The sequence below is a fragment of the Spea bombifrons genome, chromosome 3 (genome assembly GCF_027358695.1).
Source record: "Spea bombifrons isolate aSpeBom1 chromosome 3, aSpeBom1.2.pri, whole genome shotgun sequence".
Lineage (NCBI taxonomy): Eukaryota > Metazoa > Chordata > Amphibia > Anura > Pelobatidae > Spea > Spea bombifrons.
In genome coordinates this window covers 71367553-71487515 of record NC_071089.1, presented here as the reverse complement: position 1 = coordinate 71487515, position 119963 = coordinate 71367553, and the positions used below count along the sequence as shown (strand labels likewise).

The window sequence follows — 119963 nt, the reverse complement described above, 5'->3', positions numbered from 1 at the left end:
TTAAGACGAAAGTGTTCTCACATAGGATTTTCTATTTTCTTTAACAAAGATGTGTTTTTGTTTTTTTGTCTCGATGGCGGAAAGTGCTAACTGGTCAGTCACTTGGAAGGGTCTTAACTGTTAGCGAAGAGATGAGGAGAAGAGCCAACAGACTGACTGTGCTTCTCCATCAAAAGTATTCGCAGCATTTGAAACTAAAACAAAAGAGAGAAACAAAATGAAAACATTGTTGCAAAAGTTACACAATAAGTTATCAAAAAGTGTGTTTGTATGTTAAATGTCTTTGTGTTGTATAAGTTTTCAGTAAAATATTTTTTTATTCAAAATAAGTCTGACTGTGAACCAGATGATTTTACCTTTAGTATTATTAATTGCTGATGTAATGATTACAGGTTACAAGTACTCCAGTCATGAGGCTATGTTTAAATTACATGGAAGCAGTATATAAAGAGATGCGAAAAAATAAATAAAATATGTTTCATTTGTATCACAACATGGACCAGGTTTCAACCTGCAATGTCACTGAGGTCATAGATATGTCTCTGTAGACACAGCTTCAAAGTAGCAGGATAACCACACCCTCCCAGCATTACTCCGTTAAGCGTGTTGGTGGGGGTCATACCTACATTATGAAGACCACCCCTGCATAGGATTGTCAGGTTCATATTGGACATGACCATTTCCTTTTTTCAACTTGGAATTTTGACATCTGGTGATCCTGCCCTATGTCCTATTCATACCTAAAGTGTGTGTGTGAAAAAAAACAAACAAAATTATAAAACACACAAAGCATTAATTCACTTAAAAGTATATATAGATTAATACATTTGCGATTCCCCAATCGCCCAGAAGCTCCGCCATTTTCTGGATATTCACTGGGAGGTGTTGAAAGAAGGCTGTTTGGAGCAGCAGACAAAGAAGGAAAAAAGACAGAACAACAACAAGATGGAAGATAAGAGCAGCGCTGCACAGCACGGAGACAGGGACGCAAAAGCAGAGAAGATAGAAAGACATTCCGAAAGAGAGTGAGAGAGTAAATGAGAGTAAGAGTGTGTGAATGAAGTTCAAGACAAAAATTCAGATCTCTTTGCTCCACTTTCGTTTGTTTTATTGGGATTCTGGGAGTCCTTCCTCATTTTTGGAGTTGTTCAAATTTGATTGCACAAGTCCATGCATAGGGGTTGCTACAGGGGGGTAAGGGCGGCAATTGCCCTCCTAGATTATTTTTTGTCCCACCAACCCACCAAATTTGGGACCCTCATCTTAAAGTATGGGCCCACTGGGCAGTTGCCCAAGTCCCCTGCGTTCTAGATGTCCCCGTGTCAGCAAAGTGATTCCCCAAGAAGCCACTAAAACTGTAGCGTATCTATAGAGGAGGGGCAAAGATTGTGCCTGCTAAACCAGTCCTTTTCCCTGCAATCTGTATTGTGGCACCCACTTCTGTGACCTTGTTCCTTGTTGAGCCCCCTTGTGTATCTCTAGACCTCACAGTGGCATCCTGTGGGCCATAATAAGCACAGAGGACCAAGACATTTTTGAGCAGATCCTCTGTTCCTTTAAGCAAAGCCAAAAAAACAAAAATACACGATCCTGGTTGGATGTCTGGAGGCTGTTGTTTTAGACGCTACTGTCAGGAACCTCAGATTAGAAGCAGCTTTCATGAATGTGGGAGTTCATACTACTGCCCATGTTGCTTTAGCTATTCTCCTCCCATTTCCCCTGACGTCCTTGTTCCGATTCCCGACGCACCTGTGACTCATCAACTAGTCTTTTTAAGCTATAGCTGCTTGTAGCTTCCTTTGCTCAATCATTGTTTTCCTGGCCTCCAATATTGTTCCTGTTGTTTACTGATAGCGTACTTTGGTTTTTGACACCTGGCTCCATACTCTGTTTACATTTACATATTAGTGCTTTGGTACCTCGTTTGGATCCATTATTATTTAGATACTGACTCTAGACTGTACTTGGTGTATGCCTCTCTAGCCCTCATGTAACTTTTTTTGGCCTATACCTACCTGGTTTACGTTTGTCAGTCCCTGTCATAATCCTGTGCCTGTAGAAGAGGTCTAATCCAATCCATAGCAATTTGCTGAATGCATTAGGATGGCAGTTGGTTTCAGTTCACCAAATTTAGTATACATTATGAAGAGTGAATCCTGGAAAATTATAGGAATGGCTGAGCAATTCCTGTATATTGCAAAGTTAAAGCAGTGAATTAAACACTTCATGCAGGAGAAGCTGACTGGGACCAAGATGCAGGCGGAACTTGGTAAGTCAAAATTGCAACTATCCCACTTTTGTAACAGCTAATGCTACTTTGATGCAATTGTGATCCTTCAATAAACATCTGACACAATTTTTCATTATACCAATGTAGAGAATGAGATTGTCATTCTGTACCTTTTCATTTGAGGTATTTTCAGAATGACTCATTTTGTTATGGACATACTGAAAGCAATTCTGATGGCCTGCAATGTCCCACTAATAGCACTGTGTATACTATTATTCTTGGGGTTTTGTTGAAGAGGGAATCCAAAAAAATAGATATTGCAACTTTCTATTAATGTCCTACTGAACTAAGTCATGAATCTAAAAACTATTTGTAAATCACTGCTTCAATCCTGATCCAGATAACATGCATCTCATTCTCATTCTTCGCAGAAGACAGGCCATATTTGTGGGCACTGGCCTGCTGTCCCAGGTATCTGTATTTACAATGGCAACTGCGCAGATCTGTGGCCTACTTGCGAAACTCTGCAGCTGAGTGGGTACGGTTGGTAGGTTGCCTCCAGCCACATCCTCTTTCAACATCAGTCATGCCTTTTGCCACACACTGCAACACCAGGCTTTCCAATTTGGACACCTGAAATGTGAGGGTGGAGAATGATGTTTTTCTAAAACTTGCAAAGTGATCTGTTCTGTGTCCTGCAGGTGAAATTATACATCAAATAAGAAAATAGAGGGGTGTGTGTAAGTCCTATAAATCACAATACTAATGGTGCAGCACAGAAAACAACTTCACATGTCTCACTACATGTGATATCAGTAGTATCAAAAATCAATACATAAGGTGAATGATATCCCAGTGTTGTTTGCGCACACTAAAAATAGAATCAGATATGGGTATTACCTTCCTTGCCTAGGATCAGTCCATTATAAGAAGAAGTATAGATCAGTGTTCTTGAGTGTACAATTACCTGAGGGGAAATGGAAAACCAGAAAAAAAACATAGCGTAGAACCGTATAATAGATGATGGTTTTAATAAAATAAACGTGGATTCAACTCTCATGGTTTGTAAAGCTCACTTCTCCCTTGTACAGGTCACCCTTCAAAGGAAGAGGAGATTCTCAAAGGAGAAAAAAGAATAAAATAGTGTAACACTGTATAGTTGGCAATAGTATTGTGGTAGATACAAGTAACCAGTAAATGTTGTATCAATGTTACTGCAAATTAAACTATGGTTAAACATATTTCTTCCTAAAAAATTATAAAATTCATAAGTACACTACAATAAAAGTCCGCTAGTGACTTATCTGCAGTATTTGCGCGTTATGCCCGTGGTGTTTAGGTCCCATAAAAAAAATATTGAAATAGCACACAATTCATACAAGTGTCCACACAATGACGGCAACAAATAAAAAAAAAAACTTCCCAACCCAAGAAAAGACACTCTCCAAATGTCCAACACGATATAGATCCACCAAGGGGCACATGCACAATAGGGACAAAAAAAATACAAAAATACAATAGTGTAGACTGCACGTATAACAAAAAAATAATCTGTGTAATATATGCACTCACAAGAGGATAGGTGAAATCAGGTACTTATAAAATCAATCAAATCTTTACTTCTACAACTAAAATCAAAAAGACAGGACACAATGGCACAGCACCCTCATAAATAATTCTCAAAACACTTGCAAGTATTGCACGTTGTATAAAATGTGCAAATTACACAGAAAATCAGTAGCTTTCTGAGCGCCTGGAGGAAGGTTACTACGAATCCTCACCGCCCGTGTTAATTTTGACTGAGGAGCAGGAGCTTGATGTGGTGACGAGGGTGATGAAAAATTTTGGCCATTTAACCTCTGAGTACCATACGGATTTACCCCCGGAGAACTGTATGGCGTCAGCCGACTGAAGGTACGGAAGGCAGAAAGAGCACCCGAGGACGAGATCTGAGTGAGCGATGACAAGTTTACAGACTTATTGGGGTAGAGCATGGGCTTCTCTATCGCCATAAAGACAACACCAATGGGCCCAGGTGTCATCTGGTAGTGCTGCAGAAATACCAGCATGACCTGCTGCGCATCGGGCATGACATTCCCCTGGCAAGGCACTTAGGTATATGAAAGACACTCCACCATCTCACCCTCTTTGCCTGGCCGCACCTGTGATACCTGCCAGAGTTCCAAAATCCCCCTACATCCCCTACTCATCATAGACAAACCATTTAGCTTGATAGCTGTGGACCTGGTACGACTGCTACCCAGACCCAGTCCTTCTGGAAAGAGATACATACTGACGGTAGTGAAAATTATGCTTCCTGGTACCGGTAATCCCTCTGACAAATATTCATAAAGACACACTGGACGATGGCCTACTCCGGATCTTTATCAGGGTAGGTTTTCCCCGGGAAATTATCTCAGACCAGGGGACGGGTTACTGCTGACATTGTTCAGTAGTTATGGAAGCTGTGCAGGATAAAACACTGCACAGTGCTGTACACCACCGCAAGATGAGCAGACTGTGTGAACAGGAGGTACCACAGGAGTCGACTGGGTTCTCCCCTTTAGAACTGGTATATGGCAGGCAGATGCGAGGGCCCCTAGACTTGCTTAGAAACCACTGGGAAGGAGCGGTGGGGGCAGAGGAGACTCCCGTAGTTCAGTATGTTCTAGCCTTCAGGGATCGATTGATGGAACCTACCAATATGGTGTGGGAGAACCTTCAGGCCCCAGAGATTGCAGAAAAGTTGGTCCAATCATACTGCCCCAATACACACTCCGCAGGTGGGGCAGAAACTTCTTGCCCTGAAACCGACCAAGATAGTCAAGTTACAGGCCGCTTGGTGCAGGCCTTACCAGGTAGTAAAACTGCTCAACTACCTACCTTGTGGCCAAATGTTCTGATGTAAGAGTCCATCCGAACCTTCGATGTGAACATACTGAATGCTTTCCAGCAGAGACCAGAAGAGGTAGCTGCCATCTTTGCTTATGCAGCGTAAGACTCAGAGACCCTCCCGCTGCCGGAACTCGCCCGGAAAAGCCCGTCCAGCTTGCTGACCAACTAGGGCTGATCCAGAAGGACCAGGTGAGACCAATTTTTTTTACTAATCACACTGGGATTATAAATCTGGGCTCCATTGACTTGCATGGTTGAATGCAGTACCTGTACTCAACCTGCAGAGGATTGAATACAGGTACTGCAGGGGGGTCTAGAGAGACCGCCTTGAAAACGTATTTATTTTTTAATGGGCAACGCCTTTGATTGCCTTCCTATGCTCAGACGTCTGCTGCCATATACGGACGGATGGATGGATGGATGTTGACGACCCACAGGACCCCTGCAGTAAATTTTGGTGTTGCTGAATGCCTCAACATCAAGCCATTACAGCAACACCATTTAAGCAAAGAAAGTGATCTTAGATCGCTTTCTAAGCTTATTTAATGCCAAGACGTGCCATGCATGTCATTGGTCGTTAACTGACCATTTTTGGCATGTCAGTTAAGGTGTTAATGAACATGTTCTGCCGTATGCATTATTGTAATCACTGTGATAAACTCACAGCCAGCAGACACCCTAGGAAAGAAGGACATGGGGGAGGAGAGCAGAGATTTGGGGCCCAAAGAGGGGCTGGCCTTCCTAAACAGGGATATTAAGACATGTATTATACGGTAGATGCTTTTGCGCATTTTTTTACCCCTTAAGGTGGGTTTGGATACATGGTTTGCCCTTAAATAGCTTAAAATGTCCCGAATAATACATATTTTCCAGGAAATGTGTAGCGTTTATGTGGTTCTCACCCAAATCTATAATACAATTGGCCCTGCCCGCCAACACGCCAAGGGTTAAAAGTGACAAGACTTTTATTAGTGTTTCGGTGCGCTAAGCAGTAAGACAGAATCTGAACAGTCCTTCCAAAATTACTCAGTCCTTCCAAAATTACTCCGTCATCACCCCTGCCTCTCGCTCATCTTTTTATTTTTTTAGCGGTCCTCGTTTGCGTACGCAGGCACAAAACCGAAGCCAGAGTCAATGGCGGCACGCTGTTTCCTCATATCGTGGAGATTACCATGGACCAGCCACTTCCGGTTTGGTATTGGCGAAGAAACGGTTATCACAGCCGGAAGCGGTGATCGCCATGACAACGTGTCAACAATAACTGAAGTTTTGAGAGAAGACAGGAGCAGGGCACAAGCATGGTGAGCTGTGCATCAATAGCATAAAGAATACGATTACATGCAGATCGTTCTTATTTAATATACTATATACCACATGCCTTCTCTGTCTAAATATCTATCAATCGCAACTATTGGTAGGCTACCTCAAAACTTTCTGGTGATGTTCTTGTGTAAATATTTTCAGCTTAAGTGTTTCGATATCTTTTCCTGGCACGTCATGGACCTATAGTATAATACATTTAATTAATAAGGGAAGTTATATATATTATGGATATCTACGGGCAGAGGCCTTGCTAAGGGGTGTTGACTTACTTCAGCCTTGAATTTGTTGTGAAATGCCCTACATCTAGAATCATGTAGACTAGGAAACTCACAGTGTATGGCAGTTTTATGTTGTTTGTCTATGTGGTCATAGAGTTCTGTTAAAACTGAGAAGTGGAGCTGACCCTCAATAGAGGTTTCTCTTTGAGCCTATAGGATTCTTTTACCTAACAGCACTTCTGCCTCGTGATTTAAATGTATCCTTTTTAACAGCCGGAAAGTATGGTTGAGTCGCTTAGTTCCAGTAGCTCTAATCGGACTAAGTCCTGGAGGTACCGCACCAAGGCACTGTACTCACAAGTGGATGAGAGTCTTTTTGGTGAGAAGGTAAGTGGGCAGTTCCTTCCCTGACAAATTCACCAACTGGTTACTGCTAGCAACTGTGCAACCACATGGATTTGTTTTGCGCTGGTAAAACTTTATTACAAAATTACTTTCTGTTTGTAGTCCCTATGGAACCTAAAATTGATCTCCAGTCTCTGTAATGTTCAGCATAAGCCATAAATGCGACTTGTTATTGTAAGGTGTAAAATAAAATACATCTATCTAAATGCAGTTTGTCTTCTTACATATAAGCAACATCCGAAAGACAACAGCCCAGTTGCGCAGAGAAATGAAAGCAACAGTCGAAAAGCAGTATCAGCACCATCCATGGCCCGCAAGCCAGAGACCTTACGCATAATTACAAGTGACCTTATTCGAGATCTTGTGTAAGTTCCAAGTTATTACGATTCATTTTTAGTTCATGGAAAATGAAAAGATCAATGAATACTGCTCTAGTTATATATTCATTATTTGATTGTACTTGAGTAAAAGCAATAACAAGTTTTTATTCAGAATTTGTTTTGTCTGTTAATCTGTTTGTAAATTATCTTTATTGAAGTTATGCAAATTAGACAGTTTTCTGTTTGTGTTTATAGAAATTTTGTCAGTCGTATAATTTTATAGTGTTAATGACGTAAAGCAACCAATAGCAATTTGTCGAGAAAACAATTACATTTTTACAATTTAGTAAATTTCTTATAAATATTCTTGAGAATGGAAAACAGTATAATAAATGTTCAGTGCTGCCTAATTTCCAGTCCTGTAATTTTATACTTTACAAACCCCTTTCACTTTTATTTTATCCTCAGGGTTCCCTCGGAGGATCCATCTGGATTGTCCCTAATAATGCCTTCCAAGGAATTCCACCGCATAAAATCAGCTGCTCGTGTGCTGACAAAGGAAGAGCGAGAGAGAGCAATACAGTCGTTGAGAGAAGAAAAAGAGGCTGTCATTGTGAGGAACTGTCTTAACCCCTTAATGACAAGTGATGTGCCAGGCACGTCACAAAAAAGTAGTCACTTACCGACCAATGATGTGCATGGCATGGCATGGCATGTCATGTCATTGAACAAGCTTAGAAAGTGATCCATGATCACTTTCTTCGCTTAAATGATGTTGCTGTAATGCCTCCATGTCGTGGCATTAAGCAACACCGAGATCGGCATCAGGGACCCCGTGTGGCCCCTCCCTGGGGCATTAACATTCGTCATACACTGTATGGCGGCGGACGCCCATTTTAAAAGAGTTAAGCTTCAATGGTGTTGCTGAAATGCCTCGATAACGAGGCATTCAGCGACACTGAACACCCACCCCAGGACGTACTGCGACCACTCAAGAGATCTAGATTGATGGCAGAGTCCTTAAAAAAAAATAAAACAAGTTTCCAAGAGGGTCTCCTCAGACCCTCCTGAGAGCTCTGGCTCCCCCTGCAGGTTGGTAACATTCAAAAATAATTATGCAGCGATATCATAAGGGGAACCATCCAGTTCCAACAACAGATATATATATATATATATATATATATATATATATATATATATATATATATAAACAAAATGTATATAAATACAAAAAAAAAATCCTGACATGGATAAAGTTAAAATACTAGCATAGAATACCCAAGGAGTGTCTACTTTTAAAAAGAAATGAATGGTTTGATGGGAAAAAATCAGAGTAGCTGGGTTCAAAAACATCCCGAAAAAAATCACTTTCACAAATGTGGCCTTTAACCCCAAACAATCAGACAAACCCATGCATAGCTGGTATCGCTGTACTTGAGGGATGTTGTTGAACACATATTGGGATGTTGTGTGACAGTGTCATATACCAGAAGCTATAAATTCATACCTGAAGTACAATTTGTGTGAAAAAAATACAAAAATATTACTTCCAAAAACTTTGGCAAAGGCTGGTGGTAAAATTAGTGCATAGAATGGCTTCAAATACCAGCATTTGAAATACCCTGGGGTGTCTAGTTTTGCAAAATAAATGTTTTGATGGGGTACATTTGTTTATTTTTTTTACTTGAGGAACCTTTTATCATTGGCATATCATAACGAATAGTAAAGTGGGAGTTACAACTACCACTCTCCTGCACACATTGTTTAAAGTATTTTAAGAAGGCCTTCCCAACAGACTAGAATTACTGGTGCTCAAAGAGTGAGATACATTTTCACAAGATTTACAAAAGCCACACTTTGAAAGGTTTTCAAATATTTGCACATTTTTATTAGGAAGCTGTTAATGAGAGAAAGAATTTCATGAAGCAAAAGGAAATGCTTCGCAAGAAGAATCAGAAGCTGACTGAGCTGGAAGAGGAAGCCCAGAAGAGGGCGCAGTATCTCCTGGAACGTGCCAACACACTGCGAATGGAACAGGAGGATGAAGTAAAAACACTCAATGAGGTTGGTTATTCCTAGAATTGGATAAAAGCTTTAAAGTTTGTTATTATGGTGGCTTAAACGAAAACATTTTTTTTTCAAATAATCGGTCATCAGAAGCAGTTTAGTAAACAACTTTTACTGGGCCAAAGATGTATTCAACTCCCTTTCACCTTACTTTCCTTTAGTGTTGTAGAGCACAATGCATTGCATCATGGGTAGATCAGTGTTCCTCTAATCTAATGAAAGAGTGGCATTAATTATGATTTTCAGGTTCATGAGCATATAGACACACTCATTGTCACTGATTTTGCACCCATTATAGTTAAGAACTGCTGGTCTGTAGGCCACAGCTTGAAACAGCTTTGGTGGAACAAAACGTTATAAAATTCCCAGTACTGGAATATTACAGAGTTGGATCAATACTGTGGCAAACAATGCATTTTACCAAGTCACCAAGATGAGTTGAAATGGACCTACATAATATGTAGCAAAATCAGCGAGGCGACGTAAGAAATCTCATTTATTTAACTGTGCACTATAGAGAGCCAACCCTTCATAAAGCATAGTGAAATCAGATAGTGGTAACTGCAACCCTCCCACAAACTCCTGCTTGAGTGAATATAACCCAGAGAGATCTGTGCCCCCAGGGTCACTACATCTGTTGACAGCTCATTCAGCATCTCTCTCTTTTTAGTCAATTCTGAATGCGAAGTGTCATGCCATACGTGATGCTCAGCTTCTTGAGAAGAAGATGATCTCTAAAGAAATGACAGAAGAAGAAAAAAGACTGGATCAAATGATGGAGGTGGAACGGCAAAAAGCAATTAAAATGCAGGAAGAGATTGAGGAGAAGAGGAAGCAGGAGAGGATACAGTAATACCAATTCTGTATAACAAACACACACGTATATATATAATTATCCTTTATTGCCTTTTAAATGTGCCTGTGTTTTATAGAGGAAGGCAACGTATTATTGAACAGATTGGAGAAAATTCAAAGACCAGGATGCTTCTGGAGGAAGAGAGAGACCAGGAGGCCCAGCAGATGATGCAGTATCTAGAGGAACTTCAAATGCAGGAGTACAAGGTGAAAAAAGAAAAAAACACTGCCATTGTTAACAACCCATCATACTGCCTTTCATCTCTCTTTTTATATCTCCATTTTCTTGCCTAACTTAGGAGCTCGAGAAAAAACGCCAAGAGCAGCTTCAAATCCAGGCAGAGATCCAGCGCATTAATGCAGAAAACGAGAAGAAGAAGCTAGAAAAAAAGCAACAGGAGAAGCTGATAGACCTGGGCATCTTGGAATACACAAAACAGAAAATGGTATGTGCCTACCCTAGGAAAATAAGAAAGGGTGATCAGTAAGACCAAAGGATTGGTTCCTTTAAAAGGCATAGAGTAGGGCAGTTTAGTGCAAAAGGTTAGGGTTTCTTTTTTTTCTTTTTTTCCCCATAGGGTTCTTTTATACTTGTATATGCTTACGATTTGCTAAAAACTAGCTGGACAAATAAATGAGGCCCCCGTATTTACAGTGTATTTCTATAGGTTTCTAAACAGGCTTCATTAGTTCTTCAAATCTTTAACTAGCAGTAAGATATAAGTTGTATACACCCTTCCTTAAATAACAGATGAGCAGACCTTTTGTCAATTCCAGCATTTTCCTGCTGTTACTGTTAGTTACATTTCCAGAAAACAACTCTGATCCCTTTCCAGGCACGAGAAGCGGAATATGAGGCTGAGCAAGAACAGTTAAAAAAAAAGAAAGAAAAGGAAGTTGCCCGTTTACGTGCTTTACAGGAAAGAGCCAGAGACCATCGTGCAGAACAGGTAATTTACGATTTCATTGGAAATTTGAATAATTGCAAATAAATACTTCTCAGCAGTGACCCAGCGGAAATTGCTGAAATAAAGTATGCCTTACAGTTTGAAATCATGACCATATCAAGGTACATCATAAGCAAACACTCAATACCTATAGTTATACACGCAACCACCACTCAGAACTGTGACAAACATGTTAATAGGGTCAGTCTGCCTATAGATGTCATCTACATCTAGCACTACAATTATTATTGTGTTCCTGTTGAAGCTAGCTTTTTTTCCCCTTTCCCCTATTAGGATGCCTTGAGAGCAAAAAGAAATCAGGAAGCCATTGAAAGAGCATGGCGACAAAAGGAAATGGAAGAGGTGCGGAAGGAGGCAGAGATCAATGCCATGCTTAGGCACGCACGCCTGGAACAGGTGGCACAGAAGGAACATTTTCTGGCCGTTCAGGCGCAACGGGACCGTGCAGAATTTGATAGGGTGCTAAGGTATGGAGGATTCAGATCCTGTGAATGTAGCACTATGCAGGTACTCCAGCCCATCTTGCGCTACAGGAGCAAACTATCAATGTTTTGCAATATGTTTTCAGTAGCTTTAGCCCTGCATGCATTATAGGATCAGGTTTTGGATCACCCAGCATTGTTGCTGCTCCATTAGATCTTCTGCTCTCATCCCATCAGGGCGCAGCAGGAATTGAATGAGAGGGAACGCAAGGACCTGGAAGAGAAGAATTCCCAGCTGATAAAACATGCAGCAGAGCTGAGGCGCCAAGTGCGCGAGAATGAACAGAAGCAGGTCTTGAGCCGCATTGCGTTTTTTGATGAAGGTGTAAAGCTGGTTCAGGAAGCCAATCAGCGCAGAGCACGTCTGGATGAACTCAAGAAGAAAAAACTTGATGAGCTGAAGTAAGTATGAGGAACGGCATGCAGGAGAAATGCCCAAAATGGGCACACTGGTTAATGCAACGAAAACGTAACAATTTAGTCACTTCATACGCTAAATACAGTAGCTTTTTTTTTTACCATATGTAAATTTAACTATGATTCCTCTTTTCATACCCACACATATTAGACAAAATAATTTTGAATGCTAGTATGTAAAATAACTACTTTTTTTTATTTATTTTTTTTGCAATTTTACTTGGAATTCCTCCTGCACAGTAGGAGTCAGTGCTGAACAATCTCCCGTTTTTTGTTTGTCAACATTTACTGATTACAGTAATACCCCACCTACAGAGTTCATGTTCTAGACAGCCCCAATCTACATATTAATGTATTCCATGTTTCTTATACTACTGGCATAAGGGGTTGAGGGGGGGTAATACACTTGTCGTAACTTTTTTTTTTTTTTTTAAGGGCATTAGGGCACTAAAGTATATTTAATTATTTTTCTGCATGTTGTAATATGGATAGACAGCCTTTTGGCGTTCTCTCATATCTTATGGATGCCATTGCATGATCAGCATTCTTGCCCTTACTGTGTTATGCACGATCTGGCTCTGTTAGAAAGCCTGATTTCCCATGGAGCTGCTGCATGAGATGGAATTTACCCGTACGTCCATGGGTACCCAGAGGAAATAATTAACAGCAGTGTTCCCCCTCAGGCGCCCAGTCCAGTAATGAAACATTAATGAAAATGTGTAAACCCCCCCCCAAAAAAACACATGTACTGCCCAATAGGTGACCCATTTCACTTTCAATTCTAGGCTCCTAACTTAATTGTAACAATAAAAAGCAGATATACAGTGCTCTCCACAATTAGCACCCTGTGTCAATATGAGCAAAGAATGCTGTAAACAATTTTTTTTAACCCTTTGCTCTTTTCTTCAAAAAAATACTCTGCTCTCTGAGCAAACACAAGACAGGTTTATCCCCCCCAACCCTTTTGTTCAATACTTTGTGCCACCTCCCTTCTCCTATACTGCCTGATAAGATTGGAGAATACATGGCAAGGGATCTGAGACAATTCCTCCATACAGAATATCTCTAGATGCTTCAAAGGTAAACGCTGGTGGACTCTCCTCTTCAGTTCCCCCCACAGGTTTTCTATGGGGTGGAATTCAGGGGACTGGGATGGCCATGGTAGGACCTTGATTTTGTGGTCAGTAAACCATTTTTGTGTTGCTTTTTGATGTATGTTTTGGCTCATTGTCCTACTGGAAGATTCAACCATGGCCCATTTGAAGCTTTCTGGCATAGGCAGCCGGGTGCTCATTAAATATCTGTTAGGGTCCATGATGCCATGTATCCTAGCAAAAGGTCCAGGTTCTTTGGCAGAAGAACAGCTTCAAAACATTAAAGAGCCACCACCATAGTTAACTGCAGGCATGAGGTACTTTTCCATATGGCTAACTCTTTGTGTGCACCAGACCAACCGCTGGTGTTTATTGCCAAAAAGCTCTATTTTGGTTTCATCTGATCATGGAACCCAACCCGATTTGAAGTTCCATTAGTGTCTGAAGACAGTCGAGTTATTTTTTGGATAAAAGTTTTTTTTTTCTTGAAACCCTTCCAAACAACACATGGTGATGTAGGTTACAGTAGTTTTAGAGACTTTCTGACCCCAAGATGCAACTAACTTCTATAACTCGCCAGCTGTGATCCTTGGAGACTTTTCTGCCAAACGTACCATCCTCTTCACAGTGCGTTGAGACAATATAGAAACACGTCCTCTTCAAGGATAATTCACAACATTTTCAGTTGACTGGAACTTTAGTTATTGCCCTGGAGCTTTTGCTATTTTCTTTTAGCCACATCCCAATTTGTGAAGCTCAACAACCTTTTGCCACACATCACAACTATATTCTTTGATCCCTTTAATCAATGATTAAGGGAATTTGGCCTCTGTGCTACCTGTAAAGCAGGAAGTACTTTCCTGTTCCTAGTCACCCATGCGCACTACAAAATGTAAAATATCAATGGGAATATACTTTAAATATATATTTCTCATATGAATTTAAAGGGGCATCAATAATTGTGGTACACATATTTCACCCTTTATATATTATTTATATATTTATTTATTTTGGATAAACCCGTGTTGTGTTTGCAATTGTTTAGTATCCATGAGAGCAGATTTGTGTTTTTGTTTTTTTGGTTTTTGAAGAAACAATCAAAGCGTTAAACAATAAAGGCAACTTTTCACAGAGTCCTTTGCTCTTGTGTACCCGGGGTGCCAATATCAGTGGAGTGCACTGTAAATTTTACATTTTTAATCTTATCACGATCAGCTATAATCTACAGAAAACAGAACTGCCCAACGCCTCTTATTTGTCTCCATTACAGAATGGCTGGTCTTCCTGACAAATACTGCACAATGGTGGAGCGGAAAGCTGATCTTACAACTTAGTTACAGACTAAGCAAGAAAAACAAATTCTTATATCAAGCTAAGCTGGACCAACTTGCAAAGCTTTGTTTGTTGAAAATATTGCTTGTGTTTAAAATTTACTTACAATAAATGTATTAATAAAAACATTAATGCAGGCATTTCTGTCTAATACTTTTATGTTGGACTACAGGGAATGGTGAAATGCTACTCAACATTGACTTTCATTTGTGTCTATTAAGGGAAGCAGGAAGAGGAGGGGAGTAAATAGGACTTGTGGAAACAAAAGTATATAAGGAGAGATGTTGCCTGTTTGTTTTTCCTTTTTAGCCAGTAAGTAAAAATGGAACCTCTGGCATGCAGAATTTACGGTATACTTAAGAAGAAACCTTCATATAGGTACCATGATCTATTCATTAATCAGAATTAGTAACATGCCTAGTACAAAATAGACAATATAAACCCATAAACATACAACGACAATATGACTCACACATGTTAAGACATAGGTACAGAAGGAAAAGAGGGTCATGCTCCTGCAAGCTTCTATTAGAAGGTTTAAGGGAGAAGGAGATGGAAAAAGGGACTGCTCTGGTGAGGAGTTGATTGTGATGAGGGTGATGTGAAGAAGTCCATGACACGGGGAATGATTGTTTCATATTCTTTGATTACATAGGTTTTTAGTGAGCATTTAGGGGAAATAGATTAGAGTCTGACAGAACTGTGTGTCCAGATCCTCCTGAGACCTCGGAGGCTCCCTCTGCAGGATGATCACAGGTACTGCAATCATGAATGGAGTGAAAAGAGAGAGAGAAACTATAAATGCCTTACCTGGGAATTTCTTTTCCTTGCATATCATCAGGTATAGCTCCTACTGTTCCTAGGCAGGACAGAAACAAGACTTGAACACCCAGACCTCCCCTTACCTACTCAGTGAAACAAAGCCCAACAATTGCAAAGAAAAAAAACACAAAACACTTGGTGTTTTGGATGGAACAAAATATAAGTGCTACCCGATTATAGGCAAGGAAAAGAAATTATGAGGTAAAGAATTGACAGTTCCCCTTGCTGTCACTGGTACAAAATATTAGGGAGGGTGCAGAAGCCAGCAACCAAACATAGAATCTTTAGGACAAAAATGACAACCGGTAGTGCCTGGTAAAGGTTCTGAAACGCTTGCAGACTGCAGCTTTACAATTAGCACTAGGCAGAACATCTATCTTCCAGGAGATAGAAACAGAACATCTAGAGTGAGTCTTCAGATCAAGGGGAATGATCTCCAGGAACAAAGTCTCTTGAAATAAATGCAGAGGCATCTCTTGGCATGGAATGGAGACATTCTTCCTTACTGCTAGCAGAATAAGGGCAGAAAGTGTGAAAATAAATCTCTTGATTCAGGTGAAATGAAGGCACCATCTTTGGTCTAAAGTCCAGAGGTAGACACACTAAAACACAGTCTTCGTGAAACTTCAGAAACTGCTTGGACATGAAAAAACCTAGATATCTACAAGAGGTGTAACGGCAAAAGTCTTTAAGGTGAGGAAAGGGAGGGAGACCTTTTGAAGAGGTTCAAACAGAGCCGCTATCATCTTGACAAAATGACACCCAGATTCCAGGCTACTTAAATACACTTATAACTGAGACCTCAGCCTTCAGACTAGAGGGGAATCAACCTTTAGAACATCAAAAATCCATCCTACATTGGCAGTCTCAGCAGTGAAGCCATTTATTTTAAATTGTGAAGATAAGATCTTCCAAAGCTTAGCCTATTAACAGAAATAATCTTCCCACAACACTGTAGAAGGGTCTTAACTACACTGGAAGAAACATGACCAGCTAGCCATCTCCACTACATCACGCTGTCAGTTTCAGATAATTCGGGTTGAGGACTTAACCCTGATGGAGCAAATTTCTTCTGTCTGGCTATGAGTCCAACATTACCCACCTTACAGCTGTTAAACCTTGTCTGCTTTGACTACCCCTTGTTTGCATCAAATCAGACAAGGACTTCTCAACAACAGACATTCCTTAGATTAATTCTTTCCAGTGCTTGAGAGACTTTCAGACCAACAAAAGCTCTAGGTGGTAGATGCATCTGCAGACTTTTGGCGTGCTCCATAGGGCTTAGACTGAGCGGCCTAGGAGTGTAGATCCTCAGCTGGTCCAATTTGCATCCATGAAGATGAATATCCAATTCCGCATGTGCCACTTAAGTCCTCTGGAAGTTCTGACCCAGCCTTGGGTGATTTGCACTTGAAGAGCATGTTCAGACTGTGCCACCAAGAAGCCCTAGTTAGGGGATCACATTTATGCTGCGCTCGCAAAAGGTAGGTGACCACTGCCAAGATCTTCATAAAAATCTGTGGAGCAGGAGCAAGGCCAAATTGGGAGAGATGGAAATTGGAGATGTAGGATCCCTCCTGAGGAAGTAAGAGCCAAACATTGAAACTATTGATGAGACTCCCCAATGGGGATGTGGAGGTAGGTTTCTTGTAAGTCTAGGGTGGCAAGTAAGTACGCAGGTGACAGACTCTCCAAAGTGGTGTTTAAAAGTTTCTTCTTGAATTGACGAGGAAGAGATTGATTAATTCCAAGTCTCTAATCAGCCGAGAACCTCCTGAGGCCTTTGGAACTACAAAGACTGGGGAATAAGTGCCACTGTATTTTTTGTCTGGAGGAATTTGTACTAGGGCCTTCTTTAATACAATATCCTGAATCAGCTGGAACGCTTCCCATTTGGTGTGGTTTGGGGAAAGTCATAACAGAAAAAACCCTGAGGAAGCAGAGAGGCAAAATCTAGGGTGCATCATGACCTTATAAACGGCAGGACACAGGGATAATAAAGTAATGGCCCACCAGTCTGGGATGTCCTCTGAACAGTTGCTTCTCTGTAAAGGGAATGCTGCACAGGTTTTTCTTAGCACCCGTGTCCGCTGACCAGCGTTTCAGCCACAGCACCCCTCCTAGCCACAACCGATAAGGCAGAAGTTCCATCAGACATTCGCAGATTAAATGATCTGGAACTTGAATTATGTCATCCAGGACTAGTTGTACACCAGCAACAAGAGGTGGTAAATATAATGGTATCTATTTGAAACAGAGGTACATTTTGTCTTCTTCAAGATAGAAGGATTTTATCCTGTTTTGGGACATATAGTATATATTTCATTATAACCGATGATGGCTTAGGAGACTGCAGCTATAACATGAAAATATTGTAAAATGATGACAGTATTTACTGAGAATTTTGGTATAATCTAAATATTGACATTTCAATCTCTTAACTATCTCACCAATAATCTGTAAAAGTTGTCTAAGAACTGATCTAATTCAGTACTTTTAATCATACTTACAATTTAAAAAGACAACAGAATAGCACTGTGAAATTTAGTGATTTATTTTGCTACCACCCTAATTATTGCCTTCTGCTGTTTGGGTTGTTGCTCCTGTGTGGAAGAGTTAACCATTTGGTGACTATTGGAAATTAACCCCTTCAATCCCAGGGGTTTTTGGTACCTCAAAGCCCAGAGCAATTTTGCCATTTTTGGGGTATGTCGGTTTAGCGATGATTCTCTTTTCCTGTGAATAGTGTACCCATGTAAACTATATATTGTTTTTTCAAGGAGAGATAGAGCTTTCGTTTGATACCATAGTTGGATGATTAGCTGAAAATTTAGAATGAGAAATTTAGTAAAAACTAGCGAAGATTAGAAAAATAAACTAATTTTTTTTTAAATTTTCCCTCTGAATCCTCACAAAATTAGGTAAAGTGATGGAAAATCCCCTCCAAGTTTATCAATTCAGGTGTCCTGATTTCAGAAATACCTGATTTATATAGATTTTCCAGACTTTCCCAGCACCAGGGAGCATACTATTAGGTGTACAATTTTGTATAATTTTTATGCCTATGGCTTAACGGGTTTGGGGGTTGTGAACGGGGGCAGGAGGGTTATACTGGCTAGATGTTATGCTAGGGCAATGGGATGTAAGGTTTTTTTAAGAATTTTTTTTATCTTTTTTTATATATATTTTTTTTTTTTAAATTTTTTTGTATTTTTTATATTTTTTTTTTTTACACAGTAATGGTAGGAGGTCCTCCTAGGGACCTCCTGAACATGCCAGTGATGTCACAGTGACATATAATTTTTTTTTGTATTATTTATATTATTATTTTAATGATTTATTTAATATTTTTTAAATTAATCTCCAGCTTTTCACTTACAGGACGGGAGGGGGAGTGAGAGAGATGGTTTCTCACTCCCCTCCCCGCGATCCCCCTGCACCGATCACACTGTGATCTCTATGCAGGTCCTCACAGACCTGCATAGAGATCGCAGCGTCTCTGTCCGATGACCTTCCGCGCGATCGGGCAGTTTACCGGTAACAGCTTACCGGCTTTCATGCCGGAAGCTGTTACAGGCGATCGGACAGCAGAAAGCCGGCAAAGCCGGCTTCTGCTGTCAGTGGGGAGTCCAGGCTGTCAAACGACAGCCTGGTCTCCCGTGCAGCGGCAGGGATGTGTCCCTGACGCTGCGCGAAGGGCTGGACGTACCGGGACGTCCATAGGGGTTTCTTTGTGGGCGTTTTTTGGACGTCCCGGTACGTCTATAGGGGAACGAAGGGGTTAACACATGATGTTTATCTCTGGTGATATTTTGATGAATCTGATATGTTTATGCCATATCATGTATTTCACGTGTTGCATCTTTGTATGTGTTAGATCCATAAACCAGTGAATTATACCCGATAACCGATTAATATACACGTTTGAAGGTAGATTCTTATATTTTACACTGCATGGATCATTTAGATACTTTGTAAATTGTTTTTCACTATACATTTCATGATTTACTACAGTTTGAGTTATATATTTTTGATGATCTGAAATAATTTAGAATATAGGGTGTCTGTGTGTATCGATATTTGGGGTGCTGTTCTACAATAATCAATAGCACTAGCATTTGCATATGTGATAGGGATATTTATGAGATAGAATATTGGTTTTGCCTATTTTAACATCTGCTGCTGAGACACCATCAGTTACACCAATCTTTGGGACAGAACTTGCCAACCCCCAGCAGAAGAGATCAGGAAAAGAAGGGCTCCCTCTACACAGCCAACCAACATCACCAGACAGGCACTGAGGTGGAACCCTCAAGGCAAGCAGAAGACAGGCCCATCCAAGAAACATCTGGCAATTTGACCTTGAGACTGACACCAAAAAGATGGGAACAAGCTAGAGAGAATGCCCCAGGGCAGAGGACTCTGGAGATCTGTAGTTGGCAGCCCATTGCCTGGCAGGAGTGACGGGATAATACTTTTTCCTGCAACTGTATTGTTTTCCTTGTATTAGGAAAATAAAAAAATGCCTAGATTTCAAATTCATTTTTTCAACTCCCTTATTACAGACAATTCCAAAAAATATTGAATTTCCAACATTCCATATGCAGATTTCTCTCTTATTTTTAAAGAAACCAACAGCGCCCTCGCAGATGCAGAACTACAACTCCCAAGTTCACCAGGGGTTGCCTGGCAGGGGGTTGCCTGCTTGCAGCCCCTTGTTCTACTTAGACCATCGACTTCAACAGAAAACGAGCATTCATCGACCAATTCAAATAGTGGACCAATACGCAATTATTTTGTAGACTACCAAATAAATACATATTTCATTGTTATCCACAGCAGTGCATTTTTAATACATTCAGCTAATTTATACAACTAGTCTTATACAGACAGCATACATAACGTGTAAAAATAAAGGCACACAAATTAAAATGATATCTTGCTTTAGCTTTCTATTTACTTCTGCCTGGGTGGCATAGATTACCGGAGAATAAAACAAAAAATAAACTAAAAAAACAGAACAGTGTGAATCGACATTTCTAAAACGCGACTACATGAAACATTGCTTTGACCGTCCATTGATGAATGGCCTATTCAACTTAAAAACCAAAACTGCTTGGCATTTTAAAAACTAGTTTTCAATTCTACAGCCACCTAAAAAAGCAATGTAAAATATTTATACCTGGATTATAAAGGGGTAATGCGTGTAAACCCACAAGTGTAAACATACATATATACAGTTATGTACACACATTGAATATGTACACATTTTATGTAATATTAGCATGTTCAAAGTTAACAAGGAAAAAAAACATATACATATATACACACATACACACACAGTAAGGTACTTTTGGATTTTCCAAAGGGAACAGTTCTGTTTGGCCCACATGAGATTAAAAAACCAACAAACTTTATACAACAATACAGATTATCAAACTGAATGCACATATCTAAGAGACCATGTTTCTGTTACCATAATCAGATGCAAACGGATGGCCTAGATATGCAGTAAGAGGGTACCAGCTATAAAACTGAGTCCATAGCAATAATAAGTATTGCTAAACATGTTACTGGTGAATACACTGGATGCGGAGATTATAATATATATACATATATATATTTATATATATATACACACACACACACACACACACACACACACACACACACACACACACACACACACACATATACATACATACACACTTAATTCTCCACTTCCTTTATCGTTATTTTTATGCACACTAAAATGCCCCAAAGAATTCTGCCACTGCATTTTTTTTTTTTAACAAAAGTACCAAAAAACATTAAGTTTAAGTGAGCACAGCTTACAATCTCTTAAAACCAATATACAAGTTAGTTATATTTTTTGTTATATATACAAAGATTGTGCGCAGTTGTAGTCCTTAACTGTATTCAGTCTCAGTCTTTGGCACAATAATTTGATTTAGTGATTGGTACAAGAATTAAGGTCTGAAAAATTAGACAAATGAAATATTTTCCAATGTGGATATATAAGTATACATAAATATATATCTTTTCAGAATATTTCTATGCCTTTGTATGACCACACACACACACACACACACACGGTGTTAACCATTACTAAAATATATGTTTTGCTTTGTTTTTATCATTTCCAGTCGGTTACCAATGTCAAAGGATTCCCGATGATGTCTTTTCAGCACGAGTTTCCATGTACCCTCATTTCTCACAATTACACAATTCCATTTCAAAGCCCTAGAAAGCATTAAGATCCCAAGTCCTACGTATTGCAGAACCTGTGTGCATGTGAAGCTTTGAATTTTGAAATGTATTCACCTAGTTAATAGGCAATAAATATCACCTATTTAAGGTAATGAAAAAGAAATGAAGAAGTTTCCTCTCCAACCCCACCAAGGAAGAATATCCATTTAGCAGCACAAAAGCAGATGGTTCTCTACTAAAGTTTTTAGTAGAGCTGCCTTGAAGGAGTTAGCAAAGCTCGCGGTATTTACCAGCCGATCAAGTTTGCTTTTGCTTTCTCAGTCAGTTTTCGTACCCTTCCCCTACTGGAAGTTCCAAAAGTCAAAGAGGTGTCCTCAAACAGAAGCTGCCTCTGTTCCTCCTCAGAGTCGTCTTCGTTGTAAAATGCAGTCCTCCTCCCCTGATTTCTAGTCCTTATTTGGGACTCAGAATGGTTAACTCCTTCATCTGGCGTTTCCTCCACCACTTCAGACTTTCTACATCTGCTTCTTGTTAGTATTTTTTCGCTGGTATTATTTACAGCTTCTTCTTCTTCAGCAGGTGGAGGCAGTGACGGAGTGGCTTCAGATTGCTCGATTTTTACTTTTGGTTTCCTACCTCTTCGTTTTTTTGGTACCTCTACCACAGTCTTAGCATTTGGCTCCGAGCTGCATGTGGAAGTAGGTTGTTCTTCAACTTTTCTCTTGGTTTCCACAGAGTTCTCAGGGGTGTTTAGTGGAACACTCTGTTGCGCCTCATTTTTGGGATATTTGGGTTTTCGCCCTCTTTTCTTGGGTAACATAGGTACTACTATATTAGTGTCCATGTTGTTGCCGTTGTTAAGGATAACCTTAGGCTTCCGGCCAGGGCGACCTTTCATAACTGGTTTGAGAGGCTGTTTTCCATGTCCGTTTACTTGAGGGCTTTCTGCTGACATTGCATGTCCTTTCTCCTCTCCTGCAAAAGATAAAAAGTAAACGGTACACAGAAGTACTTTGATTTCAATGAGAAAATATTCAACATGCATGAAAACAGTTTTGCATATTTTTTGTGTTTTGTTGAATAATAATTAAGGGAGCAGTTTCATGTCACTGACAACCTCAGTACAGAATAATGCATACTAAGGTAGTGTGAGTCAGTGGTGTTGCTAGGGTGGCTACAGAAGCCCTGGGACATGATTTCATATCCCTGCACTCTGCGCCAGTGGTGTATGTAGGGTGCGTCACAGGTGCCACTGGCCCTTTGTTTCTGCCTCCCTGGGCCAGTCCAAAATTGTATGTGCGTGTTAGTGAGTGACTGTGTGCATGTGTGTGCGAGAATTTGCAGCCCCGATGCAGCAGATTCCCTGTTACTCTGTGGTCTGACATTTCGTGCCACTGAATGGCAGCTTAATAGTATGTCCTCGCAAAACCAGCACCTAAAGCAAATTATGTCCTTCACTACTGTCACCTGGAGACACAGGCAGATCAGCAGAAACCGCTAGGACGCACTTCCATGTATGTGATTGCTAGAGGAGCCACACTGCCTTCTGCAAAGTCTACTAACATTGCCTTCGGAAGCGATCACTGCTTCCCTCTCCTTCATGATCACCGTGAGCCAGAGAGGGGCAAAGACGACAGCTTACTTTTTTTTAAATAAACTTGGCTTGCTAATCACTTGATCAGCAGTCTGTAGAGCTGCCTTTTTGTTTGGGTGGTTTTGAGTGACATATCTCAGTTAAGAGCCACAGATTTAAGGTAAAAGAAATTGTAATAAACTGAAAAAGTAGATGCAATTGTAATCCTGCTACATACATGGCATACATACATGGCATATGGGGCGTTTCCAAAATTAGGACAAATACATCTATATTTTTTTCATCTCCACTGGCTTTATCTAGGTACATATATTATTCTGTGTGTGTATATAATATATATATATATATATATTTTTTTTTAGATATTTTTTCCCCTTAAATGTTCTCTTGAAATTTTTTTTTGTAATAAATGTATTGTTTATATACGCACAATTTCATAAAATAAAAAAAAAGCCCAACTTGCCCTGAAGAAACAATATATCATTTACTTAAACTAAATATGACAGAGGGAAATTATGCTTGAAAACATAACAAAAAATACCCTTTAGTCCTTAAAGTGTACAGAAACAATGCATTAAGGCTAAAGTGGTTAAAGACTGTTAAAGCAACAATAGTACAGCAAGTAAAGCCGACGGTTACCTTGACTTGGGTAAACGGCTGACCTCATCCGACGCTTCATTGGTTTATCTTTCTCCAAGTTTTCTTTGGACATGTTGTTATTGGTTTGTTGGCTTGTGCTTTGTTGGCCGGGGCTAAATGTTGCAGTTTGACATTTGGCGTTTCTCCCAGTGTTTTCTATCATAGCTGTTTATTGGCACAGAAAAAAAAATTTGTTGACAAATTATTTTGTTTTATTCCAGACCCAAAGGATAATTGAAACATTCTCCAAATAAGTAGAATCATATACATCCTACAAAGCCCAGGTGCCATTTCTGATGTTCTACAAGCAAACTGTTAAGCCATTACACGTATCAGACTCCCTCACTCTATTAGAGTCCACCATGTCTGCTGGGCGGCTGATCATTTATTTGGCTACAATAAATCTAAGCGTCTGATGCTCTAGTTTCACACTCTTCTTATATCCCCCTTTGAAATATCTTTTATTTATATTGTGCCAACAATTTACACAGAACTTAAAATACATTAATAATTAATAATAATAAGGGGTAGGACAAAACCACATTTGGCAGACAATACAATAGTTAAAGAGGGCTCTGCTCGCAAGCTTACGCTCTGGAGATAAACATGTGTTTTTATCACATATTCACATCTTCTTTCAACCAAGCTATACATATTGAGATCATTTAGTCTTTCTGACCATTTTTATCCTGCAAAGCATACACCATTTTAGTAGCTCTGGTCTCTCTCCCAAATTGTACACAATAGGTGAGGTCTGTAAGAGATCTGAAAAGTGGGAGAATCACTCTAGCTAAACAGTCTAACATTAAACAGTGCCCCAAAAGCTATATTCTGTCAGAAATTATTTCTCTTAAGTCCCTCTTCTCTTTTGCTGTCAATGATAAAAATGCAGCTGCCACATACTTGTGCATTCTTCTAATTTACTTAGCCACTTCAGTCTCCTATGGACATACATATACATCCTAAAAAGGCAATGATTGCATGGGTACATCAAACATGTAAAAAGGAATCTTAATGAAACTTGCATATGGTAAAACAAAACCCTGGCACTGAAGGCGTTAAATCAATTGCCGTTTGGCTCGTTCCACCAGGAGACATACCCGATTTCCCCACAACTGTAGGAGTATGGGGCTTGGCAGGCAGTGGTTTAACTGTAGAAGATGTTGATGGCTGCTCAGCAACAACTGGGTCCATCTGACGCCTGTAACTCCTGGTACGAGCCATAGGACTGGTTTCTGTGGCTTTTCCGTTAACCTGGATGGCTGACGCTTTATGAGCTCCTGACCGAAGCGACGTTGATCCATCAGACACAGCACTAACCTCTTGCTTTGCATGGTGCCTTACGTACCGTCTCTTCCTCTCCGGACTTGGAAACGCAAAAAAAAAAAAAAAAGAGAGAATCAAATGTCAAATATTAAATATTTTAAAAATTCCTAGTAACTACCTTTTCAGCTGCACAGGCTACAGTTTACCAAACATGTGCATGTGACAATGTGTCAAATGGCGAGCACATGTCTAGTTACTTGTGAGACACTTGTGAACATCTTGGAATGCCACAATGCTTTACTTATAATTACCTGGAAGCAGGGCTACTGCTAGAAGAGCTATCTCGATTCCTTTTCTTACGACACCTGGTTATGATGTTACGTTTGTGGAAACGCAGAGCAGACTGATAGTCCGATAAAACGGTGCTTGCCCGTTCCTCAAAAAAGGCAGACAGACGCAAACTCATGCTGTAAATCTGTAGGGAGAAGAATAAACCATCAAACAACTGAAATGTTTCATAAAACACGATCACATCCTAAACCTAAAAAGGCACCAGAACTGGATGAGTGCACATGTATTAAACATACCTTAGATCGCTTGCTTGGCGTGTAAGCCTTTGAGTTGCTGAAAATGAGCCTCACATCTTTGCACAAATCCATTGGGGATTCATAGGTGTCTGCTTCCAAATTTTCTCTCACTGTCCCAAAATCCATTGGGTTGTCAATGATATCTCTGTAGTCCTAAAGAAAAAATAATTAAGTTTATAACTTAGGCCAATGAAATTTCTAATGCAGTGTTATCTTATACTACTACAATGTTTCTAACAATATTGCTATGTACTGTGACGCACTGTTTAAGTACCAGGAACCTACAGAGTACTCTAGGAGGTCCACGGGCTGACGAAAAGGTTCGGAGTCTTCGCACTGGAAAATCAGATTTAAGAGCTCCTTGCACTGAATCTTCCAGGAATGTAGATCATATGATTGAGCTCTGCTTCGTAGCCTTCGTCTAGGCTGATATTCCTGAAATGCAGCACGCAAACAGCTTTATTAGATATTCTTATCATTTTTATTGAATACTTTTATAAGCACTATGCATTATTTGTACAGTAACATTCCTAAAAACATGGAAGCTGTCCGGAATAGGCATGTATTTTATGAACAGGTTAAGCAAAGCACATGCCTATTGATCTGATAGTTCTCTCATATACATGACATACTTTACCTTTCTTTTCCTTGTGGAGGTTCCAGGAACATCTGTATCTTTCTCTTCTTCCTGGTTAGAAAATGCAATTGTTTTTACATTTTAAATTAAGTCTCTCATAATGCTCATCAAGCAAGTTAATATATAATAATCACAGCTAAAAAGTATAATAAACACCATTCTTTTTGTTGTCATATGTAATCAAAATCCATAAAGCACCGTTTTTTTTTTTTTTTTACCTCTTCAGAGTCTGACAACAGCTTCTTCTTCATACTGTTATACGGTGGAATAATGTCATAGCAACATTGGTCCCTGCATGAAAACAATCATATTTAAGTGGGCTATCATTGGCTAATGAAAAGGTTATTTCTCAAAGATTTGTTTTAACATTTTTGCAGCAATTTTCTTCTCTCTCGTTTAGTGCCCCCACACAAGTTATATATTGCTTTTTCAAAACATGAAGGGCTTTCTTCAGTCACCATTTTATTGATCATATCTAATTTCCTATAAAAAAAATAAACTAAAACCATTTTTGCTCACTTTGATTTGAAAAATATTTTAACCATCTACACAGGTTTAGAATACCAAAGGTTTTAGGATTTTGTGTTTTGCAGCTTTAGGGCAATAAGCACAAGTAGCCTTTTGCTATTTCAAAACCATATTTTTATTTTTCAAATCTGGTAATCCTGAGCCCTTGTCCTATTTCAGAGATCTATGGAGTCTGTCAATTCAAATTACCCCCATTAATACATATATTTTTGAAAACTAGACATCCCAAGGTATTTTTAATGCTAGTGTTTTAACATTTTCCATGCACTAATTCTACTATCAAACTTTGTGGTAGTAATTTATTTTGGATTTTTTTCTCCAAACAAATTGTACTTATGGAATAGGTTTACTACTCCTGGTATATGTCACTCCCAAACAACCCAATATGTGTTCAGCAACTTCTCTCAAGTACAGTGATACCATACATGGGTTTGTCAGGTTATTTGGGAGCAAAAATGCCCCATTACATTTGGGACATGCCCAATTCAATTTTTTAACTTAGCATTTTGACATATGGTCCTTCTGCCCCCATGTCCTACTTGGGATATCTTTGAAGCCAGACAATTACATTTTTGTGATGCGAAAGTAAGTCCATTGACTTACAAATTTAAGTGCAATACAGCCTGCAAGGGGAGCCCAGAGTTTTCAGGGGGGTCTGGAGAGATTTTTTAAAGGGTGCCACTATCTTTCAAGAGGAAAACTCTCACGCAATGGCAATTGTGACCACTATCCAGAGCGATCACTATGCGTACTGAGGTGGGGTTTCACTATATTGTTGAATGCCTCGCTATCTAGGCATTTCAGCAACACCATTTAAACTAACATCTTTGATCGCTTTCTTTGCTTACTTAATGGTAGTTAAGGGATTAAAGAATTTACGAGTGATCATACTCCATCTGTCCCTCTAGGTCAGTGCTGTACCCTAATGCTACCCTAATGTTCTAGCAAGGTAAATTATACGAGTTTAGCTCTTTTTGTACTGACATTATTCCTGCCCAAATATCTATACACTAACACAAAAGAATATGTAATCATCTGGTGAAAAAAGATCACAAATGTCACATTTCAACAACATAATGCAACATGATCTAGTTGAATTGGACAATTTAAATATATATTTTTTAAATACACCATGGAAAGGATAGAGGGGGGGGGGATCAGGTATGTACTACAGTACAATCAACATCTTTCATTAATGTTAACCTACTTTATAAAATGCAGTAAGACATCCGTAACAAATTTGGCAGACTTCACAATTGGGCTTCCCGGTTCATTGAAAGTACGGGTGTTGTGCTCTATGTATCGGACCTCCCACATTAGCGATGAAAGCCTCCTGCAGGATAAACGTGGACACATGTTATCTCTTACTAAACAGCTCTTTGCTGTCACACATTTTGCTGTGTTTTAAATGATTAATATATTACATTTGTTTATAACCCATTACCTATAAAATCTGTTTTCCAGACGCTCTTTGATTGTACTGAGATCAGTTGGGTACGCCACCACAGTGCTGTACAGTGGGTATGCCTGAAGATCTACAGGCGCCACAAAAGCAGAAGCAATATCTAAAGCAAAGAGAAATGCATTGCTGACCAAGAAAACATGCTTTATGCTGAATGATCCACCCCCAAAAAAGACAAAGGTTACCAAGGGTCATAAGCTGGTTGATTGCTGCAATGATTCTCTCACATTCTTCATCCCGGCTCCGGCATCCCCACTCTCCATCCAGGGTCCTGTATAGTAGTGACCGGACTTCGTTTTCAGTCAATGGGACACTGTTGCCCAACTCATCAGGAAACACAGCTAAGAAGGATATTAAAAAGTTAGATGTTGAAATTGCACAATAACAAGCATTGTTACCTTTCTCAACCCATTCATATGCTCATAAAGCTTTACATACGAACCAGTATCAGGTATTAGTTCCATGTCCCAAGGACTCATCTTCTCAGTATCGCCATTGTCCCAACTAAAAAAAACATATACATTGAGTTTGTTTACATAATATAAAAACAAAACACCATATTCTATGCAAGGTATCAGTAAGCCTTCAGAATCACAGCCTTCACGAATTTAAAAAAAAACAACAGATGTTAAAATACATAAAAATGTCTAGTACTCAAAATTATTTCCACTGCCTGAAATGCAGCCATTTTGCATTTTTTAAATCATGAGAAACCAGGAATACTAATCCCTAATGCAAATACTTGCCAGACATTATAGCATTGAAACAGACTGTCAGGGTAATCCTGCTGGAGTGGTTCCTGGCTCTCAATGGTTCCAAACCACCAAGCGTCATCGATCACAGACCGGAAACGATCCCCTATGTAGAGAACATAGTCCATCACAAATTAGGGAATGTTGCAACTGGGAACTTGTAGATTACAGCTCTTACACTAGTTTTGGCAAGTTACGTATTAGACACAGAACAGTGGGGCAGATGACTCTAAAGCTTTTCTGTTTTAATAAGAGAAGGTTAACCCTTTGCGGTCCTATGTCGGAATATATCCGACAAAATATTTTTGGCGGTTCTGTCTGGTTCACTAGTTTACCGCTAGGTGTCGCTATTATAGCAAAAAATATTTATAGCTTGTGGTTCAATGTTGGATTTCCTAGTAACCACTAGATGTCGCTATTATAAGGAAGAATTAGCCATTACTACAGTGACACTGAATGTGATTTTACTGATGAATGATTATAAAAAATAAAATTGTCATACAATGAAAAAAAAGAGACGGACATAATATATGATTTTAGAATAGTAGTTATTATTAATTGCTTTGTTGTAATAAGAAAATATAACTTTTGTATAAAAATTAAGAGTATGTGTTTTTTTCCAGAAAAATAAATTGGACCTGCTTGGCGCAAAGGGTTAAGAATATTTTAGAATCTTTTGAGAATTCTGATGAACATGTTCTTCCTGCTGTCTGTTCATTAATCTACATATGATAATGTAATCAGTAATGGCACAATACTCAAATACGGAATGAGAAACATTCCTATCAATTTGTGTTCCAGGTACACAATGATCAGATGCTAAAACATGGATGTTACTGAGATTAAGGGGAAAAAATGCTGTAGAAATATCCACATTTTGGTTTTCGTCTCATTAGTTTGCTTTGAGACATACCTATGCTCCATTGCCTCCGCCTGGCCTCATCAAACTGCTGGCGCAGAACTAGAAAGTCAATCACATCAGGCATGTCATGATACCTAATAAAAAATCAGCAGGAAAAAAGTTAGCCACAATATAACGCATCAATCAGCTTTTTTAACACTGCCTGCCTACACAATCAACTCACTAAAAACTAGATCTTTTCAGTTGCAGCAACAGACAGTACACTACAGTCACAAACTGGGACCAGTATGATTAACCTCTTCGTGACAAAGGCTGATTTTACTTTTTGTACCCTTCATGACAATGGCCGTTTTAACATTTCTGCGCTGCTCGTGTTTAGCTGTAATTTTCTTCTTTCCCGTTTACTGAACCCACACACATTATATATTGTTTTTTTCAGGACAAGAAGGGCTTTCTTTAAATCATTGTTTTGATTGTATCATATTTACTATTAAAAAAAGTATAAAATATGGTGAAAAATTTAGAAAAAAAATTAGAAAAATCTTTTACTCATCTATAAAAGGTAATGAAAAAACCTGCTAAATAGATTCTACTATTTGTCCTGAGTTTAGAAACACCCAATGTTTTTATGTTTTTTTGCTTTTTTCTACACGTTATGGGGCAATAAGTACAGGTAGCGTTTTGCTATTTCAAAGCCATTTTTTCCAAATCTGGTAATTTTTCCTCCCATGTGCCATTTCGGGTATCTTTGAAGCCGGCCAATGCAATTTACCCCATCAAGTCATATATTTTTGAAAACTAGACAGCCCAGGGTATTCCAAATGCTAGTATTTTAACCCTTTCCAAGCACTAATTCTACCATCAGCCTTTGTCAAACTTTATGGTAGTAATTTTTTTTGCATTTGTTTTTTCACACACATTTTACTTCAGGTATGAATAAACAGGTTCTGGTATATGTCACTATCATAAAACACCCCAATATGTGTTTAGCAACATCTCCTGAGTACAGAGATACCTCACATGAATGATTTTGCCTGGCTGTTTGGGGGCAAAAGGGCCACATTTGGGGCATGCACATTTTCAATGTTGAACTTTGGCATTTGGGCATCCACTGCCCATGCCCTATTTGGTACATCTTTGAGCCGGGCCATTTCAGTGTGCCCAACAAAACCATATATTTTTGAAAACTAGACACACCAGGGTATTTTAAATGGTGGTATTTTAACTCTTTGCATGCACACATTTTACCACTAGAATTTTTTCAAAGTTTGCAGGAGTATTCTTTTGTGTGCATTTTTCCCCCACACACCTATGTTATGTATGAATTTACAGCTCCTGGTATATGCCGCGGTCACCCGACACCCCAATATGTGTTCAGCAACATCTCCTGAGTACAGTGATACCCCACATGCATGGGTTTGTCATTTTTGGGGGGAACTAAAAGGCCACATTTGGTACGCGTGCATTTTTCTAATTGGAAATTAGATGTGTGGCCATCCTTACCCCCCCCCCATGTTAATTGGGACATTGTTGAACCCGGACAATTCAGTTTACCCCATCAAATCATACATTTTTTAAAAGTAGACACCCCATGGGCATTTAATATGCCAGTATTTTAACTCTTTCCAATGCGAGAATTGTTTTAAGCTAATGTGCTAATTTTAGGACTTGCTCACAAAAATATATTTTATATATATATATATATATATATATATATACCGTATTGGCTCGAATATAGGCCGCACTTTTTTCCCCCACTTTAAGTTTTTAAAGTGGGGGTGCGGCCTATATTCGGGGTCTAGCGCCCGACGCCCGGGACATGCAGTCCCGGGCGCCGGGCAGGCAGCGGGGTTAAGATACAGATCCCCCGCAGCGGTGCAGGGGACCTGCATCCTTCTCCCCGATACGCTCAGACAGCCTCCCCTGCCAGCACTTCCCACGGGGGGGGGGGGGGTGCCGGCACGGGAGGTTATCTAAGCGTTTTACCTCTGCCCACCCCCGACTTACCGGAGCAGACTCCCGGGTGTCTTGCGGGGCCGGCGGGAGACATCTACGCAATACGCGAATGCAACTTCCGGTACCGGAAGTTGCATACGCGTATTGCGTAGATGTCCCTCGCCGGCCCCGCAAGACACCCGGGAGTCTGCTCCGGTAAGTCGAGGAGGGGGGGGCAGAGGAGGACAGCGGCAGCGTATCGCGGGGAGGGAGGACAGCGGCAGCGTATCGCGGGGAGGGAGGACAGCGGCAGCGTATCGCGGGGAGGGAGGACAGCGGCAGCGTATCTCGGGGAGGGAGGACAGTGGCAGCGTATCGCGGGGAGGGAGGACAGCGGCAGCGTATCTCGGGGGGGGGGCAGAGTGGCAGCATGTTTTTTTTGGTGCTTTTTTAAAGAAAAAAAACTTTTTCTTTAAAAAAGCACCAAACTTTTAGGGTGCGGCCTATATACGGGGGCGGCCTATATCCGAGCCAATACGGTATATATATTTTTTATTTTTTTTGCCTTTTTAAAAAAATGTTCTAAAATTTTTTTTCAACTTGAAGGTTCCCCTGATAGTGACATCAGTGGGAAATTATTTTTACATTTTACTGTTTTTTTTTTTTTTACTATTTTTTTCTAATTATTATTAATTTTATTTTTTAATTTATTTTTACTAATCAGACTGTGATTAGAAAGCTGGGCTCCATTGACTTGCATGGTTGAATGCAGTACCTGTATTCAACCTGCAAGTGGAGCCAGAGTTCTCTAGAGGGTCTGGAGACCGTCTAGCGAACTTTTTCATCTTCATTATTTTTTTTCCCGGGCCGCCGCCATCTTGCTGGTGGCGAAGGTCACAGGCAGCTGCGGCTGTGACCGCTCTCCGGAGCGGTCACAGTCCATCCAAAGGTAAGTGTTTGGTGTCGCTGGATGCCTCCTGATAGAGGCATTCCAGCGACACCATTTAAGTTTAGGAGGTGTTCGCTTTTAAAACGGGCATCCGCCGCCATACAATGTATGGCGGTTGTTGACGCCCCGGGGAGGGGCCAGACATGGCCCCTGGTGCCGATCGTGGCTATGCTGAATGCCTCGAGGTCAAGGCATTACAGCAACGCCGTTTGGGTGCAGAAAGCGAACGTAGATCGCTTTCTGCACCCGTTTAAAGACGTGCCGGTTCTGGCACGTCATTTGTCGTAAACGACTTGTTTTTCCGTGCCGTGCCAGAACCAGCAATTGTCATTAAGGGGTTAACTAGTATCCGATGCGTAACAACATCTTTTATTTATCAAGTAGGTTAAATTAGGAGAACTTATTATTGCATTCTCTGTTTTGAGGTTATAGTAAGGGCGTTGGGTGCAAGTCAGCACATGATTTCACTTTTTTTTGGCTGTCTAGTATTGATTCTGGTTTTGAGAGGCTGGAAGATCCGATAGAGAAGTTATTTACTTTTTGTCTACTCATGGTTAGTGATACCTGCCAACATGACCAGCTGGAGCACTAGCTGTCCTTGGTGGGCTGTGGCTATTCATAACAGAGAAGGATCACATACAGGTATTACATTTGTATCAGGCCTCATTGAGAGTCTATCACTAGGGTGTTGCTGTAAATAACAGTATGTTGTATTTAAATCCAAAATCTACAAATAGCTTCTTACTTCATTGTGAAGGCTCCACCAGTCAATTTACCAGTGTCTGGGTCCAGGAAGGCAAGTTTAAGGCAGCAAAGTGTAGGCAACCCCACTTCATACTTAATTCCAACAATTTTCATGAGTTCTTGTTCCTGCAAAGGAGATCAATATGAAAACATCATAATTTCTGCATAAGAAGTTCATACCAAAAAATATAGTAATGTGTATTTACCTCTACAAAGTTCAATACAAAACTAAAACCAACGAGTATCATTTTTCAGATTTTTAAGCAGCCAAAATCCAGTTTGTGAATCAAAGAACAAAATATTTAAGGGGGCTGCAATGACCAATTATTCAAATAAAGGGTCATTAATGTAAACTATTTATATTTACAACTTCAACAAAAAGGTCATTTCTATGATACAACTCAGTTTACCCTCAGTTCCATCTTATGCCACGGTTGTTTCTTAGCATTAATTCGGTAGATTTTATTCTTTTTTGCCATTTCAACATAGGCTTCATGGCCTTGCCGGAAATAATACACCTGAGGGTATAAAAAGTAATTAAAAGATGCGCATACGACTCACACCGGGATCTTCAACAGAGAAAGAGACATCATTTTTAAACCCTATTTAGAGATTTACCGTTATAATTAAAAGGATGCAATAAGAGGTAGCGAAAAAATGACAAAATTCCAACATACCTCATCACCCATTTGTGGCACAAAAGGACAGCGTCTAGGGACAGTGTCTGTAATCCAGGCAGAGGGCAGCCATTCTTCCAACGTCAAGCCTTGGTCACTCAACTCTCCAACAGGTAATCTCTAAATAAACAAGAAATATTCTTGTTAAAAAAAAAAAGTGTGTTTTCAGAAAGTGATATTCTCAAGAGATATTGTGTCAGTAACTGGCTTCGGAGCCGACATCTAATGCAATAAGAAAAGCTTGTTCTGGTGGGACAACCAGCAACCTTCCACCTCCGCAGACACAATACCACAGGTGTGTGTGTGTGTGTGTGTGTGTGTTGAAGAACCACCCCTAAATAGGATTGTGGGGGGGGGGGAATCTATCAAGTATATAATCATAATATATGATATTTCTCATGATAGAAAGTTACACACAGGTGTATTTACTTAAACACATAAACTCACCGCAAATTAGCTCATAGCTTATTTTGCTGGCATTATCATTTTAACGTATAATAATTCATAAAGCATGTTACAGGACAGTATTATAAGGCAACTCAATAAGCAGGAACAGACTGCAATTATCCAACCAATGAAAAAAAATGAACTTACAAAGTTGCTACAGTACTTTTATGGTGAACATCCACATCTTCACGATGAGGGGTTTTGCCTGCTACAGCACCGGACCAGTGTTTTTGTTATGTCTTTATTCACCTGGGATTTTCCACCAACTCATTTAGTTTAGCACCGCAAATTTGATATATTTTTTTTTCACCAGGAGACATAGGGCTTTTAAAATAATATGTATAAACTATCATTTAGTATGGAAAAGTAAAATGTTTCAGGTTCACCTATAAAAAACTACACATATAATATAGCCAGTGCAAATTGGACAAAAATATTTAGCCATTTATTTTTATTTAACCATTTAACTTCAATATGTGCCAAACAGCTTACCGTATTAAACACCTGTGAGTGTTCCCTACATGCATGCTTATGGCACGTTTCTCAGATGTTGTGGGGTAAGTTTTATGTTTTTCAAATGTTTTGGCGTCAAATTTGGCAGATCACATTACTAGGGCAATGATTCATTTGAGACACTGCAAAAGTCCCATATTTTGACGTATCCCTGCAAAAACTATATATTCCCTAAAAGTACACCCCTTGAGGATTTCAGACACCTCACTTACCTTTCTAGGAGGTCCACTGCAACCACATTTTCAACTGTATATGTACAGTTGTGATCAAAAGCTTGCATACCCTTGGAGAATTGGTATCAAGGATCTCCGAATTTTCCACTTCTTAACAGGTGACTGAACAGTCCTGATTGGCATTTTCAAGGCTTTGGATATCTTTTGATACCCTTTTCTTATTTCCTTGCAAAGTTCCATTATGTTGTTACACAGGTCTGTTGACAGTTCTTTTCTGCTCCCCATGGCTCTGTATCTAGCCTGTTTTGTGCATCAACATGAGAGCTAACACATTCGTTGACTATTTATACACAGATACTAATGGCAATTTTAAAAGCCACAGGTGTGGGAAATGAACTTGTAATTGCCATTTTGACCTGTATGTGTCACCTTGTGTGTCTGTAACAAGGAAAAACATTCAAGGGTATGTAAACTTTTGATCAGGGCCATTAGGGTGATATTTGTTACTATGATTTAAAAAGAAGCCAAGCAACTATGTGATAATAAATTAGTTCATATGATCACTAGCCTTCGACTGTTTTTGCATGATCAGTCATATTTTCAAAATCAATGCCACAATATGCAAACTTTTGAGCACAAACGTATATATATGTCTTACCGTCCCCAAGGACCTGCTTTTTAGGACATGTAACATATATGAATCCCATAGTCATAAAGGGGTTAACCTTAAAGTATAAGGTCTGAACACACACTGATGCAGAGGCAATCACTACAGACCATGTGCATGGAAATTACCTGACTTCTAGCCACAAAAATTGCAATTGCATAAAAATACAAACCTTTCTAATCAATATTACCTTCTGTTTCCGTTCCTTAGGCTTCCTTTTCTTTGGGGATGATGATGGTCCATCTTTATCATCATTTCCTTTTTTCCTTTCCTTTCTGTTTTGCTTTTGCTTAAATTTGTCTGGCCCTTCTTCATCCTCAGAGCTGCTTTCCACGTTCTTGGTCTTGTGTTTAGGAGTTTTCTTTGGTGGTTGCAAGTTAATTCCAGCATCTGCTGTCCAGTCAGAGTAATCGCTTGAATAATCACTGAAAGAAATGTTCAAACATTTACCATTGTCATACACACAATATATGTTTATCTATATATACACACACAAATATACAGGCCACTATATTAGGTACACCCGTTCAATTGCTTAACACAAATGGCTTATCAGCCAATCACATGACAACAACTCAATGCATGTAGGCATGCAGATGTAGTCAAGATAACATGCTGATGTTCAAACCGAGCATCAGAATGGGGAAGAAAGAGGATGACTCAGGTCATTAGGCTGGTCTGAGTATTTCAGAAACTAATGATCTACTGGGATTTTCACGCACAACCATCTCTAGGGTTTACAGAGAATGGTCCGAAAAAGAGAAAATATCCAGTGAGAGGCCGTTGTGTGGATGAAAATGCCTTGTTGATGTCAGAGGAGAATGGGCAGGCTGGTTCAAGATGACAGAAAGGCAACAGTAACTCAAATAACCACACAATACAACCAAGGTATGCAGAATACCATCTCTGAATGCACAACATGTCAAATCTTGAAGCAGATGGGCTACAGCAACTGAAGACTAGGGCTGCAACTAACGATTATTTTCATAATCGATTAGTTGGCCGATTATTTTTTCTATTATTCGGATAAAAAAAATGAATGTAAATTTTTCATTTATTTAAAATAATTTAATAAACAAATGATGTTAAATACAAACAACAGAATAAAAAACTTTGATACCCAGTATACAACAACCAGCCAATCACGGCAAGCGATGTACCTTACCGGTGATTGGCTGGTTGTTATACAGACATATACATACATACACTGCCCTTACACACACACACACACACACACACACACATATATATATATATAGATATATATATACACTAACATACACATTTATACACTGCCCTCACCACACACATATACATACACACACACACTTACAAACACACAAATACCTACACTACTCTTACACACACCTGACCATCTCACACCAACATACATACACTGCACTCACACCCCTTTCTCCCCATCTCTTACCTTTCTCACCTTCTATCTTCTTTTTTCCATCCAGTCGTGGGAGCGCGAGGTCTGTCATTTCAGACCCCTGCTTTACTGCTCCCTCATCACTATGCGCCGGCAATTGATGCCGAGCGTCGGGACATGACGTCATCACCGCGCTCGGCATCAATAGCCGGCACGTAGTGATTAGGGAGCACGGAAGCCGAGGTCTGAAGTGCCAGACCTCGAGCTCCCAAATGTTGGGCTAGTTAGAGGGAGGTCGTGATCTCCCCAACCAGCCCTGCTGATTAGGGCTAGTTGAGGAGATCACGATCTTGCACCTACCTCGGCGCGGCCCTGAAGATCGGCTTCTCCACTCGCAACCCCCCCCCCGAGATTCGTGGCTTCTTGGGAATCTCCGGCTCGGTAAGTACCCGGTACTCGATTAGTACCCGGCGTATAAGACGACCCCTGACTTTTGAGAAGATTTTCTCGGGTTAAAAAGTCGTCTTATACACCGGAATATACGGTAGTTGTTGCAGCCCTACTGAAGACCACACCGGGTGCCACTCCTGTCAGCTAAGAACAGGAAACTGAGGCTACAATTCGCACAGGCTCACCAAAATTGGACAATGGAAGACTGGAAGGACATTGCCTGGTCTGATGAGTCTCGATTCCAGCTGCGACATTCAGATGGCAGGGTCAGACTTTGGTGTAAACATGAAAGCATGGACCCATCCTGCCTTGTATCAACGGTTCAGGCTGGTGGTGTAATGGTGTGGGGGACATTTTCTAGGCACACTTTGGGCCCCTTAGTACCAACTGAGCATCATTTAAACGCAACCTGAACATTGTTGCTGACCATGTCCATCCCTTTATGACCACAGTGTACCCATCTTCTGATGGCTTCTTCCAGCAGGATAATGCACCATGTCACAAAGCTCAAATCATCTCAAACTGGTTTCTTGAACCTGACAATGAGGTCACTGTACTCCAATGGCCTCCACAGTCAGCAGATCTCAATCCAACAGAGCACCTTTGGGATGTGGTGGAACGAGAGATTCACAACATAGATGCGCAGCCAACAAATCTGCAACAGCTGCAGTAATGGCATCATGTCCATATGGACAGAGGAATGTTTCCAGTACCTTGTAGGAAGCGTGCCACGGAGAATGAAGGCAGTTCTCAAGGCAAAAGGGGTACTAGCAAGGTGTACCTAATAAAGTAGCCAGTGAGTGTATATGTGTGTACGAACGCATGTGAGAAAGTGACATTATACACATATACATACATGTATACAAACAATTTTCAGTGAACATAGTCTACATAAACTGACACTTACCTGGAGCTACTGCCATCACTGTTGCAATCGGGTTTTTCTTCTTCTTCTTCTGATGTTGCCCCACTAGCAGCCACTACCTCACTTTCAGCATCTGCTTCCTAGAAGATAAACAACTAGTGTACATTTCTTTCACATTTGCCATACCTCTGGTGGAACTTACACTCCATTTAGCCCAAGGACAATCAGATTTCCACCTATTATTAACTAAAATGCACATAATTACCATGAAAACTAGCAACACAGTCAGATAAACAGATGCATACAAACGCACAGATCATCACTAGGTAATAGGTACAAGATACAGTACAGGCACTTAACACTGTAAATATTGCAATAACTTGGTTCTGGAGCTTAAATTGATGGTAGATTACTTAACATTACATATCACAAGTTGTACCAGTAATAGTTTCTGCATCTGCTTACATCAGAGGAACTGTTTTCATTGTCCAAATCCTCAGCAGGACCCGCTGACTCCTCTAGGGTAGCACGAGTACAATAGCTGTGCTGGTTTGTATTCTGCTTTTTAGATTCTCCAGCATCCAGCTGGAAGTCATGGGAGTGGTTCTACAGAGAAAGAGTACCAAAAAGAGTCAAAAGCCTAATATTCAAATATCAGATCAGCTCATTCTTTTGATATTGAATGAGGAAAACGCATAGACTATAATACAACTTAAATAATGAAGCTATGTAATACCTTTAAAACGCAAGCTTTTTTTTTTGCTTGACACACACTTCCAGTCCAGATAACCTATATTTCTTTTGCTACAATAATGCAGCACTACAATATTTAGCTTACAATAGGCTTAGCCAATAATATTTTGATCAGAGCACAACAGGTATGGCTACATTAGAAAAAAAGATGATACTGCCGTTTAGAGTCTACATAGAATTTGATTGCAAATAAGAACCATTCGGTCCATTTAGACTTCCGCAGTCTTGCATCATTACCATTCCCTTTAACAACCACGGATATTCACGCATGCTCATGGGATTTCTCATATTGTATGCTGCTCATGGGCGTGCTGGGGTGTATGACCTAGTCTTACAAAACTGGGTGACGTTGTTTACAATTGTATAGGTAAGCATATTCTTATTGGAATATTTTAATAACAAATAATCTGTCAATAAAAGCAGTTTATTTGGTAGAATTCTAAAACATTTTCAAAACCTGTTGATACATTACATTTTGACACCAAATAGATTACCTTTGAATAAATGGTTGCTTTGTTCTCTCTTGCAGTATGGTTTGTAAGGGATTTCTTTTTCTCTTCTGTTTTGTACAACCTGATTTCCTCTTCTCCTTTTGCAGTTCTCCATTCTTCCTGTTTGCTGGAAATGCAAATGAGGTTATATTATATCTTGTCTACTCTAAATTTCAGTAGAGTAGGCAATGCAGTAGCCATTGCTGTTTGTATCTGTGTCAATATGTAAGGAACGGAACGTAATTCTGATACCAAGTGCTTGGAGTTTGCATTGGTAAACCATCTGCTAATGCGTTCTTATGTCTTACTACCTCCTTCCAAATACTAATCATCTTTTCTCTGATACATTGTTCCATTATGTAGCTTGTTGATGAATTTGGGGAAAAATGCAAAGGATGTTTTCGTTATCAGTGTGTGCTTATGCATACCCCCAGTGCAGTTCTGCTAGGTTTCAAGACTGAATCCGGGGACCCACTGCCCGAGCATGCGAGCCCAGCCAGAACTGCTGCATCAGGTGTGATATATAAACTTTCATGAGGAATCTCAATCATTTTAGAAAAAAATATTATAAAAGATTGGTTTCTCTTTACAGTATGCCATTTAAAGCATTAACCCACGGACAATATTACAGTGCTTAGCCGGATGATTAATCACGCAGTAAATAAAGGTGCTGTCCTCCCCAGTTTGTACATATGAAGTTAAGCATTTCATGGTTGTCATAGGGAAAATGTACTCATTGTGTTCAATGTGCTGAGGTGACTGCGCAGCTAGATTCGTTAAGATCACGATCAGCACTGAAAATGACACTTCTGCCTGTGTGGGGCAGAAAGCAAACCATTGTTGTTTGTGCTAATGCACCCCCCCTGTAATTCCCAGTTGATTAAATAATGTGTATCACTGTGGAGTGTATATTTACTGCTCAGCTAAGTACACAATAACCTATGACTATGTGCACAAAATGCATTAGGTGCTGACTGAACACTTTTAGGATGCCATATCACTATTTGCATAAAAAAAGGTTTATTTGTACAGTCATCCAGTGATGCATTTACAGATCTATGCTGAAAAATATATAGATGAAAACAAACCTTATTTAAAAGTGTCATGCTTTGAACACTGGCTCTCGCCAAACACTAAAAATATGCAAATCAGGACAGTTGATCAACGTGCCATTCATTAGTTTAAGTTACTGTAAAACCTTGGGTATAATTTTCATTTGTGTGTGGAGTGCATATTTAAATTTCTTAAATTATAGAAAACGTTGTTACAAACCCAACATGTGAGTATTACAAGAAATATATATTCTTCACACCTTCACTTTTCTATTTGGTATACTGTTCTTCTAGCTCTGAGACACCAGGTAAGTTGGTGGTGCTCATATACACCAGCGCAGGTCAGTAATTACTTAAAGGATCTCCTTTACTAGATTTTTTACTAGTAATAAGTCTCACCTGGCCACCCCCACAGGAAGCTCTGGCACAACAACTCTTCGACTCCAAGCCACCAGGTCCCGCTCCGTGGCCATTTCACTCCTTGGGGCATTGCTATGCATCTGTCGCACGCCTTCAATTTGCCCGCTTCGCCTTAACCCAATATTTGGTGGTGAATGCACTTCAGAAGTAGAGCTTACCGAGGCTGCAGATGTATATTTTTTGGGGAAAAAAAAGTTAACATGCAAACCAGCTCCCTGCCACCACCAACAAAAATCCACAGTTGATACAAGTTCTTGAATCTTTACACTGGTTTCCCGACAGCATTTTGTACTGTGTGATTTACTCTGCTCAATAAGCCGATCTTTACCTCTGTTCATCCGACTAGAGCTCGCCATCCCAGAGTCTGTGTTCAATCTCTGGTCTTGCTCTTGCTGCAGTCTTTGTATCAAGCTGTCCAGAGGGCTCACTTCATTGTTTGCTTGCTGGCTTAAAACTTGATTTAATCCTGTGTGCGAAGAGGTACATATTAGAATGATTATTTGCCCACATATCAATTTCAAATGCAATGACAGACGTTAAAGTGCCCAAGATGACAGTGTATTAGAGGAGATGCTTGACACGTCATTTTCATTCATCTGAACAATATACGGCCCCCACACACTAATCTTATACCTGAAGACGTTACCCCCATCTGCGGAATAAGTTGTTCATCCCTGCAGTTTTCCCGCCCTGGAACAAGACGCTGAAATCGTGTCGGATGTGGGTTACCATCAACATCTACCAAAAATGGAGGAGGCATGAGGTGTGGAGCCTGCTGGGTTTGCTCGTCCAGGACATAATTGTTAGCATCACGAATAAGAGGCCGATAATCACTGTGAAAAAACATCTGGTCTGCTATCTGTAAGAGTGAACAAGCAGAACAAGACATCAACAGTGAACACACTGATAAGAGAAGAGTTAAAATATTATCTTATTTTCACCACAGTCAATTGAAACTACTTAAAGCATGTGGCTCTGTGTTTGGTAGTCAACATAGCCACACAATCCTTGTTGAAGGCAAGACCAGCGTTATGTGTTTAGTTTCATGACATTTAGTTATCTTATTGAGATAGAGTCATTCTATTTACCAAAAGGAAGCATAACAAGGACTTGTGGTGCTTTTCTAGTAGAATTGGTTAAATAAAAACTAGGATATCTAAAAATAACCAATATGCCATATAAAATATCTAATTATCGCACAGCAATGTTGGCTATTTTTACATATCTGAAAATAGTAATCCAACAGTCTGGTGGGAATCCCTTTTTAAAGGAAGGAATCTTGTGCAGATCTTGAGAGAGAAAGTTACGATACAATAACCGTAAGGTAGGTTACGCAATATGGCTTTTCTTCAAACGGATCGGTCCATAACTAGAAATGTGCCGGATAGTTCCCTGACAAAGCAGAGTTTGTACCGAGCAGGTAGCACATTGTCTATCTACATCGTTTTAGATCGTTGCAGTAATAATTACTGGTTACTGTTATAATAGTTACTGGTAGGTAGGGCTTCTATCCAGACTTAGACTATCTAAAATTTTTGTAGGTAAGCAACAATAGGCCAACAGGAGCTTAGATTTCAAGGAACATACAATAGTTGTCATAGTTGCTCTAACAGTAACCTGGGAAAGCAAAGATGCTTACAAAAGTCACAAAGGAAAGAGCACAAAAAGCACCAAAACACCAAGCAGCATGATGGAGAGCATACCAAAAGAGAGGCACACGTGAGTGCTGATAAACCTAAATTCATTTAAACATGGATTTGCGGCCTGTTACTCCATTGCCGGCATTTATCTAAGCTGCACTGCTTTATAAACCTATCAGTGGCCGGAGGCAAACATTTTAGTCAGTGGTTTTTCTGCGAACATTCTGTGGGAATTAATTGATGATGGAATTGAAGAAATTGGGTGCTTATGTTCCCTTGTTTCGTTTAAATATAAACAGCGCAACATCCGGTGAACAAAGAAACCATATCAGCAGTACAACAAATAATAAATGCCCTAGATATAATGCAAGAGACAAGATAGAACTTCAAGCATGAGAATGTGGGCACCAGGCAACCAATTATGCTCCCAAATTAAAAATGCCCACAAATGGGCAGGGAACTTAATTTGTTGCCCAAACACGTACAGAAAAACGTGTCCAAATAGTTTTTGCCCTATTTCCACATGTCTAGTGTGTAGGCCTTTCTGCAGAATATGTTGCTGTCTGCAAACTGCATTCATGAAGCATGAAAGGTAAAATTTCTTTTCAATTGGTTAAAACCACCCCCCCAACACACACAAAAAACTCCCCAAACCTATTCAACTTCCTATGTGTCAGCAAGCAGTCATTGTTTCCACAAAGTAATCGCAAATAACAAATAGTTTCTGGAGTAGGTTGAAAACTCCACAAATTTCACACGCTTGTCCCATTCATCAATCATTCCCTATGCTCAGCTTACCTTATCATATTTGCTACTGGAACCAAAGCCAAATATCAAAAGATGTCCATGGGAGTCCGTACATGCAAAGTGTTGACCATCGGGGGAGCATTTACAGTCAAACACTGCTCCATGCCCCTGACCTTCAATCTGTAAAACACATGACCATTAGTCTGCCACATAAGCACTGCATACTGAATAAAACACCAACAGTCCTACATTTCAAATACCGTATTGGCTCGAATATAGGCCGCACTTTTTCCCCCCTACTTTGAGTCTTTAAAGTGGGGGTGCGGCCTATATTCGGGGTCTAGCGCCCGACGCCCGGACATGCAGTCCCGGGCGCCGGGCAGGCAGCGGGGTTAGGATACAGATCCCCCGCAGCGGTGCAGGGGACCTGTATCCTACTCTCGGATGTGCTCAGACAGCCTCCCCTGCCAGCACTTTCCATGGGGGGGGGGGAGTGCCGGCACGGGAGATTGTCTAAGCGCATCGCGGGGGGGAGTCCCGGCAAGGGAGATTGTTAAAGCACATCGTGCAGACGTGCCGGCAGCGGAGGTTGTTTCTGCTCGCATCTTCCTTGCCGGTACTTCCCACGCCGGCCCCGCAAGACCCCATTGAGGGGGGGGGGGGGGGGGACATCTTGGGGACAGAGTGGCAGCATATCTCGGGGGGGTGTTAGAGTGGCAGCATATCTCGGGGGGGGGTAGAGTGGCAGCATATCTCAGGGGGGGTAGAGTGGCAGCATATCTCGGGGGGGTAGAGTGGCAGCATATCTCGGGGGGGGTAGAGTGGCAGCATATCTTGGGGGGGTAGAGTGGCAGCATATCTCGGGGGGTAGAGTGGCAGCATATCTCGGGGGGGTAGAGTGGCAGCATATCTCGGGGGGGATAGAGTGGCAGCATATCTCGGGGGGATAGAGTGGCAGCATATCTCGGGGGGGATAGAGTGGCAGCATATCTCGGGGGGGATAGAGTGGCAGCATATCTCGGGGGGGATAGAGTGGCAGCATATCTCGGGGGGGATAGAGTGGCAGCATATCTCGGGGGGGATAGAGTGGCAGCATATCTCGGGGGGGATAGAGTGGCAGCATATCTCGGGGGGGATAGAGTGGCAGCATATCTCGGGGGGGATAGAGTGGCAGCATATCTCGGGGGGGATAGAGTGGCAGCATATCTCGGGGGGGATAGAGTGGCAGCATATCTCAGGGGGGCTAGAGTGGCAGCATATCTCGGGGGGGATAGAGTGGCAGCATATCTCGGGGGGGGGATAGAGTGGCAGCATATCTCGGGGGGGGGTACATCTTCAGGACAGAGTGGCAGCATACCTCGGGGGGGGGCAGAAACTTTTTTCATTAAAAAAGCACCTAACTTTTAGGGTGCGGCCTATATCCGAGCCAATACGGTACTAAAAAGACAAAAGTCTAGCAGTAGACCTGTTACAATACAATTGTGGGAAAAAGGAAGAGCTCATATTTACGATTGTGCCACACATTTTCAAGGTCTGCACAAAAAAGTTCCAAATGTATTTTGTGATCTGGAATATATACTCACGAGGCTCAATGGAAATTAACAATTGTATATTACCCTAACTGGTTTGAAATTCCTACAGTTTAGGTCAAAAGTTTACATACACCTAGGGTTTTCAAAACTCCACACATTTGATGTTACCATACTTGCCTTGACTTGCCAAAAGAAGTGTATGGCAACGTGAAACGCGTGGAGTTGTGAAAACGTTGAATGTGTTTAGCAGGGACGCCATCATAAATCTTGGGGCCCAGTACATGCTTAATGCCTGAAGCCCCATGCACCTCCCATTAGACCGTCCATGCTCATCCCACCGCCCCACCAATCACTCCACCCTAAGAATGGCGGGCAAGTCTAGCGTTAATGGCACCTGGGAGCGGCATTTCTTGAAGGCCCCACTGTAACTAACATGCAAACATACTGACATGTAAACTCTCTTCAACACCCGCTTACTATACCATCGTATACTTGCATACATCCTTTCTCCTGCTGCTCCTTTTCTGCTGCCAGGTACCACTAACCCAAGGCTCATCCCTGACACTCCAACAACCATATGCTGACACACACATACACCAATACATATACACACTCTATAGCACCATACCGTACAAACATACTAACATATCCTTACAAACATTAACACCTTACAGTAACACACACACATGTACAGGTATGCTAACCCTGTACACCAATACACACACCCTCCAACGGTACATGCAGATATACATAGTAATGCAAATGCCATACGGTAACACACAAAACACTCATACATGCACACCCTATCCAACATATGCTAAAACGCACCCATTGAGTAACATTATATATATATATATACTATATATTTTATATATATACACACACACACACGCACTGACTAACAGTGCAGTACACACACAAACACAGCTGCCTCTCTACACCGTGGCTTAACAAATTGTTGTGGCACCCCCTGCGAGATGTACTGTTAGGACCCCCAAGCTCCTTATACACATACACAAACTAAAATATGTACTAAGACAAACATTTTACACGCTGACATTTATATACTAACACACAAACTTACACAGAGTAACATACTGACTTACCTACGCACACATACTAACACAGACATTAATATACTGACATACAAATACAGTAAGATACCTTGACCCACAGTAATATACTTACACACATACTAACATACAAACAGCGACATACTTACACACGTGGGCTCAGGAGGAGGTAGGCCGGTGCTTACACACCAAGTCTAAGTAAGCACAGTCTAGTGGTATCTTTGGGGGTGTTGGTGGAGCTGGTGCTAGTAACCAGCGTGGGCCTCCTTTACACCAATGTCTCTACTACAGCGGGGTCACATAACACACATTAGGTAAGAGAGCAAGGGTGGCCAGGCCTGCTACACTTCCACCCCCCTGATGGTAGCCCTGGTCTTCAGCCTAAGTGTTTTAATGCCAAGTTTAAAAAAAATATATGATTCAAATATGTTCTCCTTTAAATATATTTAAAGGTCATGCGTTTTTATGAAACTAGAAACCCTTTAAATAGAAAATGAATATACCATATTGAAGTAGGATCGAATCTTGACTCCTCGTGCTAGATCCCAGACTATGACATTTCCATCATGTCCTGCAGAAAACAGTACCCGGGGATCAAAAGGGTGCGATTCTAACACAAAAACTTCATCCTCGTGACCCTGTAATAAACAGCAACAAATATTAAACTGCCTATGTGTGCATTGAAGGAACAGTCAAGTCAGTTTTTCTCAACTTCGAGTGCTTCAAAGCTGGTCAATGAGTAATATTAATTCGGTGTTTACCAAAGTTAACTTCAAACAGGTGCCTGAAGGTACAGAAAAGGAAGCCTGTCGGCTGGATGCACCGTCAGTACTGAACTCTCTACAACTACAATGCTTCTATGCAAAAGTCTTGTCACTCTGCAAGCAGTAATTGTAGGGTGAAGATAAGCTAAGCCTTGCAGAAACAAAGAACATTTCAGAAACAATTGGGAGAGCATAAAAAAATACATTCACCTATTCCTTAGAAAAATACATTTCTCCCACCGTTAAATGGGATTAGTTTTAACCTATCATTGAGTTCATCGATCATCTAAGATCTTATGTGTAGCGTGCCTTCTATTCGTTTTTATCTGCGACTACAATCTAAAGGTCAAATCTGATCATTTATTAGCAAGGGTGAGTGTAACTCCACTACGCAAACACAGTATTAACATTATAGCAAGAATGTGCAGCCAGCCAGATTATTTTTAGTCCAAAATGTCTTTCCTTCATGTACGCATCGGCTCTACTTGCATTTCAGCAGAATAAAATGGGTCACTTTACTGTGTCTATTACCATCAGAATGTGGATGAGCTGACCAGTGTAGGAGTTCCAGACCTTTAAAGTCATGTTATTAACAGCCGTTATTACGAAGTTGTCATGGCGATCCCAGGCCACCATAGTTACTTTTAACTTTGTGATCTTGTCCTCCACGCCGTGAGAGCTATGCCTAATAAAAGGAGAGGAAAAACACCCCATGATACACTCGCCTATGTGCGGCAGACATCTGCAACAGGCTCTAGATTGTATTCTCCGCTGTGAATGTTTTCAAAGTCAAACGATTACTTGTTTTAGAAAAACAGAAATTGAGTGATGGAGTAAACATGTTGGTGGAGGAAAGCAGTCCATACGAGTATACAAAGAAGTGACACAGAGTTATACCTGATCATAAGCGTTGAGTATTATAGGGTACATTATCAGTCATATGACTTCACCACCACCATGTCCACAGTCACTAATTACAATTAAGAACTTTTATTTAGTAAATACGATACCTTTTTTAACTTGCTGATGTATAAATCGATTGCAATCTTCCAAGACTATGTAGGTCTCTTGGCACACACTTTTTTTTTTTTTTTTAAACTTTTAATTGGTTTTGTAGTTTTATCTAGCAGACGCCTTTCGCAGTGATACAAACCTGCCAGTGGGTAATTTTCTCACTTTTTTCAACTTTACTGAAGCTGCTACTTTGATCCCTGACTGATCAGCAGCGCTCACTTTACAGGAATGGAGCATCTCGTTTGCAGGAACGCGCAAGAATTGCAGCGGAGATCACGAATGGCACACCGCTTCTATCTTCATGTTGTTCCATGTAGTCATGATAGGTTTTTACCCTTTTTTATGACGGCATGGATCATCATGAAGGTCTTAAAGGGTTAAAGCAGAAGTAAACTTCTCATATGTATAGGGATAGAATTAAAGTTAATACAAGCCATGTTTTCATTGTGTGCGTATTACGACTTCTGATACTAAACATACTTAAACATATCAAAACGGTAAGAGAAAAAACTTTTATAACAACCAGGAAAGTCCAGTTGCAATCTCACCCCGTAGGTCTTGTGGCCATCTCTAACAAAATACTCCTCCACTCCCTTTTCTTGAATTGCCAAATGCGAGCAGTGCCATCTCGGCTCCCGCTTACAAACCTTTACGAACAACAGAAAATAAATCATCGCGAGTATCAAGCAAGAAAACTTGTGTATTATAGTCAAACACAAGGCTGTTAAACAGATACAGAAATCATTCTTGGTTAAACACCTCTAGGACCACACAGTGGGTTATGTACAAGGAGCAATCGAAGCATGAAGTTTTAGAAGTGATATTACTATAGAAACCAATGAAACAGTCCTGCTGATTCCTTTGGTTGCTAGGCGATAATACAACTTTGCAACTGGCACCTGAATTCCTCTTTACAGTGCTGGGAAAAAGTCTTCTATTTTTTGTTTGTCACAGTTAACGTTTCAGATCCAACACATTTTAATATCAAAGTCAATGTGAGTGAACACTAAATGCAGCTTTTAGATTTTTTTTTTTTTTAAGGTAAAGAGTTAATTAAAACCTATATCACCCATGTGAAAAAGTAACTGTTGCTGTAGCAGCACCCATGTCTTCTAAAACAAAAGTTCCACTTTTGACACATCAGTTCACAGATTATCCAATTTTTGCAAAGTTTCTTAATGGGGAATCATGAATTTAGTCATCTACCAAGCTTTCTAAAGCTCTGAATCACGTGATGTTTTTTGAGACAGTTTTAAAAAAGGTTCTAATTGATGTTGAGATCCAAAAGTGCTGATTTAGTAACCAAGGGTGCAATTATGTTTTCTCGGAGGGCCATGTAGGGTTAGATAGCTTTTTACCTTCTGTAGATGAAGTCATAATTTAAAAACTGCATTTTGTGTTTACTTGGGTTGTCTTTTCCCAAGTGATGTGTATCATTTAAGTGTGACAAATATGCCAAAATAGGAAGGAAGGGGCAAAAACTTTCACAGCACTAAACCCCATTAAAATGGCATGCACAAAGGTATTAAATCTAAGAAGATATCAAAAAACAAAGTTATGCTTTGGCCAATTCATATAACCAAAATCTCTCGTTTATATTATGTTTATATATTTGTTACCAACTTTATGAGGATGAGAAGCGCAGACAAAGTTATGTCAATGAATACCTCTATGCACCTTGTGCACATCCTTCCTTACTACTCGACTACCCTTTTATATCTAATTATTACCTATCATTTTTTCCCACCTTTTCCAAATTCACACCTTACCAATGTAACCAAACTTCACCTAGCACTTCACCTATTTTGAATCTCTGTTATCTCTTTACATATCCTAATTTTTGTCTCCTGTACCAGGAGAAGGACATATCGTATCTTTTAACAGTTTTTCACTTATTGCTCATATTTCATACAATATTTACAAGTACACATAGAAAAACTTTTTTTTTTTTTTTTTTTTTTTAAGGGACTCCATCTCAGCAGACCTGGTGGGCAGGAATGACCAAAAACTATAGTACACGGAGAGCATATCTTGCCTGCAGTTTGGCATTAAGAACTTATTGATAATGTATGTGTTAATGCTTACCTACTACTGGTGTTTGAAAACTGGATGCTATCCACTTTATCCTAAAGAAAGAAAACAGATTTTAATTTTAGAAATTTTAAGCATGAAAACATAACACAAATAGTAGTGGTTTGACATTTTTTACCGTTTAATGATTCACACCAAGGTACCTGCATTATATATAAAAACATACATAGCCTGTAAAGAACATTCAAAGAGTAGGACAAAACTAGAATGGACAGGCTAAGACAAACGCATACATTAGGTAATGAGGGCCATGCTCGCAGGATTACAGTCTAGAGGAAGAGGGCTGTACAAAAACCATAGATGCCAATGACGAAGAAGATGCATTAGATAAGATCGATTCTACACTTCTCTGGGGTTTTGAGGTTTTTCTTGTATATTTAGAAGGTGGGTGACAGTTCCAAGAAAAGGAAGAGATTATAGTATGTGATAATTTTTCTAATGCTGCTATTTATGGGCATAAAATCTAACCCAAAATGTTCCTTGTTGTAAACAAAATAAGACACATTGTGTCCTGCAACTTGTTTAACAACATGTTTAACAGGCAGTTTCCAATTGATATCAATTAAATAAAAAGATAATTCCATTTAAAACAAGTGCTGTCAATTTTACTAAAATTAATTTCATGAAGTACTAGAGGATCCCCTGCTTTGCAGTGTGTGCTACACGGCTTGGCCCATTTCAAAGTTTATGACACATTAGTGTGTTTTGCCGCTTAAAGCAGTATCAGCGGGACTGCGCCAAACTCGGGGAGAATGCATTGGAGAGGAGAACATCCATTTGGATGCAAAAAGTATATTATGTATGTATATTTACACCAACAGGGACTTTTATTACATTGCATTCTAAATGCATAGAAATTAATATGTAGTTGGTCAGGCTCTGATGTTGGACGACAAGGCTTGGCTTGCAAGCTCTGTTCTAGTTCCACCCAAAGGTGTTCTATGGGGTTGAGGTCAGGGTTCTGTACAGGCCAAGTAAAGTTCTCCTACACCAAACTCATCCAACCGTGGACCTTGCTTTGTGCACTGGGGCAAGTTGGAAGCATTGTGTCATTGTGAAGAATTATCACACTGTAGAAAGCTTACTACTTTGCCTTTAAAACAATCAATTGATGTTTAAATTCTGGCTGAGACGTTCAGAGTACTCACTGTATGAAACTCAAGTTCTGAAATCTTCTCTGGCTGGCCTGATCCAAAATAGTACACTCTTATAATGTGGTCCGTGCTCCCAGTGGCCAGAAACATTCCACCTAAAAAGAAAAATGACACTATTAGTTCTCTTTACCATAGCTGAAGGAAGGTGTTTTGTTTCACTGCCCTACAAGAAGCATGCCACCAGTGACAGAGGCAAAACAGAAACACTGTACATTAACTCAAGCTCATGCGCAATTTGTATGACTGTATTTGAGACTGGATAGGGTAATTGCTAGATTAACGGGAGCACCTATGGTCATTAATTGTTCTCTGATTGAGAGTAAATCATTAGGTAATATTAGCGATCCTTACCAGAGCTAAACGATGAACAGATCATCTGGACACCTGGTCGAGGCCTCTCTGTATACTTAGTAGGACGGGGGCTGCACAAACACAAGCATAACAAAAATGTTTAAACAGAATTAGTTATACATTACGAGATAATCAAAAAAAATAAAAAACGGCTCACTACAGAACATCTGTAAAAGAAATATTGTGCCAGGCTCCTGACACACAAGGCCGTGTTAAACATAATAGGGCATGTCTGCGCAGGAAGCAGCCACCGTAACAACTGTTCAGATACAGGGATCACTAAACTGCGCAGATACAGTAGGCATGATTTCCCCTTTAAAACTCATAGAATGTGTGCATGCGCCGCACATATACCTATTGCCACAAGATGATTGACACTCTCTCCGGGGGGGGGTGTCACCAGTTTACTATCTTGTCCATCGTACGGTAAGTTTGCTCACGCTGCTGGAGCTGCACTTAATGTTATATGAGCAACTAAAGACTTGGAAGTTTACATGATGGTGTTTTTCAGGATGACTGAGGGAAGCAGATTTCCCACTAACACAGTCCGGAGGCAGACACAAACGTTAATGCCTTAGCAGAATGGTAATTATCACTAGACTTACAGTCACGTACAGACCAGGATGATCATAGTTCAACAAACTACACACGTGCCGGACACACAATGCAGATTTCACTTAAGCAAAAGCGGAACCTTCCTTAACCAACGGCTACAAAGCTGCAGATACGGCCACGTTTTATTTTATCTTTAATTCATAATTTGACAAAATAGGACTGTTCCATGCCCGGCAGTGGGAATACTAGTTGGGACTTTACCTCAATGTCAAAGTGGAAGCGGCAGCGTGGAAGCTGCAGTTGTCATTACTTATGAGCATGGAAGAACATAATAATAGGATTTCAAGGTAAATCATAAGTGGTTCCAGCTAACACAGATCCTGATTCAAACGGTTTAAACCGTGCCCTGCGTGTAGGGAAAGGCTTCCTTTAAGTTGCAGGCCAGCTGAAACATACTTTTATGCCACACAAACGCTCTATAGAATTTAGACTTTACATCTCGTCCCATGAAAGAAACTTTTACCTCAGGTCATTTAGCAATGAAAAGCACAATATTTTCATGTGTAAACTGAACACTGTTCCTGAGAACTGTGGCTGAATGAAAGGATGCAGAAATTGTTGAATTTCCTGACTTCTTTGTGGGAAGCATTTGGCCAGATCTCAAAGGGTTAAGTGGATGTATTGCAAGAAACATTTTTTTCATGCATTTGCAACAAGGCTAACACGTGTTTAAAAAATGTAAAGTGCAATTGAATATGTTTTAATCAAAATATTAAAGGTGCTGAAAAACCTACTTTAATCTATAAATTCTGGAGTAAAACACACAATTCTTAGAAACATCCCACATAAAAATGTTCTGTCATTCGTTATTTTTCATCAATAGATTGTCATGCTGCACATCCAAACAATTGTCTATGGCGTGATCTATTGACAAACATTGCTTTTTGCCAGGAATTCTTAAATTCATGTGACAGACAGACGATGAAAGGTTCTTGCCACAGAAACTAAAATAGTTTTGTAAAAGTTTGTCCTGCATACAAGCTTTCAGAGGTAAGAATTACAGATGTACTGGGATTTATTTGCTTAGCATGCTTAAATATCTATAATAAGATAGACTTGGGTAACTTGGTTTGTAATGTAGAACGTCATTGCATTGTTTCCAAACGAAAGAGTTCATTACCGCCTTTTCAAAGCTAAATTAAAGTCAAAATTCCCACTTTAAGCCTTTTGCACAGTCACAAATCATTTCTTACATATCAAATATCCCGATGAGTTGGAAGAATTACTGTATTGGCTCGGATATAGGCCGCCCCCGTATATAGGCCGCACCCTAAAAGTTTGGTGCTTTTTTAAAGAAAAAGTTTTTTTTCTTTAAAAAAGAACCAAAAAAACATGCTGCCACTCTGTCCCCCCCCCCGAGATATGCTGCCACTGTCCTCCCTCCCCGAGATATGCTACCACTGTCCTCCCTCCCCGAGATATGCTGCCACTGTCCTCCCTCCCCGAGATATGCTGCCACTGTCCTCCCTCCCCGAGATATGCTACCACTGTCCTCCCTCCCCGAGATATGCAGCCACTGTCCTCCCCCCCGAGATATGCTGCCACTGTCCTCCCTCCCCGAGATATGCTACCACTGTCCTCCTCTGCCCTCCCCCCGGACTTACCGGAGCAGACTCCCGGGTGTCTTGCGGGGCCGGCGGGGGACATCTACGCAATACAACTTCCGGTGCCGGCACCGGAAGTTGTATACGCGTATTGTCCAGTAAGTATACGCGTATGCTCCGGTAAGTCCGGGGGGGGGCAGAGGTAAAACGCATCGTGCTTCCCCCCCGTGGGAAGTGCTGGCAGGGGAGGCTGTCTGAGCGTATCGGGGAGTAGGATGCAGGTCCCCTGCACCGCTGCAGGGGATCTGTATCCTAACCCCGCTGCCTGCCCGGCGCCCGGGACTGCATGTCCCGGGCATCGGGCGCTAGACCCCGAATATATGCCGCTCCCCCACTTTAAAGACTTAAAGTGGGGGAAAAAAGTGTGGCCTATATTCGAGCCAATACGGTATATGTTGAGCGTAACCGATTATACAGAAGGTCACTTGCCCTGGCGGCTTAGCATATGTTGGCAAAACAAATTTTACTTGGAGAGAAAGATTTGGTGGCCAAAAATCTGCTATAAGAACAGCTTACGCAGACGGGATGACCGATAAACAGGTCGCTAAACACTTTTTTGCAGGAGAAACAGCCTCTCTCTCAGTTATGTTTCATACCTATTGATCAGGAGGGGACAGGTTTGAACTACTACTACTACGCAGAGAAGCTTTTTGGATCGTAACAATGGACACTGTTGTACCAAAGAGACTCAATGAAAATCTTCCTGTTCTTTTATTGTAAAGGCAGATATATTTTCTTTAAGTTTGTGACTCTTGCTTTTATGTTTATTGTGCACGACCATGGGTTTTACTTCCCATCTAGGGATATCAAATACATTATACATTATTTTGGCATAGATATTTTGTGACACTTTACTCATATGGCGCAATTTACTGTGTCATGTTATCCTGTGGTGATGTGTGGGTTACATTTCTAGGGGTAAGTTCTTGTATGGGTGGATGGGTTGTGGATCACAACTGACATTAGCTATATATTGAGTGTTTTTCTCATTTAGGGTACTGAAACATCCATATGTAATAAACCACTGTTTGATTAGTTAAGAAATCCCTGTGAGCGTTTATTCACATGGATTGAAATATTATTATATATTAGATATATGCAAACGGTGCAAAAACAATTTGGACAATGTTTTTTGGTTTGTTTTGGCCTGTTCGTTTTCGGGCAACAAATTTATTTGCCTGTCCATTCAGTCCAGACATCGAATCCACCCTGGCTGTCAGTAATAAGTCTTGGGCCAAAAAAGGGGCCTACTGGGGTGCACGACCGTGTTGAGTAGTTGTCCAATTATCAGTTTCAATAATTTTATGGAAACTTAATTTTTGTTAGATTTACGCAAAATCGTGCACCTGGCCCCATGCTGCCTCACGTGTGACTTGTGGGGATTTCACAATGCACACCTAAACCAAAATCTTTCCAGCACCTTATATATCTTATAAACCCAACTTTAATTCTATCCAAGACATTACAATAGCTTAACGTAGATTTTTAAGTTAAAGACGGTAAGAAATACCCCGTGCTAGTATTCTACGGTTTACTATACAGCATAAGATATTAATTCAAGTGTTTTTAAGGATGCCTTCCAGTTAGTTTACTGGTTTACAGAGGCTCAATGACAGAATCATCTCTGTATATCCCAGTGCTTCAGGAATATTTGGGTCCGAATGAGATAAGGAGGTCTGTTATTACAGAGCAGTCCAACAGCCGGTCTGGCAAGGTTATCTGAAGTCAAACTCATTTGATATCCTTAGAAGAGGACATAGCTTATTAGAAGACAGAATCCAGTAGAGGTTTAACAAGAATGATGACAATCCAACCAAATAAACCCGCATGATAGGATTTTGACTGGACACATTCTCTTGTGTGCCAATTAGACATCTGGTAAAAAAATGATATGCAATATCTAAAACGTGCACAATTTATCTATGAGTTTGTCTAAACACTTGCCGTGGTTCAGTGTGTGGGTTTAAACAGTTTTCAAAATAAGTGGTATGCTGAAAATGATGTAATAAGTGTTGCCATTGCATTGAATAAAAAAAAATAAACGAGGATGATGAACGAATGAGACTGGAAGAAAATGATAAGGCTTACTTTATTTTTAGAGTTCCAGCATCCCAAAGCCAGAAGCAAATTGTGCCATCTGCCCCAGTGGAAGACAGGTATCTCTTGGATCCATTACACAAGGGAGAGAACTGCAAGAAACAAGAGAAAGATACCCTTGGGTTTAATTATTCCGAACACATTTATTCTCATTCTGTTAAATCCTTCTCACTGCGCAAAGATGTATGTTTTTCCTAACTCATGTCTAAATCCAAGGCCACAATGTTTTACCTACTTAAATACAAGGGATGTTCAAAAAGTTTTTTGCACTGATATTTTCGCGGGAGGAGCAGTAATGGGTGGTGTCTTAGTGTGTCACGTGACTAGTTCTGTCTGACAAGCCCGCTGCCCTTGCAGTTTAGTATAAGAGTTTTCACCTTGTGATGAAGATGGCTGCGAAACGTATATATTGCACCAAAGAGGAACAGCGTTCGCATGTGTGCTCAGTATGGGGATAAAGTTCTATCATAGAGTCGTCTATGAGTGGATTGAAAAGTTCGAAAATGGCCATATTTGTGTGATGGATGCAGAGCGCTCCGGACGTCCAGCTACAGCCACGAGGATTGAAGAAAGAACCCTGGAACTGATTCACGAAAAGAGAAGAATAACAGTTGAAGAGGTTGCAGGAAAGCTGAATGTGAGTGTTGGATCTACCAAAGCCCTGATTCATGACAGCTTTAAGTTCAGTAAAGTGTGTGTCAGGTGGGTGCCTAAGCAGCTGACAGAGGAGCGCAAGCGCTTAGATGTTTGTAAATATTGACTGTCTTCTGGGAAAAAGCTTGTATGATGTTGGGAAAATTGCATCGCAAAGGAAGGCGACTATGTAGAAAAGTGATGTCTTTTTTATGTAATTTGTTTTGCAATAAATAAACATTTTGAACGTCTCTCGTAAACAAAGTATTAAAAGAGCCTCTCTTTTTCTCAGTCTTATATGCATTTTTATAAATATAGATATTTGAGGCAGCCCAGTATGAACACCAATTTTAACATTTTAGACACGAGCGGATACAAAACTCTTGTAACCAAGTCTCCTTATAGTAGGAAAATGCAATCCAGCTACAAGGTATAGTTTGAAACAACTGATTTTACACAAAAGAGGGTTAAAAATATTTTACATGTGATATTTGCAAGTACCTGCCTTCTCGCGTGCAGGGAATAGTCAGTACCTGTAGTGATGTTATGGATGCGCTGTGTCCCTGCAGGATGGCAAGGGGTGCACACGTTCGCAGACACCAAACTCTAATCATCTTGTCACAACTTCCAGCAGCAATCATGGTATTTTCATAATTCACAGCCATGTCGGAGATTTCAGCAGCATGTCCTCTCAATGTTGCCAGCAGGCGACCATCGTCCGTTGCCCATATTTTTACAAGACAATCATCAGAACCCTGTGGAGTAGGTGTTAGTAATTGCAATGCGTAATAACTGCATTTTATCATGATGCTGAGGAGTGATTGCTTGTATATGATCTAACGTATTACAAGGTTTTACTAAAAAAAGAAAAAAAATCTTATTTTAATGCCGTTACATATTTAAAGAGATGTCAAAGCTACTGAAATCTTATACAATTTCAACATAGTATTGTGTATAAAATTTAGATTTTTAGATACCACTAGGTATAAAATTATCCCACGTGATGTGGTATAACGGAGGTATAAATAAAATAGAAATCATCTTTGTCACATGGCCTTCAGGTATTAGGACGGACAGCCTAGAGGTGAACACCCAGCTACATTGGCTTCCAGATCTCCTGGAGTTAGACAGCACTGCACAACACGGTGGCTTCGTTCTAAATTCCTATACATGTTTCTATGTAGAAACAATTTAGATTAAAAATAGTCCCATGCTGCCAAGAATGAAAGCCAGTGAACAAGTAGAAAAATATATTCTGTTTAAAGGATGATAGAAGGAATGGGAACAATTTCCCTCCTGACTAGCAGGAGATTGGATTTTAATCCCTTCCAATAATACTCAGCAATACTTATCAAATAAAAAAATATTGTATTTTCTCTTATGAAGGACTACAGGACAACACTGTTCTAAAGAATCTCGGTTTCTAGTGAATAAAGTGAAACATGATGTCCAAGAGCTATACAGCACAACATTGCAACACCTCTTAACACCTTATCCATATTGATTTGGGAATGTGTCTACGTATAGGGCGATGGAGCAACAATGCCAATATTTATTTACTGTAGTACCCGGTTAAGATTTCACAGGGGGAAGTTTGCTTTTGTCCATATGTCGACACTGTTTATATTATACAGCATAGCATTCACATGTTCTGAGTATAAAGTTTCAGTCACAAAAAAGAATCAAGGTGCTCTTCAGCATAACATTCTGAGTTGGAAGCCAAAGTCATTTTAAAGTTTTCAGGCACTTTGTGATAGAAGCCAAAGTTATTTTTTTATTTCCTAATGGAATTCTCAGAAAACTGAGACATGCTATATTTTCTGTGATCTGATGGGCTGAATGAGCAAAGAACAAGTGGTACGTGTGTTTACCTAAGTAAACAAATAGTCTACCCAATCAGTGACTGACTGCTCCCGGATCACTCTGCCAGCATGCAATGAACCTTAAGAAACAAAGATTGTAACTTCTAAAGAACAAGCTGCCTTCTCAAAATTTTGGGCACTTTAAAAAAATCCTTTTGATTAAATCATTAATTGTTTTAAGATTAGGAGGATTTTAAAGGATTTGTGCTATATTAAACAAAGATATAGTAGCACCTTAGAGTTCTACATCTGTACATTAGGTTGGTGTGATCTCGGGAGCACTGAAAAATAGTAGCACTAGGAGATAAACACTGACACTTACAGTAAATATCCTTCTTCCTGTTCGGTCAAATGTTACACAGTATACAGAAGAGAGGTGTCCTAAAATCCTCTTGTGCATTTTCATGTGCTGGTAGACCACTGTTGGGACAAGGTTCTCATATTTGTACTTTCCATTCAATTTTCTTGCAAATATGGTGCCCGCTAAAGTAAAGAAAATAAAAATGTATAATTAGAAAAACAAACTTGTGACATACAGTCAGATTCTATGATGCTTCATAATCAAACAGCTACTGCAGCCCAAGTAAAAGTACAGGTTTAGTTGATAAGACCCAACCAAAAACACTAATTTGCGCAGTTAGTGCATTCAGCTTCTTAACTTCTTAAGGGGGAAAACAAAACCGTTTTCTTTGCTTAACAAGGACTGGTACATCCTTGAAACATGCGCCAATAAGTCCAATAGGAAGTACCAGTGCGTCCCCGACTATGATGTTGCAGCGACAGGGACATCTCTCTCTTTATAAAGTCCTGCTTGGTGATCGCATTCTGATCAGCACAGAAAGATCAAGAGGAGGAAAACAAAAAATGAAAACAATTGATGGGGAACCCAGTCATGTCATCATCTCTCCAATGTTTGAGATCACCCAAAAGGCATCGTCAGCCATACTGCACTAGGAAAAGTGCAAAGATTTTTTTTTTTGTAAACCATGGATGTGGCTTGAAGAGGCTAAACTCCTATGAACACCCCCATAACAAATATACTTCTATATGAAAATCATATCCCCACAAAGGCATCTATTGCTACAAGGTAAAGATGTCCTATTTGAAAAGTCTGCAAATGCAATCTTTTTATATGGAAAATACATTGGTCCATAGATAAGAAAAGGTAGACTGATTTATACACATCATTTTTGTAACGTATGTTCTGCTGGAACGCTCAGTTACCCTATTAAAGCGAAAACAGAGAGCTTTCTATGATAATGTACCCACAATGGTCCAGAAGCCTGCCATTTTTTTTTAAATGGACATTTCAGACATTACCTAAGCTACAGAATTGCATGCAGTTAGAGCTGCAGTAAAGGATATCAATAAGAGAGCATCTCTCTATAATAACCACAGAACAATGTCTTGCTATGTTAATTAAATTGTACAAGGAGCTTTTGTATGAAAGCACATTTTAACTTCCACAATCTGGAATGCTTCATGTGCAGGTTCTCTCAGCTCCACTGTTATTTATTCAGCCTGAACAAATTTCTGCAATCAGCTGTAGATTTGTCATGCAAGTCCAAAATAGCTTCAACAATTAATAAAGATGGCATTTTGAGAAAAGGCGGACCTACGCCACTTAAATTCTTCCCACATCACCAATACATTTAGTCTCTGGGAGGCTTGCCACCTAGTAACAGATAGTGGAAGATGGCAAGGCTCTCAAAGACAATGTGGACAAACACAGCTGCTAGCAGGTATGTGCGATGGAGGAGGCCAGCTGCTCCATAGCAGCCACCGGCCCTATCATTTTCTCAGGCAAATCAGACTAAAAAGAGAACGATTTCCCTGCTCTTATTCAATAAAGGAGGGGGTTTTCTTGTCAGCAATATCTCCCCCCTCTTCTCCTGCCCCCATTCAGACAAGGACAGACAAGGAACCCCACAAAGGGAGCATGACCATTGACAGGGTCTCCATAGAGTGATCCAGAGCATAAAACAACTGAGGGGACGAAGCCCTCATTGAGTACATAACTGTTCAAACAAGGCCTTCAATACAACTATGGCCCAATCCTTAAGTCTGCCACCGACTCTAGTGTTAGGACATGCAGAACAAAGTTCCCTGCAGGGGTGAGACAACGTAGCTTCACAATGCCGATAAGCTGGATGGTTGTACTAGATATAGACGTCTTAGGAACAAAAGCCTCTTCAAATAACTCATGCTTGTCCAAGGATGTCCTGTGTACAGCAAGGCAACAGGGATAATACAGCCAACAGGCCAGCCCTTACATGCCCAGTCAATATTTTACCATACTATGGGGGTGGCAAAGAAAAAAGGCCCAGTGCTAGACATCACCCACTACGTCACTAGAGATGTCCAGACCCAGAGAGGAAACAGGACGACAACAGCCTGTAAGTAGGCAGCCAACGCGAGGGCTGTAAAATGCCATTGATCCGCCCACGGATTGTGCCCCCAGCCCCTGAATGTTGACTGGTCCCCCAAGGACCCAACCCGGGCTGCACACAAAGCTTCACCGACTTCCCAAAGCAAGGTTAAGAGCCATGAGTTCAATTAAACAAAAAAACAAGGGGAAGGTAACAGACATACCCAGGAGAGGCAGCATACAAAAATATATATAACACGCCACTGCTTGTGGGGGAAAAGCCTACTTTTTTCTATGGGATATAAATGCTTTTTTTTCCATGGAATGCTTAAAGAGAAGTCCCATTATTTTTTCATTTGAGCATAAAACCAGTGATGTAGATTTGCATAATAGAAAATATGGAATTTCATTCCAATAAACTTCCTTAATCTGCTGACATAGAGACAGCCATTGTAAGCAACCAAGTAATATTGTATGTGAATAATCTTTATTAACCACCACAGAAAAACTGTTTACTGTGTACAGAAATGCTAAAGCCATCCCTGCTTGTTCGATAAAAAAACCTTCAAACACAAATTCCCTAGAATATGAACAAACTGCTAATATGAAGTTGCCAGAAACATTATGCAAAAACTGAAACTTTTTTTTTTCTTTCTTAAAAACAAACTTTTTGAAAATGCTTTAATCATGTGCCACAAGAGCGCTGGTAGATTGTTGCGACAGAAACCTTCATAAACATTTATGTCGTTAAAGTTAAGGAAAATAAACTAAACCTTATTTTTATAGAGCTCAGGTAATGTAATTCTTAAACTACTGTGCTAAATATTCAAATACACTGAACTAGAACCATTTGTTTACAGATATTAGAATCTCTTTTCTCACCTATGCTTGGTGGACTTCCAAAATTTATTGGAGCCTCAGGAGGTCTTCCGCAATGTAAAGCGGCAAGGGTTGAACCCTTCCAGACAACATTTTTGCAGCCTGTGGAGAAAATAATTCAAACACGTTTGATTTGTTTTTTTAATAACAAAAAAGCTTCACATTATATATATTTTTAAACAAAGGCAAGTCAAAATTTATACTTATATTTCATATGATAACTATCATGCACATTCCAATGCACTACACAATGGTATTAACGGTTTATTTTGATTTTGTAATGATCAGTATGTTCATATTAAATGTACCGGTATTTTCACAGCTATGTTTAACCTGTATTTTCCCTTACAATTATTATAGTCAGTATAAATACACCTGGTTACCTTAAAATTACTAACCAGAGACAAAAGGCAGCTTGTTTTTACGCATACTGGTGTCAGATTTTATGCCGTTATGTACACAGTTATAATATGTAGAGTTGGGAAAGTGACAGGTCCTCTTAAATCATCAGAAAGTTAAGACTGAAAAACCTCTTACTTTTATTTGTGCGCAGCAGAGACTGGCGGCCGGCTCCCAATAGTGTCAGCACTCCAGGGACACTTTGAGGAATCTCTTTCTCGAGAAGCGGCCCAACTCTTCGACATATTTGTACTAAATGGTCCGGTGCCAAATGTCGATAATATTTCACCTATTTAACGGCAAAGGAACAAAAGCATTTTTTTTTATTTTTTTTTTTAACTATTTTCACATTTGATTAAAGCTTATATTTGTTTTTCGTAAACAGAGTTTTCAACAAGTAAGCTTAATCGCCATCTGCATTTAAATATCGCGAACTGCCTCACCGAGTGCAAGTACGCTTCTCCGAAAAAGTGAGAGGGATTCCCAAATAAAATACATTAATTACAATGGAAGAATCACAGCATTTTTTAAACAGGTACACTACTGCCTTCACAGGAACTTTAATTCATATAATCGCTGAATGTTAACTCCGTTATGTGACACCTCTATTAAGCAATACAAGAAAGTATGAGAGATAAGAAAGTTGGAGAAGGCATGGAATTCAATTATGAAGAGAGTTGAAAAAGACAGGGAACTTGTCTGTTATAGATCAGGTACCAGCTATCAGTTTCCTATCTTTAGATGGTTAAAAGCACCGGAAGAGTTTTTAGGTTCACAATAGAAATGGCAAACATAGAAATACCATTAGACCAGCACCACTGACCAAAATCGCAAAGTCAGAAAGCTGTCAGGAGGTAAGTGAACACAGTACGTTTCACATGGACATGCGCCTCACATGTCACTGGAGCCCCTACGAAAAACTGAGCATGACTGCCAAAATATTCAATGGATGCTTCATTTCTCATATCAAAAGATTCCTAAATGTACCCTCTGCACTTCGGCAGAGACCCAGCACCTGTTCACGCCGTGTGAAGAAGCAGAAAATATGAATGCGATATGAACGGCGGCATGTCCGTACAGCGCGGAGAAGGAAGCCCGGCAGCACATGCACTCCACTGCTTCCTGTCCGGATCATTACACTGTAGTAGAGAACATGCTTCAGAGGAAGTAAATTACTTACATCTCTCCAAACACTCAGATTTATCCAGAACTTTGCTTTCTTACATATGTGCGCCACAATTTCCAGGTTTCATTAAAAGGTGAAGCAAAAATCAACATTTTGTTTGCCACTAGACATACATTTGGTGTAGATAATTTACAGAGTATAACGTTATAGTAGACTGGACCCAGTGCCAACATTACAGAATATTTCAAACGGTCACAATCCAGTGCATTGTACTTAGTAGCACTCGCATATGCATCATAACCGAATCCGCTCTGTGTGCTTTGTTACGCGACAATTTTCTGTGAATCTATGTGGTCTGCAAATGTGTATTTGGTATTTACCTGGGCATGTCCTGCTGGCCAAAAGCTAGTAGTTACCCTGGCAAGCATACAAATTGGGTAATGAGTGTATATATTATTGCACCAGATCATGGGAAAATTGCTTAAAGAGCATTTAATTTATAAAGCATACTGGTTTAAGTTTTTGCACGTTTACATACAGACAGCGGATGCTTCCAGAGTACGGCAAGCAATGTAAGGATATGTGTTACTGTGCCTTTTATTGATCACATGCACAAAATCAGATAACTAAAGCTTGGAAGATTAGCGGCACAGAGATCCACCTCATCTAGCCCAGCAGGCAGGGCTTTCCAACAAGTGTTCCCACAACATCCCTGCAGAATGCAGAACACATCACACCACATCTCCCTGGAGCCCAGTCATGTCCTGTAACAGCGCTGTGATGTTTCAATACTCAGGCACGTGCATCTTAACAAAAGGCCATCAAATGATACGTTTCCTATATATAACCTGTTACCCTGGGGCATGAGACTATTGTACGCAACACACAACGGAGTGTGGAGCTTAGACAGTCCTCTGGCCTCAGTCTAAATGAAGAGGAGAGCGATAAAAAATATGAAGAAAAACATGGCATACATTTAGTGTGTTTCTAAAAGATACATGTTTTGTTTCATATGTTTATTTAGTTCTCATGCGCTTAAAAAGTAGTTTTGGGATGAGCGGTGGGATCACATTTACCGTCTGGATGCAGCCTAAACACTGCAGACGTCCGTCGTCTTTTTACAGTCAGTGCTACTAAACAAATACAAAAACTCAACATAAAAACATACTTCAGATAATATCGAGTGAAAAGATGCAGGGCAATAAATCAAATAGGATAGGATTTACAACTGTTGCATATGGGAGGACATTTTTCTGTTGTTTTTCTAGTAAAGCCAAGTAGCAGGTGTTTCATTCATTGCTCCCCACGGACAAACGAAGTACAAAAGCACAAACACGTTATGAAAGACAATTGTTTTGTTCGGCAATAAAAGCACAATTACAATACGATTGTTATAAGATTGCCTTTCAGGATTGTGTGGTAGTTCCTGTACTTTGTTCTCTAGATAGCAGATGAGGTATCAACTACTTCACGTTACTATATACATTAAGAACGTCGAATGCCAGTGAGCTTCTCCTGCACCACGTTATGCATTTCCATCAACACATACTGAATGGATGAAATATCGGTTATCTGTACACCATAAAGTGGGGCCAGCAGCTAGATATAGATGGGAAGGTCTGGGGTGGGGACGGAAAAACAGTGCGAATATCTTCTTTTATAATGATAAATAATATGTTTATAACATGGCATTCAAACTACTTTACATGAAGACCTTTATGAAAGATGCAAAAATTACTTCACTTTTTCATTTGCAATTGGCGCAGATCTGATTAGGAGACTGATACTCTCCCTGTGCAATCCATGGAGGAGGATTAGCAGAGATCTTTATTTATTTTGTTGCATTGGAGGGTTATGAGGGTCATGCATAGTTAAAATGTTCTGAACATAAACAGACCTTGTTCCATTTGCAACAAAAATAAAGTTTTAAAAAGCAAATTTAGTTTATTTACTGAATGAGCTGTACTTTTATTTCAAGCATGATACTTTTCTATCCACAGCTTTTCATGTTCCCGGTGGAAAATAATGTAAAATTTGTAAAACTATTCCACTCTGCATTTTTTTCTCAATTTTTCTGAAAAAATTCATTTTGTACCTGGAATAAGAATTGATTCTACTTTTCTGACCAGCACTCACACTTACAGATTTTATTACATCTTTCCTGTTTATTAACAGGTTGGTTTCACAGATGAAAATGTTTACCTGTGGCTTGCTTTCTATTTCTAGTTACAGATCTAATAAAAAATACAGATGAAATGCATTTTATTTTCAATCAGCTGCCAGGTTTCGTTTGACACTTCTTCCCCTATCTGCGTTAACGCTTATTGCAGCGAGCTTTCCGGCCTCTAAATGACAACGGCATGACTCCAGCATTGTGGAACTCTATCATCTGCCTCAGCAATACACAAAAATAAACATGGTTAATTCAACTCCGGTGTACAAGCAGGTAACAGTCAGTACCAGGCAAGACACCAGTGCTTGAAACACCCACATGGTTTGAAATAATACAAAAAAAAAGATTTAGTAACGTTGCATGTAATACTGCTGTAAGAGCGGAACGTTATTTGCACACGCCGGTTACCTCGGGAATAAGCAGTCTCTATTTGTTACCATCGGCTCCTTTTCAGTATTAGAAATTAAAAGCCCAGATGAGGATTCTGATGTAGACAAATATTGTTTTAGGTCTGATTATCACTTACTTATTGGGAAACGCCGCTGTAATTCAATGTGCCAAGCTAATCGATTCTGGTAGCAGTCTGACAAAAATATAACTGCTCACAATCAATCAATCCAAGCCCTGTGCCTCAGTCTACTTATAATCGAATGAATAAACAAGTATCAACACGGACTTTGCGGCAGTATTTTGTATCTATAAAGTTAAACCTAGGGCTTTCCATAGTATTTTTACATTATGTTTCTTTAACCGTGACTCTCACTTTTAATTGCGCATCCACATCATTTACATATGGTTTTTCCCCCAAATGCACTTTTTCACACTTCTAATGTTCTAATTTTGTTTTCTGATGACCATGCCTCATTTGGGACTGCTTAGCAGCCCACTAGTCCAAAAGAACCCACCAAATGTATTTCATTTTGGAGAGAAGACAGACTAGGATATTTCACAAAGCACATTTGGGCATTTATCATGCAATGATAGCATCACTATTTAACTCATGATGTTCTACAGCTTCAATATGGGGTTTTGGACACTTTTTTGATTTTTTTTTTTGCAATGGCATAGAATATCAAAGGTTTTAATAGGTTAAAAATCCCACTGCAAATACTAGAAGATAAATATGCATCAAACACACACACTGAGAAAACAAATATTTCACACCAAGTCCCTTCTTAAGGGGACACTCCAGCCACCATACGCACTAATGAACCTGACAGCCGAGACGTCCCTCAAATCTCGAGAGCCTCCGTGCAAAATGCAAGTAGAAGCTCTGTGGCTGGAGATCCTGCCTAAAAGAAGCTTAGTCATTTTAAATGAATACATCTTAAAGTACTCATGAAAAACAAATATGTATGTTTTTGCCGGGCTGTCTGGGACATTATGCTGTCCATTTAAAAATTACAGGGGCACGTTGTTTTTACTCAAGGTTACCTTTAAGTATCTGTCCATAACCACTTATGACTAAATAGACATCTTATTCATAATTTGGTACCATGGTACACATATTCAGAGAGAAGCTCTGAATCCAATCCATCTAAAGCCTGTTACAGCAATCAAACTAAATTATATATATATATATATATATATATATATATATATATATATATATGAAATGTTTAGTTTGATTGCTGTAACTATTGAACGTGAATCTTAATACAAACGGGCTCCTTTATCACTAAAACTAGCACACAGGTTTACTGTACAAACACAGAATGTACGTGTTTACTGGGGACATAGGTAGGTACTGTTAAGAGCCGTAGTTAAAGCCCAATGTATTAAATACATGTAAGAAACGGTAGGAAAGGGTCTTCAGATGTATAAATTCACATACTTCATTCCTATTTCTTTAATCAAAAGGACATGCAACTGCCGTATCAGTGATAGTAAAGACGTTTAACACAGAATACGCAAGCCATTAAGATATCTGCAAGAAAGATTACCTCTATACGGTAAGATAAGAGCTAAGTGTTCCTTCTGCAGTGGACTTCCCTTTTGTGACTGATCTGCAATATGTGTTATAACCAGTGCAGAAAAAAAGGAGGTTTAAAAGAATGCTCGAAGTCCAAAGATATCTACTAAACTACCATATGGTGCTTTCACTTTCCTGAAACGAGGTGAACCATATCAAATATATTCAGTTTGTTATTTGTACCCTGACGACAGATTGTAAAGGGTACCAACTTTCATTTTTTTATTTTTGTACTACTAGTAAGTCATTAAAAATATCTAATATTTTCTGCTTTAAAAACAATTTTCACAGATAATAATGCATTTATCATGTGTACGAGTTATTTTAATGCAATCAACTAGACAGCCACATCGACTCCTTCTCATACAATATAATGGCTCAGTCCCAATCACCCAGAGAGACACTCTGACCAGGGTTGTATCTTGGCCTAGTCCTAAACGGCACTTTACAGGGGGCCGGCATAAAAAACCACCCGTACCTAGAGCCGGCCCTTACACCGGTTCATCTCCCCTGATGAGCGGTGCCGGGGATGGGGGGGGTTGGGGTCACCCCTCCTTAATGTAAGGGAGTCATGTAATGCAAGGTCACATGCCTGTGTGACGCTGCTCAAAGCTGGAGGGAAAGCTGAGGTTGGGGTAAGGAGGTAAGTGAAGGGAGTATACATGTATGACTGTACGTACATCAGAGTAAGTGAATGCAAGCATGTGTGTGTGTGAGCATGCACAAGGTTATCACGCTCAAGCCGTTTGGGCACAAAGTACGTGTGAATGTACAGTAACAGTTTACATCATATACTGACAACATATAATTTGAGCGTGCCTGTGATCCTACTAGTATACTTGACATGGATGACTGATCTCTGTGAATAATGGCTGCATTTACACTTTATATTAAAGTCTGTCTCAAAATAGATTACAAATTTGAAATGCTGCACAGAGCAATGAAATTAGGTACTCTGTAATCATACTTAACATACAGAGAGGTAAAGGTTGAGGAAGAGGTGCGACTTGGGCAGCAAAGGGTAGAATAAATTAATATGGGGGGGGTAAGTTTAGTCAAGCCTAGGGCAGCACAAGACCTAAATAACACCACTGCCGAAACAAAATGCTATGGAGGAAAACTAATATGACAAACTCGTTTTTATTAGTGTTGCCTTAAGCGGGATGTCTAAGAAGAGGAACAGACAACAATGGCAGCCCCAAGCCTGCAAATAAAGTTTATTTTAAATTGCAATTAAACTCGCTGCCCTTCGATGCCAGTGAATTTTTGTATGCAGCACTGCAATTAACCCCAACAAAAACATACCTACCCAGCTTCAGTGAACAAGCCTGCGACATAACCAGTTAGCTGAAATGTAAGTAATCCCTAATAAGTTCTCGTTAGGATCGGGACAATAAAGCACAGAATTTGACTCACCGATCATGGCCTCATCTATAATATCTATGCGTACATAAGCGGTACATAAAGCGGTTTATCACAATCATTACTAAAGGTTTGGGAAGTTTCCATGGACCCATCTCTGTTGCCTTGCATTAGATGTGTTTTCAAATAGGTCTAACAAAACTCCCAACGTGCCACTTTCCTCACAGTAACTGGAATGAGCAGCCAAAACCGGCAGAAATCACAAAATAAGGACCTACAGCATTTTCTTTGCAAGCCCCCCCCCCAAAAAAAAGAGAAGATTTTTTATATGCATTCATGTTTGTAGACTATTCTATTAATGTATTGTTTATTTGGTCTAAATTGTATTTAAATAGGAAAGAAAAATTAGTCAAACATTAGTTACATATTTAATGTTACAGTAAGGTAAAACTAGGTCTTTTTTCTTTACTCAGGACCATTTTATTTTTACATTGCCAGAGTCCAAATTCTCACACTCTAGTAGTAATTACCAGCAGAAAATGCAAATAGGTATAGACAGTCAATAGCTTTCATCGCAGTTCCCACCGTCTCACACCAATCTCCTCACTTGCATTTTACATGTCAAAGAAACAACTCCATCACCTTAGTTCATTGATTTTTTCCTTCTCAAAATTCAGCTGTCAGATGCGGCTATTATAACCAAACATTGTATTTAGAGCCACTTTATTATTTCTTAACATTCACTGCAGTATTCTCTTTCCACAATCACATGTATTTGCATATTTTCTAAATTATATCTAAAAAAATGTCTAACATGCACCCAAAGCAATGGTAAAAGCCTCAAAATGATACACATTGTGATTAGAAGTTACATTCTTTAAATTATCCCTCAAGTCTGTAGAACTGCAACCAAGACACAAATCATAGCTAAAGATGGTTAACAAAAAATTCTACATATAAAAGCAGTCTATATGACAGATGTTAACATGTTGGTACTAGGGCTGCAACTAACGATTATTTTCATAATCGATTAGTTGGCCGATTATTTTGTCGATTAATTGGATAAAAAAAATGAATGTAAATTTTTCATTTATTTAAAATAATTTAATAAACAAATGATGTTAAATACAAACAGCAGAATAAAAAAAACTTTGATAAAATGCATTTCTTGTCTTTATTTCCCAACAGCCCCCCCAATTTATGCACATTTGAGCCCAGGCTTGCCACGCTGCCTCCCACATATACCACTCCACGCTGCCTCCCACATATGCCACTCCACGCTGCCTCCCACATATGCCACTCCACGCTGCCTCCCACATATGCCACTCCACTGTACCCCCACATATGCCACTCCACCCCCACATATGCCACTGTGCTTGATACGCCTTATACCCCCTGATACACCACTCCATCCTCCCCAGACATGCCACACTGCCTCCCAGACATGCCACGCTGCCCTCCCCACATATGCCACTCCACTCTACCCCCAGATATCCCACTGTGGCCCCAGATATGCCTTATACACCCTGATACACCACTCTGTCCTCCCCAGACATGCCACACTGCCCTCCCCACATATGCCTTATATAATGTATATGCCTTATACCCCCAGATATGTCACTCCGTCCTCTCCAGATATGCCCGATATCTCATAGTCCCCTCAGAGTCACAGACCCGTTCGCATCACACTGACACCATACTTTTATAAATAAGTACTGGGTTCATCTTCACTGCCCCCAGGATTTAGATTCTGCCCCTAAATTAACCCTAAACACCCCATTAACCACAGCATCCCCTAAATTAACCCTAAAGACCCTGTCAACCACAACAGCCCCTAAATTAACCCTAAACACACCATTAACCACAACTGCCTCAAATTAACCCCAAACACCCCATTAACCACAGCTGCTCCTAAATTAACCCTAAACACCCCATTAACCATAGATGCCCCTAAATTAACCCTAAACACCCTATTAACCATAACTGCCCCTAAATTAACCCTAAACACCCTATTAACCATAACTGCCCCTAAACATCCCTTTAACCATAGCTGCCCTTAAACACCTCATTAACCATAGCTGCCCCTAAACACCCCATTAACCATAGCTGCCCCTAAATTAACCCCCACCTCCCCTAACTTTCAGCAGCCCAAATATTAATTTTATTCTTACAGTTAGATGAGTGTCACAGCCATGTGGTTCTGGCCTTCTGGGAGAAGGAAGGGGCGGGGCCAGTTGTCACAGTGATTACAGGGAGGGGGAGTAAGTAGGAGCTGCTGCTGTGAGTCACTGAAACGGTTTATATAATGAGGGGTATTTTTCAGAGCGTTTGTTCTGAAAAACCCTCATTTTATAATCGATAATAATCGATAATGAAATTCATTGGCAACGAATTTCATTATCGATTATTATCGATTTTATCGATTAGTTGTTGCAGCCCTTGTTGGTACACAAAATATTATTGTGCCAACAAACAATGGGCTGCTGGAAACACCAACAAAAAAGTGCACAAATTAGATACATATATTGATGTATACTCAATATATCTAAATAATTACACCGCTTAACAATGTTTAAAGGGACACATGGTACTTTAACCCCTTTAGTCCCCTACGGATATACCGGTACATCAAAAAAACACATCCCAAGAATCCCCTATGCCCTTCTTGCCACTGCACGGGAGAAAAGGCTGTCGTTTGACAGCCTAGACTCCCCCCTGACAGCAGAAGCCAGCATCGCCGGCTTTCTGCTGTCCGATCTGATGTAACAGCTTCCAGCATGAGAGCCGCAAAGCTGTTACATTTTTAAATGTGGGGATCAGTGTGATCGGTGCAGGGGGATCGCGGGGAGGAGAGTGAGAAAGCATGTTTCTCACTCTCCTCACATACTGAAACAGAAAACAAAGGGAAAAAAAACGGTCATTTTAAAAAATACAATAAATAAAAAATAAAATGAGCTAAGTGATGTCATTGTGACATCACTGGCATTGATAACATGTTCTAGAGGTCCCTAAGAGAACCTCTAACCATTTTTAAAAAATTATATATTTAAAAAAAAAAAAAAAAACCTTACATCACATTGCCTAGCACAACATCTACCCAGTATAACCCTCCTACCCCCGTTCACAACCCCCAAACCCATTAAGCCATAAGCATAAAAATCTACAAAAAATGTACACCTTATCGTATGTTCCCTATAAGTGCTGGGGAAGCATGGAAAATCTATATGAATTAGGCGTTTCTGAAATCAGGACACCTGAATTGATAAACTTGGAGGTTATTTTCCATTACTTTACCTAATTTTGTGAGGATTCAGAGGAAATTTTTTTTCAAAAATTAGGTGTTTTTTTCTAATTTTCTTTTAAATTTCTCATTCTAAATTGTCAGCTAATCATCCAACTATGGTATCAAAAGAAAGCTCTCTCTCTCCTTGAAAAAACGATATATAGTTTACATGGGTACACCATTCACAGGAAAAGAGAATAATCGCTGAACCGACATAGCGCAAAAATAGCAAAATTCCCCCGGGACTTGAGGTACCAAAAACCCCTGGGATTGAAGAGGTTAATATGTATTATAATAATAATAAAAAAAAAGCCAGCTCCTCCTCGATAGTCTAATAATCCCCATCACCTACTAGCTGCTTAGAGCAGCCAATCAATTGGCAGCTGCCATTGAAACCAAACCAACGTGAATGCCTGCTGCAAATTCCTCGAGGCTCACAACTTTTGTTGCGCCAGTGCTACAGCTTACTGGCGGTAAATACACTATATGACCAAAAGTATATGGACACCTGGCCATCGCACCTACATGAGCTTGTTGGATATCAAATTCCAAAACCATGGCATTAAGATGGATTTGCCACCACAATAGCCTCCTCTCTTCTGATAAGGATTTTCACAAGATTTTGTAGCATGTCTGCGTGAATTTGTGTACATTCAGCCAAAAAGAACCTGGGTCACAATTAAGCTCAAACAAGTTCAATGGGGTTAAGGTCAGGCTCAAGTTCCTCCACACCAAATTCAGCAAACCATATATTTATGGGCCTTGCTTTGTTCAAAGAAGTACAGTCATGTTAGGGCCTTCCCTAAAGTGGTGCCACAAAGCTGGAAGCGTTGCTCCAATGGCACTGAGCTTTACACCACTCCGACCAATGCTTGACATAGTGATCTTCGGCTTGTGTGCAACTGCTCAGTCATGGAAATCCATTCCGTGAAGCTCCAAAACACTGTGTTGTTACTCCCAGACACCTCACAATAATGGCACTTACAGTGGATCAGGGCAGATCTAACAGGGCTGGCAAAATGTGACATCCTCTTATAGCGGCAGGTTTAAGGTCACTAAGCTCTTCTGTATGAATCATTCTATCGCTGATGATATTTGCCTAGATGACATGTCCACATGCTTGATTTTATATACCTCTGAGCAATGGGTGTGGGTGAAAGACCTAAAATGGGGGTGTCCACATATCTTTGGTCATAATGTATAGATCACGTGCATAAACATGAGTTATGCCATAAAATAGCATTGGGACAGCTGACTATTACACCAACTGGGACTTTTATGACATTGCATTTTAAATACATACATTAATATGTAGTTGCCCCCCCTGGTGGCTGAAATAGCTTCCCCCTCTTCTGGGAAGGCTTTCCACAAGAGTTTGGAGAGTTTCTGTGGGAAATTGTGCCCATTCATCCAATAGAGTATTTGTGAAGACAAGCACTGATGTTGGACAGATCTGTTCCAGTTCATCCCAAAAGTATTCAGTGGGGTTGAGGTCAGGGCTCTGTGTGGGCCAGTCAAGTTCTTCCACACCAAACTCATCCAACCATGTCTTTATGGACCTTGCTTTGTGCACCGGGGCACAGTGATGCTGGAATAGAAAAGGGCCTTCCACACACTGTTCACATGAAGTTGGAAGCATAGCATTGTCCAAAATGTATTTGGTATGTTGAAGGGGATATTAACTGTACTTGCTAATATAATTCTAATTACAATATATTACACGCATACATGCTGTCAAAAAAATAAAATAAAAAAAAACTCCAACCACAGCATGCTGCATTTTAACCCTAGAAGCACATAGTCACAAAACAAAACCAGGAACTACCAACATGCAACACACTGAAGATAGTTATTTCTGGTTCTGAACTTATCAATGTGCTGTACCATTCTATTACACTAAGACAAGAAGTAATCTGTAATTTTATTTACACACACATATAAACACACACAAAATGTAATCTTTGAGCAAGCTTACTAATTTTCCTTAATAGCCATTTTATTTGAGCCACTTAATACACATACTTTTAAAAATTGTAATTTTCTAAACTTAAAAGCTAATAAACGTGTATGGTAGGCTCAGGAAAAGAAACCTAAACATTTCACTTTAATAAATGATTAAATGTATGGGCTACTAAAGAAGCACAATTAACACATTCTTAGATGTGGATCAATCTGTTTTTCATTTAATGTTTTGTGGTTAGAAGCAGCTAAGTGCCATTCTTGGTAATCTTCTTTAGTCTATAATACCAACGATCCCACAGAAGGAAAAATATATATATTCAGCTGTCATATCCGATTGGTGCAGGGTACATATTCCAGGAAATGTGTTTGAGAGCGGCAGGCAGCATGATTCATTGCTTGGTTTGGAAAAACTGGGAACATGTTTAGCAATCATATTCTGACAAATCGAACAGCATAATTCAGAGAAATGCTGTGTAATACAAACCTAAATTAAGTGCTTCTTTGTTTTCAGTAACATTTTCTCATATTCCTACAGTATTGCCTGTGTAATACGGGTAATTCCATTACTAGACATTGTACAAGTCACCTGGCCAGTACAGGGAATGTAAAGTGAACTGGCATCTCCAGAAAGCACGTAAATTGCCTTCTTAAACTGCCAAGTAGACACATCATAATGCCAGCTAGTGGAAAACGATGGGTGGGAAGGAGGCAGTGGTGAAAAATGGAGTTTGTTCAAAAGATGAAGTAACCCCGCGCAGCAAAGCATTATTTAAAATAAAAAATATATTGGCCATTAACAGTCAAAGGAGAATGTGCAGCTTTAATTTTAAGCCCTTAAGTATAATGATTTGTAGGCCTATCTCTAACAGAAATTATAAATATTTGTCTAATGAAGCACACCATTGGTCACTTTTCTTTGTGAACATGGTTGGAATGTTGGAGTATGGTCACCAACTGTATACAGTAAAAAAAAAAATGTAGAACCCCTTTTAAAGAAGAAAAACCTAAATTAATCCAAGAGCTTATAAATTCAGGAAAAAAAGAATTATCTATGTTTTCTGGTTAATGGAACATTCATGTATTGACAGGTTACATAAAATTCTCATGTTGGAGTAACAGATAAGATTAAAATAGAAGTAAAAAGACTGCACATTTTACAGAGAGAACCAGTCACTGCTACAAAACAGCATTATCTCTGAATATCTGTCAAAAATCTAAAGGAATGTTCTCCGTTTATCAACTTTACAGTTACAATTAATTAACATTACAAGCCCTGGACTCTTAATGTGCTGCGTTTCCACAGTCAAGGTATTATATCAGTACTATAGTTACTGATAAGTAATATAAACTCCATGTTTCATTGCTGGAAAAAAATTCTGCTAATCTTTAATGTAAAAAAAATATAAAAAATAAATGTCTTCACTTCTTCTAGGAAAAAATAGACTTAAATATCCTGATTGTCTGGGGATTGCAGGTTTCTACTACTGTTAATAGATATTTATACACACAGGTAAAACTATAACCATATAAAACTCAAAACAAAATGTGTGATGTATCCACTGCATAATAAGGACAAGCAAGTGACCAACATCATAATGGCAAGAAACAGTATTAACCAAATAAGTATTATTCACATAAGATCTAAGTCCCCAGCAAGATAACAGGTGATTTAATATTCATTCAAGCATTTTACAAACCAAAAAAAAAATTCAAGATGTCACAAAACTGTCAAGCATTTAGTGAAAGACACCTCTGGGCTGAAAGGGTTATATATATATATAAAAAAAAAACAAAAAAAAAAAAAAAAACAACAACATTTGACAAGTTTCTAAAAAAGGATCAGACCAGGAAAGGAATTTTAACTACTTTCTATTAGTCAGCCAGATGCATTCCTCAAATGTCCATTATTTAATAATTTTAGCAGCCACCTAAATATCAAACATCACAGAAGCAACGACCCTTAAAATCAAGAATACACCAAAACACCCCAATTAAATTGATTATTGCTGACATTGCATTACAAAAATGCAAATGCATAAAGTAACTATGAAAGCTAAAAGACAAATACATACAGAGATACAAATTAAAATTTGAGTTTGCCAGGAGCCAACATTAGCTGAAAAACCTGCTAACTAGAGACACAACATTAAAAAACGACATAAGGGAATATTTACAAGAAAAAAATACCAATTAAAAAATGATTGCTAAATAACCATGTAATAACCGCAGAACACTGTATTAAAAATATTTATAATGCAAGAAGTAAAACAAATTTTAAAAAATACAATGTTACTATGCAAGTGAAAAGATAACTACGGTACTTACAGGGGGAGACAGAGGATAAAGGACGTTTATAAAAATATTAATAAAAGATAAATAGATGATAGAATGCCCATTTTAGCTGAATGGGCAGCTTGCAGTGATCAGAGCCGCCTGAGGCACAGAGTGTGTGTATGTATGTATGTATGTTTGTGTGCATGTGTATGTGCTTGCAGCAGCGCCCTCTCTCTCCTCCACTCCTCTGCTCTGCTTTCAAGTCCCTCCTCCATTCCTTCTCTGCACAATATCCATGACGTCTCTCTAATTCCACTAGCACATCAAAAATCACATTTCCGACCCTTTTACCTTGTTAAAAACACCTTAATAAAAAAAAATTAAGCTGTCATGCCTTTGTAGAATAATAAACATTCACGTTCCTTTCCCTAAGCCCTTACCCCCCCTTTTTTTTTTTACCGAATTGCTTATTGAGCGGCTTATATACCTCAGTGACATCCACCACAAAAAAAAATGCGGGAAATTCAATTTTATTCCACTGTGTGAAAATATAAGGTAATAAAAAAACTTTTCCTCGGCAGTAAGGAAGACTCACCAAATTTTGGTAAGTCCTGGGATGCTCTTTTCCCGTCCAGTCTACCCTCGTTGGCAACAACTGCAATATAAAGAAATGAACATGGGGGTCTGTTACAAATTACACACCTCCTGGTCAAGTCACATCAAAAAAGTACGGTTATATTTATATTCATTTTTAAATGAAATGCTGGCTGCACGGTTACAGCTCCGGGGACGGGGGGTTGCGCCCTTTTCACGATCTTTCTCTTGTGATTTTTGCCGCGAAGGACGGGGGATCCGACCATGTCACAAGAAGGGGGTGTGATGGTCACGTCAAGATCAAATGCAGCCCCCAATAATCAATAAATGGCCCTCACGCCCCCCCTGCAAAGCACTGCTCCTGCTTGGAAGGGGGAGGAGCGGCACCGCCAGATCCTCGGGATTTTTCCTCTTGCATGCCTTATTAGACGCACGCACAACAAAAGCCGTGTGAGGGGGTGCTGCGGGATTTAGGGGGGCTCCCTACACATTGATGATCGCCCCCCAGCCCCCTTTTCCCCCCACCACGCAGCCATTTCCCCCCACTAGTCTTATTTCACATGCTGCTCACCTCCTTCTTTTCCACTTCTCTGATGAGAACCTGTAAGAGAAAAAGGGGGAGATATCACAGCGTCATGTGTACCCCATTATACGAGCTGAAACATGGGAGGGGGTAGGCAAAACAGCACTGTGGCTAAAATACGGGGGTCCCACCCCCTCCTGTAGGTTATTCCGTACCTGTGCCGCTTGCTGGCAGGGTCCATCTTCTAGGAATCTGGCAATGAGGAAATAGAGCTCTGGAAAGACACAGAAAACACATGATGAGGTCCCGCGTATGTTCTGCTACATACATGTGCGCGTATATATGTTGCATTTTGTTTATTATAGATTGTGGCGGGGGGGCCGGGATGATGCACATACCGGATTTCAGATCGGTGCTGTGCTGGCTGTTAGAGGAGGACATGTTGGGGTAGCTGGGTATCCCCCCTCCTCCCTCTTTTGCTTGCACTGCCTCCTCCTCCCGCAACCGCCGCCGGAGCGGATCCCCGGGCCCTGCCCCTGGAGCTGTCAGGGTCTGGAGCAGGAAGGAGAAAGAGAAGCCTCCGCTCTCCACCATGCAAAACCAGGCGGAGGGAGGAGGAAACAACAAGCCGTAGAGTCGCGCTCTCATCGTATCCTTCCGCCAAGCTTGGAGGAGAGGAGAAAGAAGTCCCCTCTCTCCTAACAAACAATGTGCATAACTTTCATTTTTTTTACCCAGGAAACTCCCTATTTTTTTTAGGTGAGGAAAAACACCGCCAATCTCTTCTTGTTCTTTCTTAACAACCCTAATACAGAAGTAGCTTATTTTGTTTATTTTTCGGCAATACTTAAATCTTACAGTTTTTTGGCTCACACTAATGTTGGAATATTAAGTATATGTAACTCGAGTAAAAAAAAATTAAACTTAATTTTTAGGCCTCAATTTTTTCACTCTGAGTTAAAAGGTTGCTTTTTTAATGTTATCCTATTAATGTACTCCAATACTGCTTATATAATTTGCGTACCTGGCTTTTTACCTCGTAGGAAACTAAAGTATAATATCAAATATATATGTATATATATGTTTCACGGAACCTTCAATCCCAGTTTGCAGATTTTAGCTTTTTTTGCCTTGTGGTATGGTGACGATAATGTCAAGGTATAATGCGACTAAATTCTAAATACAAAAAAGTAACCTAAATAAATGTATCAACCCTAAAAAATATGACCCATAATCAGGTGACATTTACAATTTCCACAAAGTTGCACAGAGTTTATTTATTGTTTATTTTTATTTTTTTAACCCATCTGGCCACCAAAAAGTTTATTTCATCGATTACGGCTTCGGAATCATAGTAATAATTTTTTTATTTGTTGGTCTGCCATGATCTGAAAAGAGAGAAACTGTAAACCAGTGTCAAAAAAGTACATACTCATAAAGTAGCTTTTCATTATAACCCAGGGTAAGATGATCTTTGAAGGTGTTTCCACTTAAACAACCATTAATTGCAATATATATTAAAAAAACAAAAGCCCAACAGCTTTTGTGGCACACAACAAATTACGTGTTCCCTGCATAAATTAGAAATGATGCAAAATGCTATAGAACTGATGATTCTAATGTGTCATTACCTAGCCATTCATTTTAAGTGACACAGAATAAGGTATGGTAATGTAAAAAATGATTTCTATTTATTTTTATAGGTTCATAGACAGCCGTACAATGGATGAACAGAACGCAGCACGCGGTGCATCACATGACACATTTACGGAAATAAATGTTGAGGAGGGTATGCTCAAGTTAATAGTTTGCAGGAATCAAATGTTTGAGGTATGAAATATTATTTCAAAGCTTTGCAACCTGCAGAAGTACACAAATAACTAGTGATGTACTTACCTTCGGTGCTGCCTTGGCTCAAGTATTTTTTGCTAAGTGTTGAGATATGATGTCATATCCCTGCACACGGTCCTCCATAGTGTCAGTGGGCCAGTCAATGATCTCTTTTATCCAGCCCATTGAACAGTAAACCAGCCTCCCTAGACCAAAATATGCCACTGCAAATAACTAGTATAATTTTGTTCAACTATGAGGTGTAAATTCAGCTATGAGGTATACTTTCTGAACCTGGAGTTCAGAGGTGGTCTGACTTCACTATGCATTATAAATGGCCACATCATTAGAGTATGTTCTGTAAGAAGGCCTGGGCTTCCCCTATATAATGTAATGTATAGTTAGCCTTCAGTTTACTGGGAAGGCTTCAGACAAGATTTTAAGGATTCAAGTGGGCTTAAGTTCAGGGTTCTGTGGAGGTCACTTGAGTTCCTCCACACCAAACTCTTTTAACATGATTTGCTTTGTACACAGGGGGTACAGTAATGGTAGAACAGGAAAGGACCTTCCACACTCTGGTATCACAATGTTGGAAGCATACAATTGTCTAAAAAATGAGACGCATGGAGTTTTCTGCAGAGACTTTCACATACTCTCTAAGACTCATTGTAAAGTTGGCATTGTTGTGTCTACTTTGGAGCCCCAAGTGTAAAAGAAAACTCACCTGGAGATAGCTCATAAAACGTAGCGTCATTTTGCAGCTACAGTGCTTCCCCTTTAATAGTGAGGTCTTTCATGTTCGCTAGTCCAATCTTTTTTTAATTTTGGAAAGTCTCTCATTAAAGATTTTCAGGTAGCTCCATCGCTCTAAATCAGTCCATGTATTAGTGTGTGAACATGAATCTCTGTGTATAAGTATAGATGAGTATGTATGTCTATCTATAAGTGAATGTGAGCATAAATGTCTATGCATAATTGTGAATCTGTATGTGAAAACATTTGTATGTACGGGTATGAATTTGTAAGTGTTTGTGTGTTAGCATAGATGGGTGAGCATAGACGTCCATGTGTAAGCTTGTCTGAGCTTATATGTGTAAGTGGTGTGAGATGGATTATGTGTTAGTGTGACTGTATAACTGTGTTATGAATGTTTGTGTTGTGTATGTGTGTGAGCATGAATGTGTATATATAAGTGGTATGAGAGGGACTGTGTGTGTTGGAATGAGTGTGTACATGTGTGTTAGTGAGTATGAGCAAGTGTATGTGGGGACATGCTTTAAGATTTTCCTTCATTGGCCCTAACCTAAACTCTGATTTCAATAATTAAGAGTTTTGGCCCAATATTTTTGTCCGTATAGTGGTGCGCAAAGAAAGGTCCACAAAGACATGGTTGGATGAGTTTGGTGTGGAAGAACTTGACTGGCCCACACAAAGCACTGGCCTCAATCCCATTGAACACCTTTGGGATAAACTGGAGTGGAGATTTTGAACCAGGTCTTCTCGTCCAACATTGGTGTCTGGCCTCACAAATGCTCTACTGGATGAATTGGCAAAAAAATCCCACAGAAACACTCCAAAATCTTGTCAAAAGGCCTCCCAGAAGAGTGGAAGCTGTCGTAGCTGCAAAGGGGGACCAACTACATATTAATGTCTATTTTTCTTTTTAATGCAAAGTCCCTGTTAGTAGTAGGATGGCACTGATAAGCTGCTCGGTGGGCAAAGGTTGCACTCACACACTGGGGGCAAAGGTGGCACTGTGGGACATGTTGCTTGGGGCAGTTGGAGGCCCCTGGGGCAATTTTTTCTAGTGCTTTCTAGTTAGGCCCATGCTGTGAAATCATTTTTGCCCACTCTTCTTAGTAGAATTGTTTTAATAGAAGGGTTTTCCAGCATGAACAGCTTTTTTTAAGGTCACGTCACAGCATCTCAGTCGAAGTCAGGACTTTTACTAGGCTACTCCAAAAGTGGGTTCTTTTAAGCTATTGAGAAGTGGACTTGCTTGTGTGTTTGGGATCATTGCCCTGCTACATAACCCAATTGCGCTTGAGCTTTAGGTCACAAACCGATGGACTGACTTTCTCCTTCAGAATTAATGGTATCAGAAATTATGGCAAGTCGCCAAGGTCCTGAAGCAGCAGAGCAGCCCCAGACCATGCAAGACAGGTTCTATTTAATTGATGTTTAGATTCAGCAGGGCTGACAGTAATCATACTTGTGTGTGTGTCTAGTGAAATTTAACCCAATTATCAATTAAATTCAGTTAATTGGTTGATTGAGTAACTAAGGGGACTCACACATAGCCAGTTAGGGTTGGATGGCTTTTTTTTTTTTTACTTATGTACATGAAATCATCAACTGCATTTTGTGTTTACTCAGGTTATCTTTGTTTAATTAAAATTTGTCAGATGATCTGAAACAAATATGCAAAAACAGAAAAAAATAAATTCACAGAACTGTATATTATGCTATGACTAGGAATTTCACATGTTTGATCTAGTCAGATAAGCTGCCTAATGACAGCCTTTAGCTGGCAAAGAGTTTGTAAAACACATTCAGAGGTGAGATGGGATGGCATTTTTAAGAATACATTTTCCCATTCTGCTTATATAAAATGGTGATTTTTTTTTTATAACTCAACTACAAATTGTAATTTGTTGCTTTTCCTGTGGGATCAATAGTTTTAGACATACCTAAAAGGGACAGCAGACTTGTTAATGTACCCGAGGGGGTGCAGGTCCCAGTAATAATTAGTGATCACCTGTTTGACCACCTCCTTCGCTTGTACCTCCTCTCAGAGTCTGGAGTATCCTCCCAGTCAGGGCTACTCTCAGTCTAGCTAATGTGCACCCTAGCTTAGCTAACGAAGCCCTGCAACCAGGGCCGGACTTAGGGTTGTGTGACCTGTATGGCAGCAGGGGCGCCTACCCGGGACTTAAATTAAAACATAGGTTTTTTTTTTGTTTTTTTTTTTTTAAACTTTAACATCCTTCATGTTAAATAAAGTTAAAAAAAAACGATGCTTTAATTTAAGTCCCAGGCAGGGGCGCCAAGCGGTTGCTCATGAAGTTGACATCATGTTCCGGCGCTCAACATGAAATGCCGGCAGAGCAGGAAGAGGGATGCCTCCCGCTCCCAACGCAGGACTCTGGCAACAAGGTAAGTGAGGATAATGAGAAGTAGGGAGAAGGAGTAGATAGTCATAAGGGGTGGGGGGTAGTCAGAAGGGGCAGAAGGGGGGAGATAGTGAGAAGGGGCAGAAGGGGGGAGATAGTGAGAAGGGGCAGAAGGGGGGAGATAGTGCGAAGGGGCAGAAGGGGGGAGATAGTGCGAAGGGGCAGAAGGGGGGAGATAGTGCGAAGGGGCAGAAGGGGGGAGATAGTGAGAAGGGGCAGAGGGGTGGAGATAGTGAGAAGGGGCAGAGGGGGGGTAGTGAGAAGGGGGCGCCAGAGGAGTAGTCCGCACAGGGTGCCAGAACGCTTAAGGCCCGCTCTGCCTGCAACCACCAAGTATAAATAATGAACTATTTTTAGAAATGTGTAATCACTAAAGTTTGCATCTGTCACAGGATGTAGTCTGCATTCTTACACGTTCATTTTACATTTAATATTTTCTACCTGAAAGTTACTTTGCTAACTGCTTCATGGGTTATTTGATAATGTTGGTTGAATGATAGATATCACAGACTGGATCTGTTATTTCCACATCCTGATGACTTATTCTGTTAGAATTGAAAAACAAGTCCTGTAAATGTGACAGCATACATAAAAAAAGCCATGTGCTCTCTACCTTTGTCATGTGTTGCCATCATTTAATCTGGCGATCATCCATGTACGAGTCATTTGAATTGGGAACACGTTATTAACCCCTTAAGGACCAGGCTGTGTTTTACCTTTTGTACCATTGGGACCGAGGCTGTTTTAACACTTTTGCGGTGTTCGTGTTTAGATGTAATTTTCTCTTCACTCATTTAGTGAACCCACACAAATTATATGTTGTTTTTTTCAGGACAAGAAGGGCTTTCTTTAGATACCATTGTTTTAATCATATTATCTAATTTCCCATAAAAAAAATAATAAAATATGATAAAAAATGTTAAAAAAAACACATTTTCTGACTTTTACCCCAAAAATCTTTTACTCATCCAAAAAAGCTAATGAAAAAACCTACTAAATATATTCTACTATTTGTCCTGAGTTTAGAAATACCCAATGTTTTTATGGTTTTTTGCTTTTTTATGCACGTTATGGAGCATTAAGTACAAGTAGCGTTTTGCTATTTCAAAACCATTTTTTCCAAATCTGGTAATTCTTCCCCCCATGTGCCATTTCGGGGATTTTTGAAGCCGGCCAATGCAATTTACCCCAATTTTCCCCCCCTATTTTGGTCAGTCTGTGCCTATGCCCTATCTTTGAGCCTGGCCACTACAATTTACCTCATAAAACCATATATTTTTGAAAACTAGACACCCCAAGGTACTTAAAATGGTATTTAACCCTTTCCATGCATCAGATTCTACCACCAGCCTTTGCCACACTTTGTGGTAGTATTTTTTTTTTTTTTCACACAAATTGTACTTTAGGTGTCAATTTATAGCTCTAGGTATACGTCACTATCAAACAACACCCTAATATGTGTTCAGGAACATCTCCCGAGTTCAGTCATACCCCACATGTATGGGTTTGTCTGGTGTTTGCCCTATCTTTGAGCCCGGCCACTCCAATTTACCCCATCAAACCATTCATTTTTTTAAATTAGACACCCCTTGGGTATTTGAAATGTTTTTTTTTTTAAATTTTCCATGTCAGGATTTTTGGGAAGATACAGCGCTAATTTTAGCACTTGCTCATAATAATAAACTTTATTTTTTTATTTTATTTATTTTACTCTTTTTGGACTTTTTTTGCATTTTGCTGGAACTGGATAGTTCCTCTAAAGCATAATAATTTTTAAATGTTACCATGTTTTTTTTAAGCTTCTTCTTTTTTTCCTTTTTTTTTTTTTTTTTTTTTTAATATTTTACTAATCACATAGTGATTAGAAAGCTGGGCTCCATTGACTTGTATGGTTGAATGCAGTACCTGTATTCAACCTGCAAGTGGAGCCAGAGTTCTCTAGAGGGTCTGGAGACCGTCTAGCCAACTTTTAAAACTTTACTATTTTTTTTCCCGGGCCGCCGCCATCTTGCGGATGGCGAAGACAGCGTGCAGCTGCGGCTGTGACCGATCTCCGGAGCGGTCACAGCCCACCCAGAGGTAAGTGTTTGGTGTCGCTGGATGCCTCCTGATCGAGGCATTCCAGCGACACCATTGACGTTTAGGAGGTGATCGTTGATCGCCTCCTAAACGCTTTTAAAACGGGCGTCCGCCGCCATACAATGTATGGCAGCTGTTGACACCCCGGGGAGGGGCCAGACATGGCCCATCATGCCGATCTCGGTGTTGCTGAATGCCTCGACATCGAGGCATTACAGCAACACCGTTTAAGCTTAGAAAGTGATCGTTGATCACTTTTTAAGCTTGTTTAAGTCTCATGACGTGTCAGGCACGTCATAGGTCGTTAAGTGACCGTTTTGCATGACGTGCCTGACCCGGCAATGGACGTTAAGGGGTTAACCCCTTGAGCACTGGGGTTTTTTAATACCTCAATTAAAGGCTTTTTTGCCATGTGTCGGTTCAACCATTATTCATCTTTCCTGTGAATAGTGTACCCATGTAAACTATATTGTTTTTCAAGGAGAAATGGAGCTTTCTTTTGCAACCATTGTTAAATGATTAGCCAAAAATTTAGTATAAGTAATTTAGTAAAAAAGAAAAGACAATAAATGAAAAATGTGTTGGTTTTTTTGTTAAATTGACAGGAAATACCCTCAAAGTTTAACAAATCAGGTATCCTGATTTTTTAAATACTTCAATTATATAGAATTTCCATACTTTTCAAGCAGTAATAGGAAACATATTAGAAGGTGTAAATTATGTACTGTTAAACTGTTGACAGTTAGTATGCTGGGTTTGCATAGGTTATGTGTTACAGAATGGAAATCCACCCAAACTTGGTCACTGAAATACCCACCATGCATAAGGTTTTTTTGGATTTCTTTTCGGACATTATAGGTTACAAACTGGAACTTGACAGTAAATCGGGTCAGGGTGTTTTGCTAGGCATATGCTATATATCAAGCAGCTTAGAACTCCCCCAGGACAACATGCATAGTTGGTGCCAAAATGTTTAGGGACACTTTACAGCACATCTTGAAAATGTACCACACCCACTGCCCCAAAGCTCCACCCACTCTGTCTAACCCACATAATTAGCATTTATTATGGCGCAGATTATATTACAGTGTTCCCACCAATACCATACATCCTTGGTATGCGGTAGATACATTTGCAGTGCAGCATCTATTTCTGGCAGGTGAATTTTATTACCTTTACAGAGGTTATATTGGGGAACGTAAATAAATAAATAACAGGGAAATGAATGTTATTATTTCCCCAAACACAGTCATTTATTCACATTTTTATGCTTGTGGGGCTAGAGCAAGTGTTTTTCATGAGCTTAATGGGATATTAGGGACAATGGGACAGTAACCTATAATCCCCATTATGCAAGTGCAGGAGTTATAGCATACCCTTCATCAGTATACAGTTACAGACATAGATATGATACATTCAGCTCATAGTGCGCGTAAGCACATAGTGAGCCTGACCTATGTTATACTGCACAAATCCTATTAGTATATAGTGATCCAGACGCTGATGGTTGTACTACATAACGCCCATTATTATATTTTGAGCCAGACAATGGCAGTGGTACAGCATAACTCCCATCACTATATCTTGAGCCTCAAGGTGGTATAGCTTAATTCCCATCAATATATACTGAGCTTGAAAGTGGTACACCACAACTCCCATCATTACATAGGGATCCAGACACACCATTCTTGGTACACCATTACATCCATCGTTAAACAGTAAGCCAGTTACTGAGTATAACTCCCAGCAATATATATTGAGCCTGACAGTGGTACGCCACAACTCCCATCAGTATATAGTGATCCAGACACAGACAGTGAGACAGCATGACTCCTATCATTACATAGCTAGACACAGACCGTGATACAGTATAACGTCTATCATTATAGAGTGAGCCAGATGCCTACTGTGGTATAATATAACTTCTATCATTAAATATGTAAGCCAGACATTGATGGTGGTACACCATAACTCCAATCACTATGTACTGAGCCAGACACAGGCTGTGGTACAGTATAACTCCTATCATTATTTAGCAAACTACACTAAGACGATTGTACAGCATAACTCCTATCACTAAATACTGAGCCAGGCACTGATCATGGTACACCATAACGCCCATCACTATATGCTGAGCCAGACATTGACACACCATAACTCCCATCACTGTATACTGAGCCAGACTCATAATTTGATGGTACAGTATAACTCCTCTCATGATATAGCCGGCCAGACACAGATGGTGGTACAGCATAACTCCCATTGCTATTTACTAAGTCAGGGATTGATGGTGGTACACCATAATTCCCATTACTATATACTGCACCAGACAGAGATGGTCGTACAGGATAACTCCTATCATTATATAGCAAGCCAGACACAGACTGTGGTACACTATAACACCCATCACTTTCACTCACTCTTATTAACGCTTTCTCTCACATTCTCATTCTAAACTTGCTCATAACATGGGGGTAGACAAAAAAGGGTATGTGTTCCAACAGGAGAAGATGGTGGGGTTTTTTTTAGTTCTTCATTTGTGGATTTTCCAAATATTTGTAAAAGGTCACAATGGTGGTGCCCAAACCAAGATAAAAAAGTGTAAACAGAATATACATTCCAGGTTTGAACAGAATGCATTAAAATACAGGTAAGTCAAGGAGTAACAAAGCCCCATGGCAGTCTATACCAATGTCTATATAGAACCTGTGCATTCTGTTTTGGAATGAGTGAAGTAATGTTATGTATTTAAAGGGATGAATATTAGGGAAGAGCATGTAGAAGAATGCGTGTGAAGTGGGAAGGGGTAATGTCTGGGCAAAATGTAGTCCCAGAGGAACCAAGCAGTGAGTCACATCATCTAATCATTCACCAGAAATCCTAGAAATACAGTCACATATAGCCATGGGCCCTGGATTTTGTGGAAAGTCTTTGTGCTGAGAGTCATGCAATAGTGCTGATAGTTTTGACCAGCACCCAGATTACACACAAATTACAGCCCAGTGTGAGCCATCTTTGTCCCATAAACACCTTGCCTGTGCCATCTTTGTGTCATAAACACCTTGCCCGTGCTATCTTTGTCCCATAGAAATCATGCCTATGCCATCATGGTCCTCAAAGCTCAAACACCCTGCTTGTGCCATCTTTGTCCCATAAACACCCTGCCTGTGCCATCTTTGTCCCATAAACACCCTGCCTGTGCCATCTTTGTCCCATAAACACCTTGCCTGTGCCATCGTTGTCCCATAAATACCCTGCCTGTGCCATCTTGGTCTCCAAAGCTCAAACACCCTGCTTGTGCCATCTTTGCCTTTCCCCAAATCACTTATACATCTATTATATACACAAAACAATTATGCAGTCACTTCTTCAATCTGTCATTTAAACAATTTCTTGACACAATGATTCATTCTCTCCCTCATTCACACGAATCATTTACACATAATCATTAATGCATTCTCACCATTCATCATTAATTCTCTAATTTATTCATACAATTCATCCACACATTAATTTACAACGTCATATCCCACTCTCATCATGAAGCGCCGCACCGCAACAAAGGCCTCGAGCTCCCACCACCGCAGTCAGAGCAGCGGTAGGGAGCTGAGGAGACAAAGGGGGCCGAGCGGTTGCTAAAAACTTTTTCATGTGCGACCACTTGGCGCCCCTTTCTCTCCTCCTCTACCTGCCGCCTCAGCGTTGGTGCATAGCTCGCACACCCCTAAGGCCGTCCCTGGTAGAGATGCATCTACCGTCCCCACATGCTACATTCTCACTGCAGTCACATCTGCCTTTTCCTTATGATAATCAATTACAAATGACAGACAACCTACTGCTTCCAATGTACCAGCTGGGAAACTGTTTGCAATGCTGCTGAGAGGAAATCCTTGCCTTGAACCATGCTACCAAAGCCACTGGTTGCCCAGGGGCTACTCAGAATATAGGTTTAATTTCCATGACCTTCTGGTGACCTACTTATCACAAGCATGTTAACGGTAACTTGGTTGATTTCCAAGTCTGTGCACTTTGAAAACACCTCTTGCTTTGCCCTGTGGTTTACATCAACCATTTCAACTGACCTTGGTTATATTAGCTATGGACCTCATAGTGGTTTTACTACCTTCTACCTATAAGACAACCATCTTCATTGTTCTCAATAAGTTTTGTAAGGTGGCACATCTTATACCCCTTCTAAAATTGCCCACCACAAGAGGTGGAATGCCTTCATGGATTACCTTCCAAGATTGTGTCAGATCACATCCCCAGAGAAACAGGGATACAGAACACACTAACTGATCTCTAGTGCAGTACCTTTGAACATCTGTCAATGACAATCAAGATTTCTGTTCTGAAGCCAGTGACAGAGTTTGGTTGCACATCTATCTCTGTATGCCTTCTATGAAATTAGCTCCCTGTCATATTGGCCCCTTTCGCATTACTAGAGGCATCAATCCAGTGACATATGAATTGGTCTTGCCTGACTCCCTGCACATCCATACGATATTCCATGTGTCCTTCCATAGGCCTTTGCTATGTAATTGTTACACTTGTCCATTCCTGTTCCCAGCCCTGTTGACTCCAGACTGTGTAGGGATGTCCTGTAGTACCAGGATTGCTGGAAGACATGGTCAGGAGGAGTGTCCATGGGTGTCGATGCTCTGCATCTACTCTGCTCCTTTTTCAGACATTTTCCTTCCTGTTTTGACTATGCTGCCTACTACTAGCCCAACTCTGCCTGTTTGAGCTATGGTGTCTCCTGGTGACTGGGCATGGCCAGTTTGATCCCCTTGCATCCTGACCTAGTTTGTTTTGGTCATCTTTCTTGTTGGGACCTCTCAAACTCTTGGATTCTGTTTTTGCTCCCTGTGCTGTTACAGTTTGGTTTATGGAGTTAATCTATAACTTGACTGACCATTCAACTCCTTGAATAGACCCATTTGTAGGAGCCATTGACGTAAGAAAACCATAGCACTTTAAATTGACTTGCACTGCCCTACAAATCAAGTGTCTTAAGTGCAAAGCATTATGATTTTTAGTAATCTTAAAAAAGGTGGTTAAAGTGGTTAACATAATGCCAAAAACGTTTTTAATATTGCTTGAGTGGCCCCAAAGTCAGAAATACAACTGTTGGAGCCAAGAGCACATTTTAATGGATGTTTAATATGAGGTTATGAGGGTTCTGAGAAGACAGAATACATGAAGTTCATATAACCTTATGAATTATGGGTTAAGATGGGTTAGATTAGACTAAAGGTGTTTGGGTCACATAATGCCAAGACCACAATATTCGGTAAGAAATATTGTTTTTTATACATTAAAGCATGCACCCATGATTCATCATTTCTATTGCATACCCTTCAACAAGGGTGGGATGAGCCCTGGAACTGGACAACACTGATCCAGAACTGGGCAAGGTCTGATTTATCAAACATCTGCAACACTGGGAAAATGCTCCAGCGATGGAATGCTGCAGATTGCAGCCAGTGGCTGGATGTTTCCAGTCATATGTTACATGAGCATAAAACCACACAGCTCAGCATATTCAGCCATTTATGGAATTATCTATGATCGAATCCTCTTCATGATATTAAAGTGTCAGTTATTTTGAGGTACATGATAATGCTAAACAAAATCTAAAACTAAGCCAAACTAATGTTTCCAACTGACCTCAGTATACTTTCATAAAACTGAACAGTATCAGTATTCCTACTGTATTGATCCCACAGAGGAGTTTAAACAATTGTGTGCAGTTCCAGGATTTTACACCAATACATTTTTCAGATAGCTGGTTATTTTCTAATTGAAGCATATCAATCAATTATCAACCTATATGTGCATGACAGGCCAATTTTAAATTCCTTCAGATATCAGTATACATGTATGTTCCTTTTAAGCTTATACTTAACACCTAGTGGCATGCAACATATGCAAAAAATACCTAGTGTGTGTGTTTCATAAAACCTTTCTGGTACAGTGAAGATAATAATTCTATACAACAGTGAGGTACACATCCACAAATGTCAGCACTCGATGGCATAAGCTTTGATTTAGAAACTGATTTATTCTGTAGGTGTGATCCTTGCTTTGGCGGGTAAAAGTCATTAAACAGCCAATTTGATACTCAAATGTAATCTCACCTATCATCTCTCTAACATGGTCTTTGAAAAATATTATTTTTTTTTATGTACTTATGTTTAAGTCTTCTATGTATTTATGTATTTATCCTTAAGTCTTTTGTATTTTTGTAAAAAAAAAAATATATATTTTTTTTAACCATTTTGTTTGTATTACTAGATCAATTATAGTCATGCCCCCAAGCTCCTCCTACAAACAGTAACATAGTTACGCACACCAACATACTTACTTACATACACAGTAACATACTGCCATACATAGACAGTAAAGTACTTACACACTTACATATATACACAACCAAAATAACTCTTACAAACTTATACACAGTAATATATTTATACACACATACCAACATACTTATACGCTTACGCACATACACACATACTGACATAATTATACACCCATACTAACATATTTACACACATTACCATGTCCCTAGCCACCTTCTACACAGCTGCCATCTTCACTACAGGACACCAGGATATGAGTTTAGGATGCCTTGAAATTACTTTTAATGCCCAGCTGACAGTACCGCCATAGAGTAAAAGGGCTAGTTGTGGAGATCAGTGATCTGTAACCAGCTCGTTGAGCGCCTGATCTTAAAAGTTGGTGATTGTCCCCCTGATTTTGCAGCGGGGGATTGCCCCACCCTTGGCCCACTGCCCTAGGCTTAGTTGGTCTAGGCCAGCGTGTGTCACTGCTTAATATTATCTTTTTTAAATCCCAAGTGCTGCATGTCAAATGTCTTACTAAAATGTAGGGCTGCAACAACTAATCGATAAAATCGATAATAATCGATAATGAAAATCGTTGCCAACGAATTTCATTATCGATTAGTTGAATCGATTTTTATCGATTTATAAAATGAGGGTTTTTTCAGAGCAAACGCTCTGAAAAATACCCCTCATTATATCATCCGTTTGAGTGACTCACAGCAGCAGCTTCTACTTACCAGGCCCTCCCTGTAATCACTGTGACAACTGGCCCCGCCCCTTCCTTCTCCCAGAAGGCCAGAACCACATGGCTGTGACACTCATCTAACTGTAAGAATAAAATTAATATTTGGGCTGCTGAAAGTTAGGGGAGGTGGGGGTTAATTTAGGGGCAGTTATGGTTAATGGGGTGTTTTGGGGCAGCTATGGTTAATGGGGTGTTTAGGGTTAATTTAGGGACAGTTATGGTTAATAGGGTGTTTAGGGTTAATTTAGGGGCAGCTATGGTAAATGGTGTGTTTAGGGTTCATTTAGGAGCAGCTGTGGTTAATGGGGTGTTTGGGGTTAATTTGGTGAGGACTGAGGGTTAATTTAATTAATTTATGAAAGTTAACTTAAGGTGCAGTTAGAGATAAAGGGGGGCAAACTAGGGGGAATCTAAATCCTGGGGGCCATGAAGATTAACCCAGTACTTATTTATAAAAGTATGGTGTCAGTGTGATGCGAGTGAGTGACAAATCTGGGGGTATAAGGCATATACAGTATATAAGGCATATGTGGGGAGGGCAGTGTGGCATGTCTGGGGAGGACGGAGTGGTGTATCAGAGTGTATAAGGCAGATCTGGGGCCACAGTGGCATATCTGGGGGTAGAGTGGAGTGGCATATGTGGGAGGCAGCGTGGCAAGCCTGGGCTCAAACGTGCATAAATTGGGGGGGGGGCTGGTTGGGAAATAAAGACAAGAAATGCATTTTATCAAAGTTTTTTTTATTATGCTGTTTGTATTTAATATAATTTGTTTATTAAATTATTTTAAATAAATGAAAAATTTACATTCATTTTTTTATCCGATTAATCAATTAATCGAAAAAATAATCGGCCAACTAATCGATTATGAAAATAATAATTCACTTTTTTTTTATATGACAGATGTCAGATTTCTCAAATAGACACAGCTCTTCAACCTTAACACTTTCTGTTTAACGTTGGACACATTAGTCATATGTATCAGGGCCAAAACTTCCATGGAGCAATAAATGCAGCTACCCCAGGCCTGTAAGGTGAGGGGGGACACTTACACTTATACCACTTATACCATCAATGCCCTTGCTCCCCCTTCGTTATTCGGATGCAGATACAAGTCTGGGCAGGGTGTCATCCCCGATCACGCAACAGGAGCCCTAGATAGAGATTGTCATGTCTCTCAGAATTACATTTGTGGAAGATTGTCTATTGAAAAACTGAGCTAATAGACAATGTTAATTGATGTTGCAGGCTGTTTGACCTGTCCATGGTACTGATAATAGAGAAAGAACACTCAAAATCAACTAGCCCAAAACCTTAGTAGTCTAATTAAAATGCTCAAAGTCAGGAGTCTATTGTAATTGGACACTGCCTCAGGTCTGACCCAAGGCAGTGCTTCTAGCCAGCCCCTGGCCCTACCTTTGTGGCCTTTGTCTTCTCTACCACCTGAGACAGACACATGGAATCAGGTACAACATACTATGGAGGATGTGGCGGGTAGTCACGGAACTGCAATGTGTTGGTAGCAGAGATTAGAAATACATTTTTGTGAATGTATTGTTGGCTCTTAATTTCAAGAAGCAGAACATGTTTTTAAGATTTTAATTAGGACATACTTAAATGATTAGATCAGCTTTAATCACCACTTGCACAACTCACCCAAGTTCATTTCAGCTCTACATACTGGTCTGCATTGAGCCTTTAATGGTTCATTATTCTCTACTTCTTTAGTAGAAATCTAAAAAGGGGAATTTGTTGGATAAAGGGCGATTACTTAACCCCTTTGAAAACACTAGAAAGTCATGTTTGCATTTAAGAGTAAAATTAGAGTCTACCACTACCAAAAAACAGCCAATGTGTATTAAAATCTGTATACATCAGGAGCAAGCAACCAAGCCTCCCATTTACAGAATCTCTATGGTTACTTCTCTACTTTTTCTAATGTTGTTTTCTAACTTTGGTGGTGGTGGTTGGATGAGTGGATAGACGAGGAGTCCTGGATAAGAAATATTTTTTATGTAAGATTTCCCTCTGGGTTCAGCATTATAGTGCTATATTAGTTCCAAATTAGTACCAAATATCTCTAGAACAGTTACTCATTAACAATTGAAAAGTGTTAGCTATAGATCCAGAAAGTTAATGCAAAAAGCTTTATAAATTACTGTTCCTTTTAGAGATCCTTGACAGCTACTGTATGTGTATACCAAATAATTACAGCAGTCTTCAAAGTTTTCAAGGGACACTCCAGTTTCCCAGACACCCTTCTGAAACAAAAATGCAAGTACTTTAACCCCTTCTATATTGTAATTTGTACCCCAAAACCTAGAGTTTGTTTTTGTGTTTTTACGGTATGCTTGTTTACCCATGGCTTTCCTTTTTTACTGTACCCAAAGTATATAGTGTTTTTTTAATAAGAGTTAAGGCTTTCGTTTAATACCACTTTTAGAGGTATAGTCCAACACTTTATATGAATAATATATTAAAAATGAAAAAAGCCATATTTTGGTATGATTTTGATATCATTTTTAACTTTGTAAAATATTTCTTCATACTAAATGAAGCATCATAAAGATAAATAGAAAAAGAAATCTCTGTTTGTCCTAAAAAAATATAATGTGTGTGCGTATGGAAAATAAGGGCAATTAAACAAAGACATAGCAGAGATGTAGAGAAATGCCTTTTGTCCTAAAGGTGTGAAAGAGAATTAGCATTTTGATGAACATTGGCAGATAATGACTTGCCTTCCCAGGGCTCATACAAAGCTCCATATTACTTTACATCTACGTATTTTAAGGCAATTTAAATTCATATTTAAAAATATATGAAGGGTTATATACCCCAGTGATTGTAGAATCACTGAAGCAAATGGATGACTTAGCCAATCATTGTAAAAGGTATAGACAGCGAGAGAGGTTGTGGCTCCCTCCTTAAGAGTTTTGTCCCCAAACAGTAAATTATCAGCTGCAAATGTACAATGTGCAAGTTTTTATTTCATATGAAATGTAATAGATTTGCTATGCACCTAACAAAAATTACTTCAGAGAATGCACTTAAATAATCCCAAACAAGGGCAAAAAGGTGTTATATGAATTTTAACACCCTATTTCTTTCAATGAAATAAAGCTATTTGCAAAATATACATAAAATAAACAATGTAATTTATGATTTCATATATTCTCAGTGGTGTAGAACACCTTAAATTACTAATTATCTTATTTTACATTAATACCTCTAAGCCAACCAAGGGTAAAGAAGGTGCACAAGCTGTTTGGGGGCAAAGGTGGCCCTGTGGGACATGTTGCTTGGTGAAGTTGGAGGGCCTCGGGGCAATTTTCGCACTGGGGCCCTGCAGTTTCTAGTTACGCCCCTGTAACATGGTAGTCACCGTTTAATGTAAAATGAAATTGGTAGGTTGAAACTGTAATTCTCCTGCCTTAGTGAATAAACCCCAAAGGAATATGCTTTATCCATTTTGTGTCCAAAATGTTAGGAGGGCTTTATGCTTTCTTAGAGATTTCAGTATTGACCTACATGTTATCTTATACATTTATTGGGCCTGTTATTAAAATTATAATGCCACTTGATGCAAAAATAAGGGATAATATATCAATAACTTTAATACACAGTTAGCAAAAAATAAAACAGCTACACACTGCTGATGTTTGCTAAAGAAGGTTGGAGAAACAGATACATACATTTCTACAAAAAAAAAAAAAGATTTAATACCACTACACAACTTTTTCACTGCATTACTGGTATTGAAACCTGTGTGTGATTCTGCCCCCTTCTGGCCACAGCACATTAGGCCTTGCACAGAGCACTAAGAGGTAATGAACAACCTGTTGATCAGAAACTTTTTTTTTTTTAGGATTTTTTTAGTGACCCTTCCACAAAGCAGGTAATATATTCTGATTGCAGATAGCAAACAAGGAAAATATAATGCAAAAACCTATTACTTATTTTTAAGCTAAAACATTTTAAGTATTTGAACAGGTTTATTTATTTATTTTGTGCAGAAGATTTGCAAAGTGATGATGAAATAGACAACAATATTGTAACATTCCAGTCCTGTGACCAGAATCACAATCTAATATGGCTTTCATATGATCTGCCTCAAGGATGATCTGCCGCATGGATCACGATAGATACAGAACTCTGTGTGAATGGGGTTTTTCTAATGACCCACACAAATGCTATATTTTTCTGGAAATATAAATTTATGTATTTAAAAGAGGCAAATTGCCATTGAACTAGATAATTTATCCAAAAAAAACTAAAATGTATCCAAAAAAAGAATTTTTGTCTATCATTGGCACTTACTTAGAACAGACCCATATTTAGAAGAAATTCTTGGGCAACAACCCAGAATAGTATTCAGGGGAGCACCAAGATTAAGAAACAATCTGGTAAAAAGTTATTTAACAAATGGAGACAAGCTAAAACCTACTCCAAGTAAGGATAATAATACCTTTCAAAGATGCAGCTCCTGCCTGGCCTGTAGGACAATAAATAACTTAGCAACCACTAACTTGCCACTCAAAAAATGTCATATATTTTTTAAACTGCCCCTGTGGTCTACAATATGAGAGCATTACACACAAGGGTGGAAGAACATATGAGAAACATAAAAAATCGTGTCCAGAATCACAGTGTGTCATCACATTTCGCAACATATCACAATGGCGATCCTAGATACCTTAATTTTATGGCAATCTCCAAAGTAAACACATTTTGGAGAGGAGAATTATTAACTGTTCAGAATCTTCTATATATATTTATTGAATATTTTTATATATTTATGCATTTAATCATGATTTTATCGATGGATTTCTGTTTTATAATTGTATATACAGATATTTATTTACTGATAGGAATTGAATGATTACCATATACCTACTTGAAGATTATTAACTGTTTAAGAAACTTCTTATATACATTTGTTTTATAAGAAGTGACCCTGCAGCATTGATTTTTAGGTTACTCATTACTGATACTGGGTAATTTGGAGCTCAGTTACAAGAATTTAAGCCATGTGTGTCTTAGACATATACGGTTTAAAGACAATGCTGCCTGTGCATAGGCAGTTTTGTTATGCCGGGACAAACCCAAATTTTATGCGACAGGACCCAAGAAATGTCAGGGATGGCATTATTTACCCACCCCTTAGCTTGCAGGAACTGTTTAATTCAAACACATTTCCTGCTTGCCAGTGCAAATGCATGATAAACTCACTGCCAGCAAGCTCTAGTGCTGGCTCACACAAGAGTTCAAAGGATCTAACAAGAACCCCACATGCCCATGTGCAGAAAGCTCTTCCATTTATTTCAAACAACCAAAACTGGCAAGAAAATTGGACAGCGGAAACGGTAGAACATTGCAGCTTGTCCTGTTTGGCATTTCTCTCAGTGGACATGGTCTAAATACAAAGTAAAAATAAATAAATCTGCAAGCACCAAATTGATCATTCTGATGGATTAAGTGGGTCGCAAAGGCTTCAATTTACCACAAGCATCAGAAGCTGTCAACTAGCTATTGGAGGAGACAATTAGAAGAGTCTGAATGGTGTCAGCGGAAGTTCTGCAGTCTGCACATGCACATACATGTCCAGAAGCTCTCTGAAGCTGGGTTGCCATCTGGCATTTTAATAAGCCAGATTTGAGAAAGCTGGCTATTTTTTTTTTGGTCTCCTGGCTCTGAAACAAAAAAAGGGCTGCTTAAGTTTCCTTATGAACTGAGAGAAAACGGCAAAAACAATATTTTATTTGGTAAAAGTATTAGCTTTATTGTTATATTTATAGTTGTGAAGTATTAGGTTTATTGTTGTAGATGTACACTGGTCGGAGGACACTGGTACTTGCGTTTTTCTCTCCATACCGAATCTCCTCCTCAGGCCACACCAATCACTGCACGAATTGTTATGGAGTTTGTAATCCTCTATTCTATTTTCACACTGTGATGTCACACGGTGCTTTGATTTTCTAAACCTGTTGAATATCTCACCAATTTAGCTTCAGGGCTGTCTTTAACACAGGGCAAAAGGGGCAGCTGCCCCGGGTCCAGGCACACTGCAGGGGCCCACTGAAGCTGCTTTTGGAGCCCTATAGCTTCTGCCTCTTTTACTTCAAATTTTCAGTTGCAAGAGTGGATGACAGTATACTGGTTTACAATATTATTCATGTTAAGAAACATGAATTTTGATGTTTTGTATGGTACCTTGTAACCAGAAGTCATCTCACTCTTGATGTAACTAATAACTATATACTGGGAGCATATTGAGATATACCATAATGTAATTTAAATAAATAGTTTGCAAAAGGTATAAATTACCATGTTTTTATTTGGCGATATTTTGGCTTTTTCTGGCCTTTTTTAACAATGCGACTGGCTCTATTCAATGTCCACCGGTCTGAGTGGGGTGAGCTCTTTATAAGTAAGTAGTGATTTGCGCCAAGCGCTTTGGTAGAATCTCAAATAAAAGGCAGCACCATGATACCTAGGGAGATATCCAGATTGACAAACAGATGCATGAGTGGCAAGGAATAAGTGGAAAGGTTTTGTTGCACATTTTGGCTAGTCTACTAAGTGTGTGTGTTACTATGTGGCCAGTATATTTTAATGCATCCATGGGACAATGCTCAGTGGAATCCTGGAGGACATCTGTTCTATTTTGACCCATTGTTTGTGGGTTGGGCCTCTGACCCAATCCCCCACCCCAACTGATACTACAATTGCTTCCAGACTCTGGTCAGGAAGGCTTTGTCCCTCTCTTATTGAGTTAAGCGAGGCAGTACGTTGTAGCGCTAGACCTTATTAAAGGTTTTGTAATACACCAGTTCAAAACGGTCAGAACCTTTTCTCGTTTGACAGGTTCTTAATCACTTTGATTACTTCCTTTTGTGGGATTGGGGTATCTATTGATTCTGACTCCTCCAGGGTAAGTGCTTTGTCGAGATAAGTGTGTTGGAATGCTTTTATTGGGTTCTCCCATATTGGGTTCTCCCAATATTGGAAATATAGTTGGCTACTTGAGGGCTCTAGCCAAAATTTTACCACACTTATTACCACATTCACGATACATCTTTTTTGTATATAAACTAGAGCTTTTAATGCAGCTCAATTATTATTAAAAAAAAGCCCTTATGAATTGTCTTTACCACACAAATCTGGCTGATCATTGGGGATATTTCTGTTTCATGCTTTCACTTCTTACTGGTGACATGGTTAATAAGATGCCCACTTATGATACATTTATGTGCTATCCAAATTGTGGGGGGGGGCAAAAATACCCACACAAAAGCACTATTTCAACTGCGGTCTATGATTCACTATATATAACTTGATGTATATGTGACAGATGTTCCAAGTGTTAGTCTTCTATCCTTCTATTGTATGGTCCGACAGCTAACTAGTTTCCAACTATGCCACTCTAGCATGTCTTCTGCAGTACGTACCCTGCATATGTAAGCATCTCGCTTTCCCCGACTCTTTGTCTGCCATCGGCGAGAGTCTTGGGTGCTTTAACATCCTTTTAAACATTGAATTCCGATTTTCTTATTAAACTTAATAACTTTAACAAGATGTTCTGTGTTTTTCCCATACCACAAACATTTTGTATGGTAAACACAATGGATCTGTATCTGCAATGGCATTTTTGGTACTAACCCCCATTCTTCATTGCTAATCCAATGATCTGCTCATCTCCGGGGTGCCACACAGGTATTGTGACCTCAGGTAGGTCGAAAACTTTGTCTCTATTGGCTATGATGCTGAAGTAGAATCCCAAAATATAAAGGCCTGGCACATTATTGGAATAAAGAAATTATCATTTGCTATAAACTGTTTGACTTGTCATTCTCGTGGAGTACCAGCGCTTTATATTTTGAGCTAATTCATGGTTGGAGTGGATGCTCCACTTGAGCTTGTGCACCTCTATGGGATAATCTTACCCATCATATAGCTAATTTGCATATAGTCTGAACTTGTGGGTTGTTGTATTTTCTTCATTGACGTCTGGATGAAGCCAGGCCTGCCGTGGAATTTCTTCTTTGAGTAGGTATTTATGTACCTTACATATGACTCCTGATCTGTCATCTCCCTCGCCCCTCTCTGAGCTCTGTCCAGTTTCAACAGTATATCCTCCACTCTACCCAAGATCTAGGCAGCGGAGCGTGGAGTGTAGGTTATTTCTGCAGCCTGTTATCAATATCCTCCATAAATCGTCCCGCCTGGAGAAGTACTATGTCGTGTAACTCCACCTTAATGGTTATATCAGTCGGCTTTGCTCTGGTGTCGAGGTGGCTAGTATCTAGTTCCACTGGTCAGTGTGTAGGCCTTGCATCTCTTCGCAGATTCCTTGCTTAATTTGTGTCAGCATCATTATTAGATTGTCTTTTGTCATGAATGTCTGCAGCTAGGGTGCAAGATGAGCAGGTGAGATCGAGCTCAGTGAGCTGGAAGAACGCTTGCAATCTTTTTTCTGCTATTCACGATCCAGCGTCATCTTGGGATCTGTTGCGTGCAATGGTGTGTCTGGCTGGGAGGTACAATCTTTTCTCAATAGCGTTGCATGTGTCCTGTTTTGGGGCAGAAGGTCTCTAGGTGCTTTGAGATTTAGTTGGGTTTGCCCATAACTGCCGTTTGTGTGATTATGTGTGTGGTTTCTGCACCCCCTGTACGAGAGATCCCTCTCACACGTTCAGCTTGGTTGATGGTTTGCCTCGCCCCCTAAGTTAATATTTTAAGCTCTTATCACTGTACACCAAAGAGCTTTTTAGCACTTTTCCGATTATCCATTAGTGAAGACTATATTAGAATTGTAATGTTCTTCCTAGATTCTGTCTGCATTGTTTGAACCCTTTGAATGCCAGTAGTTGGGGTCTATTTTACTCACTGGCACAGTGTTCATATTTTTACTATTGTAATGTTTGGATATTCATAGCTAGGTATGCTAGCTAATTATAGAGTATAAAATAGTGATGAAAATTAATTATTTTTTCTTAAAAGTCCCAAATTTAGTTATCTATTAAGTTTATCAGATATGGCTATATACATATATAGATTGCACATACAGCCCATGTAAGTAACAGTATACAATATAACGCAGTTTAGGTACACACAAGTTGTTACATTTGGTAATTGTGCTCAATAAACAGAATACAGATAGAAAATAAAAGTATAAAAGCGTGTCACGAGTATACTCACTTTTGGGACAACTTCCATCACCATAATTCTAGTTTTAGGTGATGGAAGTAAGAATAAATTAAATAAATATTTAAATAAACATCTACTTGTCTTTTCCTGCTCGATGGGCCCCATAGTGATCAGATTTTTTAAACTTTTATTTACTCACAAAGAAGCTGGGGATTATTCACAGACAAATCAGCTGGCAACTCTTCTCCCCTAATGGAGATTCATGTTTAAGAGTAAACATAAGACATCCATCTTTAACCAAAATCTTGGATATACTGTCATTTGCTCAGTATAGGGTCAGAGTGCCACTATATACGAGACGTCACTAAGCATCTGAGCCCACTTTAACAGCTACATCTATCCTGGCACACTAGGGATTACAAAGGCAGTCCATCGTTTTTTTACCAACTGATCAGCCAAGCTTAATAATGCTGTCATAAAATAAATATTTCATCATATCAACTGATCACCAAGGAAATATTTTACATAAAAAATAATTGTAATATGATTTCTGTATAGAAGAGTTCAACTTTATATTCTTGATATACATTAATACAATGTATTCTTGTGGATGTGTGCAATTTCTGTTTTTTTTTTTTTTTTACGTGACCGTTTCTTGATTAAAAAAAAAAAAAAGTACCGTATTTGCTCGATTATAAGACGAGGTTTTTTTCAGAGCAAATGCTCTGAAAAATACCCCTCGTCTTCTAATCGGGGTCGTCTTCTAATCAGACCTCAAATAGAGGTCTGATTAGGAGACTAAGATCCAGATCCCCCGCACCGCTGCAGGGGACCTGGATCCTCCTGTCTCACCCGACCCCCCCCCCATCGTACACACACTTACCGGTGCTTCCTGCTGTGTTGCCGGGGCAGCGGGTTGACGTCTACGCGATCCGCGTAGACAACGTCCGCTGCAGCCGGAAGGAGGTGTGGCTAGCAGCGGGGGTTGTCTGCGTCCGTCGCATAGACCTTCCCCGACTGTCAGAGATCAGATCTCTGACAGCCGGGGAAAGTATACGCGACGGACGCATACAAACCCCCGCTGCTAGCCACACCTCCTTCTGGCTGCAGCAGAAGGCGACGTCAACCCGCTGCCCCGGCTGGAAGCACCGGTAAGAGAGGGGGGAGAGCGGGGGAAGGGGGGTGAGAGGGGGGGGGAGAGAGTGTGTGTGTGTGTGTGTGTGTTAGTTAAATGGGGGTATAGGGTGTGTGTTAAATGGGGGGCATAGGGCATTTCTGGAGTGGCGTTAAGGGGGCATTTAATAGAGCACTCTGCCTCCTGAAATGCCTTATACCTCCCTATATGCCACTCTGCCCCATAATATGCCTTTTAACCCCCTAAATGGCAGAGTGGCATATAGGGGTATAAGGCATTTCTGGAGGCAGAGTGCTCTATACAATGCCTTTTAACTCCCTTAATGCCACAATGCCTCCTGAAATGCCTTATACCTCCCTATATGCCACTCTGCCCCATAATATGCATTTTAACCCCCTAAATGCCAGAATGGGATATAGGGGTATAAGGCATTTCTGGAGGCAGAGTGGCACATAGGGGGTCAAAAGGCATACCATGGGGCACAGTGGCATATAGAGGGTTAAAAGGCATATCATGGGCCACAGTGCCATATTGGAGTGGCAAGCCTGGGGGCAGATGTGCGTAACTGGGGGGACAGGTTGGAAAATACAAGAAATAAAAACAAAAAAAATATTTTTCTCAATCATAGCTTTTATTAAAAAAAATAGTTTACATGAATTAACATTTACTGGTAAAACTTTTTTCCTTTGGGGTCGTCTTATATTCAGGCTTTTTCTTTTTTTCCTAAGTTAATATTCAGATTTTGGGGGGTCGTCTTATAATCAGGGTCGTCTTATAATCGAGCAAATACGGTATGTTGTGCAGCCTTACATATGTCACAACTACTATGAAGCTCAGTCAGTGGCCTTGTTTTAGAAGTACTTGCCATTCAACACGAGCTGCCAAAAACACCACACCAATACACCTGCACTGTGTATTTCAAATAAAAATGAAGTTTAAAAACAAACATATGGATATAGACAGCAGACAATTGGGGCTGCAACTAACGATTATTTTCATAATCGATTAGTTGGCCGATTATTTTTTCGATTAATCGGATAAAAAAATTAATGTAAATTTTTCATTTATTTAAAATAATCTAATAAACAAATGATCTTTAATACAAACAGCAGAATAAAAAACACTTTGATAAAATGCATTTCTTGTCTTTATTTCACAACCAGCCCCCCCCAATTTATGCACATTTGAGCTTGCCACGCTGCCTTATACCCGCTCATACACCACTCCATCTTCCCCAGACATGCCACACTGCCTCCCAGACATGCCACGCTGCCCTGCCCACATATGCCACTCCACTCTACCCCCAGATATGCCACTGTGGCCCCAGATATGCCTTATACACCCTGATACACCACTCCGTCCTCCCCGGACATGCCACACTGCCCTCCCCACATATGCCTTATATACCCTATATAACTTTTACCCCCAGATTTGTCACTCCATCCTCCCCAGATATGCCTTATACCCCCCAGATATCTCATAGTCCCCTCATAGAGTCACAGACCCGTTCGCATCACACTGACACCATACTTTTATAAATAAGTACTGGGTTCATCTTCACTGCCTCCAGGATTTAGATTCCCCTTAGTTTGCCCCCCTTTACCTCTAACTGCACCTTAAGTTAACTTTATTAAATTAATTAAATAAACCCTCAGTCCTCATCATTAAATTAACCCTAAACACCCCATTAACCACAACTACCCTAAATTAACCCTAAACACCCCATTAACTATAACTACCCCTAAATTAACCCTAAAGACCCCATCAACCACAGCATCCCCTAAATTAACCATAAAGACCCCATCAACCACAGCATCCCCTAAATTAACCCTAAACACACCATTAACCACAATAGCCCCAAATTAACCCTAAACACCCCATTAACCACAGCTGCCCTAAATTAACCCTAAACACCCCATTAACCATAACTGACCCTAAATTAACCCTAAACACCCCATTAACCATAACTGCCCCTAAATGAACCCCCACCTCCCCTAACTTTCAGCAGCCCAAATATTAATTTTATACTTACAGTTAGATGAGTGTCACAGCCATGTGGTTCTGGCCTTCTGGGAGAAGGAAGGGGCGGGGCCAGTTGTCACAGTGATTACAGGGAGGGACTGGTAAGTAGGAGCTGCTGCTGTGAGTCACTGAAATGGATGATATAATGAGGGGTATTTTTCAGAGCGTTTGCTCTGAAAAGACCCTCATTTTATAATCTATAAAAATCGATTCAACTAATCGATAATGAAATTCGTTGGCAACTATTTTCATTATCGATTTTATCGATTAGTTGTTGCAGCCCTACAGACAATTGTTGTGATCGGGACAAGGCAGGGCTTTTTTAATTGGAACAAAATGTGAACTTATAACGTGAGTGTCCTTTTAAAATGAGAGGGCGGTAGAAAAGCAAGAGCAGAAGTGGCAGAGGCTGATACACTGAGAGAATTAAACCTAAATGAGAGAGGCATGTCGCTATCCCGAATCTAAAGACAAGATCAAGGACTGATTAAGGTTTGACTCAGGAACAAAAGAACAGTCCATGTGGACTGAATGGTTCTTATCTGCTGTTGAATTCTATATTTCTAATGCAAAAACACATTTTAATTTCAATAAAATAAGCATTTTTAAAAGGGTACACCTTTTATTTTAACCGTTAAAAGAACCAGAACAGTCAGCAGATGGTCACAACAATTTAGTCATCATCAAAACCACATAAACCGTAAGTACAAAAGCACCACTGATTATTGCTATAGAAAACAGCATGGAAAAATCCAGATATGCACAGTAAAAAACATCAGCAAATGCACAACACATTTCCCCCCCATTTGCAAAGCAATAAAAAAATACAATTCAGCCCCAAGCACACTCACTAAAACTAACTTAGATTTTTTAAATTTGCAGACGAGAGGGGAGCATCAGCAAAGCATGATTATGAGAAGGAAAATGTTCATGTACATTATATATATGTAAAAGTTAAACTACCATAGTCCTAAAAAAATTGGCATTTACAAAATACTTGAGAAAAATATTTTTTTTTCTTAAAGTTCTTGAAGAGGTACGTAAAATCAGCTCAATATCCATGACCAGTTCATTCATTCTTATCGCCTTCAGTTTTCCGTGCCTAAAGAGATCGAAGGCAAAAACATTAGTTAAAAATCTGGACGTAGGTGTATTCTAGCTTCTGCCTACCCGCAAACCCCACCTGCCAGGAGCCTACTGGTTAGAAGACTAGAAGAGATCTCTACCATAAAAAAAAACACAAAACGCGTCCCTAGCCTAAATAATAAGAGCAACAACAACAACAATACGGGTTTAATAGATTGGGTTGAAATATTTAGAGATCCACTACCTTACCTGGCCGTTTCCATATTCACCCTGAAATAGCACCACACTACTAGCTTTCTATTCACTGCACACAACAATGATCTACCGTACCCTTAACTTTCACTGTTTCAATCTGCCCTTTTATTGACAGTGTGCTGGGCAGGGCACCTCTGGATGTGGAAACATTAACAGTTGAGCGCGAGATGCGAATCTGCAATAACATTATGGGCAATAAAAAGAAGCATTATCGACATGCAATCAATGGCTGTAAGATAATAAAAATAAAAAAATAACACCACCACTGATTCACGCTTTGGAATGTACCTCATCAGCGCTAGTTTCACCATTTTCAGATGGTGTAGTAGTACCTTCCTTTCCAGCTTCTTGCTTTTCGTCCTTCTTCCCTTTACCGCCTTTGCTTGCCTTGGTTCCTGCCTCTTTCTATTGTTTAAACAAAAAAAACCACAGGATTATAAATGTGTATATAAACTACTAGAGGATGCCTTTCTAGCAATGCAGTTGTAATTTACATTTCAGCACTATAAGTACTTATTTAGGATACTGCATTCTAGAAAGTTGCGCACCGATGCCAAAATAGGACTGGGTAGTCCTTTAATATTTAGGGTTCTTGCTTAAGGGATGATGAATGCTAGGGACACTTGGTTTGAAGAAAAAAAAATGAAACATTGTTTTAGAATCCAATTCTTTTTACATATTTTTAAAGAAAACGAAAGTAGTGTTTTTAGCAATATCTTACTTCCCGGTAAAAGCTCACTTTAGAAAATCTTAATATTAATTGTCGCTAAACAAAAGGACAATCAAAAGTTAATAAAATATGCTAAAGTATGTACCAGAATTTACCTTGGCTGCTGGCTTTTTAGGTTTTGCTTCAGGTTTTGGAGGGACGGGTTTCTGAAAGGCAAATAAATGGCATTTAGAATGTTTGTTTTAAAAAAGCATATTTGAAATGCAACTAGGAAATCACTTTAAAGCAAAAGGATAGTGAAAAATAGAATCCCTTTTGTGTTTTTAGAATTAATTGAATTTGAAATTGTTTCATTTAAACATGTTACTGAAATCAGTGTAGTTCAGTGCTGAGGTGTCAAGCTTTGTCCATATTTTATAGGTTTAGGTACCTGGTCTGTTGGATGAGGAAAGAGGCAAGGGTCTGAGAAGAAGGAAAGGAAGGAACTGTACCACCTGAACACTGAGGTAAAACAATAACCCATTGACGGCCCTAGTTGAACATGTCAACTGGTACAATGAGGACTTACAGAATATAGTTCTAAAACCACCCTGTAAAAAGGGCTGTGGTGTTCATGGCTGAAAAGATATCTTAATGTTGCATCACTGACAATGACAATCAAGCTGGAAACACATATAAATCAAAGGCGTGTTGAGAAAGTTAGTTTCCATTTTATTCCAAGTCTCAATTGGGAGTAGTAGCGACCAAAAAACAATTTGAAATACCAATAGAGTATTTACCGAAGACAATCTTGCAGATCTTCTGGTAGGCTAGAAGAGAAAATAAATAGGTACATTATTTCTCAACCCAAGGCATAAGTTAGAATTATTCTGTGAGGTATATATAGATAAATAAAGGCTCAATGATTCGGATTTCATTGTCAAACATTTCTTGTACCACAGGTACTTACTGTTCACCAGCATCTGGTGAAAAGTATTTACTCTGACGGACATGAACAACTCTGCCAACTGATGCACATCTGTTGTAATAAGGTAAATTGTGTACATTTACGTCATTACGCTTGATCACTCATCAGTATGCCATGTTTGGTTGAATTAGATGTATAGCCAAAATATGCTAGAAACATGCCCGCAGTGGTACATGACAAGGTGTTTTCTATTATTTTCCTATTGATATGTATGATAATAAAATTAAATAATTTTAAAGTATTGATTTTTTTTTTTTAGTAATTTCACTTTTATTTGTTAGATATTTAGGAGAATCTGAAAAAATCTCATAAAATAATGTAATGCTTTGGGAAAGGCGCAAAGGTGACAAACCAAACACAACTGGAAGTAAGTCTAAGATTTTGGGGTGGGGGACAATTACGCACATTGAAATTCGACATAAATTACATATTTACCTCTTGTTTGGTTACTTTAGCTGCATCCTTGCCCTCTGCACCTTCTGGAGACTGCAATAAAGAAAAAAACACATGAATGATAAAAATCCCTAAAGAGATGGTTGCCATCTCTGGCTCTCAAGGTCTCCAAACAACTATTTTCCAAAATATCCTTAAAAAAATGATCAGAAAGGTCTTTAAATAGGTAGATCTACTGCCTTTCTAACTGATGTTTCACCTGCTCCCCATTCCCTCCAGAGTAGAGGATTTCTGTATTAATTTGCCTCCATCAAAACCGACTTTGTCACACCCCTTATGTTATATCAAACAGTAAATACATTGTTGGTGCTATATTGGCAACAACCACTTAATAATTCAATGAAATTGTAGAAAGGTGCTATACAAAAAAAAAATCAAATTAATCATTAATTAAAGAAATCATTAACGAAAGAATACTATTTCCAAATAAATGATTGTCACAGATAGAAAACAATGGAGACCTCATCTCTTACGCTATCTAATACCAAGCATCAACAATTAATAGCCTGTACCTAATTTCTGGATCTTTACCAATACATTTCATGCTAAATGGATTTTCAGCTGGAATTGCTTAACTGAAAATGTACTTATTTATTAAAAAGCAAATTATATTAAACTCCAAAATCGAAAAGCATCGCAGATCTTCAGAGCGAGAGACGGATGAGAAAGTTGAATCAGAGCGTATTCAGTACGTTAAAGGGATAAAAAGAAGCCATGATTAACATTAAATGGAGAGAACGTGTAAAAATGCAAAAATGGAAATCTGAACAGCGTGCACCCAAAGGATTTGCAGATATATTGGCCCCTGAAGAGGCCTGCTCTGGTGACTGCCTATTCTCTTTGGAAATGCTGAAAAAGTTGCTGCAAAACAAAAGCCGTGAAAAGAATATGATACAACTAGCCGGAAAGGTCTAGCATTCAAACTCTGTTGTTTCACACGTCCGTATATACAAAACAAAAAAATAAAAATGCATAAAACTACTGCTTTGAGAACGTCTTTCCAGTGATTGGTAGCATATTCTGCATTCCTGGGTTTACATTGAGCTCCAAACCTACATGGTAGATATTGGACGTTAACCACACAATCAATCCATCTACTGAACCCTTTTGGATGATTCAAGAATAGACTAAATAATTCCAAAGCAACGTACAGGAACCAATGGGATGGCCTTTATAGAAAAGATTATAGAATAATAGCAACGGAAATCAAATCGTAACATCTGTATCAGCAGCAGCATCTATAAGACAGCTGTAAGCTTGGGCAGCAGCATTTGCAAAGCGGCTGAAAAGGAAACCTATACTTTTATAATGCGCCTATAATTAAAATTTTATATATATATATATATATATATATCACACATATACACATATATATATATATATATTTCTGTGAAGTTACTTTTTGCAACAAGTCATATCACATAGCTTCTCTCGTACACATCTGGATTTGTTACCAGTCGGACAAGAAACAATAATGGTTCTTTTCTGTTTCCATTAAGTTCTTTGTACAAAGCAACAGGATGTAGCAAATGACTTACATCACTTTGTAGCCAAATAAACTACTTATTATATATCAATTGCCATAGTACTGAATTCCATTACATGGCATTTGGGGAAAGTGACAGAAGAATAACACAATAATAACACAAATCAGATATTATATCTCGCACCACCGACAAGCTTATGTATAACATAGACCTCATATATAGAGACCCAGGAAACTTGTCAAGAAGTTTCAGGCGAGCACACAGCATGCTGCGATGGTGCAGCAGGGGACCGGTTTAAATAGCTACTGTGATGGGGGGTAGAGGTAGGCCCTGTCGTTCACTGTATCAGACCCACCACGCAGACAGTGACACGGGAGGGGTGGGGGTTGGACCCTTCACTTGTACACTCCACCAAGAACCACCACGACCAAGAACGGAACAAATATGGAAGCCGCCGTCACCACCACCCACTTTCCGTGGGACTAGAGGAGGCTTTGCGTCTCACATCTCAAGGGTGCAGGTGGGGCGCATGACGAAATAAGATACAGCGGAGGGAATACCGGTGTTACACGAGATCCTCGCTTTGAATTTACAGCCAAATAAAAGCCACGCAAAGCGATGAGCTCGGCGACCTGACAGGGAGGTGGGCTGCGTGCGAAGCGGGGACACGTAATAATGTGGCCCCAGCCTAGTTCGCTCGTTCCCTGCTTAGTCTCACCTTTCTCTTAGGCATGATGAACTAGGGGTTTGTGGCCTCGCCCTGTAGCTGGCTGCGGTGGATGATGAAGAAGACGGCGACGATGGTCGTAGGGGGGAGCGAACGCAGTCACTAGAGCCTCACTACTGCTTTGGATTCACCCCCTCCCCACCTCCAATCCTGGCTCGCGCAGCATCGCTCCTCTGCTATTGGACGAAACGAGTTTACAAATTCTAATGGTGCCGCCCACCGCCCTGAGAAAAGCGGCCAACAGCCGTGGCTTGAATGGGCGGGCTCAAGCACGGACATGACAGTATTGATTTACTAGGTCTAAACCCTTTCGGAGTGACCCCTCCCATCACTTGAGCTGGGCCAATAGCGAAGCGAACTCTCCAGTTCAAATAGAAGGCAGTGGGCGTCTGTCAGTTGACAGCAGTCTGTTCTCGTGGTTCGTACGATTTGGAAGCGTGGTTTCGTAGGGGGAATGGCGCTGCCTCCTCCCCTTCGCGCCGTTAGCTGTTTATTTTTGAAAGCATTTTATTACCGCGCGGGAGTATATGCGTTGGCGGTAGAAGGCGCCATTTTCTTTGGGGAGCGGAAGCTCTGGGAGTTGTCTATACGTTATTTTTTTTTTTTTGTTAGTTTCAAAATGACGGTTGTGGAGAGCAAGTTATGAAAGGCCTATGTTAATCGCTCCTAACCCCCCCCCTTGTGTCATTCGCGTGATGCTTTTAATTATACTGCCAGAGGTCTGTGGCGTTGTGTAACGCATTTTGTGTTATGGAAGCTTTTTCGTTGTCTTGCTAATGAGCATGTTACAGCAGGTGTACCTACCTATTCGCATAAACACTAGCCAAAAAAAGCCAACAACACTTTATTGCGCCAATGGTTTCATGCCCAGCACTTGGGACCTGGGCTACCTACGTATGTTCCCTGAGTTACTCTGTGGTGTCTAAACTGCCCCCCCCCCAATATGCACAATATTCTGTTATCGGGCCCTATGAAAAAGTTCTTAATGGCCTTCTACATGTGTCTTGTTGACTACTGACTATATACATGTCAAGTGTATGTATCATATTGGTAATGGAGGATTAATATGGATTATTTGTCGGTGAGACCCTGGGTTGTACCTTTTTTAGAGCCTGTTCATGATGCAAAAAAGCAAAAGAAAATCATAGGTCCCGTGTCTCCCCCGCTCCTCATCCTCTGAGACATGAGATCCTCTACTCCTTTCCTATTCTTATTCTTGCCTCACACCCCTCTCCTTTCCAACTCTAACCCTTTACTTTTAGCCTTAAGTTATTATCCCATCTGTTCTAAACTGGGTGCAAATATGGGGCTCTCGAAGTATTGAATTCACCCTTTCCACTTGTCTGCATTTTCCCTATTTTTGTCTTCTGAGGAGGATATCAAATCCTCTATTTTTCTTGTCTGTTCTACTGAGACAACCCATTCCTCTTAAGTTAGGACACTACTGTCTTCAGAGTTTCGGAATCAACCTCTTAGCTACATTTAGTAGCACTGGGAACCAGGGATCTCCTATATTTACTGAATGCTTGGCATGGTGTCGCCGGACCGTCATTGGGTCTCAGGGGCTCCCCGTCTGTTATCAGGTCAATGGTATTTAGAACCATTTCCCAGAAAGGACCAAGTCTCCCGTTTGAGGGTGGCATCTCCAACATTGATCCGTGACGGACGGAAACATTTCCTTTAAGCGTGCCGGCATGAAGCAGTATTTTGAGTATACATCTGCTAGGTATCCACCTAGTGTGGATAGAAACATAATTAAAATACATTGTTTCTAGGAACATGAGTGGCACATGCTGTATATCTGCTACTAGTGTAATCTTAAACCCCTAAATGCAACAGGGCCACTATATTGGCGATATGACTTGGATGTATAGAACACCATATTTTCCCTCTTCTACTTTCACCCTGCTAACCAGATTCCTAAAGGTAGGAATAGTAGAGTTGCAGCAATACCTCTTCTTCTCTGGAAGAACTTGTTTAATTGCGCGTTACAACTTTTTTGCTTGTGCATTCAACAGTCTGTCACCACATATGGGATGTTTGGTTGGCCTCTTAGGTCCACACGTTGATACCATAAATGGTTGACACTCAAATGGTTATGGAAGAAGTTGGGTTTTTTTTCCCTCTTAAAACATTGAAGCACCAGCCTTTTAAAGTAATTTATAGTGTTTCTGTGAGAAATGTTATGTTTTGTGCTTAAACCCCTCCCATCTGTGATGACTGCTGTCACCCAGGAGCATGCACTGTAGAAGTTTTTCACCCTGAAACACCTCGTAAGAGGTTGAGTCCCAAAATAAGAGAATAGGGACTTTGATGATCCCAACAGTGTGGTGGCTCAGGTATAGGCAGGTATAAATAGGCACTGAGTATAGGCGGCAAACCACTGTAACTGGTAATGCTACAGTTAACTATCCAGGGCAGATAACAATGGATGCCAGTATAGATAGTCTGGGAAAGCCAGGTTCAGTGCACAAACCAGGTAATCAGAGCCGGGTATGACACACAGATCAAGTCTGTAAGGTGTGAAATTGCTAGCCAGATAATGGTCAGACAAACCAGGAGCCAAAGTATAACGTGCAGGAATCAATACTCTAAATGGATAAGTTTTTTTTTGTTTGTTTTGTTTTTTTTAAATCGGGCACCTAGCCTTCATAACATAGTTATACAAACTTTGCAAAAAGCAGAAAGGGATATTTGAGAGGAAGGACAGTCACCTAGATCCCCCTGGCTGCTCAGACTCAGTTGCCACAAATAGGAACATAGCGTGGGATCTGCTTTTGTCCTTTTTGAATAAAAGCTACCCCCTCTGGGTGAATTATTATTATAATAGCTACAAATTATTAAAATTTCTATATTTATTTGACACACACCAGCCAGTGGCGCAATCAAAAAAACAAACCGTAAAAGTTTCCCCAAAAGAAATAGGCCACCCAAACAGAAACTCGGCACAACTAGTACTAATTTGTCCCTTAGTTACACAGACAAGGAAAATATGTATGTTCTCTCCGCCATATACAACAAACATCTGGTGCCTTTCAATGTGAGAGAAAAAGGGTGATGCACAGTACAGATGCAAGACTACAGTAAAAACATAAGGGAACTAGATATGTCTGATGAATGTCTACATCTATACCTGGTGTTGTGTAAAACCAAAACATGATATCAAAAGGTGGCCATCTAACTGATCCAGGTTGCTGTGTTCAACATACTTACGCTGTACAAAAAAGTCAGTACTAGAAATAACTACACATCCTCTTTGGGGAGGTGAATGTGTGAGATGAAAATGCCCTGCATCCCCCACACCACCACTACTGGTGCCAAACAAAGGGCTCAAAAAAGATGCCAGGAAGGACTCCATGTACCACTGCCCTTTCTGTCCCTCTCTGCCTGGATATATCATTTAAAACATCAAATGCTCCTGATTAAATACTCTGGGTTGTCTGCCTGATAGAAACATGTAGTTTTATGGCAGTGCTTTACAGTCCAAAATGAGACATAGACAAGTAAAGCAAATTGTGAAAATCTCATATTTGGAAATAGCAATGGACATATTCCAACTTGTGCCCAGTAATGTCCATGAAAAAACAACAGAAAAAAAACAATGCATGTGGGGTATTTCTTTAATCTGGAGATACAACTGAACAAGTCTGCCATTACACATAACCTGTGCAAAAAATTCTAAGCACCGCACAAGTGTTGGTTAAAAAAAAAAGTCTAGGAAATTATTTCTACAGCTAATTTTGGGCAGTAATTGGTGGCAAAAAGCCTGCATCAAAAGTTTCCAAATCGTCTAGATCTAATACTCTGGCTTGTCACATTTTATAAAAAAAAAAATATATACTTTTGTTGGTATTTTTTGGTTTCTTTCAAAACTAGAGTTGCGAACCAAACATACTAAATTGAAACCATAATGTACACCTTAGAATATGTGCCCTTTAACTGCTGGGAAAATGTGGAACCTCTATGTAACTGAGGTATTTCCAGGGCATCTAAATTGTTGCATTTTGAGGGTATTTTCTGTCAATGTAACTATTTTTGTGAGAATACAAGGAAGAAAATACAAGAAAAATGATTTTCTTCTCTATTTTTCCTGTAGTTTTTGCTAAATTACTTATTACTAAATATTGGGCTAATCATGTAACTATTGTATCAAAAGAAAGCTCTATCTTTACCTGACAAAAACAATGGCTGCGCTATTCAGAGGATAAGGGAATAATGGTAGAACATATGGCAAAACAGCGACAGTATTTGAGGTACGATTAACCACTTAAGTATCAGGGGTTTAATGTATCTGTCCCTCTCTAGCGTGCTGCCCTGTTCTTATTGGTTATCATTCTGCATTGTTCAAACTGATTGGTCTCCACGCCCAGGTACTCGATGCACATTGACATACAAATATATATATATATATATACACACATACACATACAAATTGAAAACTTGCACACAGCTCACCAGTATACATCCAATGCATCCAAATGGCCAACAAACATATGGTGAAAGGACTGCTTGCAAGTAAGGGATATTCGTTTTAATTTAACATGGCATGCAGCAAACTCTCGAGATAAAAATCCAGAGGAGGGACTAAAACATCAGGTTTTTATGTATCTGATATATGCGCATACACTGAATGTAGCACTATACTATGTGAGTGTGTGCATCTATGTATGTACATATCAATGTATAAATACCCGCCCCCTTGACAATGCAGCTTACAATGTGGTCATTACATTACATTTATTTATAAAGTGTCAAATTATTCCATAGTGCTGTTACTGAGTAATGAAAATAAATGACAATTTAAAATAATATACCATGCGTCATCGTAAAGAATGAGAAGCCCCTACTTTCAGAGCTTGACTGGCGTACAAGGAAATTCCATAGGGACAAGGTGAGGGGTGCACTGCACCCAGGTGCCACAAAGGCTGGTCTGGGTAGCAGGTGTTCAAGCAGCGCCCCCTTGGACTCTAGATGGCTCTAGATGAGGAGGGTGTGAGGTCTGTAATTTCAGATCTTGGCTTCCATGCTCCCTAGTGAATGAGGCCTAATGCTGGGCTATGACGCCATCACTCAGTACTGCCAGGGAACACCTGGTAAGAGATGGGGGGGTAGATGAGGAGAAACAATAGGGTAGGAGATGGGAAGAAAAGGGGTAGTGGATAGTGAAAAGGGGGGTAGATGATGTAGGAGAAAGGGGTACTGTAAGGGCAAGCATGAGTCAGTATGTTTGTTTGAATTGGGAAGCGTTAATGTGTGTGTATCTATGTATGGGCAGTCTATACACTCACTGGACACTTTATTAGGTACATCTTGCAATTGCAAGTACCTTTTGCCTTCAGAACTGCCTTCATTCTTTGTGGCATTCTTTCTACAAGGTGCTGGAAACATTCCTCAGATTTTGGTCCATATGGACATGATGGCATCACGCAGTTGCTGCAGATTTGTTGGCTGCACATCCATGATGCGAATCTCCCGTTCCACAACACCCCAAAGGTGCTCTATTGGATTGAGATCTGCTGACTGTGGAGGTCATTGGAGTACAGTGAACTCATTGTCATGTTCAAGAAACCAGTTTGAGATGATGTGAGCTTTGTGACATGGTGCATTATCCTGCTGGAAGTAGCCATCGGAAGATGGGTACACTGTGGTCATAAAGGGATGGACATGGTCAGCAACAATACTCAGGTAGGCTGTCACATTTAAACAATGCTCGGTTGGTACTAAGGGGCCCAAAGTGTGCCAAGGAAATGACCCCCACACCATTACATCATTACCACCAGCCTGAACCATTGATACAAGGCAAGATGGATCCATGCTTTTGTGTTGTTTACACCAAAGTCTGACCTTGCTAAATGAATGTTGCAGCTGGAATCGAGACTCCTCAGACCAAGCAAGGATCTTACAGTCTTCCATTGTCCAATTCTGGTGAGCCTGTGTGAATTGTAGCCCCAGTTTCGTGTTCTTAGATGACAGGGGTGACACCTGGTGTGGTCTTCTGTTGCTGTAGCCCATCTGCTTCAAGATTTGACGTGTTGTGCGTTCAGAGATGGTATTCTACATAGCTTGGTTGTAACAAGTGGTTATTTGAGTTCCTTTTGCCTTTCTGTCATCTCTAACTAGTCTGCTCATTCTCCTCTGGTCTCTGACATCAACATGGCATTTTCGTCCACACAACTGCCACTCACTGGATATTTTCTCATTTTCAGACCATTCTCTGTAACCCCTAGAGATGGTTGTGCGTGAAAATCCCAGTAGATTTTCTGAAATTCTCAGACCAGCCCATCTGCAACCAAGAACCATGCCACGTTCAAAGTCACTTAAATTCCCTTTCTTCCCCATTATGATGCTCGATTTGAATTTCAGCGAGTTGTCTTGACCATATCTACATGCCTAAATGCATTGAGTTGCTGCCATGTGATTGACTGATTATCTATTTGTGTTAACAAGCAATTGAACAGGTTTACCTAATAAAGTGGCCAGTGAGTATGTATATATATGGACAGGCATGTGTAAGGAGGGGTGTAAATGTGTGTATATTGGCAGGCGTGTGAAAGGGAAGTGTATGTGTGAATATTAGCAGACGTGTGTAATGGCAGTGTGTGTAGCAAGACCATCTGAATATATTTATACCAGATATGACATCATATCTGGCACTGACGGGCAGACACGCAGGAAGACTGGGAGACATAGAGGCTGGGGACAGGGAGATAATTGCATTAATCCTTTAAGGAATAGGATTTTTTGGGTGACCAAGGCTGTTTTAACACTTTTGCGGTACTCGTGTTTAGCTCTAATTTTCTCCTACACAAGTTATATATTTTTTATAATAATAAGATAGAAGGGCTTTTTTCTGATACTATTTTTTTTGATCATATCATCTAATTGCCTTTAAAAAAAAAAAAAAAAATGATGGAAAAAAAACTTATTTTAAAAAATCTTTTACTCATCTACAAAAGCTATTGAAAAAACCTGCTAAATAGATTCTAAGTTTATGCACTAATTCGACTACCAACCTTTGTCAAACTTTGTGGTAGTAATTAATTTTATGTTTTTATCACACAAATTGTATTTCAGGTTTGGATGTACAGCTCTTGGTATATGTCACTGTCAAACATCACCCGAGTACAGTAATAGCAACCATGCATAGGTTTGGGAGGTAAAACGCCACATATGGGAAGTGTGCACTTTTTAACTTGGAGCTTTGACATATGGTCCCTCTGCCACCATGTCCTATTTGGGACATATTTGAAGCTGTTCAGTCCAATTTACCCCATCAAATCATATATTTCTGAAAACTAGACGCCCTAGGATATTTCAAATGCCGGTATTCTAACCCTTTCTATGCACTAATTTTATCACCAACCTTTGTCAAAATTTGTGGAGGTATTTTTTGTCACACTACAGGCATGAATTTACCACTCCTGGTATATGTTGCTGTTAAACAACATCCTGATATGTGTTCAGAAACATCTCTTGAGTGCAGTGGTACCACCCATGCATGAGTTTGTCTGGTTGTTTGGGGTTAAAAAGCCACATTTGGGAAGTGTGCTTTTTATTCCATTTTGGTCAGTCTGTGCCCTTGCCCTATCTTTGAACCCGGCCACTCCGATTTACCCCATCAAACCATTCAAGTAGACACTCTTGGGCATTTGAAATGCTAGTATTTTAACTCTTTCCATGTCAGGATTTTTGGTAAGATACAGCGCAAATTTTTAGCACTTGCTCATAATAATAAACTTTATTTCTTATTTTATAATTTTTGGAGTTTTCTTTTCATTTTGCTGGAACTGGATGGTTCCCCTGATGATTACATCACTGCATAATTTTTTTTAGATGTTACCACATTTTTTTTTATTTCTTTTCCCCATTTTTTTGTTAACATTTTTTGAATATTTTACTAATCACATTGTAATTAGAAAGCTGGGCTCCATTGACTTGCAAGGATGCCGCCATCTTGCGAATGGCAAAATCTCTCTCAGTGACGCTTGTGACCGATCTCCGGAGCAGTCACAGTGCCTCCTGGGGTGGGTGTTTGGTGTTGCTGAATGCCTCACTTTCTGCTACATGGTCTTTCTAGCTTACAATCTATTTGGTGGCTGCAGGGGGAGTGAGATGGAGGGGATTGCCTGGTTAAGGATGCGTTGATTGAAGTGAAAGCGTTATAGAAAGATTTATTAAGTAGGCGCCTTATTTAGGACTGTTGGGAGGAAAGTTTGTATGCATCTTGGAAAATGTGGGTTTTTAGAGAGTGATTGAAATTTAGACAATGATGGAGAAAGTCTGACAGAATGGGGTAGGGAATTCCAGAGAAGTGGTACAGAATGTGTGCAATCTTGAATAGGCACGTGGGAGTGATTGGATATGAGAGATGAAGCAGAGACAAGTGTGACACCAAGGCAATCTGTTGGGTGGATTGTGGCTTTGTCAACAGTGATAAAGATGTCAGGAAGTGTGGACAGAGGGGATAGTGGAATAACCATAAGATTCATCTTTGAAATGTTAAGCTTCAGGTAATGGAATGTTCTCCAAACTCTCCAGAATCAAATTCAAACTTCTGACCCTGACCAAAGCCCTTAACAGCTCTGAACCTCCCTACATCTCTACCTTTTTATCCTAATTCACCCCTAACCGCGCCCTCTTTGTTTCTCTCATGACTTGCATCTCCCTACTACCGTCATTACTTCTCCCCGCTTCCGAATTCAGGATTTCCCACGTGCTGTACCCCTTCTCTGGAATTCTCTATCCCCTAAGACTTTCTTCCTCATATGTAAATTTCAAAAGCTCTCTGTAAACCTGCCTTTCGAGGTGTGTACAACCTTTGATCCAAACACTCAGCCAGCATCATAATTAAGCCATCTGAATGACCAACTACCTCTACAGATTATTCTGACTCGATCAGCTCATCCCTATCCAAGCAGTCCTCTCCTACTGTTTCTTACCTGTCAACCACTGATTATATTGTAAGCTCGCAACAGCAGGGCCCTCTTCTCCTTTTGTACCAGTTTGTTATTGTGTGTGATTTTAAATTATTGTTACTGACTCTGAACAGTGCCATGGAATCTGCTGGCACTATATAAACAAATGTAAAGTGTATTCTTTCCAAAATATTGTTGGGCAGCTCCCTCTATTGATGAAGCACAAGTATACCGTCCGTATCAAAATAGCATTAAAATGAACCTGCCATGCAAAGAATATTGCATTTTAAAAAAACAGGAATTGTGATTTCAACATTGCAGTTGCCAAATATTAGTTACGGCTATTGATACTTATTGTGACATTTGGTGTCTCGGAACCAAATTGCTTCCATGTTACTTTTTGCATGTATGAGCAATTTCACATTCAAAGGGATATTATGCCTGATGAAGAGACCTGGGTAGTCTTGAAACCTTGCAATGTATTATACTTTGGTTAACCAATAAAACTATCATATTTAGCATATCCTACAAATGTGAACCATGCAGAGGTGGTTCATAGCTGTCCATGCAGGATTTTGCAATGTGAACCCTCTGGAAAACTGACTAAAGTTGCTTTTTAAACAGTTGAGTGGTCTATAGAAGAGTGACATGCCTTTCTTTCTTAAACAAACTGCTGGTTTCAAAGGATTTCCTTTTACAATACAAAACAGTCACTTGATGTTACAATGCAGAATGTCATAGTAAATGGGACTGCTGGGTGAGCTGTTCCTTTATTTAAAGAAAATGTTTTTAAATGCTATACAATCTCTCGTTGCTGAGTCCACTACTCCTCAGTGGCCTTCTCTATAGGTGATTGGTTTTCCATAACCTGCAGCTACACACTTTGTCACTAATAAAATATCTGACTGTAATCAAATCTCTTGGAGGATTGGGAGCTGTACGTTATAGCCCCACTGAATCTAAAATCAATAAAAATGGATTGGTGATCAATAGATTTTGTAGTGTTTAAGTAATATTAAGTAATAATGGTACAAAGCAGTGAAACTAATATTCATAAGGAATCATAATCTCAGCCATGTAAGCATAGACTTGTATGTCTGATATATGGCATCTGTTGTGGGAAAAATTATTTAAAAGCTTGTTAAAACATAAAATTCACAAATACAACTTGTCTAATATAATTTGTAACTGCATAGTTTTTTTAAAAACAGGTTATGTCAAGCTAACTTCATTGCATAAATCAGGGTGTTTTAGTGGATGTGATCAGGGGCGTAACTAGACGCCTCAGAGCCCGGGTGCGAGAATCTGTTAAGGGCCCAACCCCCCCCAAAAAAACATGATTTTTACCCAACA

General features: G+C 39.8%; 3 protein-coding genes across 5 annotated transcripts; 1 reads left to right on the top strand and 2 right to left on the bottom strand.

Moving 5' to 3' along the window:
• Positions 1 to 6304: 6304 nt before the first annotated feature.
• CFAP45 (cilia and flagella associated protein 45) lies at positions 6305 to 14746 on the top strand. The gene is made up of 12 exons (XM_053459937.1): positions 6305 to 6426; positions 6940 to 7053; positions 7303 to 7436; positions 7860 to 8004; positions 9285 to 9455; positions 10129 to 10307; positions 10391 to 10520; positions 10613 to 10759; positions 11150 to 11263; positions 11555 to 11748; positions 11941 to 12165; positions 14545 to 14746. The coding sequence occupies exons 1-12, from the start codon at positions 6424 to 6426 to the stop codon at positions 14606 to 14608; spliced, it is 1620 nt and encodes a 539-aa protein (XP_053315912.1). The 5' UTR covers positions 6305 to 6423; the 3' UTR covers positions 14609 to 14746.
• Positions 14747 to 21548: 6802 nt separating this feature from the next.
• PHIP (pleckstrin homology domain interacting protein) lies at positions 21549 to 78166 on the bottom strand. 2 transcript variants are annotated; one of them, XM_053458557.1, is made up of 40 exons: positions 77967 to 78166; positions 77784 to 77842; positions 77617 to 77646; positions 77047 to 77106; positions 62438 to 62588; positions 61904 to 62002; positions 58976 to 59136; positions 57325 to 57546; positions 56150 to 56250; positions 51843 to 51913; positions 51486 to 51586; positions 50332 to 50372; positions 48795 to 48893; positions 47764 to 47917; positions 46972 to 47106; positions 43915 to 44043; positions 42110 to 42335; positions 41805 to 41942; positions 41456 to 41639; positions 40008 to 40131; positions 39226 to 39366; positions 38803 to 38900; positions 36261 to 36495; positions 34271 to 34390; positions 34004 to 34111; positions 33595 to 33719; positions 30017 to 30099; positions 29098 to 29209; positions 28794 to 28855; positions 28537 to 28692; positions 28334 to 28454; positions 28097 to 28222; positions 26580 to 26652; positions 26362 to 26412; positions 26010 to 26159; positions 25725 to 25877; positions 25449 to 25612; positions 24972 to 25237; positions 23872 to 24036; positions 21549 to 22613 (listed from the first exon to the last, which is right to left on the bottom strand). In XM_053458557.1, exons 1-40 carry the CDS (start codon positions 78160 to 78162, stop codon positions 21925 to 21927), a joined length of 5679 nt encoding a protein of 1892 aa, XP_053314532.1. In that variant the 5' UTR covers positions 78163 to 78166; the 3' UTR covers positions 21549 to 21924. The 2 variants fall into 2 exon arrangements, with proteins under 2 accessions (XP_053314532.1, XP_053314534.1); XM_053458559.1 differs by having other exon boundaries at positions 21549 to 22610.
• A 26486-nt stretch (positions 78167 to 104652) lies between these two features.
• On the bottom strand, positions 104653 to 109872 carry HMGN3 (high mobility group nucleosomal binding domain 3). Of its 2 annotated transcripts, XM_053459150.1 has the most exons (7): positions 109687 to 109872; positions 107464 to 107514; positions 106841 to 106870; positions 106217 to 106267; positions 105680 to 105796; positions 105467 to 105566; positions 104653 to 105152 (listed from the first exon to the last, which is right to left on the bottom strand). In XM_053459150.1, the coding sequence occupies exons 1-7, from the start codon at positions 109699 to 109701 to the stop codon at positions 105139 to 105141; spliced, it is 378 nt and encodes a 125-aa protein (XP_053315125.1). In that variant the 5' UTR covers positions 109702 to 109872; the 3' UTR covers positions 104653 to 105138. The 2 variants fall into 2 exon arrangements, with proteins under 2 accessions (XP_053315125.1, XP_053315126.1); XM_053459151.1 differs by lacking the exon at positions 105467 to 105566 and having other exon boundaries at positions 109687 to 109864.
• Between the last annotated feature and the right edge of the window lie 10091 nt (positions 109873 to 119963).

Coding starts and splice junctions, on each gene's coding strand:
- CFAP45 (XM_053459937.1), top strand. Junction 7,437..7,859: donor GACCTTATTCGAGATCTTGT/GTAAGTTCCAAG, acceptor TTTTATCCTCAG/GGTTCCCTCGGAGGATCCAT. Junction 11,749..11,940: donor GAATTTGATAGGGTGCTAAG/GTATGGAGGATT, acceptor TCATCCCATCAG/GGCGCAGCAGGAATTGAATG.
- PHIP (XM_053458557.1), bottom strand. CDS start 78,162: ATGGTGGAGAGCGGAGGCTTCTCTTTCTCCTTCCTGCTCCAGACCCTG. Junction 36,496..38,802: donor AGTGATGGCAGTAGCTCCAG/GTAAGTGTCAGT, acceptor CATTTCTTTCAG/TGATTATTCAAGCGATTACT. Junction 29,210..30,016: donor GCGGAGGCAATGGAGCATAG/GTATGTCTCAAA, acceptor TTCTCTACATAG/GGGATCGTTTCCGGTCTGTG.
- HMGN3 (XM_053459150.1), bottom strand. Junction 105,797..106,216: donor CTAAAAAGCCAGCAGCCAAG/GTAAATTCTGGT, acceptor TTTAAACAATAG/AAAGAGGCAGGAACCAAGGC. Junction 105,567..105,679: donor GTGAAACTAGCGCTGATGAG/GTACATTCCAAA, acceptor ATGTTATTGCAG/ATTCGCATCTCGCGCTCAAC.